At 36.0% G+C, this 140,186-nt stretch overlaps 18 protein-coding genes and 1 pseudogene across 20 annotated transcripts in view; 13 read left to right on the plus strand and 6 right to left on the minus strand.

Annotated features, from left to right (window-relative positions):
• Positions 1–3,437: 3,437 nt before the first annotated feature.
• Positions 3,438–5,256, minus strand: LOC133867446 (protein BIG GRAIN 1-like B). Its single transcript, XM_062304211.1, has one exon. The coding sequence runs from the start codon at positions 4,864–4,866 to the stop codon at positions 3,487–3,489; it is 1,380 nt and encodes a 459-aa protein (XP_062160195.1). The 5' UTR covers positions 4,867–5,256; the 3' UTR covers positions 3,438–3,486.
• Positions 5,257–18,840: 13,584 nt separating this feature from the next.
• On the minus strand, positions 18,841–26,626 carry LOC133865978 (omega-amidase, chloroplastic). Its single transcript, XM_062302521.1, has 10 exons — positions 26,242–26,626; positions 26,028–26,144; positions 25,646–25,870; positions 24,776–24,869; positions 24,185–24,259; positions 23,221–23,299; positions 22,683–22,698; positions 21,954–22,034; positions 19,231–19,313; positions 18,841–19,126 (listed from the first exon to the last, which is right to left on the minus strand). The coding sequence occupies exons 1-10, from the start codon at positions 26,500–26,502 to the stop codon at positions 19,048–19,050; spliced, it is 1,110 nt and encodes a 369-aa protein (XP_062158505.1). The 5' UTR covers positions 26,503–26,626; the 3' UTR covers positions 18,841–19,047.
• Positions 26,627–34,766: 8,140 nt separating this feature from the next.
• LOC133867183 (uncharacterized) lies at positions 34,767–39,604 on the plus strand. The gene is made up of 4 exons (XM_062303889.1): positions 34,767–35,205; positions 37,637–37,896; positions 37,996–38,175; positions 39,015–39,604. The coding sequence occupies exons 1-4, from the start codon at positions 34,803–34,805 to the stop codon at positions 39,342–39,344; spliced, it is 1,173 nt and encodes a 390-aa protein (XP_062159873.1). The 5' UTR covers positions 34,767–34,802; the 3' UTR covers positions 39,345–39,604.
• Positions 39,605–40,921: 1,317 nt separating this feature from the next.
• LOC133866121 (pentatricopeptide repeat-containing protein At1g05670, mitochondrial-like) lies at positions 40,922–42,674 on the plus strand (annotated as a pseudogene).
• A 3,307-nt stretch (positions 42,675–45,981) lies between these two features.
• On the plus strand, positions 45,982–53,178 carry LOC133866779 (PHD finger protein ALFIN-LIKE 4). The gene is made up of 5 exons (XM_062303412.1): positions 45,982–46,460; positions 46,565–46,597; positions 50,580–50,808; positions 52,141–52,273; positions 52,666–53,178. Exons 1-5 carry the CDS (start codon positions 46,364–46,366, stop codon positions 52,933–52,935), a joined length of 762 nt encoding a protein of 253 aa, XP_062159396.1. The 5' UTR covers positions 45,982–46,363; the 3' UTR covers positions 52,936–53,178.
• A 5,503-nt stretch (positions 53,179–58,681) lies between these two features.
• On the minus strand, positions 58,682–60,704 carry LOC133865272 (uncharacterized). Its single transcript, XM_062301650.1, has one exon. It carries the CDS (start codon positions 60,018–60,020, stop codon positions 58,977–58,979), a length of 1,044 nt encoding a protein of 347 aa, XP_062157634.1. The 5' UTR covers positions 60,021–60,704; the 3' UTR covers positions 58,682–58,976.
• A 7,106-nt stretch (positions 60,705–67,810) lies between these two features.
• LOC133867298 (17.1 kDa class II heat shock protein-like) lies at positions 67,811–68,423 on the plus strand. Its single transcript, XM_062304022.1, has one exon. The coding sequence runs from the start codon at positions 67,811–67,813 to the stop codon at positions 68,285–68,287; it is 477 nt and encodes a 158-aa protein (XP_062160006.1). The 3' UTR covers positions 68,288–68,423.
• A 1,512-nt stretch (positions 68,424–69,935) lies between these two features.
• On the plus strand, positions 69,936–70,763 carry LOC133866843 (17.3 kDa class II heat shock protein-like). The gene has a single exon (XM_062303494.1). The coding sequence runs from the start codon at positions 70,105–70,107 to the stop codon at positions 70,576–70,578; it is 474 nt and encodes a 157-aa protein (XP_062159478.1). The 5' UTR covers positions 69,936–70,104; the 3' UTR covers positions 70,579–70,763.
• A 3,017-nt stretch (positions 70,764–73,780) lies between these two features.
• LOC133866740 (17.9 kDa class II heat shock protein-like) lies at positions 73,781–74,751 on the plus strand. The gene has a single exon (XM_062303363.1). The coding sequence runs from the start codon at positions 73,954–73,956 to the stop codon at positions 74,425–74,427; it is 474 nt and encodes a 157-aa protein (XP_062159347.1). The 5' UTR covers positions 73,781–73,953; the 3' UTR covers positions 74,428–74,751.
• A 3,663-nt stretch (positions 74,752–78,414) lies between these two features.
• LOC133866824 (17.9 kDa class II heat shock protein-like) lies at positions 78,415–79,308 on the plus strand. The gene has a single exon (XM_062303476.1). It carries the CDS (start codon positions 78,511–78,513, stop codon positions 78,982–78,984), a length of 474 nt encoding a protein of 157 aa, XP_062159460.1. The 5' UTR covers positions 78,415–78,510; the 3' UTR covers positions 78,985–79,308.
• A 2,144-nt stretch (positions 79,309–81,452) lies between these two features.
• On the plus strand, positions 81,453–82,452 carry LOC133866617 (17.9 kDa class II heat shock protein-like). The gene has a single exon (XM_062303202.1). The coding sequence runs from the start codon at positions 81,694–81,696 to the stop codon at positions 82,165–82,167; it is 474 nt and encodes a 157-aa protein (XP_062159186.1). The 5' UTR covers positions 81,453–81,693; the 3' UTR covers positions 82,168–82,452.
• Positions 82,453–82,483: 31 nt separating this feature from the next.
• On the minus strand, positions 82,484–83,915 carry LOC133866123 (uncharacterized). Its single transcript, XM_062302678.1, has 2 exons — positions 83,628–83,915; positions 82,484–82,681 (listed from the first exon to the last, which is right to left on the minus strand). The coding sequence occupies exons 1-2, from the start codon at positions 83,913–83,915 to the stop codon at positions 82,484–82,486; spliced, it is 486 nt and encodes a 161-aa protein (XP_062158662.1).
• Positions 83,916–85,153: 1,238 nt separating this feature from the next.
• Positions 85,154–86,205, plus strand: LOC133866612 (17.9 kDa class II heat shock protein-like). Its single transcript, XM_062303192.1, has one exon. The coding sequence runs from the start codon at positions 85,393–85,395 to the stop codon at positions 85,864–85,866; it is 474 nt and encodes a 157-aa protein (XP_062159176.1). The 5' UTR covers positions 85,154–85,392; the 3' UTR covers positions 85,867–86,205.
• A 1,096-nt stretch (positions 86,206–87,301) lies between these two features.
• On the minus strand, positions 87,302–96,690 carry LOC133866405 (25S rRNA (cytosine-C(5))-methyltransferase NSUN5). The gene is made up of 13 exons (XM_062302918.1): positions 96,312–96,690; positions 96,166–96,224; positions 96,022–96,072; positions 95,725–95,860; positions 94,902–94,987; positions 93,501–93,599; positions 93,345–93,398; positions 90,185–90,329; positions 89,865–89,926; positions 89,290–89,377; positions 88,638–88,721; positions 87,790–87,951; positions 87,302–87,660 (listed from the first exon to the last, which is right to left on the minus strand). Exons 1-13 carry the CDS (start codon positions 96,559–96,561, stop codon positions 87,344–87,346), a joined length of 1,593 nt encoding a protein of 530 aa, XP_062158902.1. The 5' UTR covers positions 96,562–96,690; the 3' UTR covers positions 87,302–87,343.
• Positions 96,691–103,884: 7,194 nt separating this feature from the next.
• On the plus strand, positions 103,885–105,413 carry LOC133867299 (probable WRKY transcription factor 50). Of its 2 annotated transcripts, XM_062304025.1 has the most exons (4): positions 103,885–104,024; positions 104,134–104,379; positions 104,840–104,990; positions 105,099–105,413. In XM_062304025.1, exons 1-4 carry the CDS (start codon positions 103,997–103,999, stop codon positions 105,220–105,222), a joined length of 549 nt encoding a protein of 182 aa, XP_062160009.1. In that variant the 5' UTR covers positions 103,885–103,996; the 3' UTR covers positions 105,223–105,413. The 2 variants fall into 2 exon arrangements, with proteins under 2 accessions (XP_062160009.1, XP_062160008.1); XM_062304024.1 differs by lacking the exon at positions 103,885–104,024 and having other exon boundaries at positions 104,080–104,379.
• Positions 105,414–106,481: 1,068 nt separating this feature from the next.
• Positions 106,482–109,594, plus strand: LOC133867178 ((S)-coclaurine N-methyltransferase). The gene is made up of 8 exons (XM_062303880.1): positions 106,482–106,897; positions 106,994–107,102; positions 107,322–107,546; positions 107,971–108,070; positions 108,155–108,265; positions 108,398–108,481; positions 108,686–108,744; positions 109,139–109,594. Exons 1-8 carry the CDS (start codon positions 106,711–106,713, stop codon positions 109,329–109,331), a joined length of 1,068 nt encoding a protein of 355 aa, XP_062159864.1. The 5' UTR covers positions 106,482–106,710; the 3' UTR covers positions 109,332–109,594.
• On the minus strand, positions 109,524–111,138 carry LOC133867179 (uncharacterized protein At4g33100). Its single transcript, XM_062303881.1, has 4 exons — positions 110,946–111,138; positions 110,713–110,797; positions 110,350–110,520; positions 109,524–109,822 (listed from the first exon to the last, which is right to left on the minus strand). The coding sequence occupies exons 1-3, from the start codon at positions 111,035–111,037 to the stop codon at positions 110,398–110,400; spliced, it is 300 nt and encodes a 99-aa protein (XP_062159865.1). The 5' UTR covers positions 111,038–111,138; the 3' UTR covers positions 109,524–109,822; positions 110,350–110,397.
• A 5,006-nt stretch (positions 111,139–116,144) lies between these two features.
• LOC133866690 (aminopeptidase M1-like) lies at positions 116,145–124,541 on the plus strand. Its single transcript, XM_062303303.1, has 19 exons — positions 116,145–116,410; positions 116,564–116,709; positions 117,903–118,005; positions 118,257–118,443; positions 118,531–118,624; positions 118,807–118,960; positions 119,082–119,186; positions 119,278–119,394; positions 119,500–119,613; positions 120,840–121,022; positions 121,165–121,447; positions 121,531–121,652; positions 121,734–121,831; positions 122,809–122,986; positions 123,071–123,185; positions 123,271–123,338; positions 123,452–123,526; positions 123,902–123,979; positions 124,079–124,541. The coding sequence occupies exons 1-19, from the start codon at positions 116,195–116,197 to the stop codon at positions 124,259–124,261; spliced, it is 2,619 nt and encodes an 872-aa protein (XP_062159287.1). The 5' UTR covers positions 116,145–116,194; the 3' UTR covers positions 124,262–124,541.
• Positions 124,542–132,690: 8,149 nt separating this feature from the next.
• Positions 132,691–140,186, plus strand: part of LOC133866689 (aminopeptidase M1-like) — a 9,540-nt gene continuing 2,044 nt past the window's right edge. Inside the window, exons 1-15 of one of the 2 annotated variants that reach the window (XM_062303300.1) lie at positions 132,691–132,930; positions 133,162–133,307; positions 134,473–134,575; positions 134,795–134,981; positions 135,068–135,161; positions 135,344–135,497; positions 135,621–135,725; positions 135,814–135,930; positions 136,033–136,146; positions 137,135–137,317; positions 137,470–137,752; positions 137,834–137,955; positions 138,034–138,131; positions 139,886–140,063; positions 140,144–140,186. The exon at positions 140,144–140,186 is cut by the window's right edge and continues 72 nt beyond it. In XM_062303300.1, the coding sequence (XP_062159284.1) occupies positions 132,715–132,930; positions 133,162–133,307; positions 134,473–134,575; positions 134,795–134,981; positions 135,068–135,161; positions 135,344–135,497; positions 135,621–135,725; positions 135,814–135,930; positions 136,033–136,146; positions 137,135–137,317; positions 137,470–137,752; positions 137,834–137,955; positions 138,034–138,131; positions 139,886–140,063; positions 140,144–140,186 (2,143 nt within the window). In that variant the 5' untranslated portion in view covers positions 132,691–132,714. Of the gene's footprint in view, positions 132,931–133,161; positions 133,308–134,472; positions 134,576–134,794; positions 134,982–135,067; positions 135,162–135,343; positions 135,498–135,620; positions 135,726–135,813; positions 135,931–136,032; positions 136,147–137,134; positions 137,318–137,469; positions 137,753–137,833; positions 137,956–138,033; positions 138,132–139,885; positions 140,064–140,143 lie in introns of those variants that run through there. The other variant, XM_062303301.1, reaches the window with a different exon arrangement.

A 140,186-nucleotide genomic window follows, 5' to 3' on the forward strand; every position in this document is an offset into this window, starting at 1 on the left:
CAGGTTTCATTTGTTTTTTCAGTTTTTAATGGCATGATCATGTTGGTTTTTGACTAGAGAAAAAAGATTCTTTCAAGTGGGTCTTCTCTTTAACATTTAACAACCGTCTGCATGCTTGTCACGTAGTTATCTTATATTGTTAGCTCAATTTTTTTAATCAACGTGTTAATAATATATTGATAGGGCATTATGAGGTCTACTAACAATGAACCGCCATAGGGATTTCTTTTCTGATTTCTATGCTTAATTAAAGCATGCCGATTTTTTCACCAAGTTTCTAGTACTCTTTCTCGGTTTGGTGCATTAATCTTAAGATAATATAATGACCGTCAAGAATCTACGGCGAGACCTCAAGCAAACAGGAATAATTCGAGAATTATTCACGCGTGACGAGTTAATCGAGCTGATCATAGGGATAACATTAGGGTTAGATAGGTTTAATATATTCCATCTCATTAAGATTAGATTATATTTGAATTTGAACATTAGAACTTTAGGTGTTATCATTTTAGTTAGGCTTTATCTACTTGTATTTCTTTTTAAAGATAATTTTGTTATTAATGAGAATCAGAGAATGATTTAGTGAAATTGTGATCTTCTTCTATCTTCAGTGGAGTATTGTGGTGTTCTTCTACCCTAAATTGAGAAATTGTGGTCTCTCCTACAAAAGAAGCTATCAAATCCCATCTCACGTTACTACCCAACTTTGAGTACGAGTAATTCTGTCATATCCATTCCCTCTATAAATAATGTAGCTTTTAAAATTACCATGTGATCAAAATTTAATTTTGATTAATCACAAGCACAACAGTAATTTTAAAAGTCACCACATTCTTAGAGGGACACAAGAAAGATATAGGTATAACATCTAGTATTACTCCCTTGAGTACCCATCACAAGATGTACACAATCAAGATCAAGTGGCTTGATGCATATATATACTTAGCATATTGTGCCGGATGTGATATCTCTTATGTGGGTCATTCATATCAAATAAATGGCAGGGCCGCTCGATAGATTTTGAAACCTAAAGCGACAATTTTAAATTGTTTTTTATATTTAAATATTAATTATATTATATTTATTTTAAAGTTTATATTATACTTTCTTTTATTTAAAAATCATTATTCTCACTTTTTGAGATGCAAAATTAGTAATTAAGTTTTTATATTTAAGTTTTTCTAACATCTTATTTTCAAGTGATAATATGGCTAATCCTTAATTTTTCTTGTGACATTGTCATCTTAGGTAAGTTTTTATCAATTTTAATTTTGAAAAAATTCTTTTTGTAACATGTATTGTCAATAAAATTTTATAAGTTGTACAAGTATTTAGAAAGGAATCAAGTCATTTTATATAATTTAATGTCAATCAGAGCACTTTCTTTTGTTTGTAGATTTTCTTTTAGAACTTTTTTTTTTTAATCACTTATTAGATATAGAATGACTTATCTCTTGATTCAAGGACCTGAAATAATAAGACTTAAAGAAAATATGAAGAGAAACATGAAAAGTTATAAAGGGTGACTTGCAATGGAATATGATGCAAACAAAAATTGCTAGACTTTGAAGACTCCGCGATGGTGTAATTGTATATGTTATGCAAATGAAAACAATGGAATTTATGCATTTTGATGACTTAATTCCTATATTCTTCTAAGCATTTAATTTAAATGGATGTTGGAGAAAAATTATGCACGTTAGAGACTAGACTTTCCATCTTCTTCTAAGCATTTAATTGAAATTGATGTTGGATTAAAAGTTATGCACGTTGGATTTTCATGAAAGTAAAAATGGGACTTTCAAAAAAAAAAGTAAACTAGTAGGACTTTCCAAGAATTTATAAACGTTAATAAATTTATGTATCTTGAGACTTTCCATGAATATGAATAATGAGACTTTCAATTAGTAATTATTTTCACCATAATTGGGGGGGCCTTAGTTAGAGACTATTTATTAACTTTTTACCAAATTAGAGCTTTAAAATATTTTTTAGAAATAACATTTATTGTACAATTATTAAATGAGGGCCTTAATTATAAACTATTTATTAACTTTTTACCATATTAGAAGCTTAATTTCTTTTATTTTAGTCAAAATCTTTATTATATAATTATTAGATGGGGTTCTTAGACAATTGCTTAAATCACCTAAGCCTCCCCTAATGAACAGTCAAGGGGTAACTGAACCACCTCCTTTGCCACAAGGGGCGAATTGAACCGTTCATTTAAAATTGCATGCATTCTTTCTTTCTTTGTATATTTCTCATCCACGTCTAATATGTACGCATCTTATTTTCATCGTTAATGTCATATTATATATAGTATTATTTCCTATTATAAACTTTCGATCCGAGGTGGCCTATCCCTAACTACCAATTTCTCCTCAAGTTTTCGTTTTAATTTAGGGACCCTAGCTTCTTGCTTAAATGGGGCCATATTCTTTGGATTAGAAACCTCTACAATTATTTGTCTGAATTTAAGAGAATTCTAACAAGTAATTATAAGAGATCATTTATGGACCCATCTAATCGAATAAGTGGTTAAACAGTTTAATTTTTATTTGGTCAAATGAGTCCCATAAATAATCTGTCACAATCACATGCCCGAATTCAAAAGAAAGCCTTTATCCATGTTCTCTTTTGACGGTTCACTCTATAATATGAATACCATTAACTTCTCAACCACCAAAAAGGATTAAAAAAAAAAAAAAAAACAAATTTATAAAGACAGAGAGAATCTGAACTGCCCAAAATTGTACATACATTGTGAGAAGATAATATTTTAGTAGTTTTTTATAACATTACGGCTAATTCTAACGAAATTATCTGGTTTTACATCTCATAAAATAAATTAACGAGGACGAGTTTGCTTTTGGAGGATTTTTTTCTTGGTTCTTGGTACGGGAATGCCAACGCAATGTTCAAGTAAGGGGGGGGCCAAGGAAATTCCAATTCCAGAGAAAGAAGAAAAAGCAAAAGCTTTAATCTTGCTTTCTCTATTCCCATGGGCGAAGATCTGCCTTTCCCTTTACCATCAAACCCTCTCTCTCATTCTCATTTTGCTTGTGATTTCGATCTCGAATCTTTCGTTTTCCTTCTCTTTTTCTTTGCTTTCTTTTCTTCCTTCCCTGTCAAACTGAACTGTCAGTATCTACCTGAGAGTTCGATCATGATCAAGAATTGACGCATCCCCATATCACTCTTTTCAGAACAAATCAAACTCCCAATTCGCTTTTTCTTTGATTCTCCCCAAAAGAATGCAGCATTCCCCCACATCGTAAACACATGTAGGAGAAAAAAAGCAGAAACAATTTGTACATTTTAATCAAGCACAAAATGATCTCAACACCACCAATCATCATCCTAATCGCAATCAATTCAAATCAGTCATATCGAAAGTAACCCAATCCATTGATTTAAGTGATGCTAAAAACCAATTAAGAGAAAGAAATTATATAGCTTTTGCTCTGTGTGATATAACCAGAATTACATTCTCAGGCCATTAGCAATGGCCCGATTGGTTTCAACATGAGTAGTTTCATACACCGGAAGCTCTTCACGGTACCTATTGTTTCCCATTACTGCCAGGTGATCAAGCTCGAAAAGATCCGAGCTTGAACAACTCGCCGCATCATCGTCTTCATCATACTCGCCGCCATGATCCTTGCCGCGAAAATCTCTCATTATTAACTCGTTCTTTTTGTGATTCTGATGATAATCTCTCAAAAACTCTCTTGCCGCCTCTTCCACTCGCCGGCTTTTCTCGAGGACCTGGAGCCTGAGCTCTTCTTCATTCTTTCTTGTCGTTGATCGTCCGATTTTCCACGCGGTTGCTACCGACACAGGTACTAGAGTACTCGGGTCTTCTTCTTCGTACAGGCATTTATGCCCGCATGGCCGACAATCTTCGTCAACAATTACGCTTACAGGGCAGAATCGTACCGTCCTTTTAACCCCATTGCGTAGCTTTTCCCTAGAAGAAGGTGAAGTTTTGCTTAGACATGATCTTGAAAATGAAGATGCGGATGAACAGGTTGACGCTTGCACCGACTTAGATTTCCTCTCCACTGCTGCATCATCGTAGCCTCCAATGGACGGCGAGTTCTTCGTTTTCTTTGCATTCCCTGTTGTAAACAGAGAATTGAGAAAATTGGAGAGGCGACCGCCCGGTGAAATTGGTTGTTTCACCTTCTTTAGATTGGCATAAATCTTTAGCGCCCTCGATTTTGACTTAATCACGACTTCGTCATCCTTTGGAGCCTCCCCTGTAGCAGAACTATAATGGTAATCATCAAACATGTGCACCTCCCTCTGCTCATGAAACAGAGCCCTCTGTTTTCTCTCTGTTTTCTCTGATCTCTCCGGTCGAGCCGAGACGCTGGTCCTTACAGGCTTCGGCCTTGAAGGTAGAAAACACGAGGAACTGGATTTCAAGCCGTACATGGAATCGGTATCAGAGGATGAGAATCCTCCGGAACTAGAGTCTGAGGAGCATGAAGCAGAGCTGAAGAACAGAACATCATGGTCATGATCATGATAGTTCCGTGGTTTTCTCTCCAGTTCCGTCAAATTCTGTCTCCGTTGAGAGCCGACCTTTGCGCTGACCTTCTTCTCCATCCATTTATCGATCAAACAGGATCCGCGAACGCTCGTCGCCCCTTCCTCTTCCAGAGTTCTGTTGCTTTTGCCACTAGCTCTGCTCTGTTTCTTTCCCATTGTTTCCCTGTAAAATTTCAATTCTTCAGTGCTTTTGTCTCCTTCGTCGATGGAACGGTAAATTTTGTCGAGAAGAGTCGAAGAGAAAGATGGGTTTTTCCTCTCAGGGTTGTATCTATCTTCTCTCAGTGTTTTCTCCCACCCATACATGTTTTTATGTATGGAAAATGTGATGGAGATTTAACAAAAGGGAGGCAGAGCGAAAGAAAATGATGGAACAGAGAGTGTGACAAGTCGGAAGTTTTAGATTTAGAGCTTGTCGATCCCTCAGTTTTTGTCTGCTAAGGTAGACTCAAAAGCTGGCATAGAAGGCTATGGAAATGATGTGAAGGAAACAGCTAGCTATAGAAAGTAGCCATTATTGGAGCATACAGTGATACATTTGCTTTTCTCTCTCTGAAAATGTCTTGGTAATGGAAATGAGAGAAGGAAACATGAACTAGCAGAGCTATTGATGTTTGTCGTCGGAGGGAGTTTTTGCTCAGAGAGAGAGAGAGAGAGAGAGTAATGAGAGCAAAATGGCACGCCTTGGAGATGAAGGGGAACAGGGAGTGAGAGAGAGACTTTATAAAGGTCTTCACGCGCGTGCATGTCCATCCGAATGGGAGCCAATGCCAGTTTGGCATTCCGTGACGTGGCAACAATCTTGCCTTTTCCGATCCCCCAAATTATCCCTCTCAATCAGGAAACGACGCTGTATTCCTTCTACGTTCACTTTCCAAATTCGAATTTCAAGCCGTTGATCAAGTTCAAGAGATGGGTAATAATAGCGTGCGCTCCGATGCAGAGAAATGCAGGTGTGCAGAGCGATAACCTTCAGACCGGGGGGTCCACGTGTTGGCGTGGGATAATAGATTACTGTGGGTGGCAGACACTGACTGAGATTCACGTTATTTTATTTTATTATTTTTTTTTTTTGAAGTGAGAGATTCATGTAATTAACTCTTAGTAATTTTGATAAATAGTCGGATAATCTAAAATTTATTTTTGCAAATGAATTTTATATAAATTTTTGTCTTACATCGTTTCGGGTCTTTTATATTATTTGTTCGAATTATTAATAATTCGAACAAATAATTACTGTAAATCCTCATTAGTATAACAAACGCTAATTAGCATTCCTTTTAGAAACAAAAGCTGGGGCCTTGAAGGCAGAGAAAATTTGGAGTGGAGCAGAGAATTTGCAGAATTTCCAGTTGAATAATTTAATTGTAGAGGTTGGGTAGAACTGGAATATTATTATGAGCCTATGTGTTAGGTAGTAGCATGTGATCGTATATTAAATGGAGAAAAATTGTTTTATTGTTTAAATACAGTATTATACAGTTTTAAATAATGTGATAATATATTATTAAATCTGTAAAATTTAATTTGAACCGGGTTCGGTCTAAGGTGATGATAAATCTTACACCATTAACAACCCCCCAATCGGTATTAAAAGGTTTTGATTTCTTGGTAGGAATTATTGAAAGGTTTTTAAGGAAATAAGTTGGCAGGAAACAGGAAGGTTCAGCGTTTTAGGTATGAAAATCCCATTGATCAGCTGGCAGAAGGGTCGTTTGATTATTCAAAGCGAGTATAATATTTATAAGGACAAGAAAAATATATATATTCTAAACTATTCTAAACTCTTAGTGTTGATTGGGCTCAAGCACCTTTAATTAGTTCTATTTAAACAGTAAATGATGCTAATTTGGAATCTCATCCTTATATTTAGCGTTATTTAGTAAAAAATATTATTCAAAAAGCACTAAATGAATAGTGTCATTTATTTTGGAAGGTTTATAAAATTTATGATTTTGATATAAATAATTCCGTACCATCCATATAAGCCAAACCTTCAATAATTCTGGTCCAAGCATATAATTTTATTTTATTTTGGCCCCATATATTCTTCAGGGGAATATTAGCTAGTATGCCATTTTGATTGAATTAAGTAATTCTAATTTTCACATCTATTTATTATAATCATTTTTTACCCGTTGACTTGACTTGTTTTAAATAATTAATATAAGAAGCCACTTAAAATACGCCACATCAATCCGTATAAAATAAGGGCAAAAAATGGTTATTGTATATGCCGGAGCGCCCGGTAGCACAAAGGTAAACTTTATAATGATAGCATGAGATTTTGTTGAGGATCCAAGACATACAAAATTTACCGATGGATTCACCACCAATGAGAATTACAGGCAGAGGAGATAAGAGATTCTACAAAACCCCGTCATAGATCGAGTTCATGGGCCCAGTTTGCTTTGTGAAGGCCATCATGATTGTTTGAATTTTGAAAGTGGTAGAAAGCTCCATTACCAAAATATGGAAATGACAGTTAAAAAGAGGGAAAATAAATAAATAAAAGAAGAAGAAAGAAGAAGAAAGTGGATGAAAGATCTCCTTCAATGATGCAAAATTGGCGTTTCACCTTTGGTAAATTATGGAAGAAGAAGCCTGGAATATTAACCTTCAATCATGGCAAATACCCCAGGAGCCTCCTCCAGCTCCCCCTGCTTCTCTCTTCTCTCTCACCAAAATTGGAACCTTTCTATTTCAAAGCTTAGATTAGTATAAACTGGTCAATAAAAATTCTCAATTCATTAGTAATTGCAAGCCGACAAATTTAATATATTAATTATTATATGACTTTCATTTGGTATATTTTATTTATCATTAAATAAAGAAAATTAACCATGTAAGGGTGATTTGAGTAACCCAAGTCAGCATAGGATTTTCTCCAAAATTGTTACAATTATTAAGGGTGCATTTGGGATTGTGATTTCGTAAACAAAATGTGCGATTTTAAACCAAATCGTTTGAGAATTGCGTTTTAAAAAAATGGATGGCAAATGTTTTTTGAGAGTTAGGGTCCGTTTGGATTTACGATTTCAAAAAATGCGATTTAAAAATAGCAATTTTAAAATGTGCTAGTTGAAAAAATGATTTTTAAAAACGTAGTTAAGCGTTTGATAAAATCGCAGGTTTATAATTTAAAATTTTGCATTTTCAAATCACAGCGAATTTTTCAAATTGATTGAAAAGCACCTCTCAAAACTTGCTTCACTAGCCAATTGGTAAGAAATCAAAGATTCAAAGCTTTCTCTTTGTTCTAAAATTCCAAATTATAGCTATAGAAATATAAAAAGGGCCTGTTTTAAGTTCTCATTTTAAAATAATAAAAAAAAATCACTTACAATATGTCACGTCAATCAATACATAAAATAGGTGTGAAAAGTAGCATTACTCATTACAGATTTCACAATCAAAATACAAGGTCTTCACAATCTAGTAGCATCAAGAGAACAGAAGGATTTCATAATATAGTAGGTAGACTAAATATATAAGTGCCTATTTTTTGAATAAACTTATTCACATGCATCCAATGAATGTGAACATGTACCAACTGCGAAGTAAGAATGCCATTTATGGATAGGAGGACTATATAGTTAACATAACAAAAACAAATCTGCCATTACTCGTCTTGTTAGGGTTGGTGTCTTAACAATCAATTTGAACTTAATTTTATTTTAAATAAATTGTTTTATTTTGAGTTTCATGATGTTTGGTTTTTTTTTTTTTTTAATGATTCATGTTATGAATTAAGTCCTCAATTAAGTTATATGCATGGTATGTGATTTGGGTGCATTAAGTGTGATTAATATAATGCACAAAACATCTAAATCATAAGTAACTTGTAAATTTGTTCCTAGTCATTGATAATCTTTGGTTTATACCTTTTTAGTTTTCCGTCCATATTAATTCCTTTAAAAAAAAAGAAGAAGAAAAAAGGAGTAGTAAGTGAATTTTAAGAATTAACGAGGTCTTTTGCAACCCACGGGCGCCAGCGCCGTGCAGATCGAGTGGAATGTCCTCCGGCAACCTACTCACCGGAGAGGAGGGGTCGTGGGAATGGGATCCCCCAGAACCCACCAACGGGGCGGGGTGTCCCCCATGAACCCCATTTGTATAACCTAGCTAGCTAGTTGATAAGTCAAATTGTTTCTCTAGCATTTGAAAGACCAACATCATTAATTAGAATGAAAAGGATGCTTTGGACGTACATTAAGATCCATGAAGCCCCACCAATGGCTTATACTTCATGGGCGCCCAGAATCTGCCCCCATAATCCTTGCCAGCATCACGTGTTTCCATATTTGGTTTGCTCATCTTCATCCACCTCGAGACACAAGGGACGATGCATTCAACGTCTGTAACTCTTCATGCGCCCTGCGTTGATAAATATATATGTACTTTCAACGTCCGATGGTAATGGATCTTGGCTCTTGGCTGGAGAGATTAAATATGGTACGGCCTCCTGTAGGGATATATTGTGGTCGAGAATGGCCAGAGATATGCACCTAGACAAAGCCACTTTCCTCTAACTTAAATGGTACGACGGAGACCTTCGTGATCAGTGCCTTTCAGGTGAGACCCACGGTTTCAATTCTTGGTTCTCATGAATCTCATCCCTTTTTTCCAGGAATCAAATATCCCAGCTGATTCCAAGATTATATAAATCTAAATTTCATATATAGTTAAAAAAAAAAAGTATACATTAATTATTGAAGTCCATGTCAGATTAATCTTTTTTCCTCCCTTCTACTCTTGAATTAATTTTTCGATTTATAATAACGTATTTGACCGATCACCAATATGTGTAAAATTGTTAACAAATTAGCAATGGACGAGCTCAAGTGTTTTAAGAAAGGGGAGAAAACGCTGCGTTTTGAATAGGAAGGGGACCGCGGGGGGGGGGGGGTATTGTTGTCAATATCTGTCTAAAAAACGCACATGCCGTGAACGTGGAGTTATTTTCATCTCTTCAAACAGTAACAATGGACAGAAGGGAGTACATTGAAAATCTTTTCAACTTTATGGGCTGAAATTGACGTAATTAAAACATTGGTACTAAAATTGCGAATTGGTGTCAACTTCATAGGCGTAAAGTGTAATTTTTCCTTTAATTATTTTTTGGTTTTTTGGTTTTTTGGTTTTTTTTTAGGTTATTTGGGTTCTTGGACTGAATATCTTTGTTCCTTGACAATAGGCCTTGTTCTATTTTTTACGGTGTTTTTTCCTCCTTAACCTCCTTTCGAATGTTGTTGTAATTTCAACATAGCAGTTGTTTTGGTTGGGTGAAAGGCTCTCTCGAGTGTCATACACCTTCCCCTCTTTTGGCGTCTATACCGTTATATGCTCCCCATTTCTTGACTTTTATTCAAAGGATAGAGGATTGAGATTTTTTTTAACCTCTTTGAGGTCATGAAAACTCTCATTTCATTTCATGTTTTTCTCTGTTTAATTTCTCTATACTGCTTATTTGGTTTAGATTTGTTGTTGGAGAACTCACTTCTATTAAATTTTGTAACCCTTTGTTCTACTAATGTATGAGTTGTTTTTACTCAAAAATAAATAAATAAATAAATAAATCCAAATAAAAAAAAAAACCTGTATATATATCATATAAAAATGCTTTACGTACTTTCAAATACATATTTTTAATTGTACTCTCTACAGTTAAAACCACCACTATATTTTAGATAAATTATTATTAAATTTTAAATCTAACAATAATTTTTGCTTTCACCTCACAATAATAATATTTCACCACTATCATGCTACGAAAAAAGTTAAAAAAAAACACAGTAGCGGTAAAAATCTACTGTGTTGCACGGCCGCCAATAATTGACGGTCTGATTTTGCATCACGCGTAGCGCGTTGCTGCGCGTGGGAGCTGAGGAATAGTACTGGCCCTGAAATGCCTGTCCCATGACATACGGAACTAACAAAGCGCCTGACGCGGTTGTACTGTAGTCTTGACACGTATACACGCAGTCCCCCCCTTGGGAACATCTTGGCCAATCATCTCTCATCACGTTTTCCTTTTTTTTTTTTTTTTTTAAAAAAAAAAAAAATTATCTACAGTTAATTGTGATATCAAAATAAACGTAAAGATCTTTAAAGTACGCTTAAAAAAAAAATAGTTTTTCTTTATAATCATATTTTATTCTATGATTTAACATATTTTAATAGTGTAATATTTTATAGCTAATAAAATTATGAAACACGTGATATTTAATTCAGAGTTACATTAATGGAATCTGATAAATCAATTGACGAAATATGACTGTAGAGAGTAAATTATTTTTTTAGTATACCTCAGAAATTTCTAAGTTTATTTTGATATCACGGGTAGCTAATTATAAATTAGGTAAACCACATGAATTATTGATTTTGCATTTGGGTTAAATATAAAAAAGGCTCCTGAGCTAACAGCCGTTTTTAGAATAATCAATTGAATTTTCAAATGTGCTAAAGTTATCCCTCAAATTACCATCGTGTCCCAAAAATGCCACCTTTTTTTTTTTTTTTTTTTATAATATCCTTATCCTCAAAAATAAAAAAGCCATCAATAAAATGATGACAAATCACTCTTAGTAAAAAAAAAAGAAAAAAAGAAAAAAGATATGTGGTATCAAAATTAACTCAAAGTCTCCTATTGTATACCAAAAATACAAATCACTCCCTCCATTAAATACCGTTAAAAAATTTGACAAATTCCGTAAAGTGCCATGTCAATGCTAATAAAATAGCAACATGTGTCACTCTTAATAAAATAAATACAAATATATTAAAAAAAATTATTATTTTTTACAATATAAAAAATGAAGGCTCACAGCCTCCCCATGGGTTTGGGGTGGTCTGCCCAACTGGCAGCCACTCTTTTTCTTTTTTGTATTTTTTTAATTAAAAATTTTTAATTCTTAGAGTTTTTAATTTCTTTTACGTTTTAGATTTTTTTTTTAAGTTTTTCTTATTAATTTTTTGTTTTTGTTTTTTAAAGGATAAGGGTATTATCGAAAAAAAAAAAAAAAAGTTACATTTTTGAAATATGGTAGTAGCTTGACAAGTTTCTTTAAAATATTTAAAAATTCGTGAGACTATTCTAAAATTGACCGTTTGATTTATGGGACTTTTTTATATTTAACCTTTTGCATTTTTTTCCAAAAAGATATAACAGTTTAAGCAAATTATAGGCACTTTGCTCCAGTAATAAAAGAGTTCTTGCTTTGGCAAGAAGGCTCGTCAGGAGGCAGGAGCCCCTTCCATGCAAGAGTGGACCTCCCTTAGTGATTGGGTTATTGGCAACCTGAAAAAAATTTTGAATCCTTATAAATATATTATTTTCTATATCATACTTTGGGTGGAACCAGAATTTTTTTGAGTAAAGTCCGAATCTTACGTAAATAAATAAATATATAAAAATATATAGTCTCTTTATGTGTATGCGCGCACACGATTATGTGAAATTAAAACAGACAAGTTTTAAACTTAATTTCAAATTAAATAGAAAATTATAATTGTATACACGATCATTTTAAAAAATAACCTTCCTTTTGAATACAAAAATTTTCTAGTTTGCTATAAATACGTAAAAAAGTAAAAATAAAAAAAAAAATTCAAAATTTGAATTATGTTCGACGATGATCTTTCAGAGAATAAAATTCACTCATTATCATTTATATAGCGAAATCTTTAGCAGTTTTTTTCTCAATATAATCTATCAAATGATTTACTAAGAACTCGTCTTCTCTTCTAATACATAATCTAGTTTTTACAAGTTTCATGACAAAAAAAAAAAAAAAACACTCGTCTAGCGACATAGTAGTAGAGTAGAAGGTTGAAAAAGATTCATCATTACCCCAGCTATAGTATAAAAAATAAACTTTTTTACAAGGATTTTCAAATTTTTTGGGTTGCAAAAAAAAAATAGAGAACTTCACTTATAATCCTTGATCTTTCACCACTCTTTCAAAAACGTATCCGAATTTTAAAAAGTGTTAATTTAAGATATCTATCTTTCAACTTTTTTTTTCAATTTCAACCCTCCATTAGAATTTTTCGTAAAATCCTATCAAAATTTTCAAAATATCCCTCTTATTTTTAGGAAAAAAAATTGATAAAATTTAGATGTCGGTCAGAATTCGAAAAATACTCATGACTGAATCTTTGAAAGAGTGTATAATTTTTTTAAAAAAAAAATAAACACATGGGTATTTTAAAAATTTTAATAGGATTTAACGAAAAATTTTAAACGATTATTAAAAAAAAAAAAAAAAAAAAAAAAAAAAAAAAAAAAAAACCTGGTTCGTCCCAAACTGACTGATTGAATTGATTAGAAAAATTGTCGGGAAATCTTATAAGTGTAGGAAATAGGAATGCCGGTCCTTGGCGACATAGAGGTGATTAGTCGTATTTGCCGGGTGATTATTGTCGTAAGGCATCCAGTGAAGTCTAATCTTGGGGCAACAAAGCCTCCCTTGGGCCCACAGCCTTGCCTCCTCAGCGGAGTACCACGTGAGAAGGCATGGCCACACGCTATATAAATTATAAACGCCTCGATCATCTGCGTAGGCTCGTATGAATTATTGTAATCTTGGACCCGCCCCCACTGGATCTTTTTTCACGTTGGTGAGAAATGAGAATGCACTTTGCTTCTTTTTACCACCATACTCCACGGTGGTCCATCATTAATCACCGCACATGACGCTGACGCCCTATCTGAGAATTATCCGACGGTGTGGATTTAACTTTTAAGGGACAAAGCCCTTTGTGTGCCTGTCTGAAGCCTGTTATTTCTTCTTTTTTCTGAGCTTGTGTTTGCCTGTCTGGCTAGGCAAGTCGAGTGGAGTAGTGGACTATGAATTTTGTGAAAGAGATGTGGTGGTGGTGGGTATCTCAAGGAGGAGATGAGGGGTTGTGATTAATCTGAATCACAAATTGCGACTTTTTTCCTAGAAAAATGGTTCTCATTCCATTCCATAATCTCACCGGGATACCTCTTGTTCCCTATGTTCTTTTCCAACTGACTCTCTATTACTTCTGTTCTTTTTTTGTCCCATAGCTTGAGTGGTGTGGCATCACTCTTTTTGGCCTATGAGCATTCTTGCTTTAAATGTTACTACAATGACAGATTGGTTGTTAATTATTCTTGATCCAGAGAAAATTGAGATTCCTCAAACAGATTCACATTTATTTCATATTTTTGCGGCAGTTGCATGTGATCAAATTTGGTTTGCCAGGATTAAAGCTCTTCATGAGGATCTGGTTCCCAATGCTTTAGTTATCTCTTGTACAATCAACGGGATTGTCAAGAAACATCACTCGGCTTGAACTTCAAAATTGATTCTTCAACCAGCAGTTTGGAGGAAGCCATATTTGCCTTACTACAAGATCAACTATGATATAGCTATTCGGAATTTTTTTTTCGACTCAATCTATGGTTTGCAAGGATTCAACAAGCAAAATTATACAAGGCTCTATAATTATCAGTCCTTCATGTATGGCAGTTTACGATGAAGCCACTGCAGCCTTATTGGTGGTTCGATTAGCCCTCTCATTAAAGCTATCTTCTTTTACCTTGGAATGAGATTCTCTTATTGTTACTCTGGCTCTTCAAAATCCTGCTATTACACAAGACTAGAGAATTTTGTCCACCATCTCCCACATCCATTCCATCATCTCACCAACAACTAGCTAGTCAGCTAGTCATATCAACCGAAGTGCAAATTTCTATACCCATCATACGTCAATCTGGGCCGCAACTAGATTCTCCTCTAACTACATTCTCAATCAATCTATTTTCTCTAATTTTTTTCCTACCTGGTTTGGAAAATAATTTTCTTTTTTAGTTCCTTAACTTGCTTTTGGTTGTTTGATTATGTACTTACAAAAAAAAATGTTATTCTTTAGGGATGTTTAGGGGTGCGATTTTTTCGTATTCTTTTTAATTTTTTTTCAAAATTATGCATACCGAAGAAGAAAAAAGGTAGATAAATTATGTTTGAATGGTTCATAGAATAAAATCAAAATTGAAAAATAATGTTTGTGTAATAGTTGTTTTAAAGAAAAAAAATAAAAAATAAAGAAGAAATATTCATTTATCACACTTATTTTATACTAACTGACATAACATGTTTTAAGTGATCAACTTCTCATGTCAGTCACTTAAAAAACAAAATTTATTATTTAAAATATGACATGTCTAACTAGTATAAAATAGGTAGGAGAGCAGATGAACAAAGCAACGGAATTAATTAGCATCTTCTTAGGTGAGGTGTTTCTTGTTTCCGTCTCTTTCTCATAGGTTTGTATACGTGTGAGATGCTTTGTGCATGGTGCACTCACGTGCAGTGGCATGACATGGGGTGCTTTCTTGGGGGTCGCAATCACCACGTGCACCGCATGGCTCCTTTATTGGCTTTGTCTCTTCGAAAACATATGGGATTTTGAATTTCAGCTCAACCATTTAATTTGATTTGTCCTCATCTTCAATCTGAAGTTTCGTCAAAGCAGAAGCTGAGTCAGCAACTCAGCATGTGACAGCGCGTCAAGTCCTTTTGGAATTTCTTGTTTTGCGGATGATATACATCTTAATATCTTATCCTCTTCTCAATCGATTGTAAAGATAAACATGGTATTCTGAAGAAGTTTGCTGATGCTTCTGGACTATCCCCCAACTTATTGGGATACCATTGTTAGATAAGGTTTGAAATAGTGGGAATGGAAGACAATATATAGGCTACTCTTTTTTGTAGGTAGGCTGGCTTGGGTGTGTGGATGTAGAATATTTGAAAGCTTCGAAATGATTTTATTAGGAGAAAATAATGAAAAATATTTGTTGGGAAATTCGGTCTCGCGGAAGGAAGTCTAATTCTTGTGCTAAGAATGAGGCTCTATGTTTGCTTATCAATAGAGAAATTCCAAAAGGACATCCATGTGAAGGAGAGCAAAAGGAAGAAGCATCGTTGCTCTTTTAAAGCATGTGCTGGAGAAGCATCGTTGATCATTAGTCAAAGTTTATTGTAACAAACATTTTACTTTGAAGCATCTGCCCATATTAGCAAAATCTAGTTAATATGAGCCCTTTAAAGCATCTGTTAGAGATGCTTTGAGAAATTCTACATAAACTCTTAAGGTTACTAGGAATCGACCTCTACCATTGGACGAGAAAAGAAACCCCATTTTCCCTTCCACCAAAGTTTATCAGACGTTGTCGGTCATTTTTTGCCGTCACCAACCATTGCCCGCCATCACTATTTTTTGTATGAATCAAATACCGAAAAATGTTTTCAGATAAAATCGTTTTCTTGAAAAGTATTTCTCAACGAAAACATTTTACGTTGAAACAAACGAAGTCTGCCTCAATATAGGACAATAAGATGCATTAAACAATTTTTATTAGCTTCTTTTCTTCAAAAAGTCTTCTCCCCAAAGATAATACAACCTATGCTTAAGGCCAACCAATATCATAGGCTGTATTAAAAAGCGATTTGAAACTGATCCCTCACTTTTTAATTTTGGAAATTGGGTACTTAAATTTTTCGTGTTTTTGAATTGGGTCCTTCCGCCCCTTTTCCATCCAATTTCGCAAATTCCGTAGTGCCACATGTCCATTTTCGCCAAATTCAGTATCATAGGGTTTGCCGCCACCCCCATGAGCCGGGCTGCCAAAAAATGTGAAGATGGAGGAGGAAGCGGCGGTCCAACCGCTCAATCGCAGATCAAGTGGCCGGGATGGGCTCGGGCCTCTCCGCTCTCCCACTTTCCCTTCGCCGCCAACCAATCTGTTGCCAAGCCTATGGAGCCAAGAGATGGTCGGTGCTCAGCCAAACCTTTCAGAAAATTATGTGTCTCCTCCTGCTTGTTTCCATACCCATTGCAACTCTTGTGGCTGAACATTGATCCCATCGGAAAGCCTTGTTACTACAGCTTCAGCCTTGGGCCTTGAAAACGACTAAACGAGTTCTTCCGTTGAATTGCGGTTTCCCTTTTTATGTGGCAAAACCAAATTCGACGTAGCAGATAATTGTGGAGGTTTTGGCCATCTATTTCAATTCCCACCCATAATCCATATTTTGACGGGGTTTTCTCAACTGCTTCTCTCCAGTTCCGTGCCTTCATTTACTTCCTTTCCGACGTGCACCTGACCCATTTCGTGCCATCTTTTTGGTTGTCACTTGTTTCTTGTATGGATTAGTAAGTAACTAATTCGCATCTGCCACGCTTCATGGCATGCAGGTGTTATGATAACACCTAGCTACATGTGTCCTTATCTTCGGCAACTTCATCTTGAGCAACATAAATTTGTGGTCTTCTGCATGAACCTCCCTTCTGATGTTGTAACATTCATCCCCTGTCGAAGTTGACCTTGTTCCTGATTTCGCTTTCAAAAGTTTCGCTTAGAAATTTAATCAAACAGTTGGTGCGCTTGCTTTCATTCTCAAAAAACCCATGAAGCAAACAAATCATAAACAGCCATAATCTACTAACCAATAAATAGCACATAGAACCGAGATACACATAGAATACACAACCTAGAGCTGGATATCGTAGCGATGGAGAAGATGTACCATTTGATTTGTCAAGAAAAACTCAAAAAATAACTGCTGGGTCGGTGTTATTTGTGGGATTTGTGGTCTGTCAATGGGCGCTTTGGATGAGGGACACTTGGATGTGGAACTTGAGAATGGAGTGAAACTGGGTTGCATTGAGCTGGGATTTGAGGAAGAGCAGAGGCTATAGCCATTAAGGATGCTGTGAAAGTTTTATTGCACTTTCACAGCATTGTTAAGAGCCAGAGACAAATATGAACATTGTTAAGGATCTTCACTAACCAGTTTAATAATCATGCATGTGCTGCCAAGGACAAACCAAAAAACACAAACATACAATCACGGGCATACACACACACGGAAAGTTTAACAACAGGAAATATACGTGAATGCATCAGGGTGTTTGTTACTCAGATACATCTCATCGAGCAATGAAAGGGCAGCCCCCAAGTCATCCTTCTTACAAAATCCATGAATTAAAGTGGTAAAGTTTACCACATTAGCACGTTAATATCAACTGGGGTTGGAAGAAAGCCCTTTCTAATCATCTCCCTCACCATTAAGAACAGCAGTGTAAGTCACAACATCAGGAATGCAACCCTTTCTGAACATTTCATTTACTAATTCTTTGTCATGTCAATCTGCCCCGCCTTACAAAATGAGTGAACTATTGCACTATACTCGACCTTATCCACACAAAAATTCCTCTCCTCTGCTTTGACGACCAGTTTCATCACCCCCGATGCACGTCCAAGCCGTCGCGCTGCAGTGGTTCAGCTCCAAGCCACCGTCTACCTCATCCCCACAGCACGTCCAAACATGGAAAATTTCTAAAAAAAATTTGTCATAAACTTCTCAATCTTCACATTTTCCAGCAGCCCGGCTCATGGGGGTGGCCTGCAAGCCACCCCAGAGGTGGCGCCGGCCACCCCCCTCCGGCAGCCACCCCCAAACCCCCGAGAGGGCGGCAGCAAACCCTTAATTCTTTTTTCTTTTTTCTTTTTAATTTCTTCTTTTTAAACAAAATTATTAAAAAAATATATTTTAAGATGATGTGGCGAAAATGGACACTTGCCACTTATGGAATTTGCAAAATTGGAAGGAAAAGGGACTGAAAGACCCAATTCAAAGACATGAAAAAGTTAAAGTACTCAATTTCCAAAATTAAAAAGTGAGGAACCAGTTTCAAATCGCGCTCCGACTCAAGGATTTATTATACACTTACCCTAAATTATATGGCCGTTCGACAATGTCACAGAAATTTTTTTGAATTATGGCTACTCGAAATGGCTCCATATATGGTCAAATTTCCCAAATTTCTCTTTAACTTATCTTAATGTGGTAAATAAATTTCCCAAATTTCTCTTTGACTTATCTATCGAAAACATATTTAACTATTTGCTCAGTTTGCAACGATTCTGAAGAGGAAATTTTGCAAGCATGCACATTCCTAAACCAACCTATCTAAACTTACTCAAGGTCTCCCCATTTGATCCGATCCTTACCCCTTTTATTTCTAAGTTGATTAGATAATTATATAATGTCTTCCCAAGATTTTGACCAAAACAGCTCAACCCAGCCTGAGTAGTAATTTCATTCTTAAACCATAATAAGACAAAGATAAAACTTAGACGAGTAGTTATCATTGTTGAAGCTTTTAAGCAAATTTATGAGCTGGATGATATAAAAGTATATGGGTCTTACTCACTCTCAAAAGACACCTTAAGTAGGACACTTTAACAGATGATATACCCAACACAATATTATTATATAACCAGAAATTCAAGTTCCAACTCATCACATACAATTACACAAATACCTGAAATGGCCTGTTTCTGCAATAGTCTCTGAATATAATGGTCTCCCATTTACATTGCAGTAGCCTTTATGGCTGAAAATCCTTCCATGCATCAGAACAGTCCTCTAGAATTCCTCACTCCAGTCACTGAGAGTTTAGCCTCTGAATATCTACCAATTGGTAGAGATCACCTCGTCGTTGCTTTGACAATGGGAGGTTTGTCCTGAATGTTTTAATCACAGAATTAGGATAAAAGAATACTATAAAGCACTGTAAAAACATTTCCGCAAGTAACGGAGAAAACAGTCTGTTACATAGAAACATTACCTCCTGAGCTCAATTAGTGAATAATCAATCTCTGCTATGATTATAGCCTCCTCGTGTTCGGTGGTTGCCAGGACTTCTCCAAACTGCCACAGTTTTGTAAGTACTTGTGCGATAAGATTACTTACGAGCCTAAAGAGCTTCACCGAATTCATAAATAGGTGTGTTGAGTGCTCAGCCCAGAGATAAGATTAGGATTAACATTAATAATTCAATTTGGGGTACGTGATTGGATTCGGAGAAATAATTCAAGGGTAGTTATCTTTTAAGTATGGTGATAATTTCATCTGGATAGGGTTTGTTAGTAGGATTAATTTTGATCTCATTTTATTTGGAAGTCTATTTATAAACTCGTTTGAGATCAATAAAGTATGGAGAAATTTTATTAACACGTTCCTTGTTGTGAGGCTCACGTTCTCTCTGAAGAACCTACCCCAATAAACCCATTACGGGCTTTCATCTTAATGTCAAGAAGATTCCCCAAATGAGATAATGTTTTCTGAAGAAGAAGCTCAATCTCTTACTGCTTGTTCTCTTCACAGTCGTTATCAGTTAGTTCCCACAGTTTCCTTTTGACGTTGTACACTTTCTGTACAATAAAACCAAGGTGTTATGTGCGACTTGGTAGTTGCTTGTATATGGGAACAAAATGCACAAGAGCACAACACACTTGTGCATTACAAACTCGGCACATCATCCAATGAAAACTATAAAATAGCTCTCTTGTATTACGTGACTGCAAGTTTCCACCATCTTGTCGCTTTGCCTCTTCAGGCATTTAAAACCACTAGCAAGTTACTATCTTGCTCTCCGATTTGGTCTAGGCAATATCTTTAATTATTGCCACGTAACGTTTTTCTTTGACATTTTCAGGAGCTAGCATAACAATATCCCCATCCCCAGCCCCCGCCCCCAGCCCATAATAGTGGTCGTTGAGCTCAAATGCATCATCGTGGCACCTCCAACCTCTCTCTCTCCCGAATAACCTTGCCAGCTTGCCAATTGGCTTGGCGTTCTCTCGCAGTGGCTCTTCTACATCAATTTCATTTTTGTCCTTCACTGCTTCATTCCCCCAAGTCTCTGCCACTGCATCTTCATTGACTCCTCTTCCTCGGCTATGGGTTTCAGGCACTTCAGACATTTTTGTCACAGCTGACTCTCCGTCGGCTTCTCTTTCGTCTTCACAAGCTGCATATGTTTTGGCCGCAGTTGGATCTCCAACGACGCCTCTGTTTCCTCCACGAGCTCTGTGCTCGTTTGGCGCAACCCACATCGCACAAGGATCTGTGTAGATGGCCGGTGCGGAGCAGGTCGCAGTGCACAGGTCCTCTTTGAAAGCAACTTGGGTTGCTTCCATTGTTTAGCAGATGGCAGGTGCAGTGCAAATCGCAGCTCATGGGTCCTCTTCAACACACGGTACATCGACTCACGCAGCCCACTCATCTCCAGTGATCTACGAACTAGTCTACTTCTCACTCGGTGTTGCACCGTGGTGAAAAGGCGAACGACTCTGTGCAGATGGAGCCCCTAGGTTGACAACACACGACAACATACAGTGACGGGCAGACAACGTCGTACAATTCCGCTCCGTTGCGAACGGTGACGCACCGCAATGGTCCCTTCGCATCTGGGTCTCCCTTTTGATCTCTTTGTTTCCCGCGTGTTCGCCTTCCTTGAAGAACAAATTGCTACAAAGGTGGCCCTTTTCAATCTGCGCATCGCAATTAGAGCAAAATCCATGGTTGTGTTTGTCCTGCAGTTTAGTGGAGCTATGGCGACAGATGGTTATTCTGGGGTGACACCGATGGTGGCTGTTGAGAAGGCAGCATCGGACGGGATGTTTAAGGGTGATGATGCAGGGGATGCAGCGGCTCAATAAAGAGTTGAAGTGATTCGTACACACATGCGAGACCCATCGCTGAAGTCAGCGTGCTTGGCTTGGTGGCTTGCACATCTGTTCTTAGAGGGTCCTTCAAGCCATTCACAAAACAATTTATCTGATGCTTGGTTGACAGTCGACCCACGTGGCTGCGCAACTTCTCAAACTGATTGTGGTAGTTACGCACAAAGGCTATTTGTTTGAGCCTTGTCAAAATGCTAAATTGGTCTTCAAATTGTTGGACAAGCGATCCTTCATCAGCTTCCATCCCGTTGCCCTTTCAACAAACGTACTATCTATGCAGGCATTGATAGCAAGGATCATTTCTTCTTTTTCTTCAAATTTTTTGCTTATCCGGCTCCATGATAGTTTTAATATAATCCACCTCCAGCTCTAAGTGATCTAAACATGGATCCGACATAACTAGCTCTGATATCATTTTGTTACATGCTCATATGAAAGCGCGTAACGGGATTGCTTGGGGTAGGTTCTTCAGCGGGAACTTGGGCCTCACAACAAGGAAGTTGATAAAAAATTTCCAGCATACTTTATTGATCTCAAACAAGTCTATAAATAGACTTGAAAATAAAATGAGATAAATTTAATCCTACTACCAAACCCTATAAAGCTACAATAATAACCCTACTCAAGAGATAACTGCTCGAATTATCTCTCCTCATCTAATCACCTATCCATAATTGAATTATCAATCCTAATCCTAATCTTATCACAAAAAAGTGTGAAATAAACTTTGAAGAAATCACTTGGTATTCCGCATGTAGTACACATCAATCTGCCAAGGAATTCCTATTGTACAAAGAAAAGCAATATGTCAATATCCACTTACTGGTCCAACAAGAGTGGAGTGGCCCCAAGCCACATAACCAGCTCCAGCATCTCGGGCAGGTGAACAGGTTGCCACATATAACTGTGATTTAAATTTTTCGACAAAATAAACACGCATGAGACACTCCTCATCAGTTTGTAAAAAATAAAAAAGACATGCTCGCAATCAATTTTGATGTCTCCCAAGAGATTACTGGTCATTTGATTACATGTGAAGCAGAAAGGCTGTCTAGACTCGAAAGAAATGCTAAATCATGTTTATTGGCCAAACATCAGCTGTGAAGTTTATGAATAAGCTAGCTAATAGTCACCAAATTTCCTCTGTAAACCTGCCAACTATGACCAAATTGAGAAGAGAAATGCATAAAAGACATAATTACAGAATCTGTTCCAAAGAATACTCCAAGAACTCGAGTCCTAGCTATATGGTGTGAGCACCCTAATCTGCTAGTATTGTCCAGCATATCGATAGGTATGCTTTCCATTAAAAAAAAATTGTACTATCTTTGTTAATACCATCATTAAAAACATTCTTGATTCTCTTATATGTTGAGATCAATCTTTTCAAAATAAGAATACAGAGACCGAAAAGTATCAATAAAGTGGGCATGGAATCATTCTAAAAGATGCAAACTTCAGAGACGGGGACTGAGAAAACAACAAACCTTCTCTGTCCAAATGCCACAAGACTTGCCATATACAACAAGAAAAGTGGATTTCGTTAGCATACCTGATTGTCAACAGCCCTACACATGGAAAAGCAACGCACATGAGTAAAAGAATGATTACAATTATCATGTAAAGCTAAAGATAGCATAAATTACACTTCTATACATAAACTTACAGGAAATCACTGAATAACCAATGGGGGGAACGGATAAAGGGGGATACTAAAAGAAGACCAATGTCCACGCATTATTTCCCCCCCCCCCCCCCCCCCAAAAAAAAAAAAAAAGTCTCGTTGTAGTTGTTGAAGGAAGATTCAAGTGGTTTGCATGTAATTTAGTAATTTAAAGCACTGGCATAAGTATAAGATCAAATAACAGGTACATATGGTCTGGTTTTCCATGCTGTTTAGATTTTACAGCACCAGTGTAAATATAAGATCAAACAACAGCCAGATATGGCTCTCTCTCTCTCACACACACACTCACACACACAGGTGACATTGAGAAAGAGACTCAAGATATCAAACTATCACATTGATTTACAATAGTAGAACTTTTCGACAGATATAAGTTTGTGCAATAAGTGAAATTTATCACTACCTTGCCCTCTGCAATAACTCCCAATGCAATGGTCCAGTTGTCATGTTAAATGCCCCAGGATAGCATAGCAAGTGAGCACCTGATGTCAAAAACGTGTTTCTATCAATGCACCTTACTACCAATTTTAGAATGGTTAAGAGATGTCATGAAATTTCGTACTAGAGACTATTGATCAGTGCAAAACAGTATTTGCTACAACAAATCACAACCTAAAGGGATATGCTAATGAACAGAAGAGAAATAAGAAAAACAGAACTCAAACAGAGAAACATAAAAAAGTAAGCACTATCTCACAACCGTATAGAAGAATTCCATCTTTATGCGGTGTCTTTCATACAATCATAAGAATGACTAGAATAGAGGCACAGAATGGGATTGCATAACTGAGTAACATATTCTTTTTCTTTTTTTGTGGGGGGGTGTTGGTTCAGCTTACACCTTTTCTATTAACAGTTTCATGCGTTTAATTTGCATTAATTTTCTGAATAAAGAAATGATATTTGAAAAATGCAATTATAGAACTTAAAATAGTGATACCACCATATCCAAAAAAACAAATATAAAAGTACAAATGAATGGATCATGATCAAGCTGTGGAAAAGAAGAAAGAAGAATACTTTTTTTTTGATAAGTAATAACCTGGTTTTATTAAAAGCGTCAGGCGCCCCTTAGTACACCGGCAGTATACAAGAGAAAACGCAATGCTGGAAAACGAAAATAAAAAAAAATTAAAAAAAAAAAAAGTCTAGAAATATCATCTTCTTTATTACAGATATAAATAAGTCGACAAATCAAACTAATTACCAAAGTTTTGCTTTACAGATATAAATAGTTCATAAATCAAAATAATTACCAAAATTTTGCTATCTGGCTACTAGTCATTGACAATCAGTTGGTAAAATAAACTCCACCAGTAGTGCAAAATTTTTAACTTTTCATAGGTCAATGGAAGGAAGAAACAAACCTCTTGCTGCATATATCATTGCCAGCTCCTGAAACCGAAGGTCATAACAGATGCCTATACCAATACGCCCAACGTCTGCATGAGAGAATAATGATTACGATGATCCATGAAGAAGTGAGAACTTCCTGAATGATGGATAAGAGGCTATGGAAAAGAATGAATAGCATACTAGTATCATCATAAAAAGATGGTCAGACAAGAATCATTAATGCAAAAAAAGAAAAGATGAATTTGTCAGCCATTTGAATATAGATGCATTTGTATTTTTTCCCTTCTATAACTAAAGAACTTTTCTACCATATTTGTAGATTACATAAGTTGCCAACAGATTGTGCAGACAGAACTCATTCTTTAAAGGTCATACACCACAACCCACCATTAAGTCACAGCAGGGTTGTCCAGCCAAAAACTCCACATAGAGTAATATGATTAAATTATGCATGAAGCATATATCCTGGGGGCTAATTCAGACGTATTAGCACAAGACATCTCTTTCAAACTCAATAAATTACCAAGAAACTTAAAGCAAGTATGTGCCATTAAAAAGAGCATTGTCTAGGTCATCATATAAATTTCAATTGTAAATATTACCTGTGTCCACAATGGTAGGAGTCTCCCCTGCTGTGAGAGTCTTTGACTCCATGAAGGTAATCTTCCCAGGAATGTCAATATCAAAAAGGTGTACCTGTATGTCAAAAATGTAAATAAGAAATTATGTCGCGACCAGCAACCAAAAGGTCCGAGAAATGACACTACCCAGGATATCAAATCTTCTCTACAAGGTTAGTTCATGGTACTCAAGACATTTGCATACAACAAAACATGAAGCATTGGTTTGTAGACACCATATCTCAACATGAGGCCGAGGAACAAGAAGAAGTTTTGCTATATAAACACAACTTAGGTTCCTTTCTTCTTCTAAGGAAAAAGAACTATGCATAAATTATGAGATCATCCAACTCTAGATATAGTCCAACCATATCAGACATCTACGAGAAAACTCCAAACCACATCTTATTTTAACACAAAATAACAAGAAAAAGTAAGTTAGCTTAGTTCAATTTATGAAACAATCTTTATACTTGGGGTGCCAAGTATAATCCAATATCAACAACATAGTCTATGTGTGAAATTAAATTTTTTGAATGGGAATCGTTAGAATATTAATTAAATGATTAAATTCAACATTTCCTATCGGCTTAAGTTTTTAGAATAATCGGTAATTCACCAGGGTTTCAGTTCTTGAGTTCGAATACAATTTACCCCATTTTAATTGGACTTTGTTTATTGAGTGAGAGTTTAGGCCCACCAGTGACGAAAAGTATTAGTATAGTAATTAAATTATTAAATTTTCTCTGCCCTATCATCACTCCAAGTATCAGAGTTGTTGAACCCGTACTTTCCACAACAACATTGGCATATGGGTAACATACAGCACGTAAGTTACGTCTCGGACAGTACCTTCCTGTGCTTAGCTTTCAGCTTTCCATCAGTACCAAAGACGCAACAAGTATTATACACTCGATCCCCAGAACGTTCAGGTATGGAGCCACCAACTATTGTGATTTTCAGAAGACGAGAAGCTTCAGACAGCATGGCTGTCGAAGGAGATGAATCACCGCCTGCATCAATGTCCTCAGCGTAGACTGGGAAGCAATCATTCGAATACGGGCTATTCCATATTTCCTGATATTCAAAAATCCAGTCACAATTTCAAATTTCTAATCTCAGGGAAAATCATGCTTTTTGCTAAATGCTATGTATGTTCAAATAAGATTTTGTCAGCTTCTTTCATGTCAATAAAAAAAAAATAAAAGTTTCAAAAATCTGGGCTTGTACTCACGGGCAAGAGAACAAGCTGGGCGCCCTTTGAAGCGGCCTCCTCGATCGCCTTGCGAGCGTGCGCGATATTCCGCTCCTTATCGGGCGTCACCAAAATTTGGCAGAGCCCGATCTTGAACTACAACCACAGGGCACCAGAAAACACACTTGAAGTTTTGTCGTTTCGTAAAAAAAGAAACAGAAAAATTAAGGATAAATGAGAGAAAGAGCCTTGCCTTGGTGACGGCGGGAGCAGGCAAGGAAAGGGCAGGTGGGGCCCTGGCCTGTTCCGGCCTGTAAGAGGCGGCCATTGTCGGAGCGAAGCCGGTGTGGATTCGGGTGAAATTGATGGAATTAGCGCGGTGTTTGCGGCAGAGGGAAATAGGAGGGCTAGAGAGGAATTTAGAGTGGAAAATAGAGCGAGAGAGAGAGGAGGAGGGGGAGCGGTGGAGACTCACAGATTTGGAGCTGAGCAAGGATGATAATGCTGCTTTCATTTCACTTTCTCCGACTTAGATTCGCACACGCTTGTAGTTGGTCCACCCAATTCTCGAGTCAACTGTAGTCTTCACGCCCGTAAAAGCCTTTAATCCAATAAATTAATTGGGAGCAGGACAGGAAGGCGTTATATTTACGGGATCGTTGTGGACATAACCACTCATATTCAGCGGGATTCGTGCATTTATAAGTCTCAATAATGAGAATGGTTGCGTAAATATTATGCATAATAATATTGTACAAAGATTATTTTTGTATATTTATATATTTTCAAGTTATTATATAGGGTTAAATATATTTTTATTACTTGAGTTTTAAAAATTTTATTTTTTGATAGGGTTAAATTCCTATCCCTCTCTCTCTCTCTCTCTCTGGCGGCAGCAAAGGATCCTATTCTTCCAAATGGGCCTCTCCATAAATGGGCTAATATTGGACAAGTTTGGGCCATCCTCACTTAGGAGGGAAACCCAACCCAACGTCAACATGTTAAATTCTATCAACTAGTTTGCAGAGATAATGATTTTAGTATGGAAGTTGATTCAGTCGTTCATGAAAACTGTGAGCATGCAAATGATGAATACATGTATGCATTTCCTCCGGCCGTGCTGAAGCAATTACTCCTTGCTAATATACACTGTCAAAATTTCATATTTTGGATGCAGGAAAGGATGAATAGTATCCTGATGGTCCGCCAAGATAAGTAGGAGTCAGCTAAGCTCCAAAAGAAACCTGGTGCCCTGAATGATTTGGAGTCCTGTGTTGATAAGTCAACCCAGGACAGTATCAAGATGCTGCCACATCTTTCACAAAATTAACAATTAACTCAGTTCCTGATTACATTATTACAAAACCGATTGCAAGAGTAAACCTTTGATGGCATACTTGGCTCAGCCTCTTTCTCGCTTTTCTGCTCTTCAAACTTGTCTATGGCCATCTGCAGTTCATCTGTACCTCCAACAGCTCTCATGGTGTAGAAGTACACACCAAAGACAAATGCTATCAATCCTTCGGCAACTACAAGATTCTTTGTCTTAGGTGCAAGGCCCCTATATCCTGTACAGCAAAGAATGCTAAAATTCATAAACTAGGCTCTTATGAGTAGCCAAGAACTTCAAAGGTAGCAACTGCTAAATAACAGAAGATGGCCCATGCTTTGTGGAACCACTTAGAATCCAGTGCAAGCTAGCATGAAACCAGTGCGTTTGTAGCCAGTGTGTTCATGCACGCTGCAAGCACCATATACATTTTCAATGAACCCGGTCAAGAACAAAACCAGATCAAATGTGTTATGGGTTCAGCTAAAAACTTAATACCTAAATCCTTAGTTTCATCTCTCTCTCCCTCCTCACTCGTCTCACTCTGTTTCTCTTTCCCACACTCTCACGCATCTCTCCCTCTCCCTCTTGCGATTGTCTCTCTTTCTATGTGTGTGTGTGGGTTTGTGAATGAATTAAAGAGTTGGGTTTTTCTAATTGAGCTGTTTTGCATGCAAAAGTTAGTTAATTTCTGAGCTTTGGGTGTTTCTCATCCTTACTTTTGTTTGAATACGTAGGCTATACTGGGTTTCTATTCATTCATCGCATTCTGTTACGTTTCTTCACCATCTTTAATTAACCTTCTACCTGTTTATTTATTACGGGGATTTGAAAATTGGGTCTTTATTTTTTTTATTTCTGGATGAATAAATTGGGTCTTGCTTGTGTAAATGACTGAAGGGTTCCTCAGTTCAAGAAGAATGCCGTAATGGGATTTTGTACGGTGTTGCGGTACTGAAACATGGGCTTGGTTTATAATGTGGATTGGCTGTAAACTGTGACAGCATTTCCCATGATTATGTTGGGAACTTCGTGTTTCTTTGCTGATTTCCTCTCCATTTTATTCTGGTCTGTATGTTAACTAAGCTGTTTGTTTTTTTTTTTTAAGCTCTTTACTCTGAATTCCAACAAATGGGTTGCATTTTCTTTTCATAATTTTGTTTTCTGGGTTATTGACATCTGGTGCTGAGTATAGTGATACTAGTTGCTTGAGATGGTTGAATGTTAAAAAATAAAACTTTACATACAGTTCAATTAAAGTTCGCCAATTTGGATTTCTTTTTTCTTTTTTCTTTTTAATTGAAGGAAATATTGATGTTTCATGCTTGAGTTGTTAAATTTATTTTGTGAATACCCTTTTTTTGGATAAAGTTTATTTTACTCATTTGGAACAACTTTTCATAGTAATTAAAGTTGTTAAAGTGGTTACTCTCAAAATTAATAAAAAATAATATCTGTTTAAAATAGATAAATATTTAGAGAGTTTAATGTAAGAAGCTTTTTAAAAGTGATAGATAAAATAACAAAAAGTAGATTATTTAACTAAAATTTAGAGAAAATTTGAAGAGTTCACTAAGAATGCTCTAATATAGCACAAACAGTAGTTTGGCTATAGAGATAAATATCCGACTATGGAGAGAGATCCGGAGAGAGAGACTGACCGTAGAGAGATTCGAGAACGATGGCCTGCTCGTGGTGGTCGGCGTGGTCATGGGCGACAGTGGTCCGCGCTGTTTGTGGCCGGCATTGGGAGGTGGAGAGGGAAGATGGAGATGGTAGGAAGGAATTTTGGGTGAAAACCAGATCTGAGGTCACTGGTTGGCTCAGCGTAGTCACAGGTGCTTGGAGGTTGCTGCGACGGGTGTTGACGGTGGGCAGCTTTGGGAAGAGGGTTGGGCGGTGGGTGGCAAGTCATTCCTTGATATCAGGTGGTCTAGGCTCCTTACCCTGTAGCTCTAACCACCAAATCCCCGCTCACATATTTTCTTTCAAAACCCCAACCGACTCGTTCCATTCCAACGGTCATAAACTGCCCCTCGGGCATCCCAACTCTCTATCCGTTCAAGGGCATAACGGCTGCTAATCCGGCATAACATAAAAAGGATGGTTGGATCGAGTGGACCAACACTGCGTGGATCAGTTTATTCCTCCGCTGGAGAGGTAGGGTGAGGAACGAACACGGTAGTTCTACTGCTGGGATTTCAGTCACTGCCGATTCAAACATAAACCCTTTCATTAAATTTTCCATCCTCGATATCACTCTTTCTCAAGCGCCACCAAAGGCGATTGGTGACCCGTCTCTCCGTGAAGCGGCGCTTTCCCTCACGCGCTGCAACCAAACTCACACAAAGAAGAAAGAAAAGACAATATTTCCACACTGACAACCCTCAAACATGGCAGATCCTAGCGCTATAGTGCCTTACCATGACCCATACGACGGCCCACTCGCCGAAAACATTCTAACTTTCATGGATGACGCCAATCCTACTCTTGCCGATGTATCGTACTCTTATCCAACATTGCCTCCATCTGAATTCGATCCCTTACAGGATCCGGTTACGTGGGATATCTGTAATGAGTCTAATAATGAAGCGGGAACTTCTCAGGCTGGTCCGTCGGAGGTTCGCGCCGGAACTAGAAATACAGAGGGGCCGTATTTTGAATCACAGAGCGCACGTGATTGGAATATGAGGCCGCTTTCTGTCTGGCCGGTTGCTCCGATCCCATATAATTGTAGTTGTTGCCAAGTGCTCAGGGAAATAATTTATACCAATGGTACTAATTCCATGGCATATTAACTTGTTTTGAGTTGGGGTTTTGGACATTTTTGATCCAGTAATCACTGAATTCTTTTCATATCCTGGTGGTAGGGACCATTACCAAGAAACTTGAGATTCATGGAAGACTCGGTATGATCTGTCATGCTATTCTTCAGAATCTGCAAAATGTCAACGTGAATTCTTCAAGCAATCAATATCAAATGTTTGAGTAAGATTTTCGTTCCCCCCCCCCCCCCCACTTAAAAAATCAACGAAGATTGCGTAAATATGGCCGGTTATGGGCGGGAAGAAAGTTATTATTCTAGTTTGTTTAAGTCATGGCCTTTTGTTGACTTTTGATTAAAAAATAATAATAATAATTACAATTAATGGGAGTCAAACCAAATTGCATGCATGCATATAAGCATTGATTTTATTTATTTTTATTTTTTGGTTTCTGATCGTTAAATTTTATTCAGTTTTTGCAAGAAAAGCATAGAAGATGTGAAGCAGTTTTTAGTGAACTATTGTGTGGAGCAAAAACTAGCGGGGTATGTTATGGTGCAAGATCCGCTAGCAATTTTTTATGAAGCCCTCTGTGTTGGACTGGACTGGGATGAAGACCCGCTTCCTGATGACTTTTTCCAACTATCCCCAACGAATTCAGGTAATTGGTTTGTTCCACTGCCATTTTTTTTTAGTCTAAACGGGGAAAAGGGTTACATGGAAACCAAAAACCGAGCATGATAGACTCCCTGACAACATACCCAAATGAGACGATGCCGGAAATAAGAAATGGGTCCATAAAGGATCACAAATAAACCATATACGACCCGGTATATATAGTTATTTCGTCATTGATATGTTTGTCACTTAAGCAATCCGATTGCTTTATGATTGATTCAGTAATTGTTTTTTCGCATGTTGCAAATGCCCCCTTTTTTTTTTTTTTTTTTATGAGCTTTCATTGTTTAAATTTCAGAAGGAGCACGTCAAATGGTAATGGATGATCCAGATGCCGAGAATGAGAGAGAGAGGACACCTAGGGTTTCCCTTGCTGCACAGGTTGTTGCTACTCCCTCTCTTTAATACATATATAGATATATAAATTGAGTAATATTATATACCACACCACTATATATTCCCGTATGCTGACGTGGTATTGTATATATCATTATTCATATAAATTTTAGTTAGTGAGGACATATGATATAAGAATTGTTGAAATAAATATATGAAATAGAAAATATATGTGAAAGAGAGAGCGGAAGAGAAAGAGTGGAAATATATTAAGGACTACATTGTATTGAGTAGTGTTATTTCTAACATATTACAAGAGACCTCTATATATAGAGAGGCTAAGAGTAGTGACCAAGAAACCCTAAAGTATTTAAGGTAGAAAATAAATCATAATAGGAAAGACAATAATATATTCTAACATCCCCCCTCAAACTCAAGGTGGAAGATTCTGAAATCTTGAGTTTGAAATTAAAAGCCGAAGTACTCGATGGTTGGATCAAAACGGTGCCGGCGAGAAAGGTTGAAAGTGACGGCCAGGGAACGGAGACTAGCCGTTAATCCCATGAGGGGCCAAGCCGCAACTGACAATGATGGTCGAAGAACGAAAACTAGCTGTCAATCCTGTGAAGGGCCTAACCACATTGTGCCAAAAGGTTGAAGGAGACGGTCGGAGAACGGAGAATATCCGTTAATCCCATGAGGGGCCTAATCACAACTTACAATGATGGTTGGAAACAGAAATTAGCAATTAATCATGTAAAGGGTCTAACCATATTGTGCCATGTTTCGCAAATTATTGAGCCATCGATCACAACATAATAGGCCAACAAAAAAAAACCAAAAGAGGGATTTTTTTTTTTTTTTTTTTTAGAGCGGAGAGTGGCGGCACGTGGAGGCTCCGATGGTGGAGATCGAGGCAGATCTGGAATCTGCGGCGCCGGATCTGCCTATTGGCAGGGCCACGGATGTCGTGCTCGGAGCACAGCGGCGCGTGGGCGCGTGGGCCAGAAGGCTCGATGCTGTGCTCTGCGCGTGGCGGCGCGTGGATCGTCCGATCGGAGGTTTCTGGATGTCTCCAGAATTCTGAGTGGCCGATCTATGCAAAGGCGTTGCAAAAGGGATGATCGGACCACTGGATCGATGGGAAGCAGCGCAGCGGAGCGGGAGTGCGTGAAGAAGCAATCCAGAACTTCAGACAGCGCGTGAAAGCGCGTGAGTTGTCTGATGGAGACGTTCTGGACGACTCTGGAGAGCCCTACGGCGGATCTACAGATTGCTGCTATCACGGAGGGAATTGGCCTAGTGTGATAGCAGCAATCTGGAGATTGCTGCTATCTCCGATCACTTTTCCGGCGACTTTCCTGGATATTAAAAAAAAAAAAAAGGGGGGGGAATTGGCCTAGTGTGGAGGCGCGTGGCAGCACATGTAGAAAGGTGGGATGGCACATGGAGGCCCGTGCGGCTGTCGGCGGCGGCAGATCTTCTCCAGATCATAAGATCTGTACCTTGTAGACCTGATTCTGGGATTGGTTTTCCAGATGTGGCTACGATGAAGGCGTGGAAGAAACTGACAGCAATTTTAAAAGCGTGAGGCGATGTGCGGACGACTGAAATTATGAGACAGCCGTAGAGCACGTAAAGGACGCCTGGAAACATCACGGACGTTTATTGAAGGCCATAGGAAAGTGGCTCTGATACCATGTTGAAATAAATATATGAAATATAAAAAATATGTGAAAGAGAGAGCGGAAGAGAAAGAGCGGAAATATATTAAGGACTACATTGTATTGAGTAGTGTTATTTCTAACATATTACAAGAGACCTCTATATATAGAGAGGCTAAGAGTAGTGACCAAGAAACCCTAGAGTATTTAAGGTAGAAAATAAATCATAATAGGAAAGATAATAATATATTCTAACAAGAATAAATGTTATTCTTCATACAGATTTATGACACTCATATCACACCGTATTTATACTTTTGTTTTTTTAAATGGCTGATATGAAAAACTACTTAAAACACTAAAATTGTCAAGTAATGTGATATAATTATAATAAATAAGTGTGAAGAACAGCCTCCAGTATATACATATATTGCAAATTCAATTTTTCGATTTTTTTTTTTTTTTTTTTCTAACATAGTTACTTCTATTGTGGTGTGGAGTAGTGCAGAGGGAAAGAGCAGGAAAGTTGACGTTGAACGAAGTCGGCCGTTACTTCCATCTTCCTATTGAAGAGGCTGCTAGGAGGATGAAATTATGCCCCACTGTTCTCAAGAAGATATGCCGAAGATATGGAATGAATCGATGGCCCCACAGAAAGGTTTGTGTCACTCAATTTCTTCTCACTGCTCATTTTTTTTTAAAAAAAAAATAAAATAAATAGTTTAATTCGTACTCATATTTGTTGGTGGACGCAGGTTAAAAGCATTCAAAGGCAAATATCGAGTTTGACGGCAAGTCTAGATTCAAATAACGCAGAGGCAAGGGCAAATGCTCAAGCTGAAATTGATAGGCTTCAACAAGAGCTGACCAACGTTTGTGCCGGGGTGGTCTCAAGAGGATCACCTGAAGAACATAATTATGCGCTTAGATCAGCTAGGCCAGACTAATTAATTAAGTCCCTTCCATTTTTGCGTTTCTGAGCGGATAATTAATTTTTCTTTTTGGTAATTATCTTGAGGCTGGTAGCAGTAGTACTGTTTGATATACCTAGTACTAGAGTACTTTATGAGTGGTGTACCTATAATGTATTCATTCGATCACATTGTTGGATTTTTATTTATTTATTTATTTTATTAAGAAATGCAACTTTTACGATCGTTTTGACGAAAAATATTTTCGAAAAAAAAGTTTTCTTATTTTGAGTGTTTGGCGTGGTGCAAAATATTAATTTACCTGGTAATGTTTTGATCAATTGACCAAAAAAATTAATTTTCACGAAACATAAAATAGTTTACGCTTTTTATCAGTTGCGTAAATTATTTTTCACTGCTCTTTCACATCTCTAGACATGCAATTGAGAGAGAGCCTTTTATGGTGCTGACATGTCCAAGCAGGGTCTCAAACTACCTGGACACCTGCCCAGATAAAGTATTGAGCCCTATAAGGATTAACTCTCTTACAATTGTCTGCCCGAACTGCACGCAACATATGCAAACAATTTCTCTCTAGATCTCAGTCTCATTCTCAAATGTCTTCTATTACTGCATTCTTTCTCCCTCCGCAACTTTCCTTCCGGCCATGTCTCTTTCTTTCCTCACAGTTAATCATTTTCAAGGTTTTAAAACAAAAAGTAACTACTTTTTTTTGGAAATTTTTGGGACAAAATATTTTATGGAGAAACAAAAGGGGCGTAAAATACTATTTGAGAATGTAAGAAAGAAAAAAACACGTAGATGCCATTTTGGCAGTTTGCTAAATTCCATTTTTTTTGTCACCCCTCATCTATAGCTACGTACTTATGGACCTTCATTGGCCCTTCAGTCAACTTCTATGTTAATTCCTTGGATAAGGTGGCGAAGTATGACAATTAAGAACCTAGGAACTGCCGGCTAGCTGCCTCTTGGTGTTATCATATTATAATAATTGCTGAAGCAATGAACTATCGAGAAATGGTCGTGTATATATATATATATGATGGACATAATATAGCTAGCTAGAGACCTAATTAAATATTTACATCCTCGAAGTTTTCGTACGTTCCATGGAAAAGTGTGGTCTGATTTTCCAGAAGAACATGAGAAGCCCTCAGACGACACGGGTGGGTGTGAAACAGGTGAAGCAGGAGTCATCGGAAGAGTGGGATGAAAGCATGCCTCTGCCCGGGGACGTCATTGAAGGAATTGCTAAGGATGATTCTGAGGAGTTGTTTGTGCCGGCCACGGCCAAGTCAGAGCTCAGGTCACAGCTTGGTAAGATTAAACAGCAGGGGGACGTGATATGGGTGAAGGTTAGAAGGGGTGACAGGGCAGTAAAGCTCCGGGCACGTATCGTGCAAGAGAAGTTCTCAGTGCTCCATAAGAAGTTCACCATTAGAGCGGCTGAAGATGACAGGCATGTTGCGGTTTTAGGGGACTTGACCTTGGAACAATGCACGGAATTGCAAGGTACGTACGTAGGTTCTTCTCATTATAATTATTCAACCATTTTAGTTTGTTGGCATGCATTTTCTGCACTGAACCTTTTCCCGTGAGAATGCTGATCACTTACCACTGTTGCCAAATGACGAAATTGGAATAGATCGAACTTCCCCTCTATGTTTGGCTGGACTTTTTTGCAAAACAAGAAAATTGTCGGATGGTCCCCAGCTAGAGCCGAAGGCTCACTGTTGGTACAGTTTTCGGTATGGTAACGTGTCGCCTTATTTGCTCTTCATTCTCTACAAACTTTAGGACTTTTAGGGAAACTTTCAATCTCATAACTTAGAGAGAGTGTCCGTTCATACCTGTTATGATCACCTTATTTATAGACTTACAAGAGTCCTTGAAGTATATTTGGAATTGGAGTCTTGAGCCACAGATCGTGCAGATTTTTACCTTATCTTTAATAAGTTTGAATTGAGTAGGACTCTTCCTTTTTCAAATGAACTCCACGTTGCTAGGGATCTGTTATCCTTTAAACTTGGGATACGGATCTGTTCCTCAAATCTTGGGATTTGATACTTCAATAGAACCTCCACAAATCTTGGACATAGAATCTTAACAGTTAACAAATGTTTATTTGCTGAAGATATATAAGAGGATAATCTTACAGCGCTCGCACTGACCACAACTTCGAGGTAGGAACATCCGAGACATTTTGACTCCATACAAACTAAGAGATCTCGGCGTATTCCGCACTCTGTGGGGTCTTGAGTTCCGAGGTATCCAGTTCATTACGTCATGCCATAATCAGAAGTGCTTCAAGCACCGAACTGATTTATCCATAATAAGGATTGACAAACATCCGAGGTATCCAAACAGGTGTTATGACCGAGGTGATACAACCGAGGTAACCTAGTATGGTTTGGATTGAGCTGAACTAATCAGGACGGGTCGGCCCGGGTCAAATACATGTTTTGAAACCCGAGTTGAATAGGGGGCCATGTATTTTCGGGGCTAATTATTTCCCAACACTCTCCGATGCTTAAATTAACACTTTTGGGTGAATTTTCTAAGTATCGTAGCTAGCTGAAATATGAAAAGGAGATGTATCCAACACTGCGCAAGTCTTGGAATTAGGGGGAGATGACGTAGCTTTAGATGTGACTGGATGCCATGTGTCAACAAAGAGATGGTCTCTGTACCCTTTGCAAGTAAGGCTTTGGAAGGGCAGGAGGCCTGATGTGACATGCTTTCTCCGATGTTTTGCGGCTCAAGGGAAGGTGATTTATGGTGTGATTGTTTTGAATATTATTTTGAATAATATTCTACTTTTTTTTTAAAAATAAATAATATTTAATTTAATTTTTTTAAATTTTTTCTTTCAAAGTCAAACTTCGTAATTCGCACAATAAACTTGAATAATATTCGGATTCAACACTCAAACGGACCATTAAATTTGCAGAACCTATTTACTAACATCTAATTATCAAGGTTGAATGATGTCGATTGCAACTAGCAATCATGGTATTTGGCCCTCTTATTGGGATATGAATGGTAATTATGAATAAGTATCAGAAGGGTGATCATGGACTGTGCGCCCTAATTAGGGCCCCATTTAATAACCCCCATTCCCTTCCCTTTTTCTTATTTTCGTCTCTCTAAAAAAACATTAACTTTAAAACATTCTTAATATTTTTTACTTTTTATATCACATCAGAAATTTTTTATTATTATTATTTAAATAAAAAACCCACTACAATATAAATTTTTTTTCACTTTTCTGTACAAATTCTTTCTACTTTATATCATATCAATCACTTTTTGTTTTCACTCAACAAAAAATTTCTCCAAATAAAAAAAAAAAGGAAAAGTGGGGGAGAGGAAATTATTAAACAGGGCCTAGGTAATAAGTTAGTGCTGAGTTTCGATTGTTTGAAAAGGCTTTACCCTCGGACCCCAAGTGCTGATGGGACATCGGTCTCATATAATCACCGTAGCTAGCCAAGGGTGCAACGCCCACACCTTGAAATTTCTGGGCATGAGATCTAGCCTGAATAGCTTCAATCTGTTAATGTAGATTTAATTAAGATTGCATGTGGACCCTCGTGGAATGTGTTGTTATTGAGGTCTTCGGCCTTTAATCTTAATCGAGGGTTTCGATTAGTTCTCGACTGACGGTTGGTTCAAGAAGGACTGATCGAGGGGCTTAGCTCTGATCGCAAAATGGGCCCTGATGAGCCTACTTCTCAAATAACAATCCGGTCTTGCTAGGCGGCCGACTCCCCAACATAGTTCGTGTTTATTGTGAAAAATGGTATACTATAGTATCAAAAATTGCAATGAGAGAATAAAGTGGCCGGGCTGTTAGATTCCATGATAAAACAGTCCCTACAGTCGACTTTTTTTCTTTTCTTTTATGATTGTTTTGTCTCTGAAAAAAGTAGTGATGTTGCAGAAATGAGCAGAAGGGTCGTAAATGTGGACTGTTGGGGATTTAACAAAAGGGGAGTTAAGTACAATTGGAAGATGAAAGTGGGAACATACCTGCCAGACCAAAATGCTTCAATTGTTAGCTCCATACTATTCATGCCCCTGCAATTCGAGCACTGCATCGAGGCCACTACAGTCAGATGCATGGCCTGGTTTTCTGCAGCAGTTTCCTCTGGGGCTCCTCTGGTCTTTGTTAATATCCAAACAGAACAGACACTCAGCTCGGTATATATATATAATTCTTTAGTAAATTGTCAATGAAGTGGCAGATTAATTTCTCACTTTTCAATTTGTTTGTCTAAATGTTTTTCCTTTGAATTGAAGGAGAAAATTAATTCCACAGGGAGAGAAATAAGTCGGTGTAGGCAACAAAACAATACAAACGTCCAAAGAGTTCAAGGTATAAGACTATGGTTTCTACCTGGAGTTGCTGAAGTTTCACTTGAATTGGTTCCTCAACAAGGGGAAATGCGGTTCGGAATGGAAATTAAACCAACAGAAGAGGTAATATCAAACTGCACCTTCAAATTTCAAGATTACTTCCAAAATAAAATAAAAAAGGGGAAAAATTCACCTAAATTTTTACTTGATTTGAACTAACTTCCTTAAAGTTAAAAAAAACTTTCAATTTAAACCATCGAACTTTCAATTTTTTACTATGTCTTCTTCTGTTAGAGTTTAGCGTTAAATCCTAACATATGTCTTGAAAATGACTAAAATACCCTCTCTCTTTTTTTTGTTCATTTAATTCTTTTAAAAAAATTGGGTCTATGACCCGTGGGTCGCCTCCTTTTTTTTTCGTTTCAATTTTTTTTTTTTACTTTTTAAAAATTTTAATTTGAAATTAAGAGTAAATTTAAAAGTTTAAAAAAATTTCAGGGGCATAAAGGTCATTTTACCCTTTTTGTCTTCTGATTTAAAGTCAAATCTTAACGAATGAGGGACATTGCAAAAAATTAGAAGTTCCATTGTTTAAATTGAGAGTTTTTGAACTTTAAGAGTTAATTTAAATTGAGTGGAAGTTTCTTCCCGAGTTTTGGGGACAAAATGGTTATTGTAAACTTCCAGCATGGAGAATGTTATGAAGAATTTTTTTAAGTGTATGGCTAGTTTGTTTCCCAGCGTGTTTCTGGAAAATTATATCTTCAGAGTCTAAGACTCTATTTTTTGTAGAGCGTGTTTGCTCTATTAGTTTTATGAATGAAATCAAATCTATTATTTCCAAAAAAAATAAATAAATAAAATTGAGTGAAAGTTTAGAGGAGTTTTGCAAAGTTTTTCAATAAAAAAAAAAAAAAAAAGTGATTAATTGTCTTATTTTTAATTTTGAAACATATCTACAGGGCTTTATCTATGTTTACTCGGTAACAAACGGTTTAGCTGCTGACCGCGCTGGGCTTGGGCACCTACGTGAAGAAGCAATAGCAACAGGATACCTTGTCGTGATCTCTCGATTAGAAGGCAAAAGTATTATGCCTTCAAACGCATGCTCTGATGGGCTTATACATTGTTGTGATCACAATGAAATTAGGGACACCCTCACTTCAGCAATCGCCCAAATGGATATAATTCAACTTCACATTATGGCTTGGCCTCATCAAACATGTCCCACTAGTGCTGCACAATCCATGGCTGCTGCAAAACTCCGTCCTCCAAAAGAGTGTCAAATTTGAGAACTGTTCGCACCAATAAATTCCTTGGCCTCCCAAAATCAATATCCCCATAAATGTCTTGTTATTCTCCGACTTTTTTGATCACATCAGATTAAGCATCTCTAATCCATTTCAAGTCCAATATAGGAGAGCAATGCTTAACCTTCACACAAAAAACACCATATGTGTGTTTGATAAACCTTTTTAGCATGTATTTCTTTTTGTGTTTTAGTTGAAAAAGTGTTTTGAAGTGATGTAAAAGTGAAATGAGTTTTGAGTTTTTTGTGATGAAAGTTGTTTAGTAATGTTTTAACTTTTTTGGTAGAAAGATAAAAGAAAAGGGGAATGTGTAATGCCACGAGAAGTGTGAAGTTAATTACCAATTAATTAATTTCTTGAAAATTACAAAATATGTTGTCAAACACCAGCTAAGCCTAAACCCACTCGATTTTTTTTCCTTTTTCCTTTCTAAAAAAAAAAAAAAAAGTCGAACTCCTTTCTTCACAAAACAGAAATTAGCTACAAACTGCTTTGTAGCTAATTCCTACAATTCAGTCTTAATAAAATGACAAACATAAATTTTCTACAAACTGGTTTGTAGGAAATTTTATACAAACCATATCTAAGATTGACATGTAATAAGCAAATAAAAATTTCCAACAAACCGGCTTGAAAGAAATTTTCTACAACCCACATATAAGAGTGACATGTATTCTGTAAGCATGTGAGAATCACATGTTTTTTTTTTTTATTAATCCTATTAAAAAAAACACGTGAGAAGCACATGCCGTTAAAAGAGCATGTGCTTCTCACATGTCAATTTTAAATATAGTTTGTATGGAATTTTATAGGTTTATAGGAAATTTTTGTCCTAAAATGACATTAACAAATAGCTTTCTTTACTTTTCATTAAAAATAAATAAAAAATCAAAACTTCTTTTATTTTTACATCGCATAACTTTTTTTTTTTTTAATCTTTTATCCTCTCAAATACACCATTAATAAACTATCTACTCAATATTAAATTTAACTCTTGTAAGTTGTAAGTAATATTCTCTAAATGTAAAAGTCCAAAAAGTGAAAGTTAAAGATTTTTGAATGTTATTTCTCTTTCATATTTTTTTCTTATTTCCTCTCTATCAAAGTAAATTTTTAATGCAAAGAGTTCAAAATGTTGGTTTCATCAATAAAATAGATTATTTAGTTAAAGTAGAGCAAATTTTAGAAAGTTTGATATTTAGTAGTTTTGAAAAATGGCGAGCTAAATCAAATAAAGTATATTTTTGAAGTTAAATTTAAAGAAATTTTGAAGAATTCAAGATGAATACTTTGAGCCAACTATTGGCATGTTTGGGTAGCATATTATTTTTTAAAAACATGTTTGGGTAGGCTTTTAAAATTCAAATTATACTCAAATTTTATCAATTTTTTTTTTTTAAATTTTGTCTCAAATTTTTTAACCTACTCAAACATAATTTAAAAATAAAATAAAATTGGTATTTACAATTTTAAATATTAAAAAAAATCACATATCAAATGAGCCGACATCCATGATCCAACTCTAAAAGTGTCTCTTCGAGTCGCAACTCAAAACAAACATGGTCATGCCGAGGTTCCTGAAAACCAGTTCAAGGGCAATGCCATTTAGGAACGCCAGAACCAACCCTTCTCAAACTAATCTCAATAATGTCACCCTTGTAAACTCCATAACGTCACTTCTAACAACCCTAAACCCCCCAAACCCTAACCCCTCAAATCTCAGTTCAATCCCTCTAAACCGGTTCTCACCTGACCTTAACCCAAAGTTAGTCATCCAAGTCATCAAGAACCAGACCAACCCTTACCATGCCCTATTCTTTTTCGACTGGGCCTCCAACCCTACCCCTAACCCTAAAAACTATTTCCACACCCACACTTGTTACCTGGCCATCACTGATGTCCTCCTCTCTCACTCTCTCTTCTCCACTGCTTTCGCACTCCTTCAAAAGTCCCACAAAATCTCTGACTTTGTGGTCGGTAGGTTTATCAAGGCCTATGGGGATCGCGGCGATATTAGGGGTGCAATTCATTGGTTTCATACAGCGAAATCGATCAAGAATGGGCGGTGTTTGTTTTCGTATAACGCGATACTGGGTGTGTTGGTGAGAGCAAATAGGATTAGTTTAGCGAAGGCTTGCTACGATCAAATTGTGAAGGAAGGCGTGGTGAAACCCGATGTTTCTACTTATACGACGATGATTAGGGGGTTTTGTAAAATGGGTATGATTGAAAATGCGAAGATGATGTTTGATGAAATGGATTGTCAACCAAATTTGGTTACTTACAATACTATGATTAGTGGGCTTTGTAAGAAGGGTGATATGGAGAGTGCACAGGAAGTGTTTGATAGAATGATGGAGAATAAGGATTGCTTGCCTGATACGGTGACTTGTACCACTTTGATTGATGGGTATTGTAAGAAAGGTGAATTGAATGAGGCAATAAAGTGCTTCAGTAACATGGTGAATTGGGGTTGTGATCCGAATTTGCTGACATACAATTCATTAATTTATGGCTTGTGTTTGAGGGGGAATGTTGATGAAGCAAAGAGGATGATGACCAAAATGAGGTTAAATGGGTTGAAGGATGATGTTGCAACGCACACGAGTATATTAAAGGGGCTTTGCATTGTTGGGAAGTTTGATGAAGCTATTAACATCTTAAGCAGATGGTCACTCTTGGGATAAAACCAGATGTGAAAGCTTTTGGAGTTGTTGTTAATGAGTTTTGCAAAATGAGGAAACCAGAGGAAGCTATTTCCCTTTTGAAAGAAATGATAGCAAGAGGCTTAAAGCCAAGTGTCTCAAGTTTTAATGCAGTGTTTAGGGTTCTTGTAGAAAATGGGGATCTTGAAAAGGCTGTTCTTCTTTTAAAGTTGATGCCACAAATGGGTCGCCCTCCAAACTTTTTATTGTATACCACAGTGATATGTAGTCTCTGTACGATGAGAGGTAGGATGCAAGAAGTTGGAGAGCTTGTTAGCGACTTGCTTCAGAACGGTCATGTCATGGATGCCACAATGTATAATTGCTTGATTAGGGGATATTGTATGGACAAAAATGAGCAAATGACACTGCGGGTTTTCTACGAGGCAATTGAAAAGAATTATGTGATTAGTATGGAGAGCTTTTCAATCTTTGTTAAGGAATTGTGTGCAAAGGGGCAGGTCATTGAGGCCAAGAGGATTTTTGAGGATTTGTGTAGAAGATGCTCTGTTCTTGATGTAAATAGTTACAGAAGGGTCTTAGAGAAGCACTTGTCATTATATGCAGAGAATTGATGGAGGATACACGATATCACTGACATGATCGATCACCAGCATTCTAGCAGAGTGCTACACCAGAATGAGTACAGCTGAGAGGGAAATTCTTGAGGATGCTGAAAACTGGACTCTTGTCCTGCTCTAAAATTGTCTGCTCATTTCTTATTCTTTAACCTAACGGTTAGAATCTGAGCGCAATTCCAATTGGAGCCAAGAAAGATCTGGTTGACAGACGAATTGTATCTAGAAATACTGGCTCATGTCATTTCTTGTAGCTTTCTATGGCTTCTCTCGTAGTCGATGCCCAAGGTGTTTTGGAATTTGTTGTCGCAAACATTGTGATTGATTTACATACCAATTTATACACGGTGAAATAAACGTTGGGTAGATATTACAATCAATTGAAATATGGCAAGGTTTGCTGTCTATGAGATGCTCTTTCCTTGTGGAGAGTTGTGTGACCGTTGGTGATGATTTAAATTTCCATGTTGAAACTGATTCTAAGAGTGGTTGATTTATTTCCTTTCTGAGGATGATGCTGCAATATAGAGATGAGCTAGCAGCAATGTATATTTTCTGATGCAATTGGCATGGAGCCACATTTATCACTGTCGTTGCTGATTTGCAGGGCCAGTCTTCTTTGACTATGGGGCTAGAATGCTTGACAGGCCAAAAGCCTTTGTAAAAATTTATGAATTCGGCTTTTCCAAAGGAAGCAGCAACAGCCTTACAAGTTGGAGGTCAACAAACCAAGAAGCATGAAGCCTAACACGAATCCATGAGAAAAGGCTTTGATTCTGTAAGGGCTTCAAAGAGTTTAAGGTCACTTGAAGTTAAAAATTAGGAGTGCTTCAATGAGTACTATAGGCTTATAGTCGTGTTCCTACAAAGACAAGAAAAATGATAACAACAACAATAACTTGTTGATACTAATCAAATAGTTAGCCCTTCCCCTTCCTTTTTTTTTTTAGAAAAAAAATTATTTTAAGTAAATCTTTTAGACTTTCATTAAAAATAAAAAAGAAACATCTTGCTTAACAAAATAAAGACCGAACACTCCTCCATCCAAACTTGCTCAAAGGATTGGTGAAGCACTAAGCAGTGAGTTGCTTCATTGGTTTCCTTATTAACATATCCCACATACTTGGACTGAAAATTGTTGAACATAGTTTTTACGTCATCAATGAGTTGGCCACATAGACTCCAACAACAACCTTCATGCCGCAATGCATGCACAATTTTCAATGCATCACCTTTTACTATGACATGTTGGATCCCGATATCTCTTCCAAATTCTACCGCCTTCTATGCTGTCACAGCCTCAGTTATTGTTGAATCAATTATAAAATACTTTGCGGTTCACATAATTGCCAATACATTTCCTTCATAGTTTTATCATATAGATTTCATTAGAAGCTTTGGATTTTTCGGTCAAATCATATTTCTCCTCATTTAACCTCACGGGTATGTTTGGTAAAGATTGTTGTGGTGTTTTTTTGGGGGGTAATAGTAAGAAGTAGAGGTGTACATGTGGATATCAGAGCGGTTATTTGTGGCATACGCACCCAAATCCACAAAATGCAGATACTACTTTTAGATATTTGCATTCACATAATTTTTTAATATCCGCATCTGCGCGGTTATTGCAGTTATTATCCACTGTTCACAAATAGGTAATGAACATATTTTAAATTCTTTTAAAAATAACTTTAACCCTTTTTTAATCTTCTGGGCTTGCCTTTTGAAAATATAATGCAACATTAAAAATATGTAGAACCAAAAAAAATGGAATGATGGATACGACCTCAAATTCATCAGAGGCTAGTCAAGGGGGCAATGATACTGACCCTAGTTAATTTGGAGTGGCAAATATTTATTGTAATCAATGCTCACAAGAAACACCTTTATGTTTTTTTTTTTATTCATGATTCAATGAGTATAACAATCAAGCCAGCAAACATAAATTACAAATCCAACATAATATATATATATATATATATATATATATATATATATTACAAATTCATAACATAAAAAAATAAATTGTCTAAATATTACACATTTATAAGTGGAATATATATGAAAATATAAAACATATATATTATATATAAAGGGTATGCGGATGCTGTTATTATTCGCATATTCTAAAACCGCTATTCACATCCACACTTGCGAATAGTAGTTTTTGATATCCATATCTGCTATTGTGGATAGCGGATGCAGTTAATATCCACCTGCTTGTACACCTTTAGTAAGAAGTGATTGATGTGATATAAAATATAAATAATTTATATGAAAAATTGAAAAAGTTTTGTTTGTATTGGATTTTTTATTTGAATATTAATAAAAAAAAATAATTGATGTAATATAAAAAGTTAAAAATATTTTAAAATTGATATATATATATATATATTTTGGAGAAGGGAAAATAAAGGGTTGGATTTTGTGTTGGTTATCAAATACAGGCTACAAAGCCTTAGTTTCATTGTTGATAATTAAATTCCAAGCCACTACTCATCTCCAAACTCAATGAAAGTTGTCTTAAATATATAAATATTATACATTCATAAATGAAATATATATAAAAATATAAAAATATAAATATTAGATTGAAAGAATATGCGGATGTGAATAAATGAATTATTCGAATCTGCATACTCTAAAATTGCTATTTGCATCCACGCTTGCAGATAGTAGTTTTTGATATCCACATCCGCTATTGGGGATAGCGGATGCGGGCAGTTAGTATCCTCTCGCATGTACACCTTTAGTAAAAAGTAATTAATGTGATACAAAGTATAATTAATTTATATAGAAAAGTGAAAAAGTTTTGTTTGTATTGAATTTTTTATTTGAATAGTAATAAAAAAAATGATTGATGTAATATAAAAAGTTAAAAATGTTTTAAAATTGATTTTTTTTTCTTTTATTTTTAGAGAAATAAAAATAAAGTATTGGATTTTTGTGTTGGCTATCAAACATAGGCTGCACAACCTTAATGTTGTGTAGTTTTATATATATATTTATTTTTTGACATGTCCGCACGAGAAGGAAAAAAGTGATATCATCAAAAGGTGATATTCAATATACATATGCGGTGCCTATTATCCAACTACGGTATAGAAATCTTTACACATAGTTGCCAAGAAGAATAAAAGGAAATGATAAAGGTACACTCTTATGGTGTTATTTTTATTGAAAAGTAAAAAGTTGGGGAAAAAACCCTAAAATCGGCTTGTAAACCCTAATTCTTGAATTAAACTAAATTCTTGAAGTCAGAAGCGTTGGATCCAACACTTAAATTATTTGGCTGAATTTTGGATCCAACGCTTCTGACTTCAAGAATTTAGTTTAATTCATGAATTAGGGTTTACAAGCCGATTTTAGGGCTTTCTTTTTTTCCCCAACTTTCTATATGGGCCAAAACAAATGTCATCGGGTTCTTCACGGACTCTTCCCGTTCTATGAAATCCGGTTAATCAAACTCTTTCAATCCGATTCAAATCCGCAAAGCCCCTCTTGTCTTTCCCTCCTTTTACACTACACATTCTTGAATTCTTCTTCTTCTCTCTCTCTCTCTCTCTCACTCACTCACACAGAGACAGAGGCACACTTCCTCTCTCGCTCTCTGGTTTTCGATCTTTCCTCTCTCCCTCTAAAAGCCTCTCCTGCTTGTCAGTGTGTCTTACTCCATAACTTTCTTTCTATTTTCTAATTAGCGAAAAGTTTCATAGAAGACATGGATGGTGGGGCAGCGTACAATCCTCGTACGGTCGAGGAGGTCTTTAGGGATTTCAAGGGCCGGAGAGCTGGCATGATCAAAGCCCTCACCACCGGTACTATTTTTTCTGTAAATTTTTTACTTCTTTAATTATGTGCTTTGTTTTCTCTCTGTATTTCGAAGATTGAGATTGTTTTTGTTTTTGTTATGTGGCTGCAGATGTCGAAGAGTTTTATCAGCAGTGTGATCCTGGTTAGGGTTTTTCTCTTTCCATGTTTTATTTATTTTGAGTTATCTGATTGTGGTTTATGCTCTGCTTGTTTGCGAAGAAATTGTAGGGAAAGAAAATGAAGTAGGGCTTTGCGCATGAGAATCTTAAAAAATTACTAGACTAAATCTCTAAATTCAACTTACTTTAATATGATTATTTGGTGTGGTAGTATTTTTTTTTATTTTTTATTTTTTATTTTTTTGTCTCAACTGATAATTGAATAAACATGCAAGCATTTTATATTCTTTTACCTCACTTTTATCTTTTGGTATTTATTGTGTTCACGCCATTCAATATTATGGTCGTAATGTGGGTTTTTGTCACAATTTATTAAAAAGCGCAAAAGGCGCAATTTAAGTTAACAAGAAATATATAAAGAAACACCTAATTAGAAGAAGCAAAAAGATCAAGAAAAACATGAAAGTGAAAATTATTTCAGACAAAGGTTGTCTAGTGATAGTCATGAAGAAAAATGCCTTTAATTCCTCAGTTGTCTGTTTGCGGTCTTCAAAACTTCAATTATTTCTGTCTCCAAAAACATCACATAAGGCAATATGAAGGCATCTTCCACATTGCAATATTCTGAAGCCTACCAAATTGCCCTTTTGAGCAGGCAAAAATGTCTACTTTTCTACTAGATATATCCCAAGCCAAACCCTACAAGGCTAAAGAGGGTATTCCAAAGATCAGTAGCCATCTCACAATGGAGTAAAAGATGATCTACTAACTCTTCACTCTTCTTACATATACAACACCAATCAACCACTATGACATGCCACTTTCTTAGATTATTCGTAGTGAGTATCTTTCCTAAGGCAGCCGACCAAGCAAAGAACATAACTTTCATAGGAGCCTCATTCCTCCCAGGGAAAAATGAGTGCTATCATGGGGAGCAAGGGTGTTGTAGGAAGATCTAATATCGAACTTTCTTAGCAGGTAGCCAACAAAGTTTATCTTCAACACCTAGTCTCAATTTAGAGGAGTACAACAAATTGAAGAACGAGGTAAATACGCCCACCTCCCAAGTTATCCTACTTAAATTTTTGTTGGATGAGAATCCAATAACATCTGTATAAATGGTTGGCAAAGATATAAAGGGTTTGATCAACTCGAAGTTCTGCCTTTTAAGCAAGTAGCACATAATTCCATGGTCAAAACTGATACACAATATTATTCACTTAGAAGAATTATACAAAGGCTTACGCATATTGCAATAAAAAAAAGATAAAAGAAAAGTAGTCTAGATTCATTAATTAAAAAAGAAAAACAATGATACTTACACAATGATTTGGCATTAACAAGCAAACACATTTCCTTCCCTTTCTACAATACTCAAGCTGAAGACTTTGACCCTGCACCACACAGTTATTACCCCCTCCCCCACCCCTCTCAACTCCTCAGGGGCGACAGGTAAGGGAGAAGGAGGGAAGTCTGGTAAAGGAATCCATTTCCCCCTTCCCAAATGCCGTAATACGCAAGACCTCTCTACAGACTTGAAAACATTGCCTCTAACACCCATATCAGGAAGTCCGGCTCTGTAGGAAGCCAACATAGTCACATCGCTGGTGAAATCCAAGGGTGGGGAGGGGCGATAAAGATTGCAATGGGCTATTTGAGGTCTCCACCGATGAGAGGATTTGAACCAACCCCCGATAAGCTCTGATTCCCTTCATGCAAAACTCCTACTCAAACACCCATTTCATCTTGGCATGTTGGAGAAGCCAGCAGAGGTCCACTGGGTTAGGCAGAGCTTGAGCCCACTTGACCTGAGTCCGCACCCAAACCCTTGCCCGAATAAAAAACGGCACTGGCCAGTATCTTTGCTACCCACTTATGAGTGGGTATGACCCACGTCTTCGCCACCCACTTAAAAGGTGGGGTTAAACTTTGACCGAAACGCCTGTTTCACTTGGGGGATGGCGGGCTTTTTTTCTTATTTAACGCACGTTCATCTTGATCCATTGATATTGGGCATCGATCTTCAACAGTCTTCTTAGAGTGTTGGGCCCTCACTAGCTGACTAGGTTCCACCATTTTACTTACAACCTGCTTTGAATTATTAACTTTCACTGGCCCAAATGACTCCAAGCCCACATCCAAAATCTAAATCACCCTATCCACTTCCTCCTTCAGGCGCTCTATCTGCTTTCTCAAATCAGAGGGCCCCATCAACACCCCTTGTTCCACTCCCATGCATTGTCATGATCCCTTCTTTAGAGTGAAACTAGGGATCCTGTGCATCTGTAGGCCCACCTCGACTACTGCCTGTCGGTACCTGCATTACTACAGCTTCGGGCCTGACATGGCCCTCCATGGGAAGCGTTGTGCCCACCGTACAATGCCCCAAACCAACCAGCACCTCGACAAATGTCCTTTTCCCATCATCCTCTCTGGCACTCGCTCCACCGTCCCTATTGATGCCTATGGGGAAGCGTCGAGCGAGACGGTGAAGCTTTTTGGCCATCATCGGATGATGCCTGAGACAATTCTGTGGTCTTCCTTAACTCGTGAACAAAGCCTGACCACCCCTTCCCTCCTCTTTCTGGGACAACCATGAAGCCCCTCTGGCCACAACTACAATATTCTGCGACAAACAAATAGTGACCAAATCTATTTGCACACCTTTGGACAGTATATGCTTTGGAGCCTACTCTGGTGAACTTCAAAAACACTATTGAGGTCTCTGCTTTAAGCAGCTCCTCTAAGATAGCCAACAACCATAGCACAGTAACTTTACCCATGGATGTAGAACACATAATGCCCCTACTCCTTTCGAAACCACGTGAAACTGAGACACCCTCTTCCATTGCAAACTCGAACGATTTTGTTTCTACAAAGAACCATCTAGAAAGACCCATCGCTGCACACCAAAATGAAAAACAGAGAACTGAACCTGCCATTTAAACAAATATCTGCCACTGTACAGCACATCTCGAACATGCCTTTCCATTATGGTTCAAAGGCACCTACCACACTATTGGAGAGATTTGATTCAAAGTTAATTGAAATGAAAGCATCAACAATATCTAGTTTGTTTCTGATTCCCATCTGCTTGGTTTGCTTGAATATGTTAAGTGAACTTACGGAAAGCGATAGTTAGGGCTTTGTTTTTCATGCGGTTTTGGCTGCTTAAACATATATGCTTTTATTTGTTCACACTTTTGGTGAAGTGCATGTTTATCAGCTGTAAGAGTTATTGCTTCTGCTTGTTAATGCCAAATCATTGTGTAATCATCATTTTTTTTTGTTAATGGATCTAGACTTTTTTTCTTCTATCTTTCTTTCTTTTTTTTTTTTCTTTTTTTTTTTTTAATTGCACCAAGCGTAAGCCTTTCTATAATTCTTATAAGTGAATAATATTATTTATTAGTTTTGACCATGGAATTATGTGCTACTTGCTTAAAAGGCAGAACTTTGAGTTGATCAAATTCTTTATTTTTTTTCCAACCATTTTTATACAAATGTTATTGGATTTTCATCTAACAAAAATTTGAGTAGGATAATTTTAAGGAAGTCGGATAGCATAAAATTTTCCGTTAAACAATGTTTTGAATCCCCTGGGTACTAGTTGAAACTTCAGAACTCATAAAGGAAAACATATGAAAGGGGTATGGATAGTAATGTTGCCTTTTCATGAACTAAGTTTTTTTTTCTTTAGGTGAATACTGGATGGCCTTTTAACTGCCTCTGCCTTTCTCAGAAGTCTGTTTAGTTTCTTCCTCCTGCCGCCCCCCTCCCCCCTCTCTCACCCTCTCCCCTTTCCCTCTTTTCTTGTTTTGTTTGCCTTGCCTTCAATTTTATATTCTCTGTTCGTGTTTGTTTATTTGCTTTTTTTTTTTTGGTCTCTAAGCAATACATACAAGCTTTCATTACCAATTTATCATTGTGCCACACACCCATGCTGTGCCCTTATTATCTGTATATTTATATTGCATGATATGCTAGTTTTCTTTTTTATTACAGAGAAAGAAAATCTTAGCCTTTATGGATTTCCCAGTGAGCAGTGGGAAGTCAATTTACCTGCTGAAGAGGTACCTCCAGAGCTCCCGGAACCTGCACTAGGTATTAACTTTGCCAGAGATGGGATGCAAGAAAAGGACTGGTTATCCTTGGTAGCTGTCCACAGTGATGCTTGGTTACTTTCTGTGGCCTTTTATTTTGGTGCTAGGTTTGGATTTGATAAAGCTGATAGGTATGTGTTTCTCTTCATTCCCTTTTGGATGTATAGTTTGACATTATAAAACAACTTTTATGTGTTAATAGGTTAGGATGTTTTATTCGGAAATGAAATCTGATGTTGGTTTTGGCCCAGGCCTGCAGTCAGTCTCCCAAGGAGCTTGAAACCTTGTTCTCTCACCTTCTTTCCCACTTCACAAATCAGATACTAAAAATAAAAATGTCTAAATCTCTAATTCATTTTCATGTTTTGCTTTATACTATTGAGTTGCATTATTATTATTATTATTTTATAAATTTTGAATATTATTAATCATGCTGTAATAGCTAAATTTTATGATGAATTTCCAGTTTTAGGAACATAAATTGGCTAATTAGGGATTATGTTGATGTAGAGTGAGTGATAGGGTGGAAAAGCATTATAATCTGACAAATATTTGTACTTGCAAATGTCAAATGGTATAATTGGAGAAGAAAAAAATATATTTTAGTTTTCAAACACTTCATTAGCTGCTTTTAGGTTAAATACCCTGAGAAATTAGTCACAGCTGATTGTAACTGATTGATTTTATTCTTCCCAGCAAAAGTAAAGGTGGTTAAAACCTCATTACATTTAGTGTCTTTCTTTCCCAGATTTTATTAAACATGTTCCATTTTTTTTTTTATCTGACTTTTATTTTTCTTGAAAATACTGCAATGTAAGTGCCAAGATCTAACAATACTTCTTGCTAAAATTCATTTGGGGAAGGTAGACAGTGATTGAAAATTGCAAATTACACAGTATGGCCCTATGTCATTTAATTTCTTTTTCAGCTCATTGGGGCTTACCCTTGTGATTATCATCCTATATGTTTGAGTAGGAAGAATTTTTTTTTTTTTAAAACTTTCTTCATGTCCTTTACTTTCTACAATTGCCTGCCTGAATTTCCTTCGTGCATTTGAATATCTCAAAATTATTTAACCTCCATATATCTCATGGGAAAAAAAAAAAAATTTGCTGAAAAGTTTATGCTAGTTTTTTATTTTCTTTCTTTAACATATATTATAAAGAGAATCAATGTGTAGATTCCATTTAATGAATCTCTAGTCCTGCTTGCAGCAGTTTTATTATATTGACAGGAATACTGTATTCATCAAAGTTGAAGGCCAGAAAAGGGGTACTGGTCTTATAAATAACTCTAGTCTCCAGGATGGGGAGCTTAGTCTTGCTAACATTGGTTTGCGCTGAAGTTGGCTAACTATTGCCCATATTCATTTTCTTGTGCCCTTTTATGGTTTCGGTATATCAGTAGTTGCTACCTTTAAGGTTTCATTACTTCTTAATAATACCTTGTTTTTTGTGGTGCAGGAAACGCCTTTTTAATATGATAAGTGATCTTCCAACAATATTCGAGGTTGTGACAGGGACAGCCAAGAAACAAGTAAAGGAGAAGTCATCAGTTTCAAATCACAGCAGCAACAAATCTAAATCAAATTCTAAGGTATGTAATGACTTCTACTTGCTTTGTTTTTCAATGTTGTTATGTATACTAAATAAGTGTATGGGTGACTACTGTTTGGTGTGTACATGTTTCTCTGGAGACTGCAGACATGTTATGGCCTAGTGTAATCTCACCACTGGAAAATTACGCTTCTCCATTGAATGTCAGACTATGAAAACTTTTAGCCTGTTGGCTATTGGCAAGAGATAATTTTGACTTTGTTTTGTTGAATCACACCATCCAGCAGTTGAATCACAATCCAGCACTTCATTTATAACGTGCCAAGTGGCAAAGAGGGAATAAATTATTTCCATTTTCTTGTAGGTTTTGTACTTGAGAACAATTACCTTGCAATCGGTTTTATTATTCTTTTGTTGGCTTGCCATATGCAGCGAGGTTCTGAATCTCAGGTCAAGTATTTGAAGGGAATACAGTCAAAGGATGAGGATGAGGAAGGTGTGGAAGAGGAAGATGATGAGGAGCATGGAGACACATGTTGTGGGGCTTGTGGAGAGAATTATGCAGCTGATGAGTTTTGGATTTGCTGTGACATCTGTGAGAAGTGGTTCCATGGGAAGTGTGTTAAGATCACCCCAGCAAGGGCTGAGCATATTAAGCAGTATAAATGCCCATCTTGCACCAACAAGAGAGCCCGCCCTTGATGGTAGCTGTGTTCATCTGTAGTTGACTGCTAATGCTCTGGTAGATCAGGTTAATTCTTGTCTTGTATTCCTAGTTTTAGGAAATCTATCTCGAATATAATGTGCAGGTCGCAAATATGCTGTTTAATCGATTATAAATTAAGGTTTTTACGCTTGGGTAGGGAATCCTTTTCTGGATGCCGGTACGGAAAGACTTGTTATGTGTTTGCTTGAATTTATATATGTTTATTGGATTACTGTGTCCTTTTTGTCTTTAAGCTTATGTTGTACCTTATACCATGAGTAGTTAATCTCTGATGTTCAAGCTTGAGCTTGATTTGAAGTACAAAGGCATGCTTACGCACTCTGGGAAGTTTAAAAGGGCATTTAGTATGCCCTATGTTCTTCAAAAGAAACAAATAATATGATTACTAAATGTCTTATTACTTGCATACATACATGTCCTCTTTAGATTATCAAAATTGTTTTAGCCTATGTGGGATGTTTTTGACTTCTCTCAAAATCCTTTTTCCTGAGCCTCATTGAGTCACGCTTGTAACTCTTGGTTTGTTTATTAAAAGTGGTTATTAATTAGAGTTGAGCTTGGTTTTTTTTTTTTTTTTTTTTTTTTCTAAGTAAACTACTATAAACAAGCTTTTCGAGTTCATGAATTGGATGGGTGCCTCGACAATGCTATTTGCAGGGGAAAGGAATGGGAGGAATATATATATATATATATATATATTCGGTACGTGACTTTATTTTGAATTGGGCCAAGTGTTGCATGCATTTGGCAAGTTGAAATATCTCAACACAATATTCTTCTATCTGTCTACCATACTTCGTAGAAGGCAGCACCCCTCCAACAATTGGCCCACTTTTAGAATTGAAGTTGACAACTGTTTTGTATCACTCCGACCTTTTCCATCCTCAACGGATCCCTTTTGGCAAATGGAGAACCCTTATCCTCCTTCCTTTTCATCATTTAGAATAAAGAAGCCCTTTCCAGACTCTTTCTCTCCGAGGAAGCCAAAGGTAAATCTGCGAGGCATCGAAGTCTCCAGACCTGCCCCCCAAAATCTATCATCTCCTCTTTGCTGATGACTTGATAGTCTTCGGCCAAGACACCCTTTCAGAAGCTGCCACTATCAAGAACTGCCTTGACCTTTTGCGGCAGATGGTGTGCCCAAACAGTCAACATGAGCAAGTCTTCCATTTTGTTCTTTGCAAACTAGCCTGGCTCGCCAATTTTTAAGAATATAACGTTAATTAAAAACAATATTTCGAATCCAACATACTAAGTTATTACTAACGGGATAATGTCAACCCAAAAGGAGTGGTTGAGAAGTTGCTGAACCATTTTCAAGGGCTGTATTTTTGGGTATTCAAATCTGTCTCTTTTGGGTAGCTGAATCACCTACTTTGTTTTGTACCTTGTTTTCAAGATTTGTGCCATTCATTTTAAATGAATAGATATCAGTCATTGTTTTTTAGAACAGCGGCACAAAGATCATATGACAAAATTATGGGCATGATTGAAATCCCTTATAATTTGAGATCCTTATAATTCTCTTTACCCCTAAAATTGGGGAGAGGCTTTTTGCTCGAGCAGGAGGCCTAATTCCTAATAATTTACTCAAACAGAGAACCCTCTCTTATAGAAGCCCTACAATTTTTCCTGCCCAATGCACTTTGGGTAGGGGATCGTTAGGAATCCCAATTCTCACGCTTGTCAATGTAATGTGGACGACTAGCATCTGTGCACATGGCTTAGCTTATATGGCGTAGTAGTTCACACACGCTCTAGCATGTAAAATTAAATATGTTGAGAGGCGGAACCAAGGTTTTTGTTATAAGAGTTGAAAAAAAAAAATTGATTAAAAATACTAAAAATATAACTGACGAAATAAATATACAATTCAACATTATCATATTTTATAATTTTAAATATCTTTTCTTTATAATTTTTCTTACTATATTATCATATTTTATGTCCGTTGTCATTTATGTTTTGCACATTGAATAATGAATGGCCAATTTAAAATTCAGTTATGATTTTAAAAGACACGTCAGAAAGTGTGGGAGTGAGAGTGTATATAATATGAGAAATGATTAAAGAGAAATGATCCCTACACTCATTTCTCACAACAGCCCCACAACAAGCTGACGTGACTGGTAATATTTTATTATTTTTTTACAAAAAGAAAACAAAACAAAACAAAAAAAATAATAAAATATTACCCGTCACTTCAGCTTGTTGTAGGGCTGTTGTAAGAAAGGAGTGTATGGATCATTTCTCATGATTAAAACACTCACACTACACAACAATGACACAACACCAAGGCACAACGGAGTGGGGTCCATATAATATTACTCGTAGATACATCACACTTTATTCTTCCAAACTACTATCCATTCTCAAACATGCCACTAAACTTTAAATTTAACTAGCCCTTTAATTAAAAAATTTTCAATTTCAACATGTCTCCTTTATCTAAATCAACCATTAATATGAACGAAAAACGCTCGGAAACGGATCTTAGAGTATCCCAATCTTTGTAAAATTAAGGACAAAATTGTCCATTCACATTTATCTGAACAATTTTACCATTATTTTAGCAAGGACAAAATACTCTCCCAATCATTTGAAACCAAGAGAATCCAAATACCCAATAGACGTACTTGTTGGAATTAGAAATAATGAAGGTTTATGAGTTACGATATATTGCTAAAAATTCTGATAATGGCCCCCGAATGCTTAAAATATAATATTTCTGAAAAAATTTACCTCGTGTTTGAAGGGTAAATTTACTTGTCACATTACTTGGTCAAATGGTTAATAATTGAAACAAATAATTAGGATACATCCTTATCCTAAAATTAAATTGTTATCCCTTGCTTTATAGTCATCGCAATCATGGATGAAGGAGAGAGAAATGTCAGATTCCTTGTGCGCCGTAGCCCGTAGTTTTGTACTGGGATCGTCCTCCTATATATTCCGCAGCATTAAGTGATTCCGGCGGCCGGCATTACCGGAATGCCCCCACCTATTCATTCAGGATTCAGGGATGTATTAATTGTAGGCAAATGGTTTGTGTGGTAAGAAAATTGAGAAAGGCTCCAGGATTCAAAAAAACCATTTGTGAGCATGTTCTTTTGGGGAGGCCTCCCTCCCTTATCCCGGTCTGTTTTGTTTTATCTCCTTTTTAGCCTTTGGGCTAGGGGGCTTTTTTTTGTCTCCCTGATTAAATCCAATGGAGATTTGTTTTTCTCTGGCTTAGTTTCAGTGGTGGCTGACCTTTTCCGAGCCATTGTTTGGGCTCTGAAGATTTTGTGTTTTTGTTGTTGTTTCCATCGTTCCTTTTTTCTCCTTGGCAGGAAGGTTTTTTAAGGTGTTGGTGGCGTGAATGTTGTTCGGCTTTTTTAGTTGTGTTTTTCCTTATTTGACCGTACCTTTGATGCCAGATCTGGGAGTTTATGCCGGCTTATTCAAGACGCGCACCCCTCAGCAGTGTCCACCATCTCCCTCTAGTCCGGTTGCCTCTTTCCTTGGCCGTGTCAGGCGTTGGTGCATGGCGCGTGGCCAGCACACGCCAGTGAGGTTTCTCTCCCTGGGCCGCGCGTGTAGGCCACGCTCCACTTTCCAGGTTGAGAGGGGTGTCTATCGGGTGGTTGACTGGCTTTCAAGGGGCTTCCGATGCACGCATCGCCTTCGGCAATGGTGGCATTCCCGGCAGTGACGACTTTGATTTAATATTCCTGTTTTTTCAGTTTTGTTTGTATTTTTTTTTTTTTCTTTTTAGTTTTGTTTGTGTTTTTGTTTGTGTTTGTGTTTGTGTTTTTTTTTTCTTTTTTCTTTTTCTTTTTCTTCACAGTTTGCCTTTGTAATGACTCAGATGTTACTAGGGCTGTTTAGATGGCTTTGGAGTTAGATCGACCCTCTTTTATTTGTTGTTTTCAATTTATTGTAAAGAGAGGCTTAAACACCGATCTTGTACTGTTTGATTTAGTGTGTAAAGATTCTTGTATCTCTATTCACTGTATGCCTTTGTGCTTTTATTAGAGCAATGAAAGGGCCTTCTTTTGTTAAAAAAAATAAATAAAAAATTGTAGGCAAATGGGTTTGCAAATTGGTTCCACAACAAAATAAATGATTATCCCTCGCCAAACGCCATGCTGTCAATTGTCATATGCCTTCTCAGGTTCAGGTAATGTGGCCACTCCTATCCATGTCCCAACACCACCACCACCACTACGACTTTCTTGGGCCCCTGATTTTTCCTACCCAGGACTCCAGGAGGAGTTAACCTCAATCTGCCCCTTTATTGCCGGATAGCGAAGGTTCAAGGATTTTTTTTTTTTTTTTTTTTTTGTAATTATTTGTTTGAATTTGAGAAAATTTAGGCAGGTGATTGTAAAAGACCACTTATGAGACCCATCTGACCAAATAAAAATTGAGTTGTCCAACTACTTATTTAGTTAGATGGATCCCATAAGTCACAATGAGCTGTCCAAATTCTCTCAAATTTGAACAAATAATTATAGAAGATCCTAATCCGTTATTGAATACTACTCTTACTTAAAGCCCTCATGAACTCTAAGATTTTACATATTAAATATTTATTTTTTAATAGCATGTGTTTCTCATGTACTCAAGAGTAACATTTTTAAAAACTGAATTTGAAAAATTTCCTCCGAACTAGAGGAAATTTATATCCGGTGCATGAAAGGAAAATCTACGTAATGAGGTGTATACGCGGTGGAATAATGATTCAATGCCACCAAAATATACAACTTTTCACCACCTTACCTATGTGGCAAGGTGGTCCCCCACTACTTTTTGAATTTTTTTATTTTTTAAAAATAAATTAAGGTGATGGACCACCTTACCACATAGATAAGGTGGTGAAAAGTTGTATATTTAAGTGGTAGTGAATCATTACTCATACGCGGTGCTGTGAGATATTCTAGTTTTTTTTTTTTTTTTAAAAAAAAAAAAGTGAAATTCCAAGCTTTCATTTAAGAAAATCATATCACGCAACTCTCTGCAATTACAATATCATTGCAGACAGAATAAAATCCATTAATTGTAGAAATGAAATTAAAAAAGGGAAAGATTTCTTTTTTTTTTCTGAAAAAAAAGGAAAAAAATATAGAAAAAAAAAAAAAAAAAAGAAGCCCATTATTCTGTTTATAAGAAAGAATAAACCTTTTCAAGCCTATTGCTTTATCGTAATTTTTTTTTTAAAAAAAAATATTGTAAAGGTTCTTAGAGTTTAACCTTTTATTAAATCACTATTTAAGGTTTAAAATTTATTAAATCAAGCATTAAGGTATGTTTAGTTATCAAACCATTCTCTTCAAATATTTGCCGTTACCTTTTTTTTTCTTTTATTTTTTTTTTACCTCCGCTTCATGAGGCGTAGCTCCCAACCAATTGAGCTACTCCTTAGAGACTATTTGCCATTACTCTTATTAGGGTTTTTGACGGACGTAAAATCATAGCAACCCAATAAAATAGAATTTTACAAAAGTAACACCTCATATTAACATGAAAAAAAAAAAAAAAAAAAATTGAGAGTAACTGTTATTATTATTATTATTATTATCTATAGGCTGCTTTGAGAAAGTCCATAATCTCGTTTGTCCATGATTGAGACTGCAACTTGACAATTGGAATCACTATAAAGAAGGATGCAATAATGATTTAGACCAATAGCTTATTTATCTAGAACCTTCCATCATGACCCCTTCAAAGACAAATAAATTTCTCAACCAAAATCATTCTTGCACTGGATACATAAAATAAAAAAGATTAAAAATATTCATAGGAGAAAAGAGGGTAATTGCACCAGGACTAGAGCAAAATCTCGAATATCCACTTTATGAAACCCCTAAAAAAAAAAAAAAAGAGAGAGAGAGAGAGAGAGAAAGTAGAATGTACATTATATGATCTTCAGCATATCGGCAAGCAAGCAAGCCAAATATAGCGAAACTTGAGAAAAACTGCGAGAACTTGAAAGAAACTGAAAGAAGAAGAAGAAGAAGAAGAAGACATCTATTTATGAAGTGAAGCTCTCTTGCCTCTTGGTAGACATCCGTTTCAAAAACTCATAGGTGGTGATCATGGTAGTTGCAGACATCGACATTGAAACCCACCTTGGCCCCAAACCCCTATAACAAGCACTCAACCCAGCTTCCTTCACCAAGTTCCGAACCGCCGGCACAACCTTCAGTGGCCTTCTCCGCCCATTTTCCTCTCCATCCAAAACCTGCAATCTTGTCTTAATCGTATCGAGCGGCATTGTGATTAGAGCAGAAACGCCACTAGCCATGGCAGCACACAATCCCTGCACTGCCACCGTCGCCATGGAATCCGGCCTAAAATTGCTCCCATTATTCGTTAAACCATGCTCATCCTTATCCTTTTTACCCATGTAGCAACCGAAACCACCCCAGATAAGCCTATGAGCGACAGAGTAAGAAGCCCACCAAACCGCATTCGATGGCGCATACGTTAATATGGAAATCCCAAATCCCCTGTACAGCCCTCTTGGACCATCGGCATAGAGAATCTTCCTAAACGCATCAATCCCATTGCTATATTTGCCACAATTCACATGGGGAAGGATGTTACCCTGCATCATTAGTCTCTGGCTCACAACATCAATTGGGGTCCAAACCAATTGCGCAGCCATGGCAGAGCTCAACCCAGCGGCGGCGTTAGCTATGGCGGTGGCCGTAGTATCGGAAAAGCCTAACCTGACGGTGGCAGTCCCGACATTACTCTTGGTGACCTCAAGCGCCGTCATGTAAAGCGCTCGAGCAGGGATCGTACCCATCAAAGAGGTACCGAATCCCCTGTAGAACCCTCTCACACCCTCGTGGCGCATCATGGCAAAGGACATTTTGAAACAAGAAATCTGAGTGGGCGAAACCTGTTGCCGGGTCTTTAAAACGACGATTGGATAAAGAACAGCCGATACGCCGGAAAACAAGGCGGCACCAAGAAAGAAGAATCTGGATTTGTCAAGCATATGCCAATCTATATCAGCTGGAACATGAATTTCTGAAGCCGAATCATCCTCGGCTGCGCCCAAGCTCATCTTCGCCACTTTTTAAGTACCAGAATTTAAATCACTATCCTATTTGGTCAACTGGGCTCTAAGCTAGAGGTGAATCCATATACTATACTACTGTTTTGCTAAGTAAAAAAAAAAAATCAGGGTGAAGAAAATGAAGCACCAACTGTGGTTACAGTACAACTGAGGTGTATTTATGGTGTCGTGAAGCTAATTAAGGATATCGGTATCTTTTGCTTTTCAGGCAACGAGATTTGAGAGGGACCGTGGATTAATTACCATAAGTGGGTCAAACATCAGTGTATAGAAGAAGCCGATTCAGAAACGGTAGTTGTTCTTACCAGAGATTCACGAACTTTGATCATCTTCTATCCACTTCACCTCTGAGAAAATCAACTTGCTGGAAATCCTGGATGCGAGGAGAACTCTACTCAATAGAGTATAGAGAGAAAGAGGGAGAGACCCAGAAAATGGTATCGAAGAACAGAAGCGGCGGCGTAGCTGTGAGGGAGAGAAAGAGTGCTTTAACTAATATAGCGGACAGGATTATGGATTTTAGTGAGGGTTTTGCGGATCGAGGAAGATGGACACGTGTCTATTAGCATCTCGATGACATTTCTAGATATTAGCCGTGTCTATGGCTGCCGAGATTGTTCTTCCCTCTGATTTCCTTCGTTTCTGTGGGTGATGTGTACAAAAATAGAGATGCTTCACTGTCTCCGTCTCTCACACACTCCCAAAATATACGTCACTAAAATGTCAGTGTAACGATTTACTTTAATCATACAATATTATTTATTTTTAAATTTAATTTTGTAAGAGATTATTAATCTTGATACTATTCTTACAAAAATACACTTAATTATAAAATTCTCATAGATTCATAACTATCACGACTTTAAAATAATTGTGCCAAAAAATGTGCCGATATACATAAAGCACATAATCATTCATATACCCAACTGATGTAGGACGTTACAGTTAACATTTGGTTCAAAATTTACCATTGATTCATCTGAAATTTACCGATGATTTTTAATATTACATTAGAGAGTATAAGAGTGAGAGTGTTGAGTTTGGAGAATAGGAATATAAGATTATAAGAAATGTTACACACACTTTCATTCCTACACTTTTACTTTCACTTTTTCATTTTCTGAAAATAGCTTTTAAAATCACAATTAAATTAAAATTTAATAATAATTCATATCAAATTCAATAGTAATTTTAAAGTCACGTGAGGGAATTTTGAGAGTAAAAGTATGTAACATTACTCAAAATACTTATTTGCTCTGCTTTTCCATAAAGACACATGTCGTTCAGTGTTACGTTAATGGTTTCACAAACTTTGTTAGGTTTTAAGGGAACCTAGACCCTTTAAATTTTGAGAGAACCTAAAACCTTTTTCAAACACAAGGTTTATAATTAATTCTGATTATTTTTTATTAATCACTCATGCCTATAAATAGAAGAATTACAAAGACATAAAATATGAAATGAACACGTACCTCTACTCAAAGAAAAACCCATAATACATATAAACTATTCAGATATAACTTGTACTCTAACTTGAAGATAAATTCCTATGTACAACAATAGTGCTACAAATAATATTTTCTCTCTCCTCTATTTTCTTTTTTATTGGGGATTGTGCTAGGATTTTGTTAAAAAATAAGAAGGTACACATGAAATTTGCATTTCGTAAACAAATAATATTTTAATGTTATAGGAAAATATAAAAAATGAAAAAAAAAACTATTATGAATTATATTTGGATAAAAAAAAAAATAGTTTCGTTTTCTAAATAAACTGATGATAGAACTCTAATTGTTTGCTCTACTTTTCCATAAGAGGTATGATATGTTGCCATCCCATAACACAATTATTATTATTTTTTTAAACAAAAAATCACAAAATCATGTAATAGGTTGGGGTCTGGTTTTGCATTTTTTTTTTTATTGTTTTAAAAAAATAAAATAAAAACAATTTAAAAAATAAAAAGAAATTAAAAAAAGTTAATAATTATGTCTTTGGGTAACAAAACACCGTTCCTCTTTCTATAAAGACGCATGTGATTCGGCCCAAGAGTTACCTGAATCCAAGGATTTGCTGGCCGGCCTGTTTCACTTTCGATTATCCAACGAATGGAAAGCAGGATGGAATCCCCTCATCCCGGCCCAACTAACAATGCCCAACACCATCTTTAACCATTCGAACAAGGAATAAAACAAAGAGAACCAACGCCATTATTGCCTGCATGTATCCGTTTATATGGACTATCAAACCCTCCAAAGAAAAGAAAGAAAAAAACAAAGGGAAACTAGTCAGTCTGACAAAATTCAGTGGATATTTTTTTTTAATCTAAAAATAAATAAATAATCAAGGGTCGGTTGACGCACTACAAGTTAGTATTATTGTAAAATAGTAAGCGAGATAAAAATATAATTTCTAACCTAAATCGTTCTTTAATTATCTATATATATATACCATCTCATTCTACAGGGAGTTTAAGTGACTTGATCGATTAGATGATGTTTTGTCAATTTTAAAAGATTATCCAATCCTTGGAAGTGTATTGTGCGCTAAGCTATATCCTTAATTATAGCTTAGGATGACTTTTTCTTTCATCACCTCTTCACTTATTTTATTTTTTTTGATTCAAAGATCTCGTCCAATATATAGGAAAAGACCAAACAGTCAAATGTACAAGGTTACAGAGATTCTCTAATAAATTAAGTCAGGTGCACTACGGTTAGAGTTTTCTTCACCCATGTAAAGTTAGACTCAGACCATAACGACCACAACTGCTAAAAGATAACCTAGACAATAGAAAGATGCATCTACGGTACATGAACCGTTACATGATCTAGGAGAAGACATACATTTTGAGCTATAAAATAATTTTTACAGACCATGTTCAGATCTTAAAAAACAGAGCAGCTGGACGAAACACCAACAACAAAACGCAAACAAAGAAGTAGAAAAAACTACAAATGCACTGGCCGGAGGGGACAAAACCATTTCCCCCGCATCCCCTTTATGCTCGACGGTTTGGATGCACGTTCTGAGATATGTCAAGATTAAGCACACCGCTTTGTACCAAACCAACACAAGACAGACACGTGCAAGCTCCAGAAGACTCCGGAACCGTTCCTTCAAGATCGCCCCCACTGCCGCACCCGAAAATGTCACCCTGAAGCACCATTGCAATTCCGGGTTCCTCAATCTACACCGTTCTTCACCCCTTCTGCGAGAGAAAATGGTTGCCCAAAGTAACTGCTCGTCACCCGAAACCCCCGTTCCCTCTGCCGCCTCCACTGCAATCATCCAAGGAAAGCTCCTGTGCAATTATCGTCTCCGGCGTGGCCATCCAAACCAGCATCGGCATACACAAAGTCTCATATTCAAAGTTTGCACCGGGCTCCACGAATCAGACCAGAATATCCATGAAATAAGCCCAAATCTTGGAAATGTGAGAGATCTTCCGCCGTTACACCCCACTAACCAAACTAAAACCACAATTAAAACATAACATTGACATCTTCATCCCGGATCGGGACAAGATAACAACCCCTTCACCTCTAAGGTGCCGATGACGCCCGAAGAGAGAAGAAACACTTTTTTATATACAAAAACCTAAAAACAACAAATTGGGGGGGAGGAAAGCAAAGTTCTTCCCTCCTCCTCAACACGAATTGCTCAAACCTTGGTCTGTGCTTCCTACTCTCTATCACCTCTTCACTTAGCACAGGCAAAACGGTATGTTGGAATTGTTAAAAAATAAGGGTTAAATACCCTTTTGTCCCTGTTAGTTTCAAATCTTTATTTTTTAGCCCAATGTGCTTTCATTTTTATCACAAATGATACTTGTACTATAGAAAAAGATGGAGATGGTATCTCCGTCAATTTTTCCGTCCAAAACTGACGGATTTATACGTCAACAACACGTGGCACTATTAAATTTGCGAGACGTGGCTACCATACACACACACACATATATAAATATTGAGGCTTTAAAAAAAATAATAAAAAATCGTGGTTTTTAATTTTTAATCTTTAATGTTTACTTTTAATTTTACGACTTTTTTTTTTCTAAAAAAAAAAAATAGTAATAATAATAAAAAATGTTGGGGTAGTTGAGCCACATGGGGGTGGCCAGCCACCCCGATTTTGGCCAAGGAGGTGGCCGAAACATTCCAAAGGCTAAAGTGAAAAAGAAAGAAAGAAATATGTGTTGACCCTTGAGGGTGGCTAAACCACCCCCATGTGACCCAAACCACCTTTACATTTTTTTTAAAGCATTAAAATAAAATAATTTTTTTTTTTTAAAAAAAAAAAATGTGCAGTTACGTGTTGCAATTTTAATGGTGTCATGTGTCGTTAACATGAAAATCTGTCAGTTTTGGACGAAAAAAATAGACGGATGTATCATCTCCATATTTTTCCATAACACAGGTACCACATGTGATAAAAATGAAAACACATGAAACAAAAAATAAAGATTTGAAACCAGAGAGGGTTGTAACGTATTTAACCCAAAAAATTATTACAAGTAAACCTTGATATGTGCTTTGCTTGTTGTTGGGAAATATTCCCACAGCCACTAAATAATGGGCTTATAGAATCCATGTAAAACCTATCAAGACACAAACCCGTAAAAACCAAGTAGCCTAAGCCTATCGAGATGCAATCTTGATAGGCGCCAAAAGTATAAAATCTTGAGATACCGAGAGCTAGGCACTTGAAACTTGAATCCCGGATATGTTGAGAAAATAATCTTAGAATCAGGGAATCAACTCACACTCAATTTGAAATGACAATTGAAGTCTCGTCTATAAATAGGTGAAAACCACTAGGTATGAAAGATATAAATTTTGACATTATATACTTGATATAAATTGCTCTCTAGACATTGACTTAAGCATCATAATGGGTTCTAGCCGACACCCCTGGTAAGCTCCTTTGTTGATATTTATTGTTTTGCAGCGGTCGAGGAAGAGTTTATCAAAGCTTGTGTCACTATACCGAAAACTGTACCAACATTTGTGATCAAGACGGGTGAAACCCTGCTCCACCTTGCATCCAAACATTAGGAATATAATAACACAACGGAATATAAATTTCGATATTTTTCATGTGCCGGAAACAAAATATGATGAAGTTGTTTTACATGTCTTAATTCGTCAAGTGAAATGCTAGGCATACTCTCACACTCTCTTACATGAATTTTAAAATTATCAATAATAATTTTAAAAGCCACGTCAAAGAATGTGAAAGGCCTACACGCTTGTGTGGCTCTATTCTTTTTATTTTCTAGAATGTAAACGTAGATACAGGCTAGGTTGAATCAGCCCAATCCATATGGTGATCCAGAGATTGGGCTTGGGACAAAATAAAATTGCTTTCTGAATGCCCAAAAGATAGGCCACGAAACAAAATCGTGACTTGGTCTAGCATATAAGTTAGAACAGGACATCGGCCCGTGTTCAACAACCTCGAAGCCTGTGGGTCCGGCATAGTCGAGTAGTGAAATTTCAAATTTTTTTGGAGTATGTATCGTGGAGATTTGAAATTCTTTTTATTCTTGCTCGCATTGGAAAAAAAAAAAAAATGGAAAAATACACTTTACTCTCATAATATTTCACCTCTTTTTCAATCTTGCCTCTAAAGTGAAAAAATTTGCAATGTACCATAACCAAGTTTTAAAAATTTTCAATCTTACTCATCTGTTACTTTTTTGATAGAAACAGATGCAAGTGAGTTTCTAAGAGAAAATCTCTCCAAAATATACCTAAAAAAATCGTTTTTTTTTTTTAAAAAAAAAAAAAAAAAAAAAAGAGTTGGGGGATGGCTTAAGTATCAAAGAGTTCCCCTATCATTCGACCAAGAGTTCCCCTACTTCATGCTGTGATTTCAGGTAAAGAATTTGGCTAAGGCTATAATCCGCCAATAAGCGTAGAATCCATCACGACACTTGATTAAGGCATTTCTCTATCAATGTGCCCTTTACACAAGGAGAGGTGATATCACAATTTTAGGCACAATCACACAATCATTCTCATACCCTATATTCTTCCCTAAATAACTCCATTAACTCTCTATTTTTTAGCAATACCCTATTTTCTTTGCTAACATTATAAGCATGAGAAATCCCCATGAACAATTCCAGCATGTCTCTTAGGTTATGATTAGAATGCGGAATGTTTATTCCATTGGAAAAATTGAATAGCTTTTATAATGAATGGAAGACTTGGTTTTAGAGTATTTAATTAGCATTTAACACCTGGAATAGTATTCCGCTCATGCCCAATGAGAATGACTACATTTTTCTATTTTCAATTAAAATTATTTATTTTTTTAATAACATATTTGTACCAAATGTAACTTTAGGAAAAAAAACATGTCAAAAAAAAAAAAAAAACCTTAGAATAAAAGAAAAGAAATCCCCTGAGCAAAGTCATGGCCCACAAAAATGTTTTTGTTTTGTTTAACAAGAATTGATATAATATTAATTATTCAAATATTTTTCTTTCGTGTAATGTTTGAATTTTATTTCTAATAAAATTATTTCATTAGTCCGGCCCCGAGAGAAAAATTACTTAACACCACCGTTATCACCACTTTCCTCCCTTCCCTCGTTGTCTCAGTCGGATTAATTCCCTGCATGATCATCACCTGATTCACCTCTCTCTTCTTCCACCATTGCCTCCATCACAAAAGTCATTACCTACAAACTTGTTACAGGTTTTAATCCATTTAAATTTCGAAATTTTTTATCCAATCAAATACTAAAATTATTTTAGGGTTTCAATCAAATAACAAAAAAAGTACAACTTTTGTTATGTTTTCTTTGCTTTGATGTACAGTCTTTTTATTAGAAGTCGCGTGTTATGTTTAAATCACGTCGAGACATATAAGTCAACCTTGATTCGGTCAATTTAAATAAACATGTCAGACATGGACGAAACTAGAGAGGGCTGGTGGGGCCATGGCCCCATCCAACCTCCCTCTAGCAAAATAAATTGTCAAAAATGCATTTTTTAAACTTTTAAAGTTGTTAAAAAACACATTAATTTTACGTCTTATTTTTTAACTTCGTTTCCTCAAGAAAATTTTATTACAGTCTGACCCGCTAAAGTCAACTTTCTAGCTAGTTTCGTTGAGTTAGAGTAATACTCAATTTTAACCCTTTAATTTCGTGTTGGGTTCTTATTAAGTTCGCGAGTCATGTAAAAAATTATCGATCAGCTCTCAAAATAATGTGTGTTGGGTTCAAGTCGTGTCGAGATATGAATATAAATCTATATAGATAAACTCGAGTTTAACCCGACCCATTTAATTAAACAGGTCAGATCTTTCGATCTTAACCAACTAATTTCATATTGAGTTCGTATCAAATTTCAGATCGTATCAAAATTTGTCAGCCATATTTTTTACCCTCAAAATTTTTGTTTCAAAATAATAAATTGACAGTAAATGGCAATTTAACAGGCATAATTGAAAATAAATTCCGACCGTTCCGAAAGCAAGAAGAAAAGGATATCATGCATGCGATACTCCTAGGATTGCCACGTCCGTGGTGGTAGTTTGACAAAAACACAAGAGACCAAAGCCAGGTGGAACCAGAACGACCTCCTTGTGGACAGCCACGTAGCAGGCCTAAAGACAAACGTCACCGAATACTTTGAGTGCATGCAACATATTTTCAATCATCTCCTCACCGCTATATAAACCAAGCCACTCCTCACAGGAGCAAACAAATTAACCAAAAATATTTTGTCATCAAACATTCTTTCTCACAGCAAGCAAAGAAAATGGACCTAAGGGTCATGGGTTTCGACCCCGCCGTCGTGGACACTCTCCATGAGCTCCTGGACTTCACCGACGAGACAGACAAGTCGTCCCACCACGCGCCATCCCGCACCTACGTCCGTGACGCCAAGGCCATGACCGCCACTCCGGCGGACGTGAAGGAATACCCGGACTCCTATGTTTTCGTCGTTGATATGCCAGGGCTGAAGTCGGACCAAATCAAGGTCCACGTGGAGGACGACAACATGCTGGTTGTGAGTGGTGAGAGGAGGAGAGAGAAAGAGAAGGACCAAGGCGTCAGGTACATAAAAATGGAGAGGAGGCTCGGGAAGTACTTGAAGAAGTTTGTGTTGCCGGAGAATACCGATCACGAGAAGATATCGGCGGTGTATCAGGACGGGGTGTTGACGGTGACGGCCGGGAAGAAGCCGCCACCGGAGCCGAAGAAGCCGAAGACCATTGAGGTCCAAGTTTCCTAAAAGGAGCATGCATGTGCGTTGTTGGTGTACGTACGTTGTCCCTTGTTTGTAAGTGTGTGGGGTATATATCCCTATGTTTGTGTTTGCGTAAGGGGGAGTTTCCCTCCCTTTGCTCGGCTCTTTTGGCATTTTGTTTGTGTGTGTACTGGGGAGTATCTATGTATCTCTCCACTTATATATATTAAGTGTTTTGTTGTAATAATTTTTTTTTTTTTTTTATACATTTCCACAAAAGAGATGGAATGAGAGAGATTCGAACAAGTGGTCTCCACTTCATGAGGCGTGATCTCCAATTGATTGAGTTACTTATGGAGACTTTGTTGTATTCTTCTATTCTTATTCTATCTTTTTATTTTGAAAATCAATTATTAGATAGGTACACATTTTTTTTTTTTTAATATCCACACAAAAGGAGGGGGATTCGAACAAGTAACCTCTACTTCATGAGGCATTGTTTCCAGTTGGTTGAGCTACTTATCGGAGACTTTGTTGTATTATTCTATTCTTATATCCTATCTTTTTATTTTGAAAATCAATTATAGACAGCTAAAGGTTTTTTTTTTTTTTTTTTTTGAGATTCTATATAAATCTAATTGACATGAATTCAATTTTTTTTAAAAAAATTATCTTAAAATGTGACCTACTAAATTTAATTTTTTTTTTAAAAAAAAAAATTAAATTCACGTCATCCACTAGGACATGAGAAAGACGCTAAATGCTAAAATGAGCTATAACATTTTTCATAGATTTAATAATTAACTAAATAGCTTGTCTGCTTTCCTAATTACAATATTTAGCTTGAGATTGCATGTGTCTATGTGAGCTTTTTGTTGGGGAAAAAAAAAATTGTAGTGCTAGAAGGTGGTTCGTGCTTATTAATGAATTTTTTCATAGTTATGGAGTAGTATGAACCAAAGGGTGCTATTTTTAGAGATGCGACTTTTGTCACTTATCCATGTGGGACATAAATATCGGGTTCGTTTTTTAAATTGCTTTTTCATACATTAACAAACTCACAAGTCGCAACAAATAACACATGAAACATTAATTCAAAACTATTTAAATTTTTGTCACCTCATAATAAAAAATAAAAATAAAAATCTAAAAAACATTGAGAAATGCTCTAAGAACCTCCATTTTTAGACTTTAATGACATGCATCTACCTTCTGTTTACTCTCTTTCTCCAACTCTCCCGCTAGAGTAAGCAAACTAAGAATTTTTGTAAAATGTAAAAGTAAATATTGCCCTTTTTTTTAAAAAAAAAAAAAATATTAACAAAAGAACTCATTTTTTTAATCCAAAACAATCCAGCCGAGCGTAATGAATTGGTAATTATGATGGGCTTTACTCAAGCCCAAATGACAATGCTCACCTATGAAAGTGGGTCCTTAGATTAGTCAACCTGACTCAACAACCACATCTGGAATTAAAAAAGCTTAAATAGAAAATTGTTTTTTTTTTTTTTTTTTGGGCTGGAAGTTGTTTCCTGTTCCAGCAATCAAGCGGTTAATCAAATAAAGATATTACCCCTAAGTCCTCCTTATTTCTAGAATATCGTAGAGCCTTGGTAAGAACTATGTTGTGACGGTTGTCGAACCTCCTGAAACCTCCTTTTCTTTCCAACGTCCCTCTAGAACATTCTTTTTCTATCCACAGTCTCTCTCTTCCCTTCCACACCTATAATTGCCGCCCCCCTTCTCCTCCATAGCAACACAATCGAGCACTCTCGTAAGCATCAAATAGCTATCTACATTTCGTCTCTTGGTGAAAAACCCAATTTCCCTTTACAAAGATTAGTCCAAGCAAGAAGAGGAAAATGGATTTCAGAGTCGTTGGTCTGGATTCCCCACTGTTCTCCACCTTGCAGCACATGATGGAACTTGCCGACGAGGGTGACAAGTCCTCCCACGCCCCGACCCGCTCATACGTGCGCGACGCAAAGGCGATGGCGGCCACTCCGGCTGACGTGAAGGAGTACCCAAACGCCTACGTCTTCATCATCGACATGCCGGGGCTCAAGTCCGGGGATATCAAGGTTCAGGTGGAGGACGACAATATTCTCGTGATAAGCGGCGAGAGGAAGAGGGAGGAGGAGGAGAAAGAGGGGGCCAAGTACGTGAGGATGGAGAGGAGGGTCGGTAAGTTTATGAGGAAATTTGGGCTGCCTGAGAATGCCAACACCAATGCCATCTCTGCTGTTTGCCAGGACGGCGTGCTGACTGTGACTGTCCAGAAGTTGCCTCCTCCGGAGCCCAAGAAGCCCAAGACCATCGAAGTCAAGATTGCTTGAAGAATGGATCGTGCGACTGTGATTTGGATTTTGGTGGGTTATGGGAATAAATGAACTAGCATTTCCATTGTTGCGTGTGTTCTGTTTTCGGTTCTTGGTGTGTTTATGTTATGGTTTCTGTAGCTTTACGATGCATGTGCGTATGGTTTGTTATTATCAATGAAGCATATGATATTATAATATCAGAGGGTAGGATCTATTCAGAGCTCTTTCCTCCCTTTTTTTTGTTTGTTTTGTAATTCAGAGCTCTTTCCCCCCTTTTTTTTTTCGTTTGTTTTGTAATGTGGACTAGAATGAAACGGATTGGGTCCTCTGTTTTCTTCTTGGAAAGAGTAGTGCCAAAATTTGATGGGTTAGAGATTTAGACTACTAGTTGCGATGCATTGCTGATCTGCAGCAGAGATGTTGAGCACTGCACAATTCCTGGTAGTTTTGTTGTCTTTCTGGTTTGGTTCATAGGAAGACTTTCCTGGTTCTGTTGAGAACTTTGTAGAGCAGAGTTGTTGGCTGGCAACGGTGTGCCTTGTGCAGAGCTGCTGGTATTGTTGAGAAACTTCAAACGCGTCGTATTTTTTTCGTCCAAAGAAACAGAATTTTCATTTTAAAATTTTGCAATTAATTTTTCGAATTTTGAGTTTTTTCATTTCAAACTACCAGACCACCGTTGGATTACCAGTCCACAATCAAGTCACCTTTACACTATCATTGGGCTATTCTTGTACAACTCCCGTCAACCAACTCACTTTTAAATTAAAGTCCAACTACTACTGGGTCACCATCGGATTGTCATTGGATCACTGACGAGTGACGAGCTTTTATCAGAAAACTGTAAAAACTTAAATTATTAGATTATTTATTTATTTATTTATTTTTTGTTTGTGCATCTTATGCGTAGAAAATAAATGAAAAACAATTTTTTTTTTTTTTTTGGATAATTGTACCGTTGGTTCCTGTGGTATGCCATAATTATTTTTCACTCCTTAGGGTTTAAAAAGTTCATAAGAGGTCCCTGTACTATGTAATAATTACGTTTTACGCCCTGAGTCGATTTTTCGTCCACCATTTTGATGGAATCCGTTAGCTCTACACATCAGCGCCACGTGTCGCCAATAAGATGGCGACACGTTTCCATCTTAATAAAATAAATATAAATCTATTAAAAAATAAATAAAAATACTTATTTTTTTAAAAAAAAAAACAAAAAAAAAACGAGAAGCAAGGGGTGGCCTCGAGTCACCCCCAGTGGCCGGGGGTGGCGCGCAGCCACCCCCAGTTGCTTGGGGGTGGCCCGATCTTAAAGAAGGCCACCCCCAAGCAACTGGGGGTGGCTGCGCGCCACCTCTTGCTGTTTTTTTTTTTTTTGTTTTGTTTTTTGAATTTTAATTTTTTTTAAAAAAAAAATAAGTATATTTATTTATTTTTTAATAAATTTATATTTTTTATTAAGATGGACACGTGTCGCCGACATGAAATTTTACAGAATCTGTTAAAAAATTTAACAGAATTTAACACTAGGAATCGATTTATAATTATTGCATAGCACATAGACCTCCCATGAACTTTTTAAACTATATGGAGTGAAAAATAATTATGACATACCATAGGGATCAACGATGTAATTATCCTTTTTTTTTTTTTTTTACATGTCTACACAAAAGAAAAAAGAAAAAAAATTTGAAATAATGACTTCATGAGGCATGCTCTTTAATTGATTGAGTTACCTCTCGAAAACAATGAAGAGCAGTTACCATGTTTTATGACAACTTTTTTTCATTTTTTTTCAGTAATATTCAGTCGTATGCAATAAGAGAAATCACTTTCCAAAAAAAAATTAAAATAAAAAAATCACCACTGAAGAAGATATTTTTTTTTTTTTTTTTAAAAAAAAAAAAAAAGAAACTTTGAAAGTCTAGCAATATAAGTTGATTAACTAATATGGATTTTTGCTTATTAATGAATTTTTTATATATAGCTTACGCCATCCCCTCACACAAAGAAAAGATAAAAAGGACAAAGATTCATAGTTATGGAGTAGTATGAAGAAGATCCAAATGCATGAGCCAAAGGGACAAAGGGTGGTATTTTTAGAGAGCCGTGAAAAAAAATTCTAAAAAAAAATTAAGAAATGCTCTAAGAACTTCCATTTTTAGACTTAAGTTGCATGTCAACTTTCTATTCCAATAATTTTTAATTACATCTACAGCGTTTACCTTTTTTACTTTTTTTTTTTTTTTTTTTCTTTTTTCTTTTTTCTTTTGACATATCCATACAAGAAGGGGAGGAAAGATTCTAATTAGTGACCTCTGCTTCATAAAATATAATTTCTAACCGATTGAGCTACCCTACCCCTTAAGAACTTACCTCGTTTACTTTCTCCAACTCTCCCGTAAGAGTAAGCACAAGCACTTTGAAGTGTAAAACTAAGATTTTTTATAAAATGTAATAGTGTTAGATTGCGTTGCATTTTTTTTTTTAATCCCAAAAGCATTAACAAACTAACCCATTGGCTGGACGTCCAAAGGGTAGTTGCCGATTTTTTTTTTCTTTGTTTTTTTTTTAAAAAAAAAAAATTATAATTTTTTAAGTTTTATTTATTTAAATTTTTAATAGATTTATATTTTTTTTAGTAAGATTGATACGTGTTGCCACCTTATTAGTGCTGACGTAACGCCCTAATGGCATTTGTCAAAAATTTTAACAAAATTTGACACTAGAGAGTGATTTGTAAATTAAGACAACTACAAAGATTTATGAATTAATTTTTATGTGATAAGAAGTGATTTGTAAATTAAGTTAATCACGTGGGCATACATTTTTTATTTTTTTTTCCTTGGAAGTTGTTTTTTCCTTCATTTTTTTTTTTTTTAAATGGAAGTTGTTTTTCTCCTGCTTAAGCAATTAAGCGGTTAATCAAATAAAGATATTACTCCCAAGTCCCAAGTCCCAAGTCCCAAGTTCCAAGTCCTCCCTATCTTAATTTTATAAAAAAAAAAAAAAAAAAAAAAAAAAAAAAAAAAAAAAAAAAAATAGAAAGGGAAAGTTGAAAAGGACAAATTATTTCTAGAATATCATACAGCCTCGGTAAAACCTTCGACAACATTCTGGACTCGTGTAATTAATTAAGAACTATGTTGTGACGGTTGTCGAACCTCCTGGAACCTCCTTTTTCTCCCCAACGTCCCTCTAGAACATTCTTTTTCTATCCACGGTCTGTCCCCCTTCCCTCCCACACCTATAAATGCCCACAACAGCCGCCCTTCTCCTCCACAGCAATACAATCGAGCACTCGCAAGCATCAAATAGCTATCTACATTTCATCTCTTCGTGAAAAACCCAATTTCCCTTTACAAAGATTCGTCCAAAGCAAGGAGGAAAATGGATTTCAGAGTCGTTGGCCTGGATTCCCCACTGTTCTCCGCCTTGCAGCACATGAGGGACCTGGCCGAAGACGGCGACAAGTCCTCCCACGCCCCGACCATCTCGTACGTGCGCGACGCGAAGGCGATGGCGGCCACTCCGGCCGACGTGAAGGAGTACCCCGACGCATACGTCTTCATCATCGACATGCCGGGGCTCAAGTCCGGGGATATCAAGGTCCAGGTGGAGGACGACAATATGCTCGTGATAAGCGGCGAGAGGAAGAGGGAGGAGGAGGGCAAAGAGGGGGTCAAGTACGTGAGGATGGAGAGGAGGGTCGGTAAGTTGATGAGGAAGTTTGTGCTGCCTGAGAATGCCAACACCGATGCAATCTCTGCTGTTTGCCAGGATGGCGTGCTGACTGTGACTGTCCAGAAGTTGCCTCCCCCGGAGCCCAAGAAGCCCAAGACCATCGAAGTCAAGATTGCTTGAAGAATGGATCGTGCGACTGTGATTTGGATTTTGGTGGGTAATGGGAATATATGAACTAGCATTTTCATTATTGCTTGTGTTCTGTTTTCGGTTCTTGATGTGTTTATGTTATGGTTTCTGTAGCCTTACAATGCATTTGCGTATGGTTTGTTGTTATCAATGAAGCATATCATATTATAATATCGGAGGGTAGGATCTATTCAGAGCTCTTTCTCCCTTTTTTTGTTTGTTTTGTAATTCAGAGCTCTTTCCCCCTTCTTTTTGTTTGTTTTGTAATGTGGACAAGAATGAAACGGATTCGGTCCTCTGTTTTCTTCTTGGAAAGAGCAGTGCCAAAATAAGATGGGTTAGAGATTTAGACTACTAGTTGCGATGCATTGCTGATCTGCAGCAGAGATGTTGAGCTCTGCACAATTCCCGGTAGTTTTGGTGTTTTTGTGGTTTGGTTTATGCTCCTTTGCTGATCTGCAGCAGAGGAAGACTTTCCTGGTTCTGTGGAGAACTTTGTAGAGCAGAGTTGTTGCCCGGCAACAGTGTGCCTTGTGCAAGAGCTGCCGGTATTGTTAAGAAACTTCAAACGCCTAAAATATTTTTTTGAAAATGTTTTTCGTTTTTTTTTTCTCGACCGAAAATAATTATCAATTTTAAAATATTTTTGATATATATAAAAAACACTTCATTAATTTCGAAAAATAATTTTTAAACTTGGTAAATTATTTTTCTAAGTTTGAAAAATTTTCCTTTTCAATCATACTACTATTGAATCACCGCTAAACGACTATCAAGTCAATGTTGAACTCTCACCAAGCTACCTTTAAACTATTACCGAGTTACTTTTATATTATCACCGAGTTATTTTCGAACCAAAGTTGAACCAGTAGCAGGTCACTGTTGGACCATTAACGGACTATTGACAAGCATCTTCTAAACAACTGCCAAAATTTAAATTATTAAGTTAATTTTTTTTATTTGTGCATCTTTATGTATAAAAATAAAATAAAATATAGTTACTATGTTTTATGACAAGTTTGACAACCTTTTTTCCTTTCTTATTTCTCTTCCCTTGCAAACTATTCAGTCGCACCTCACAAAATGGCATGATCAGTACTCACACTGTTGCAGGCCAATCCATACCACAAGAGAAGATCACTTCCAAAAAAATAGATATTTTTTTATCAAGTCGTGTCAACCTAATCGACCTGATTATGTAAACGGCCACAACACAAACTCAACCTGATTATTAATCGGGTTAAAACCTGTGATCCAAACACGACTTGATAAACACGATTACTGAATTGTGAAAGGCTGACTGGTTGAACGAAACCGTTGAAGCCATCGGACTGCAAACAATCAAAACACTCGCAATGAGAATCAAAGGAAGAAAAGTAGAGATGGGAGTGGACTACTACAACATTCTTAAGATGAACCAAAATGCGAGTGAGGACGACTTAAAGAAGGTGTACAAGAGGCTGGCGATGAAGTGGCATCCAGACAAGAATTCTGCGTGCAAGAGGGAGGCGGAGGCCAAGTTTAAGCAGATCTCCGAGGCCTTAGACTTCCTCAGTGACCCTCAGATGCGTCAGATCTACGACGTCTACGGCGAGTAGGAGCCAAGTTTAACTGAAGACTAAAGAGTGAAGGCAAAGCCAAAGCTACAGAAATTAGAGAGACAAAGACTGAAAGTGATGAAGGGCGTACGGGTCAGCAAGTCTACAGCTAGGGTTCGTCTTTTTTCTTTTGCTTCTCACTTCTCCGTTCACGAATCACTAAATCACTTTCTATTTTTTTTTTTTTTTTAAAAAGTACCCGTGTCATAATCGTGTTCGTAGGTCAACCTGCTCATTGACCCGCAAAACACGATTATAACCGGGTCATAATCGGGGTTACCCGAACCTGATAATGTTAAACCCAAACTTAAATTTTTCGTGTCGTATTCGTGTCGGGTTCACAGGTAATGTCAAAAATTATCAAGCCTAATTACTATCGGACCATCATTGAACCATTGATGTGCACAATTGTTGAAACTTTAATTATTTGATTTTTTATTTTTTATTTTTTTTTTGTGCATCTTATGCATAGAAAATAAAATGAAAAACAGTTACTTTGTTTTATGACAACCTGTTTTTTCGTTTCTTATTTTCGTTCCCTTTCAAACTATTCAGTCGCACCTCACAGAAATGACATGATCAGTACTCATACTGTTGCAGGCCAACCCATGCCACAAGAGAAAATCACTTTCCAAAAAAAAATCACCACTGAATAAGATTTTATAAAAAAATAAAAATAAAAACTAAAAATAAAAAAAAAAACAAAAAAAACTTTGAAAGTCTAAAAATAAAAAAAAAACAAAAAAAAACTTTGAAAGTCTAGCAATATAAGTTGATTAACTAATTAATATGGATTTTTGCTTATTAATGAATTTTTTATATATATAGCCTATACCATCCCCTCACACAAAGAAAAGAAAACCAAGATAAAGATTCGTAGTTATAGAGTAGCATGAACTAAGGAAAAAGACTCTCTTCGGTTCAAATGAATAGGAGGGGATCGAGTTATTGCATTTTTAGGGGTCAATTTGTTCATAGTTTACCCCTAAAAATGCATTAACTGAATTCTCTCCAGATAATTTGAACCGAAAAGGATCCAAATGCATGAACCAAAGAGAGGTATTTTTAGAGATGTTACTTTTGTCATTTATATGGGTGGGATTAGAAATATCAAGTTCATTTTTCAAATTGTTTTTTCATACATTAACAAAATCGCAATAAAAAAACATTCACAAGACATTCAAAACTATTTAGATTTTTTTTATCGCATCTTAATTAAAAAAAAAAAAATACAATCTAAAAAAAATTAAGAAATGCTCTAAGAAGTTCCATTTTTAGACTCAAGTTGCATGTCAACTTTCTATTCCAATAATTTTAATTACATCTACCTCGTTTACTTTCTCCACCTCTCTCCCGTAAGAGTAAGCACAAGCACTTTGAAGTGTGTAAAACTAAGAATTTTTGTAAAATGTAAAAGTGTTCGATCGTGTTGACCCTATCTCTTCTTCTTCTTCTTCTTCCTTCTTTTTTTATTTTTTTATTTTTTTATTTTTATTTTTATTTTTTAAATGAGTAATGATTGAATACCACCTAAAAATACAACTTTTTACCGCCTTGCCTATGTGGTAAGGTGATCCCTTACCTTAATTTATTTTAAAAAAATAAAAGAATTCAAAAAGTAGTGAGAGACCATCTTGCCACATAGGCAAGGTGGTGAAAAATTGTACTTTAGGTGGTATTCAATCATTACTCTTTTTAAAAAGAGTAATGATTCACGGAAAATGTTAGATTTACAACATCAATACAACAATTGTACAACAATCCCTCACATGAGGGTGGGTCCCACATACTGGGGCCCACCCTCATATGAGGGGTTGTTGTGCAGTTGTTGTATTGGTGTTGTACAAGAATCAAATCCCATGATTCACTACCACCTAAATATACAACTTTTCACCAACTTATCTATGTTGCAAGGTGGTCCCCCACCTTAATTTATTTTTAAAAAATAAAAAAAACTCTAAAAATAGTGGGGGATCACCTTGCCACATAGGCAAGGTGGTAAAAAGTTGTATATTTGGGTGGCATTGAATCATTATTCTTTTAAAAATGCATTGTCAAACGAATTCATAAGTCGGTGGCTACCGGTTTTTTTTCTTTTCATTTTTTTTAAAAAAAACAATAATTTTTTAAGTTTTACTTATTTAAATTTTTAAAAGATTACATTTATATTTTTTTTTATTCAAATTGATACGTGTCCATCCTACCTTAATTGTGTAAAAAAAAAAATAGAGAGGAAAAGTTGATAAGGACAAATTATTTCTAGAACCTCCTTTCCTTTCCAACGTCCCTCTAGAATATTCTTTTTCTATCCACAGTCTCTCTCTTCCCTTCCACACCTATAAATGCCACCCTCCTTCTCCTCCATAGCAACACAATCGAGCACTCTCTCAAGCATCAAATAGCTATCTACATTTCATCTCTTGGTGAAAAAACCCAATTTCCCTTTACAAAGATTCGTCCAAGCAAGAAGAGGAAAATGGATTTCAGAGTTGCTGGTCTGGATTCCCCACTGTTCTCCACCTTGCAGCACATGATGGAACTTGCCAACGAGGGCGACAAGTCCTCCCACGCCCCGACCCGCTCATACGTGCGCGACGCAAAGGCGATGGCGGCCACTCCGGCTGACGTGAAGGAGTACCCAAACGCCTACGTCTTCATCATCGACATGCCGGGGCTCAAGTCCGGGGATATCAAGGTTCAGGTGGAGGACGACAATATGCTCGTGATAACCGGCGAGAGGAAGAGGGACGAGGAGGAGAAAGAGGGGGCCAAGTACGTGAGGATGGAGAGGAGGGTCGGTAAGTTGATGAGGAAGTTTGTGCTGCCTGAGAATGCCAACACCGATGCAATCTCTGCTGTTTGCCAGGACGGCGTGCTGACTGTGACTATCCAGAAGTTGCCTCCCCCGGAGCCCAAGAAGCCCAAGACCATCGAAGTCAAGATTGCTTGAAGAATGGATCGTGCGACTGTGATTTGGATTTTGGTGGGTAATGGGAATATATGAACTATCATTTTCATTGTTGCTTGTGTTCTGTTTTCGGTTCTTGGTGTGTTTATGTTATGGTTTCTGTAGCCTTACAATCCATTTGCGTATGGTTTGTTGTTATCAATGAAGCATATCATATTATAATATCGGAGGGTAGGATCTATTCAGAGCTCTTTCTCCCTTTTTTTGTTTGTTTTGTAATTCAGAGCTCTTTCCCCCTTCTTTTTGTTTGTTTTGTAATGTGGGCAAGAATGAAACGGATTCGGTCCTCTGTTTTCTTCTTGGAAAGAGCAGAGCCAAAATTAGATGGGTTAGAGATTTAGATTACCAGTTGCGATGCATTGCTGATCTGCAGCAGAGATGTTGAGCTCTGCACAATTCCCGGTAGTTTTGGTGTTTTTGTGGTTTGGTTTATGCTCCTTTGCTGATCTGCAGCAGAGGAAGACTTTCCTGGTTCTGTGGAGAACTTTGTAGAGAAGAGTTGTTGCCCGGCAACAGTGTGCCTTGTGCAAGAGCTGCCGGTATTGTTAAGAAACTTCAAACACCTAAAATATTTTTTTGAAAATGTTTTTCGTTTTTTTTTTCTCGACCGAAAATAATTATCAATTTGAAAATATTTTTGATATATATAAAAAAAAAAACTTCATTAATTTCGAAAAATAATTTTTAAACTTGGTAAATTATTTTTCTAAGTTTGAAAATTTTTCCTTTTCAATCACCAGACTATTATTGAATCACTGCTAAACCACTATCAAGTCATTGTTAAACCCCTACCAAGCCACCTTTAAACTATTACCGAGCTACTTTCATATTATCATTGAGTTATTCTCGAACCAAAGTTGAACCACTAGTAGGTTATTGTTGGACCATTAACGGACTATCGACAAGCCTCTTCTAGACAACTGCCAAAATTTAAATTATTAAGTTAATTTTTTTTATTTGTGCATCTTTATGTATAAAAAATAAAATAAAATAGAGTTACTATGTTTTATGACAAGTTTGACAACCTTTTTTCCTTTCTTATTTCCCTTCCCTTGAAAACTATTCAGTCGCACCTCACAAAATGGCATGATCAGTACTCACACTGTTGCAGGCCAATCCATACCACAAGAGAAGATCACTTCCAAAAAAAATAGAAAAAAATACCACTGAATAAGATATTCTATTTTTTTTTTTTTTTTTTTAAAAAAAAAAAAAAAATCCTTTGGAAGTCTAGCAATATAAGTTGATAAACTAAGATGGATTTGTGCTTATTTATGAATTTTTAATATATAGCTTACGCCGTCCCCTCACACAAAGAAAAGAAAACAAGGACAAAGATTCATAGTTATGGGGTAGTATGAACTAAATGGTGGTATTTTTAGAGGGGCAACCTTTGTCATTTACCCATGTGGGATCATAAATATGGGTTCGTTTTTTAAATTGCTTTTTCAAATTTTAACAAACTCTAAATAAATATCGAGCACAAAACATTCAAAACTATCATCATAACTAAAAAAAATGCATTCTAAAAAAAATATTTAGAAATGCTTTAGGAACTTTCTATTTCAATAATTTTTAATTACATCTAACTCGTTTGCTCTCTTTCTCCAACGGGATTTGATTTTTGCATTACACCATCACAACAAGTGCACAACAACCCTTTACATGAAGGTGGACCTCAGTGTGTGAGGTCCACCATCATGTAAGGGGTTGTTGTGTAATTGTTGTGTTGGTGTTGTAAATCTAATATTTTCCTTCTCCAACTGTCCCGTAAGAGTAAGCACATGCACTTTGAAGTGTGTGTAAAACTAAGAATTTTTTATTTTTTGTAAAATGTAAAACTAAGTGTTCAACCGTGTTGCATTTTTTTTTTTTTTTAAATCTCAAAAACCTTAACAAATGAGCTCATTCGCTGGGGAGACCTAGTCGAAGGGGTGGCTGCTGAACCGGCATTCACTCTTCTGTTTTTTTTCAATTTTTTTTAAATATATATATAATTTTTTATGTTTTATTTATTTATATTTTCTTTATTAAAATCGACACGTGTTACTATTTTATTTGCGTTGATGTAGTGCCTAACATAATCTGTCAAAATTTTTAACAGAATTTGACTTAAAAAAATGATTTGTAAATTCAGCTAACCATATAGATATTTGAATTAATTTTTATGTTAAAAAAATTATTTGTAATTCAAACTAATTACGATGATCAATAGTACAACTTTTTATTTATTTTTTTTGGGTGAAAGTTACTTTTTTCCTGCTTCAGCAATTAAGCGGTTATTCAAATAAGGATATTACTCCCAAGTCCTCCCTATCTTAATTGTGTAAAAAAAAAGAAATAAAAAAAAAATAAGGAAAAGTTGAAAAGGACAAATTATTTCTAGAATATTATAAAGCCTTAGTAAAACCTTCGACAACATTCTGGACTCTTGTGTGGTTCTTCTGTTGCGACGGTTGTCGAACCTCCTGGAACCTCCTTTTCTCTCCAACGTCCCTCTAGAACTTTCTTTTTCTATCCATGGTCTGTCCCTCTTCCCTCCCACACCTATAAATGCCCACAACCGCCGCCCTTCTCCTCCAAAGCAATACAATCGATCACTCGCAAGCATCAAATAGCTATCTACATTTCATCTCTGGGTGAAAAACCCAATTTCCCTTTACAAAGATTTGTTCAAGCAAGAAGAGGAAAATGGATTTCAGAGTCGTTGGCCTGGATTCCCCACTGTTCTCCACCTTGCAGCACATGATGGACCTGGCCGAAGACGGCGACAAGTCCTCCCACGCCCCGACCGTCTCATACGTGCGAGACGCGAAGGCAATGGCTGCCACTCCGGCCGACGTGAAGGAGTACCCTGACGCATACGTCTTCATCATCGACATGCCGGGGGTCAAGTCCGGGGATATAAAGGTCCAGGTGGAGGACGACAATATGCTCGTGATAAGCGGCGAGAGGAAGAGAGAGGAGGAGGGGAAAGAGGGGGCCAAGTACGTGAGGATGGAGAGGAGGGTCGGTAAGTTGATGAGGAAGTTTGGGCTGCCTGAGAATGCCAACACCGATGCAATCTCTGCGGTTTCCCAGGATGGAGTGCTGACTGTGACTGTCCAGAAGTTGCCTCCTCCGGAACCCAAGAAGCCCAAGACCATCGAAGTCAAGATTGCTTGAAGAATGGATTGTGCGACTGTGATTTGGATTTTGGTGGGTTATGGGAATAAATGAACTAGCATTTCCATTGTGCGTGTGTTCTGTTTTCGGTTCTTGGTGTGTTTATGTTATGGTTTCTGTAGCTTTACAATGCATGTGCGTATGGTTTGTTGTTATCAATGAAGCCTATGATAATATAATATCAGAGGGTAGGATCTATTTAGAGCTCTTTCCCCCTTTTTTTTGTTTGTTTTGTAACGTAGACAAGAATGAAACGGATTGGGTCCTCTGTTTTCTTCTTGGAAAGAGTAGTGCCAAAATTTGATGGGTTAGAGATTTAGACTACTGGTTGCGATGCACTGCTGATCTGCAGCAGAGATGTTGAGCTCTGCACAATTCCTGGTAGTTTTGGTGTCTTTCTGGTTTGGCTTATGTTCCTTTGCTGATCTGCAGCTGAGGAAGACTTTCCTGGTTCTGTTGAGAACTTTGTAGAGCAGAGTTGTTGGCTGGCAACGGTGTGCCTTGTGCAGAGCTGCTGGTATTGTTGAGAAACTTCAGTATTTTTTTCGTCCAAAGAAACAGAATTTTCATTTTTAAATTTTGCAATTAATTTTTCGAATTTTGAGATTTTTCATTTCAAACTACCAGACCACCGTTGGATTACCAGTCCACAATCAAGTCACCTTTAGACTATCATTGGGCTATTCTTGTACAACTCCCGTCTACCGACTCACTTTTAAATTAAAGTCCAACTACTATTGGGTCACCATGTTTTATGACAACTTTTTTTCCTTTCTTTTCAGATTATTCAGTCGTATGCAATCAGAGAAATCACTTTCCAAAAAAAAAAATTAAAATAAAAAAATCACCACTGAAGAAGATTTTTTAAAAAAAAAAAAAAAAAAAAAAAAAAGAAACTTTGAAAGTCTAGCAATATAAGTTGATTAACTAATATGGATTTTTGCTTATTAATGAATTTTTTATATATAGCTTACGCCATCCCCTCACACAAAGAAAAGATAAAAAGGACAAAGATTCATAGTTATGGAGTAGTATGAAGAAGATCCAAATGCATGAGCCAAAGGGTGGTCTTTTTAGAGAGGCGTGAAAAAAAAATTCTAAAAAAAATTAAGAAATGCTCTAAGAACTTCCATTTTTAGACTTAAGTTGCATGTCAACTTTTTATTCCAATAATTTTTAATTACATTTACCTCTAGGCTTAGCAATTTTTGATACAAGTCGCGACCCTGACACGAAAAAACTGGGTTTAGATTTGTTATTATCGGATTTGGGTCATAATCGAGTCAACTTGATTATGACTCGATTATAATCGTGTTTGGCAGGTCAACCCGCAGGTTGACCCGCCAACACAATTATAACCCGGTTATTAAAAAAAAAAAAAAGGAAAATTCGAGAAAGAAGAAATGCTGGGTTGAAAGCCTGAACCCTGGGATTCCAAATTTCCAATAAAAAAACTCCACCTGAACGCCTAGCATGAACCTCGAGGGTCCCCCGGCGGAGTTAGGGCTCGTGAACTTCGCCGCCAAAAGCCCCTCCTCGCCGTAGACTTCGTAGATCTGACGCTTCTGAGAGTCGCTGAGCACGTCGTAGGCCGAGATCTGCTTAAACTTAGCCTCCGCTGCTAGAAACCCCTCCTCGCCGTAGACGTCGTAGATCTGACGCTTCTGAGGGTTGCTGAGCACGTCGTAGGCCGAAATCTGCTTAAACTTGGCCTCTGCCTCCCTCTTGTAGGATGTGATGGGCTTCATGCTCGTGCTCGGGGTGGAGGGTTTTGGAAACTAGGGTTTGTTCACATAGAGATAGTAAGCGAGGATTGTGATTTGTGTGCGGTTTAACTACGATTTGGAAACAATAGAAACGAGATTGTGTTGCTTAGAGAGAGATAGAAAAAACTCTTCCACAGCCTTTGGATTGCTTCTCTCGCTGGATTGTGTTGTTTGCTTCTCTCGACTAGAGGATCCTTCTTCTTCTTCTTCGAGCGATTGTCACACTAGGTTACCTGGGTCGTATTCGGGTAACACAGTTGGCAAGTGGGTCATGTTCGGGTTCCAGAACTCAACCCGATTAATAATTAGGTCGGGTTCGTGTGTAGACCCGAATATGTAATCAGGTCGACACGAACCCAACCCGCTGACCCGAATTGCCAAGCCTATTTACCTCGTTTACCTTTTTTTTTTTTTTTTTTTTTTTTGATATGTCTGCACATGAAAGGGATAAAGAATTTTAATTAGTGACATCCACTTCATGAAATGTGATTTCCAACCGATTAAGCTATCCTACCCTGTAGGACCTACCTCGTTTACTTTCTCGATTTCTCCAACTCTCCGTAAGAGTAAGCACAAGCACTTTGAAGTGTGTAAAACTAAGAATTTTTATAAAATGTAAAAGTGTTAGATTGCGTTGCATTTTTTTTTTTTATTATTAATCTCAAAAGCATTAACAAATTGATCCATTGGCTGGCCACCTCCAAAGGGTAGTTGCCGATTTTTTTTTTTTTAAAAAAAAAATTATAATTTTTTAAGTTTTATTTATTTAAATTTTTTTTATTAAGATTGATTCATGTTGTCATCTTATTGGCGATGACGTAACGCTCTAATGGTATCTGTCAAAAATTTTAACGGAATTTGACTCTAGAGAATGATTTGTAAATTAAGCTAACCACAAATATTTTTGAATTAATTTTTATGTGATAAGAAGTGATTTGTAATTTAAGCTAATCACGTGGACGTACATTTTTTTTTTTTTTTTCTTCGAAGTTGTTTTTTCCACTTTTTTTTTTAAAATTTTTTTAAAAGGAAGTTGTTTTTTCCTGCTTAAGCAATTAAGCGGTTAATCAAATAAAGATATTACTCCCAAGTCCTCCCTATTTTAATTGTGTAAAAAAAAAAAAAAAAAAATTAAAAAGGAAAAGTTGAAAAGGACAAATTATTTCTAGAATATAATAAAGGCTTGGTAAAGATAGGGAGGACTGAGAACTATATTGTGACGGTTGTCGAACCTCCTGGAACCTCCTTTTTCTCTCCAGCGTCCCTCTAGAACATTCTTTTTCTATCCACGGTCTGTCCCTCTTCCCTCCCACACCTATAAATGCCCACAACCGCAGCCCTTCTCCTCCAAAGCAATACAATCGATCACTCGCAAGCATCAAATAGCTATCTACATTTCATCTCTTCGTGAAAAACCCAATTTCTCTTTACAAAGATTCGTCCAAGCAAGAAGAGGAAAATGGATTTCAGAGTCGCTGGCCTGGATTCCCCACTGTTCTCCACCTTGCAGCACATGATGGACCTGGCCGAAGACGGCGACAAGTCCTCCCACGCCCCGACCCTCTCATACGTGCGAGACGCGAAGGCGATGGCGGCCACTCCGGCCGACGTGAAGGAGTACCCCGACGCATACGTCTTCATCATCGACATGCCGGGGCTCAAGTCCGGGGATATAAAGGTCCAGGTGGAGGACGACAATATGCTCGTGATAAGCGGCGAGAGGAAGAGGGAGGATGAGGGGAAAGAGGGGGCCAAGTACGTGAGGATGGAGAGGAGGGTCGGTAAGTTGATGAGGAAGTTTGGGCTGCCTGAGAATGCCAACACCGATGCTATCTCTGCGGTTTGCCAGGATGGCGTGCTGACTGTGACTGTCCAGAAGTTGCCTCCTCCGGAACCCAAGAAGCCCAAGACCATCGAAGTCAAGATTGCTTGAAGAATGGATTGTACGACTGTGATTTGGATTTTGGTGGGTTATGGGAATAAATGAACTAGCATTTCCATTGTGCGTGTGTTCTGTTTTCGGTTCCTGGTGTGTTTATGTTATGGTTTCTGTAGCTTTACAATGCATGTGCGTATGGTTTGTTGTTATCAATGAAGCGTATCATATTATAATATCAGAGGGTAGGATCTATTCAGAGCTCTTTCCCCCCCCCCCCCCCCCCCCCCTTTTTTTTTTGTTTGTTTTGTAATTCAGAGCTCTTTCCCCCTTTTGTTTGTTTTGTAATGTGGACAAGAATGAAACGGATTTGGTCCTCTGTTTTGTTCATGGAAAGAGTAGTGCCAAATTTTGATGGGTTTAGAGGTTTAGATTACTAGTTACGATGCATTGTTGATCTACAGGCTACAGCATAGAGGTTGAGCTCTGCACAATTCCAGGTAATTTTGGTGTCTTTCTGGTTTGGTTTAAGTTCCTTTGCTGATCTGCATCAGAGGAAGGCTTTCCTGGTTGTGTTGAGAACTTTGTAGAGCAGAGTTGTAGACTGGCAACAGTGTGCCTTGCTAGAAAAAATAAAGACGTGGTAAATACGTAAATTAATGAAATCAAAATAAAAATTGTATGGGAATGACTAAACTCTTGAACAGTAAAGTAAAAATAAATCTATCTTTTAGATAAATATTGTTTTAAGGTGTGCAGAATTGAAAATTTTAAATATTATTCTAAACAAAAAATTATGTGAGAGAAGAAAAAATTGAGGTTATTGTCAAATTTGTTGACAGTTATTATTGTTAAAATTGTGGCTTTTTGACCGTTGAAAAAACAGTTAAATATTTTTTAAACAACTATATGACTGTTAAAAACAACAATTGTTTATGAAAATATTCGAATAAAAAATGTCTGTTAGTAGAGGCATGGCAGAGTCGTTTTTATGGTAGCAAGCTGGTTTTCAACTTTTGCAGCAGTTGAAGGTCCGGTGTATAGAGCATTTTCGATGGGCTTTTTAAAATTTTATTAAATTTTAATGAAAGAATTCACTTTTTTGTGTTTAACTATCACCTTTAAAAAAATTCTTACATCAAACTCTCTAAATAATTTTTTTATTTTAACTAAATATATATATTTTTTTTAATTTTTGGAGCAACTACTTTAATTATTTAAACATAAAAAATTGAAGGGGATCGATTCTTCTTGCAAGGATTTGGCAGAAAATTGAAAGAAAATAATTTTTAAAAAAAATGAATAGAAAAAGGATTAGGGGAAGATAAATATAAAGAGGATTTTTGTCGTTCACCATTTTAGAGAAACTTTAAAGAATTTGATGTATGGGGTGTTTTGACAATTTTTACCAAATTTTTTAAAGCTAAGAGTCAATTAAGAATGCTCTTAGCTGTTAAAAGTAGATTACTAGTTGCGACAATACATCAGCATGTAGGGTTAAGAGAAAATCCTTCATTTCGGGAAAAAGAAATTTTCAAATCCTAAAGCATTCGGTGTTCCGTGCTTCATTCAAATCATTCATATCCAAAAAACATTTTGGCCGCCTACGCCTACTCTGTTTTGCACGCAACCACGTCTGGAACAATTTAGTACGGGAACACGATATTACAAATTTTTTCTTCACGTTTTGTAATCGGTTAGTCCGGCGGTCTCCGGCAAGAGCTCTGGAAGTGTTTTTGCAGGATTCTTGCTTTTCTGAGCAATCGACGGTGTTAGTGTTCCTCTTCGTAAACAAAGCAATGAAGAAGCCTTCTCCATCCTCAACAGGATCGGTCCGCAGTAAATGTTGTGCTGCACAAAAAAGAAACAAGCATGAATGCTAAGATATATCGGCCGTTCCATGATTTACCAAAAATGCTATCAGATTTTGTTTTCTGGAAATTCCACAAGTTGCTTCTAGGGATGCTGAGTGGCACTTACAGCCTTCGAAAACTGGGAGACCACGGCGCTGCCACCGGGGGAAGGGAGTCGAAAGTTGAAAACCATAGGAGGCAGCAAGAGGGAGAACAGAATTGATAACATCTTCATTTTCAATTTGGTGGATGGAGCATGTGCTGTACACCACTCTCTCCACCGCAGCAACTGCCCAACAGAGTAGGAACTCGTCTTCATATAATTACCCTTAAAGAAACATTTCAAAGTGCTATAGAACGCGGGTCAAACTGCGTATTTTATGGCCTATCACCCTCAAAGAGAAAAGAAGAAAGAACGAATGTTTGAAGCTTTGCAGATTCACAAGATTTCAGTGTCTAAACTCAACCTGAACATTTTGCTAATGTCTACTGGTAAGTGAACCAGAAAAGTCGCCTGTTCAACTGGTTTAATTAGAAAGCATTTAATATATTTGAATAAAACAAACAAAAATGAATTAGTACAATATAGTTCATATACTTTCAAAAATAGTTTATGCATTAAATGATCTAAACGTTATATGATGACTCAAAGAATACAAGATTTACTGAATATTTGAAGATAAAATTAAAAAATTTATAAATTTTTTCATAAAAACTTGTTGGATTGTTCTGTTCATTTGAGAGTTCAATCCAAGGAACCAGCCGGTTTAAGTTGGCTCAAAGGTCATAATGGTGGTTTAAACACTGCATTTTACAATGGAAGCTTGTGGCAAACGGAAACCATCATTATGCAGAAGTTCCTCCGATCGCGACAAGTCTTATACTGATCTAATTACTGAACTTTCGGGGCGGAAAAAAAAAAAACATGAGCAAAGGTAAACACTTTGAGCTTCCTGGCACACAGTAAAAACTTACAAGACAAGGCGTGTGTGAGAGCTTTTCTCTGGAAAGCCGCAAGTTTGTTCAATCTTTCAGTGTCCATAACATCAGCAGCACGATCTATGGGAATTAAAACAACAAAAGGACATATGATTCAAAAGACACAGTAGCAGTGCGCTCATGATTTTTAAATTCAAGCAATAAATATGATTTTGTTTTCTCTACTGCACTATTAAAATAGAAAGAATTATCTTTTCATCCTTATCGGATGGTCAGCTTGCAGAAAGGCCCAAAGTGCGCAATATGACCTTGTCCGCATCTCTCTCTCGTTGTTCCCGCGTCATAAGGAGAGGGATTAGGTAAGAAAAATGAAACAAATTTGGTGGGGATCATGCCAATTGAGCTCCAAAAGATACTAGGCCTTTTATCTTGGCTCTCACAGGGATCGGGCTAGGCCTTTTATCTTGGCTCACACAAAAGCACCATTATGTCCTGATTACTTGGATAAGGGTTCCAAGAAGTTTTACCGTTCAAGTTTCAACTATTAGAATGACTTTTTTTACAGCCATTAGCAACTTATATGAAATATATCAAGTTTTACTTGATAAAGGAATCTCCTGACCTACAACAGTCTGTTAAAGGTTTACACGTCACAATACAAAAATCCAGAGTGAAGCTAAAAAGTTACCCGTAGCATAAGATGGGAGGAGATGGTCCAATCTCGAAGAGGCTGTCCCAGAACCGGAGCATGAAGGATCCAAAAGAATAGCATGGACCTGCAGTGTTGAATTTGCTTGTAAGTGTAAAACATACACAGAATATAGTGCCATCTGGTAGATCAGCCAAGTGGGTTTGGGAATTTCTGAAAGAAAGGAGACCAGATTTTTTTTTTCTTTTAATCAAAACCCAACTGACCATTAGAAGTGACACCCAACCATAAAGCAGCAAGATATGGTACCGACTTTGTCAGACTCCAAACTGCTGTTTAGGGATAAAGCATAAGCCAAATAACTATGCTTGACCAAATTTTTGGGTTTCCAAACCAGCTAGTGTTTGTTGATGACACAAACTTCTGTTCAATGACTGGTCCGGTCTCCAAGTTTGGGTTATAACCAAGACTATTATATCTAAAGGTTGATATAAGAAGACAATTCAAATTACTAAAGGTGAATACTGAGGGCAAAACTGATACTCACATGTCCACAATAGGTCATGTAGAACACAAAGACCATAACTGTGAAAAGACAGCACATTCTGCTTTACCTTAGAGAATGACGGATCTTTTGGGTTGAATTTTAAGAAATCTCCATGCAGAACTTTAATATCTGGAAACCAGGTTAAGCTTAAAATGTTGTTTCATGACAAACTATAAGTAGACAAGTGGGAATGGATCAGAAACTACCCAGAAAAAAGTACAAAGAAAATAGAAAAAAGTATACATGAATATCAAGGATCACAAATAGACATAGCAATATAGGTAGATTGCTGATCATTAAACAATCACGAAATGGAAAAGATATGTCAAAATAAATAAAATAAAAAGGATGGCATTTAAAAGATCAGAAAAATTATCGAGAGGATACTAGTGGCACCAGAGAGGCTAATAGTCTCTTTTAGACGTTTAACCCTTTCCTTATTCAGCTCACAGGCTATAATCTTCCCCTTTCCTCTCATAAGAGCACCTAGGTGGACAGTTTTGTTTCCCGGGGCAGCGCATGCATCAAGAACCTTCAAAGAATGTATAAACTGAGCATCGACTAACAAAATTAAAAATCAAAAGAAATCTCATGATCTCAATCCCAAAGCTAAAAGCAAAGGCAGACCATGCATGCATGCATCCAATGAAAGATACATTGGTTTAGTTTCCTGTTTTTAACAAGCTCAGATAATCATGATTCAGAATCCCAACTAAGATGGTCTCCGCTCATCAACTGTCTTGAAGAAAGACACATTTATACAAGTAAATAGTAGGGGTGTAAAATAACTGGGTTGTTCGTAAATAGCTTGAACTCGACTCTTGTAAACTAGATTCGAGCAATAAACAAACCGAGTTTGAACAAAAATTTAGGCTAATTTATTAAACAAGCAAAACTCGTATAAACCCGACTCCATTCGTATAAGCTCATTGGCAGCACCAGTCAATCACAATAACGCTTCCTTAGATTACCCATAGTAAGAATCTTCTCTAATGCAACCGACTAGTAAAAAATGTCACTCTCAAAAGAACTTTATGCCGCCAAATATTCTTCTAAGAGAAATGAATATTGTCATGAGGAACAAGGACACTATAGTAAGATTTGATGTTGAACCACCCTCTGTTGGAAGGAACATAACAAAGCTTGTCTTCACTACCTCGTCTCAATCTTAAGGAATGCAACAAATTGAAGAACAAGGTAAAGTGGTCTACCTCCCAATAGAGAGCCGCTCTCAGAAAGTCAACATTCCACTGATGAGAGGCACTAGAAAGCTCCAAATGGTTTGCCACGACAACTCCCTTAAAACATGCAATACTGAACAAATCCTAAAAAAACAATCTTGAGGGCTTGATCCCCACACCACATGTCATGCTAGAATATAATTTTGAAGCCGTCACCCACTTCAAATTTAGTATCACTAAAGAGCTACCCCAATTCCTAATATTTTTTCACAGCCCCACACCATACGTCCCATGGAGCTCATTTGAACACCACTCACCCCACGCACTACCATATTTAGAATTCACAAACACCCTCCATAGAGCCTATCTCTCATGTGCATAGCGTCAAAGTCACTTTCCCAAAAGAGCTCGGTTGAAGACAATACACACTTTAGGCCAACTAACCAAGTGGAATTTGAATTCTTCACCAATACCACCCCTACAAAAAATCCCACAGCTAAGCCGCTCGGCAAACAATCTATCATAGAACCGCACAATGTGTTGTTTGATGTCAGAGAGATCTAAAAGAACTATACCATTAACCACTAGCTACTCAGTGGAATTATGCCTTCTATTCAAATTGGCCACTCGATGATGAAAGAACCGTGTACCTGTCACCCTCTCTTAACCACTATGCCCTTGATTCTTGCCTCACTTCCACCAAAAGAGTTTGTCCTCTCCAAATCATTAATCACCATAGCCTTCCTTGTTTTCTCCTCCTCACTTAAACCTCTCTTTTTCCAAAGCCTCGGTAACCCATAAATCATTCAAAAGAAGCTTTTTCTCTCTCTACATTGCCAAACACCTCATTCCAAACTTTTAAATCAACTTCAAAGCCTTAGGTTTGCGAGCTAGAATTTAACTCGGAGAATGCTGAAAATGATAAGAGGTACACCATTGATTCACTTTATCTACAAACCCTTTGCTCTTAACCACATGTTCTCAAACTTGAAATACCTTCTAGCTCAAGAAAAGCCTCTGCAATCGAGAAGAATAGGGAAATGATCCGACCACAATCTAGGTGACCTTTTATGGATCAAATTAGGAAACTACTGAACTTACCAATTTGGAGAAACAAGGAATTTGTCAATTCTAGACCACGAGGGAGGTTTCCAGTTGCTAGACCACGAAAACAAACCACCCACAAGAGAAATGTCCATGAACCCCTGCTAGAAAATGAAATCTGAAAACTCCACCATAGCTAGACAAAAACGAGTTTCACCCAATCACTCACTACCAAAGCAAGTGACATTGAAATCCCCCCAATACACCAAGGTAAGGCCCACCGACTTAGCAAACCAGCCAGTTCATCCCATAAAAGCCTTCTATCACAATTGGCATTAGGGCCATAAACGCCCGCAAAAGCCCAATAAAATTGATCTTCGACATTTTTGAAAGAAACGGCAATTGAGAACTCATCCATACACTCTTCGATTTTCTCCACCACTCTCCTATCCCACATCAAAAATATTTAAAAAGATAAAAGGGAATTCCCTTTCTAATGTGATAAATATGGCTTGAATTCTTGTAATTGTAAATCTTGATAGATATGAATGTATCTAATATAAGATAACATAACATAACATAACATGTGTATGTGTATGTGTATGTGTATGTGTATGTGTATGTGTATGTGTATGTCTATGTATATATTAAAACATTCATATAAACTCGAGATTTGATTGTTTAAGAATGTAATAAGTTTATAAGATATAATATGAAAAGTCTATTTCATGATTAAAAAAAATTGTGATTTATTACAAGTATAAGGTTGGTCAAGTTAATTTTTATATGTTTATAAATAAAAATTAATTCGAATAATAAAATCTTAACAATAATTAAGTAACTAATCATTAGCATGTATTTATGAACAAATATAAACAATGACAATGCTTACCTTATATAATGAATGAATAAATTAATTGAACAGCTTGTGAACAAAATTGAGTTCGTTCGAAAGATAAATGAACCGAGTTTGAATAGGTTATCTACCTCGTTGATAAATTCGAGCTCGGCTCGTGTTCGAAACAAAATTAGATGAACCAATCCACTCTAAATGATAAACTTGTCTCTCTTTTTCAAGATAAGCAAAATTTTCAAATCATGTGCTTAAATAGGAATAGATATTTCCTGGCTTCTCAATTGAAAAAGAAAAAGGAAAAAAACGTAATGTACAACTGAAATTGTAGGTCCTAATGAGAATGTGAAATGTCAACGATGGATGAGATAACGATATTAAAACTAGGAGCATGAGAAAGATGAGATAACTTCTTTCCTCAAGCAAAAAAAACTCAATCACCAATAGAAACGAGACAAGAATTACTCACCTCCCATCCGGGTTTAGGATCAAGAGCTGCTGCCACCATAGAACTTGCCTTCCCCTATGCGAAAGAAGATCATAATATCAGTCAAACAGAATACATTATAAATGTTAAACCTACCAAATCATGGTAATTTTTCAGGGGAAAACAAGCTACTCTTACTTGCATAAAAACACTTCCATTCATGACTAGAGGATGGTTATGTAAGTCAGCACCTGGTGGGAGTATCAACAAGTCAGGAACCAAGTCATCCTTTTGAACCTATTTAACACAAAATAGACATGGAAGAAAAACAAACCAGTCAACTATGGAAAAGGAACCATGTCAGCAATATTAACAAACTATATGCTTTGGCTCAATTTCAACAAGAGAATATGACGAAGTTTTTGTGCCTTTCCTCCTTATACTAACTTCCTCCCCAAATGACATTACTTCTGAGAGAACTTTTGTAGGCCTGAGTAAAAAAATTCCACATCTACTCTCTACTCTTTCATTTCTTTCTCCTCATATATGAATCAAACAGCGAAAAGATTAAAAGTTCAAAAAAAAAAAAAAATCAGTTTTGGGTTTTGAGAAAATGAAAATTGAGAACTGTTATCAGTGGAGGTCACATTTGAAAATTGTAGGGTCCAAAAAAGAAAATTTGTTTGATAAACTAAAAAAAAGTTCTTCTGAAAAGCAAAAAAACTAAGTTTATTTCAAAAGATAAAAGAAACAAAACCAAAAGAAAAACTGCCAGAGGCTGACCTCACAGGTGGTAGTTGCCACCCTTTCACTGGAGAGGGAGGTGGGTCTTCCCCTCTCCTCCTTTGCGAGAGGCTCGTAGGGAGTGGACGACCCATCCCCGCACCTTCACCAGAGGCATTGAGGGGGCGGATCTCCAACCCCTCCCTTTTGCGGGGTAGAAGACCCTCCCCTACGCCTTCAAGAGAGGTGCATGGGGGTGGCTCTCCAACCCCCCCAAACAGGGGTGTACATCGGAATTGGAAGCGGAGACCCACCTCCAGTGAAGGGGTTGCCTCCACTTTTCTAAAATTTTAAATTTTTTTACAAGTAACAAACTCTATACCTGAAAAAATGAACATATATTATCAAAACATTATTAAATAAATGTATAAGAAGTTTTCTAAAAGTGTTTTGTGTTTTGTTTTTTTAAGTGTCTTATGCTTTGTTTTGACAAGTGTGTTAGTGGTGGGAGCCACATTTGAAAATCCATTTGATAACAAAAAGTGTTTTTCAATGTTTGAAATGTGAAAAGAGTTTTCAAATATTTTGCAAAACATGCACTTACATTTTTCTCTCTCTCTAGTGGTGTACCAAACTCTGGGAGATAAAGATAAAATTTTAGAAAGGCCAAGACAAAAGGAATGCTACGAGACTTTCTCCAAGTATTATTGCATTGAAGAAGCAGCAATAAATAAGTTCATAATTGTTAGTTTCAAATATTTCTGCAGCTGATGGTATCCCCTGATATTTTCTTCACTTCACTGTAAGATTAGTTCATAAATGCAAAACATATTCTAAATCATATTCCACAAAGTTCACAAAGATTGCTGAAAGTACCACGTATCCTTGCCCTAATTCGAGTAAGGCAGAATCAACATCCATTTTCAGAGTATTTACACGAACATAACGAGGTTTTGGAACTTCTGCATCATAAATTAGAAAACCAAGTTTAGACATTGCGTTTTACAAGTAGGGAAATAACTAATATGGCATCTCCATGCCTAAAATCAAGACAGAGAGATAATTGATTAAGACTGTTTTGATGTAGAACGTTTTCTGGAAAGCATTTTTCACGTTTCTGGTGTTTAGCTCAACCTGGAAATGAAAGTTAATGGAAAATGTTTTCGTGGTCAAAGGGAAACTAAGGCTAAAGGGCAGCAAACGGGTTCTGCTTTCGAAAGGCAGAAAACGTTTTCAGCCTCTCTCTCTCTCTCTCTCTCTCTCTCTCTCTCTCTCTCTCTCTCTCTATATATATATATATATATATACACACACACATTAAAGAACCCCTCTCCTTTCACATCAGAAACCTCCATTGCTGCCACACCACACCTGCAGCCACCCATGGCTGAAATCTCCAACTGCCCCCCACGACCACTCTCTCACCGCCGATCATCCCTCCCACCAGACACATTCTATCTCTCAAAAACCTAAGCAGGCATTTTATGACATATGTGGAGAGTTTTCAATGGTCAAGGTATAAAGCTAAGCTTCTCTCTCCATTTTGCTAAGGGGAAAAGAACACAAATAGTGAGTGAAGCTAAATAATCTCCATCTCTATTAATTGAAGCTTTACAAGTAAGCAAAACTAGACTTTCGAACATGAAATCAACAGTTATGAATAAGCGCATGGCGTGTGCACCCACACACACACACCCACCAGGTATTTGATAAAGATGGACCAAATCCTGAGCCGTCTTCACTTTTTTCTTAACTAACAGCTGCGACAAAGCTGACTGTAGAGCATCTTTCCGGTGCATGAGAAACACCTCGGCATCCCCAACTAACGAAACAGCCTGGAGATAAGAATCCATGTCAAGGATTATCCCACATATTCAAATGACAGAGCAAAGGCAGAAACATTAGATTGACACTTTGCACTCTTTTGTAATATGATAAGAAGTTTATTTGATCCAAGAACAAAAACAGAAAGAGGGTACGTAATAGCCGAACTTACCTGGCCAAAAAGAATGTCATATGTGATTATGTGAATTAATTCCTCTTGCCTCTACAGCAACAGCATCAGCAGATTATTAGCGCTACTGAACTATTGTCAGCTTACAAGTAAAACCACATAGAGAAGAACGTGATCTTATTATACCTTCCACTTGCCTTTCAGCAAGCCAGCAGCCTCCAAGACGTCCTTGATAATGGGAAGATCTGAAAGCAACACCAAATCCAACACATCAAGTTGAACTAATTTACCAGTGGAGTAACATCTAAGGAGTTTGGTCGGTGCAAACTTACGCTTGAGTGTTTGACAGACCAGAGCGAACGTGCCCTTCTTGTTCCTGATAGAAGGTCGATAAATGAGCGATTTGATGGAGCCGACGGCTCGGCGCCGGGCGTCGCCTTCGAGTACGGTTCGTAATACCTTCGCCGCCTCTCTCCTAGAGAAGTAAGCCGACCGCTCGGCGTTGCTCAGCCGCTTGGTTTTCGGTTTCTCCGCGGCTCTCGGTGCTGCCGTTATAGGCTTCGCATTCTTGCCACGCGCCATAGCTCAAACTCGAAGAGAGACAGAGATGGGGGTTTAGGGGTTTTTCATTGCATTTTAAACGACGACGTTGCCTTTAGAACCCAGCAAAAACACAAAACGGCACCGAACGACGCTCTACGTACAGATATGAGATAACTACAGAATTAACACACAAAAAGTTATCGCATGATTCGCATCGCATCCAATTGTATACGAACTATGAAGGCACAGAAGGCTCTCTCAAAACATGTGGGGCTGCTAAATGGGCTGCTGCCCACAATAGGTATGGCCCCATTCCTTATCAACCATCTCAAATGATTTATTGGTTCGAGTTATTTCTCCTCTCTTTTTTTCTTTTTTTTTTTCTTTTCAGTTGTTTCATGCTAAAAGAGTTTCAGCAGCAAACCAAACAAAAGAGAATTACAAATAACCAAAATAAAGGCAAAAAAATAATACAGACCATTGTAGAAATCCATTTCGGAAATAAACCTCGAGATGGAATGAGTAAGAGAGAAAAAGCTGTCAGCGATACTGGTGGTAGCAATTTTCTTAAATATATATATATATATATATATATATATATATATATATATATATATATATATATATATATATATATATATGCTACATTGCGATTTTCTTAAAAACTTAACTGTTTTTAAAAATTGCGTTTTCAAATTATATCTTTTGAAATTTTTATTTTTTAAATTGCATGTTTTGGAACTACAAAAAATAAAAAAAAAATAAAAAAACAAAAACCATAAAAATAAAAATAAAATAAAAATAAAGGAAAACAAACACGTTTTGCAAAAGCTCAAATTTGGAGTTTTTGCAAAAAAGTGGTATTTGAAAAAGTAGGTGGAAGATATTGAATCAAATGTAGAATCACAACAATAAATAAGTAAAATGTGTGGTGGCGTCTATGACTAGTCATGGAAGAACTTTCGGTTCCAACCATGTGATAATGATGATAAGGATTTGCTAACTTACTAAAAATATAGGAGATGAGGAAGCACAAGAAAAGTCATGCATACAACAATTACAGACATTCAATGAAAATGTCATTACATTCTGACCCTCATCGTATTGCTACTCTATTTAATATTTATGACCTGCTCATGAGACTGTTCTTGTTCTACATCGTGCTTATAAAAAATTTATTGGGCATTTTTTTTTTTTTTTTTTTTTTTTTTTGTTTATTATATATGAGCCATATACAAGATAGGAATAATCCAACCCACAAAAAATATAAAATTAATCTTAGCTAAAAAAGAAATTAAGGCAATAATGGAACATGCATGGGTAATTAATTAAGAATTTTGCAAGAGATCTGGCCAGTCAATTGCATCTCATGAAAACTGTCACTTTCAATTTAATTTATTGAAAATCATGACACCAATCGAAGATTCTCTTCAAATTGCAAAACACACGGATGAAACAGATACATATATAACATCAAAACATCAAAGTCGAAGCTTTGGATCTTTTAGAAATATATTAATATTTTTATTAACATTATAAAAAGGGATAAGCACACATGACTTTCTCAAATTACCACTTCATTATCATTGTCTTTCCCAAACTAACAATTGTATTAATGTTTCCCACTAAATTACCAACAAATGTTAATGTCTCCCCTAATAACAAAAATACCCTTCATAATATTATTTAAAAACTAAGAAAATTATTGAAAAAAAAAAAACTAAAATAATAAAAGGTTATACAAAAAAATAAACAATGAAAAACTGGTTTTTCTTTAAAAAAAAAATAAAATCTTCAGTTTTTTTTCGGTTTTTTTTTTAAAAAAAAAAAATACAAAATTGTTCTTTTTCGTTTTTTTTTAATTTGTTTTTCGTTTTTCTTTAATTTTTCGTTTTTTTTTAAATTTGTTTTTTTTTTAAAAAAATGTTTTTTTAGTTTTTTTTAAGAATTTATAAGGATATTTTTGTCTTATTGAAAAGAAATTTATGATATTTTTATTTTTTTGTTGATCTTAGTAAATAATAATTTAAAAAACATATGTGTACTTTACTCTTATAACAAATAGGGCGGTATGCCACCATCATTTTCATAAAAGTTAATGAAGGCCGATTTTTATTAATAATCAGCTGAAAGAAGAATCTACACGATACCGATATCTTAGAAACCTTGACCGGGTGAAATTGATAATTCCTTATCTATATATATATATATATATATATATATAAAAGAAAGTGATAATTCCTTAGCTCAAATTGTGGGGCCTGGAGCTGCCTTCAATTAAGCTAATCTAGAAAATCTATTAGAGCATTCTGTGGGAAGAAGCTTCTAAGGAAGGACACAAATTTCCCCTAAAATTGGGTGAAGAATTTTCTTCCACCGGTTTAAAAAACTATCAAGGGTTTTTTTTTTGGCACATGTTAAAAAGCATCTTCAACAGTAATAGTTAAAGTAATTATTGAAAAAGTGTAACTCTTTATTATTTTAGTTACTACTTTTTTTATATTCTGTCCAACAAATTTTTTATTATACTTTTTATTTGCATTTAAATATTATTTTATGTGGAAAAAAGTGTTAAAGAAATAAGGAAAGGGAGAAAGAGAAAGAAGGAAAGAGAGAGAGAAAATAATAAAAAATTCTTTGTAGTGTAAATAGTGAAAAGGCAGAAGAGCTTATTTACTATTTACACTAGCAGGAAAATATATATTATTTTGCCTATTCTGTTTAAGACGAAAAATGACTCAATTTGACTATTATAAACCATTTGTCTATTCTGTTGGAAATGGCTCTTAACAATACAATTACACAACTATTCATTTTTAGGTGTTAACACAATCAAACCGTCGTTACTAATTATGATGAGGGATATTTCCAGAAAGCCAAAAACCCAAAACGTGGCTAGAAAAAGGTGGCGAACGTTTTTATAAATTATTATATATTATATTTTTATTTTACAAATATTTCACAATATTGACTGTTAAATTTTTATTTTTATTTTTTTTTAACAATGATCGATTTAAAAGTGGGGAGTTAATATTGTCTTATAAAAATGTACTATATGACATTACTGTTTTAATAATTTTATGAAAAATTATGTATTTTCAAACTAAATTAGAGAAAACTAATCCTATCTTAGTTGGAGAGAAACTTCTGTCTTGGAAGAAAAAGGGTTGGAGGAATGGGACTTTGATTTGACGGGTGCCTAATAAAAGAATGACGCCAAGCAGCTGGGGAATAAAACTACGTCAGAGATTGTCAATTTAACCCTATAGTTGTAGTCCATTCAATTGTTTTGGTTCCCAAATTTAAAAAAGAACATAATTAGAAGTAGAAGCCCTAAAATGGCTTAATTTTCAAAGATGAATTCATTGTCAGCGCGGGCCCATTGAGCAACAGAAGAAGTTGCCTCAAAACTTCGGGGTTAATACTTAAGACATGGGCAATCCCTTTTTGTCTATTTGACATTGACCTACTGAGTTTGATCGGTGTCCCCAAATTTATTTATTTTAGGAAAAAACATTAAAAAAAAAAAAACTCCATAAATTGACTGTCAATTTTAAAATAGTCTTATAAATTTTTAATTATGTTAAAATGACCTATCAAACTATCAATATGTGTCAAAAATGTCATTTTTTTCAATAATTATTATTCTCTTAAAAAATAAAATAAAAACCAAGGGTTTTTTTTTTTCCGAATAAATGCAAAATCAATCCTTATAATTGACCTAAATCACAAATCGCTCCCTGTGATATAAAAATAATTTAGAGGTCCTCAAGGTATACTGAAATAATAATTTAGTCATTGCAGTCAAAATACTTGACAGATTTCGTTAATGTCTATGTCATCACCAATAAAATGATGACATGTATCACTTTTACTAAAAAAAAAAAAAGAAAAAAATTGCAAAATTAGTTCATGTGGTTTACATGATTTACAATTAACTTTTCGTGTTATCAAAACTAATGCAGAAGTTCTTGTAGTATGCCAAAGATACAAATCACTCTCTCCGGTCAAATTCCATCAAAACACTTGACGGATTCCGTTAATTTGCAACGTCAGCACCAATAAAATGACGACACAAGTCACTGTTAATAAAAGAAAATATAAATATATAAAACAAAAAAGTTAAAGAAAGAGAAAAATGCATATCAGTCTGTGTGGTTGACCTAATTTACAAATCAATCGTTGGAGTCAAATTCCGTTAAAAAAATGACAGTTTCAATTAGGTGTCACTTAAACACGCCAATAAGATAGAGACATGTGTCACTTTTAATATAAAAATATAAAAATATATTAAACTAGGAAAGTTATTATTTTTTTAAAAAAATATATAGAAAAATAGAAAAAAGGAAATTGTTGGATGCCAATTCGGCAGCCACCCCCTTTTTTTTTCCTTTTAATTTAAAAAATATAATTTTTAAAGTTTTTAATTTTTTTAACTTTTAGATTTATGTTTTTTTTTTAAAAAAAAATAGTTTTTTATTAATTTTTTTTATTTTAGCTTTTAAGAGAAGAAGGGTATTATTAGAAAAATTAGCATTTTTTGCACACTTTGAGAGTTTGATAGATAACTTTAGCATACTTAAAAATTTATTGGGCTATTTTAAAATCCGCCGTTAGTTGATGGTGTTTTTTTTTATATTTATCCCTTTATTTTATTTTATTTTAGACTCCTAAAGAATAGTTTGAGTTCCACTTAGCTGAAACGTGTTGAATCAAATATGGTAGAATATCCATGTAGAAAGAAGAGTAGTAAAATATTCAAGCTAGGAAAAGAAAAATAATAGACAATATATATACTCAAAGGACTGGAAACCAAAAGCTTGTAAGCTAGGATTCATCAATATATTGGTCCAAAATCAAGTCTTTCTTGACTTCAACTTTGAGCATAGGGATACTGTATATATTATAACCTTTGAACGCTAAAATCGTTCTAGTAATGCCATAACATTAAATTTATAGAGTGGCTCACCTCCCAGTTGAGTTAGCTCCAATTTTTTCCAAATCGTGGTTTAAATCTGACCACATCAGCTAAATGAAATTTAAGAGTCTAACATAGCGGATCGGAAAACAATTTAGTCTAATCACATTAAATCTCCACAAACAACCACCCACACCCTTTTTTCTCTTGCTACCTCCACGCCCAACCTTAACCGTCATAATCGCCACCGCCACTAGCACCATCGCGACCGTTGAATAGAGGATGCACTGATGTCACCAAAGACCGCATAGGCCTCGTTGCCGTGTAGGTGGAGTCGCCCGCTCGGCGGCGAGAACACCCGAACATCTGTCCATTGCCATCGTTTCCTTATTGGAGTTCATGATTGTGAGTCATTGACGGCATCAATGACGCTGCATCTAGGCAGAAGCATTTGCTGGACGGTCCATTTGTTGAGCTTGTTCGTGGCTAGAGCTAGGTTAAAGTTCTTCTAGTAGGTGGGTATGAGCTTGTTCGGATGGTGATCACATACTAGGAGAAAGTGAAGGTGAACGAGAGCTATAGTCTATGGTGGTTAACGGTGGTGATAGTGCTAAACTGCTAGTGAGTAGTGATGGCAACGATTTTGGTGATCGGAGTTGGACGTGAATTAAGTAAGATCGAGAAAAAAAAAGTGTGGATGATTGGTTTAGGGACTTTAGTGTGGTTGCACTAAACTATTCTCCTGTACTATTTTAGATCCTTAGATTTCAGTTATCTAATCAATGTGACATGACCTAAACCACAAATTTAGTGAATTGAAGCTAACCCAACTTAACGGGAGATGAGCTACCTTAAATGAGTAATGAGACTTGTTATTCTTATGTTCTTCGCGAGTTTATTAAAATTGATGTAGCTCTTAAAATTACGATTAGATCAAAATTTAATAGTAATCTATTATAAATTTAATGGTAATTTTAAGAATTACATCAATTTTAAGAAGACACAAGAAAAACATTAGGTGACATGTAGCATTACTCGCCTTATACCTTTTTAATATTCTTTAATCTCAATGTAAAGGGGATTTATTTTTCTATTAGTCATAATCAAAAGTAAGAGTGATTTTTCAACCGTTCACACTCTCTTCTCTTGTTTAAGTCAACGTTGTCCAAAAAAAACAGATGCATGTGTAAAGGGTTCCCTTTTGTAAACGCAATGGACCGCCCGACCTCGATCCCTCAAAGAAAAACAAGAATTTATAAATAAAAGTCCGAGTTAGCGTTGCTTCGTACGGTGGCCGACCCAGCCTTGGGAATATGGGACCAAATTGAAAATAAAAAAAATAAAAAAAATTAGGAGGCAAAAACTTTTTTTTTAAAAAAAAATTATAGATAAAATTTATTTTTTATTTTTTTTTAAAAAAAGGGAAAAAATATTAATAATTTAAATAATTATTGTGAGAAAATTTATGTAAAACTTAACTACTCAAATAAATTTTAGACTATTTATGCTCGTCTATCCAGACAAGTGGATCGCATCTTGTAATAAATTGTACCTTTGATCTATTATCATTTTTTAAAAGAGAAATGTTACACGTATTTAAATTTTTACAAAATGAAGCCTTACTAAAATGATGTGAAGTTTATTTATTAGAACTCGTAACATTTTTTTTTATTAATTGTTTTGATCAACTTCAATGAATAAGCTCAACATCAGTTAGTAAGGTTCCCTTTGTAAAAGTTTAAGTACATGTAACATTTTCCTTTTAAAAAGAAAGGTACCTAAACTTTAAAAAGTGTCAATTTAGGGTATTCATCAATATTTTAATTTTTTTCAATTTTAACCATCTGTTAGAATTTTTCATTAAATCATATCAAAATTCTCAAAATACCTATGTATTTATTTTTTTTAAAAAAAATTATAAGAATTTTCAAAGATTTAGGCATGAGTATTTTTATAAATTCTGTTAAATTCTGACCAACACTTAAATCCTAATATTTTTTTTCTTTTATTTTTTTCTAAAAAAATGAGAGGTATTTTGAAAATTTTGACAGAATTTAATAAAAAATTCTAATACTTTTTAAAACTTAGAATTTTTTTTTTTAAAAAAAAGTGATGAAATATGAGGGCTTAAAACTTATATGAGTAAATTGTCACTTAATTGTTTTGAAAAAAAAAAAAAAAAAAAAAATCGTGATGACCATACGGGTGTACGTAAGGGCGCCAAGTTTGTCAGCCGGATTGGCTGCGCTTGTATACAAGAGATTGTTGTGCAAGGAAGCAACCGAAGACTCGAGTCACTATCGCGAGCATGTATGTGACTTGTAATTCTTCTCCGTTGTGAAGGGGTTGGTCCAAGCACGAGATCCCTCCTCGTCCCTGCACCTAATTACACACAATCACACCTTCGAGTCCAAAAGTCTACCCCAAGTCATCCTTGGCATGCCCCACTCTCTCCTTCTGTTCACCTCCATGGGTTTCATTAATTTTGGCTGTGCGGCACTAGCTTCTACTTAGCATTAGCTTTGAAGCTTCCTGCTCTTTCACAGGAAGCTCACGATGAAGCCGCCTTGCGCGAGCCATGGAGGTTGGTTTTTATATGGACACCATAAACACTCCGTTTGATAAAAAGAAAAAATCAAATCAAATGCTTTCAAGCTTTACTTATTTTCACGCTCGATCAAAAATGTCTGCAGGTAACAATTACAGACCGTTGGATTTGCCTCAGAGAGAGTCCTTATATCATGCCGACCAGTCCAGTTTTGAGCTTCCGGATGATCATGAGTATAACTACATGTTCGATGAGTACTTGCTGCAGGAGGATCCACTGTCTAATATTAATGCTTCTGGGTCTGTTCAGAATCCTCTTTATCAAGCAAATGAAGTGGCCGAGTCTGGTGGCAGTGGCGGGTGCAGCTACCCTGAAGGCTCTAGTACTACAAGTAAGCAAAATCATGCATTCATAACCATATAAACACAGTATTCCTCTCTAGATCACATTGAAAAATTTAAACCTCTTTTTTTCTTTCTCGATTTTACTAACAAAAACAATCAGTACAAAAACCCTCCAGTTTTTGAGAAACTGGAACAATTCTATCTGCAGAAAACACTATATATACACTCATCTCTACTAATCTACCTCAACCAAGAATCTTCTCATGTACTATAGTACCCCAGCTACCACAAAGTCGTTCATTCTCCCTTGATCTCTTAAACTTCCGAATAGCAATAACCTCCCATTTGATTCGCGAAACAATTTTCTCTTCTAAAAGAACTTGATTTCCGTGCCTAATATTAATTGTTTCCTTGCTTCCAAACAATTTAAACATCTCTCTCTCTCTCTCTCTCTCTCTCTCTCTCTCTGTGTGAATGTTCAAATCTTTAATTTGTTTTGTGTGTCAGCGAGAGAGCTAGAGAGTACTGGCAACGAGAGAAGGGAGGCCGTCAGAGAAAGAGTTGCGTTTAGAACAATATCAGAGGTTGAAGTTCTGGACGATGGGTTCAAGTGGAGGAAGTATGGGAAGAAGATGGTCAAGAACAGCCCAAATCCCAGGTAATAATTACTACAACAATTAAGGCCTGGCATGTAAAATCTTTCCCCATTCATGGTCGATCACAAGTTATTAATCTATGTATATATATATATATTGTGTGATTACAGGAATTACTACAGGTGCTCAGTTGACGGATGCCCTGTGAAGAAAAGAGTTGAGAGAGACAACGAGGATCCAAGGTGTGTGATAACAACATATGAAGGCGTCCATAACCATCAAAGCTCTTTTTAGTTCTCGTAACTGGAGTAGTGCTGCGGCACATTGTAGATTCGGACATGGTACATGCTGTCCGTACTAAAATGTCAGGGCGCGCGAGTGATGTGGACATAGTTTTTGTACCATCATCTTCTGATTATGTACGATTGAAGATAATAATAAATTATATTATATATATATATATATATATGCAGAGTTTCTAGTAATTAATTTTACAGTTTCTCATCTCAATTTCCTGTTTTTTCTTTTTTAATATCTGAGAGTTTCTAAAACTAAAAATACAGATATACATCTATTTAATTTTTCATATTATCTTAAAAATTTGAACCCGGCCCACAATTACTTCAAATCTGTTAGAGCGAGTAGACTCGATCAATTAATTAATTGGTGCTGCTCTATTACAAGGGCATTTTTTCTTTTGTTTTGTTAAGCATGAGGAAAATTGAATCAAACCATCTTCATATTAATATTCCTCTTGGGTGTTTTAGAATTTCTAAAAGAATCTATTATTTAATTTTGTTCAAATCCTAATTATTGTTTTCAAATTAAACGTTTGAGATTTTGTCATATTAGTATTTATTACACCCACTAATTCTAGAACATGGGAAAAAAAACCTTGTCATGTTTATCCAAAAATAAGTCCATCAAAGATTTTAATTTTCAACAGATCGAGGTCGTTTGGTAAAATTTTCTAAATATTATTTTTTTACTTTTTAATTAAAACATGATATAAAAATAAAAGTAATTTTAACTGTTTTGTGTATAAAGTTTTTATGTTGTTTTTGTGTGTGAGGCTTAAATTCAAAATAGTAAAACAAGAAGGCCGAATTATTATTATTATTATTATTTTAAAAAAAAAAAAAAAAGAAGAAGCAAAGATTCAGTATATTAAGGTTAGAAGCACACTGTTTTTTACTATGAGAATTTAGAAAGACATAGATTTAATTTTTTTATTAATTTTATATCCTTTCAACTGTACACTAAAAAAACACTAGACAGAATTCTAACAATCCTCTTCTACTATTTATACTTTTGTACTTTTGGGAGCTATTCCCACTATCTGTCTATCTATATGGATAATGAAGTGAAAGAATGAAGTGAAAGAACCCCAACGAGCAACGAATCAGGGACAGAGGCCTATTAGACAAAATGCTTTGTTAATTAATTTGTTTATATATATATATATATATATATATATATATATATATTTAATTTTATGTTACATCAAAATGTTTTTTTAAAATAAAAATTAAAAAAATACCTTGCGGAGATATTTTTGTGTGGGCAGAAATTTCCGCTATGTTTTTTCGTTCTAAATTATTCGAGATTATATAATTAAAATTAGCTTCGACGATAACGATGTTCAAACCCGGATCACCTGAATCCTGACGGTTGCGATACCCTATCGGGGAAGTCCAGCCGGCCACAAAGATAAGACTACAAGGCGTTGAAATCACAGAGCTAGGGAGAGAGAGAGAGAGAGAGAGAGAGAGAGAGAGAGAGATGGTTGGGCTGATGCAGGTACCCTACGACGCCACAGTGAGGCTGATGCTATCTACACTGGAGCGCAATTTGCTACCCGACGCTGTGATACGGAGGCTCACACGGCTGCTATTGGCCGGCCGGCTTCGCTCCGGTTACAAGCCATCTTCCGAACTCCAGCTGTCCGACCTCCTCGAATTCGTACTTTGTAATCCTCTCTCTTTCTCCCTCTAAAATCAACCTTTTTATTTACATTTTTGGGCTGTTGAATTTCAAGTTAAAACCATCCTAATTCTACTTGCAGCTCTAAGAGAGATGCCCATAGCCATCAAGACTAACGAGCCAAAGGCTCAACATTACGAGCTGCCGACCTCTTTCTTCAAGCTGGTCCTTGGAAATAATCTTAAATACAGGTAACTTCCTTCGCCTCAATCTGGAATTCGTCATTTGGATGACAATTACCTGGATCTTGAGTTTTACTATGTGGGTTTTGTAATAGAAGATTGTTAATTTGATGGGCATTCAGTATAAAAACATATTTATTGAAGGCAAATTTTTTTATTCTAATGTGGATGTCAAAAGCTCTTGATTCTGCTTTAACAGTGTATAAAGCTGATGGTGTCTTTGTGCAGTTGTTGTTACTTCTCTGATAAGTCAAAGACCCTAGAGGACGCAGAAGAAGCAATGTTGGAGCTTTACTGTGAGAGGTCACAGTTAAAAGATGGTCACGCTGTTCTTGATGTTGGATGTGGCTGGGGGTCACTATCTTTATACATTGCACAGAAGTATAGTAACTGCAAGGTTACAGGGATTTGCAATTCAACAACCCAGAAAGCATTTATTGATCAGCAGTGTAGGTATGTTACTCTAACCACCCATTTGCCTTATGATTATGTAAAAGAGAGAGAGTGAAAGAAAGACGAAGAGAATATAAAAAAAAGACTTTTCTATTTGTGGATCAATTAAAACTGTACAGTGATAAGGACCATTTATAGTTGAATAGAGGCTGACTATACATTGTGTAGTACAGATAGAATTGGAAAATAGCATCAGGAAAATTATAACGTGATTAATAGTAGATCATCAGGATATTAACATGTGACAGTAAACCAATAAGACAAGATATCCTGAGAATTCTAACAAATTCAGATGCATGCTTAAGTTGTTGTGTGTTTAGACCAGGTTGATTTATATGGTTTTTTTATTATTATGATTAGTTGGCAAACTTCGTGCTATAGACTATAATAATATCTAAACCACTCCTTTGACTATTTTCTGTAGGGATCTTCAGCTGCAGAATGTAGAGATCATTGTTGCAGATATTAGCACATTTGAAATGGAAGCATCCTATGACCGAATATATTCCATCGAAATGTTCGAGGTCAGTTCGTTTTAAAGCCATGCCTTAGACATGATGTTTATTGTTGAGAAATGGTTCAAGATTTAGTTTTGCCCTTTGACACAGCATATGAAGAATTATAAGGATCTTCTGAAGAAGATATCCAATTGGATGAAACAGGATAGCCTTCTCTTTGTTCACCATTTCTGCCACAAAGCATTTGCATACCACTTTGAGGTATATTGATTTTATTTGTAGGACTCTTTAGACAGCTACTAGACTACATTGCCACTTTTTTATAAGTTAGTTTGGATATCAGACTCTTATATGTAACGGTAATGATGCTCTCTAGCCACTTTTTTTGGGTAGGACATAAATGATGATGACTGGATTACTAGATTCTTCTTTACTGGAGGTACCATGCCCTCAGCAAATCTGCTTCTATATTTTCAGGTGAGCTCTGTATACATCGTCCCTCAAACTTTGTGATATTTTTCCGTCTTCAGAAAGGCCGATAAATTGTACCATAGTTGATGACTCAATGAATCTAGGGTATCAAATGAGGTCAATAGTGCGGTTACATGATTATTAAAACCAAGAGATAAGTTAGAATTAGTTTCACTTGTTAATGGCTTCTTGGCAATGGTTTATATGCAGGATGACGTTTCAGTTGTTAATCACTGGCTTGTGAATGGGAAGCATTACGCACAGACAAGGTAAGAGTGAACATTCAGTTATACTAACTCTGCTATTGATGTGTGATGACAGCGAAGGTGCTTGATTAAGAAGCATTACGCACTTGATGTGTTTGATAATGGTTTTAAAAAGTATTTTTTGGTTTTAGTTTAAAACAAAATGTTTTGATATGATATATATGTGAGAAGTGTTTTTTTAGAAAGATTCACATTTGTAAAGTGTTTTGTGTTGTTTGTTAATGGTTTTGAGAAAATGTATGTCTATGGTTTTAAAAATAGAGAAGTGTTTTTCAAACCGTTACCAAACGAGGTCTAAACAGAAATTTTGAACTTTAATATCCCTTGTTGATTTGTATAGTTGTTTATCCCATACCATATAAGATAAAAATAAATTTGAGAACACTTTATTTTGCAGTGAAGAGTGGCTGAAAAGAATGGACCAGAAGTCTGCTTCCATCAAGCCAATTATGGAATCAACCTACGGCAAGGATTCTGCTGTCAAGTGGACTGTCTACTGGAGAACATTCTTCATTGCTGTCGCAGAACTCTTTAATTACAATGATGGAGAAGAATGGATGGTTGCACTTTTCTTATTCAAAAAGAAATAAAAAGCCAAAGCCAAAAGCTTCTTCCCAATTGATTTTCTTAGTCCCTTTGAAGATGACCTCAAGAGAAAACCATGTCCATGTTGATGTTGGCAGCTGTTTCATGCGTGAATACATTTTCAGCTAGTGCCCAAATTTGGCATCCGAAGGAATAAAAAATGTTGTCACTCCATTATTCTAATTAACAATCAGCTGTTTAGACTGGAAATCAATTTACTAAGTTCTGCATAACAATAAGATGTTTCAGAAACCTTTTGTGATTGTAATTTTGTTCCATCTTCTTATTGTAAGCCTGGGAAAGCCATGCTAGTAGTGGAAAATGGAAACAGAGGTTCTCCACATAACAAACCAGAACCTTTGCTGAGCCACAACATTAAACAACATAATGTCGAATGAAAAGCCTTATTAAAGGTCCTTATATTGATCTAATGACAATCCACCCTTGAAAGACCCTAGATTTCAACTCTATAATAACCATGAGCTTGTTGATTTGCCTGGATAAAAATTAAAAAAACTATTAGCAGTTGAGTATCATTGCAGTTAGAATATATGCAAACTTCAACACTCTTATCCATGCTTCTGCCCCTTTCAAATTCTTTTAGCATCATCCACCTCATCCTTCTTAGTAATGCTATAAGGAGGGCTTGTGTCTCCTTGATTTCTCTTAATAATTAACGTGGCTTTAAAATTATTATTAGATCAAAATTTAATAACTATCTCTCAAACATCTAATGATGATTTTAAAAGTCACGGCAAATTATGAGATAGACTCATAAAAAACATAAGTCATCCGGATTACTCCATTCTCTCTTTCATACCAGGTAGAACAAAGTTAATGCCACTGAAACACAAATTTTATAGTTGTAAAAAGCTGTGAAGTCCATTTAATCAAATATACTTCAAAGGAACCAAATCTCCAAGAGTGCCAAAGTGCTAGACAGTACACAGAACTGAAGCAACAATGTAATCCATATCTTTTTTTTTATTTATTTGGATGATAAATCAATCTCCCACTAATTATCTTTTCTTTTTTGTTTTTCCCCGAGTTTAATGAAAGTAAGAACTTATACTACTGAGGAACGCCAGAAGCTGCACCCTCAACTGGGTTTCTTCCGGATTCATCTTGAATAGTTGGATCGACAACGGCCTCAGCTTCCAAGAATCGACTCAGATGCTTATCATCCAAATGTTCCTGACAGCAAAATCGTTGAAGAGAGAGGGAGAGAGAATTGCATATTCAGATGAATATAGAACGAGAAAAAATTGTGTACTTCATTAATCTTAGGAGCTAGCAACACCAAACTATATGGTTTTTTACATTGAATGGGAAATTTCGTAGAAAAGGAAAAATGGTGTTTAGAAAACGAAGAATCAAGGAACGTACAGAAAGGCAAGCTCTGTATTTTTGCCACTCAGAAACACATTCCTCTTTCTCCCACTGACCCTTCACGAACTTCTCTGAATACCATCTGTACATGGAATTTTGATGGCGAAAAAGCTTGCTTAGAAAGAGAGGCTTAAGAAGGGTCTACGCGGAATCAGAAGAAGAAGAACAAAAAACCCTTTTCCCGGTGGAGACCCAAAAACCCAGAAAACAAAAATGGAAAGTTTCGGTACCTGTTGAAGCAGTTGTGGTATGCAGCTCTGAGATGGGCACAAGGGGATGTTGACGAATGAGAGGCCTTCTTCTTCTCTCCCTTGAGCCCCATTCTGTGTGAATTACAGTTGCATTTTCTGGGATTTGAACTATTTCTGTGTTTCGGATCACACGAAGGCGGAAGAAACGGGGGATTGCTGCCAAAACGGGCCGAAACTTGTCGCGTTGGGCTTCAGTTTTTCAGATGTAGGGTTTTCCTACCCAAACGTTTCGTTTCGGGCCGAAACACGTGAGGAAAGAGTTTTTGCATATCAACACAACACGGGCCGGGTATTGTAATAGTAATTTTATCGTCTCATTTCCCATTTTTAAAATTTTGAAAAATCTAAAATAATCCCATGTGCGATTTTTATATGCACAAAAATGTCAGACGGGAGATATCAACGAATATAGCCAATATCGTGTATTTTTTTAATTCTCATATATAATTAGATTATTATTTTTTTTTATTTCTCATTGAGATATCCTATATTTCTCTATCTTCATCGTTATCAATAAAAAAGATTCCTTAGGCTTACTATCTAAGAATTTACAATAAAAAGAAGGGTTAATTACACTTAACTCCCATACCACTCATTTACACTTTGTCCCTACGAACTACTACCTATCACACTTAACCCTCTTCAACCACCAATTGTTGGCCAAAAAAAAAAAAAAAAAATGTAGTGCTATAAAAAGCATGTTTTATATACGATTTTAAAGATTTAGTCATAAATTAGAAATATATTTTTATATTTTTAAATTTATATCTAACGCCCTTAAAAAAATAAAAAATAAAAAAAAATAAAAAAATCCTAAGGCCCTGCTTAATTTCTATGATATCACGCAGATATAAAATCACCCTTTTTCTTTTCTTTTTCTTTTCTTTTTTTTGTGAGCGTAGAAAATAGGTTACAGGGAAATGTGGATACAAAATCAGCCTTGAACATGACATCTTATCCTTCTTCAATTAGAAGAATCGAATGTGTTAAGGAGTGGCATAGACGTCTATGTTCTAAATTGGAAGAATCAAACCATATGAAATACAGATGCTTTCTATAAAGTTCACAAAAGTACACTCACTGAGAAGAATGCGAAGCAGCTGATTCCTCAAACCATGAATGCCTCCAAATTTCCTTGATGTGACTTTTGCCTAATATCTTTAGAGCATTTACAATGAGCTCTATAAAATGCCTCTAAATTTAATTTTAAAAATCTTCTGAAATTATTAAAAATAATAAACTTTTTAAATGTTTCTCTACTTTAAATAAATAATATTTTTTTTATTAATAAAGTTAACTACTAAAAATATTCAATGCATTAAATTCAAGAGAGATTTTGACATATGTTAAATCAGCCTTGAACATGACATCTTATCCTTCTTCAATTAGAAGAATCGAATGTGTTAAGGAGTGGCATAGACGTCTATGTTCTAAATTGGAAGAATCAAACCATATGAAATACAGATGCTTTCTATAAAGTTCACAAAAGTACACTCACTGAGAAGAATGCGAATCGAAGCAGCTGATTCCTCAAACCATGAATGCCTCCAAATTTCCTTGATGTGACTTTTGCCTAATATCTTTAGAGCATTTACAATGAGCTCTATAAAATGCCTCTAAATTTAATTTTAAAAATCTTATGAAATTATTAAAAATAATAAACTTTTTAAATGTTTCTCTACTTTAAATAAATAATATTTTTTTTATTAATAAAGTTAACTACTAAAAATATTCAATGCATTAAATTCAAGAGAGATTTTGACATATGTTAAATTTAACTTTTTGATACAGAGTTTGTTAAATAGTTGTTTTCGTGTGTTTTGTTAATTATTAATTTTTTTTTTTTTAAAAAAATAAATTTAAAGAGTTTATTATAAGTGTTCTTAATTAGTTGCGAAGAAAAGAATTAATCCTAAAGGAAGAAAGACATATTATTGCTTCTTCCTTTGTCGCTTTTCGTAGGTTTTGAGTGGTATCAGGATGTTTAAAACATCAGTTTTGCTGCTTTTTCTCAAAGTAAACTGATTCCATAAAAATGTCGAAGGATTTATCCCCTGCAAAATTTGATTCTTACAATGAGATTAGCTAAGAAGAAGAAGAAGAAGAATTGAAAATATTAAATTAAAGCACCTAAGTAGCTAGTCGATCTGATAATTTAGCAAGTCTTATTTAATTTTATGTGTTAATATGTTGGTGTGGCCGGCCGGTGTGGGGGACTAACAATTAATAGTTAATAACACACAAACAACTAAAGTAGTTAACTATATATATCTATAATTTAATTAGTCAAAATAACACAATACAATGGGATTATATAGCTAAAATTGAAGAGGTGGAGGAAAAGGAGGAAGAAGAAGAATAAGATTAGAATTAGAAGAAGATTAATATTTATTGAATGCCAAGTCTTCTCTAGGCTTTTGCCATCTATAATATTTATCTTTAAGGCTTTTAAGGAAGGAAAAAAAAAGTGTAGGCACAAAGAGAGAAAACTTGAAATAAAAAAGAAATAGCTGAACTGTTAAAGAGTGAAGAAAGCTTAGAAAAACAATAATAAATAATTGCATGTTTTTATTAGGAGCCACGCCGGCCTGGCCATTGTATGAATTTTTTTTTGGGTTTAAAAAGTCTATAAACCTCTTTTATTTCAAGACTTATATTGTGAGAAACGTTTTCTATATAATTTTTATGAGGGACTAAATCATCATATAAATTATTATTATTATTTTTTTTGGTTGAAATTTTTGGGAGGATCAGCCCATATATGTGTAAAAATACTTTCTTATAGACTTACATGCAGAGTCTTGTCCTTGAGGATGAACTTTGCGTGCGAATAAAAAGAGAGAGAAAGGAATTAAGCAAAAGAAAAGATGACAGTAATTCATGTTTATTAATAACCAGTTAGACAGGTCGACAAACCAGTCAATGTACGTACGTGACGGCCTGGCCTCCTCATTAGTTTAATTCTCTTTCATTCACTCACTTCAATTTTCCGACCAAAATACTTGCTCTGTCTCACTGTCACAGTCACAGTATCTCTGATATTTGCAGAAGATGTCTTCCTACGTGGCTTTGCTTGTCGGCACCGGCGCCCTCATTATGGTGTCGATCGTCGCTTTCGTCGCTTATAAAACTATCCAATCCATGCGTTGTCGCAGTTTGGTATGAAAGTTATTTCTTCTTATCAGTTCAACAATTTTAAGCAAACATTTTTCGGTAGACTTTAAACCGTTAAGACTACTTTCTCCCGCAAAGAGAACCGATTTCCGTACGTCACTTTTACAACAAGTTTACAACAGCCCTCTCACATGGGGTGGGCTCCACAGTGTGTGGGACCCACCCCATGTGAGAGGACTGTTGTAAACTTGTTGTAAAAGTGATGTATTTCTATCATTTTTCTATTATTTTTTATTTATGATTGACCATTGGATTTGTTTTCATACATGTGGATGTGGGCCCTAAATATTCAATGGTTGATCTTAAAAAAAAGTTGTTAGAGTTGTGTAAGAATTGTGCAAGAAACATTACTCATTTGAAAATTGTCTAAAATAATATTTTGCTTCGATCTCCTTCATATATGTTTTTTTTTTTCTTTCTTTTTTAATTATTATTTTATCCAAGTATAAAATAACTCCTACATCAATGTATAAACTCAGTCATGTATATACTCTATTAGTTCAAATTTATTTATTGATTAATTAAATACATAATGTGATATTGTGAAAATTTAAAAGTTAAGCCCCGACCACAAGATCATGTGGGTGGATTGAGAAGGTGTTACATAGATGCTAAGTCACATGCTGGTTTCTTATTAACTAAGACCGGGAGCGAGAATCTAATTGTAATTTTGACTAATATTTTGTTAGTAATAACCCAAATATGGTTAGTACTTTATCTAAATTGTGAAAGATAATTGTCTTATTTGGTGACTTCAATTAAAACGTGTCACTTATATCGGTTATTGTTAGAATATTAATTAAACGATTAAATTTATTATTTTTTATCAACTTAAGTTTTTGAGATAAGTGGTGATTTAACAATTAACATGGTATTAGAGTAAATGTCTGAGTTTGAACCTTGTTTCTTACACTTCTCATTTCAATTAAATATTTTAAGATAAGTAGTGATTTAACGCGTATTTGATTTATTTAAGTATTTGGAAGGAAAGAATACGTAGTTGAATTGATATATTAATATTATAAGTATATATATAAAATAGAATATCGTTCAACAACTAACATTATAAATATATATATATATATATATATAATGGAATATCATTGAACAAGTAATTTTAATGTAGTTTATTTTCTTTAAAACCAATTTTCTTTCTAATGATTTTAATTAAATAAGAGCGTGCACACACATGTATATATCATAGAGGGAAATGTTACACATATTCCTACTATTATACTTTAAAGTATATATTTCTTGCTATAACATTGAAAATTACTATTGAATCCAAAACTCAATAATATTGATTAATTCAAAATTTAATGGTAATTTCCAGTGTTACATCAAAAAATTTACATTTGAAAGTGTGTGTATCATGATGAAATTATCTCGTATTATTTTATTTTAGAAAATAGTATTATTGTAATTTTATGTAAATTCTGTAAAACAAAAATTAACATATATATCATATGAAATTATCTATTTGATAATAAAAACAAACCGAAGGAAATAAAAATTATGTATTTATGTATTTACGTAGATTTTTCGTATCCCATACCAAAAATAAAAAAAATTATGGTTCTATTCTTAATGTCATCATTGTCGAATAAAATTATTGTTGTAGCATTACTCAATAAATAATAGATGAACCACCTATCATTGTACATTTTTCTGTTTCTTGTTCTTTTTCAGTTGAATAATATTCCTATATCCTACACTACCAGCTCATTCATATGATATGTCTGTCACTTCTTATTATGATCATGATTCATGTCCTCTGTATAAAAGCCAACCCATAAGCTATATGAAACCAATTAGAAAATGCCATGTCACTGACCATATTCACACTTTTCACCATGCTATCGCATATGATTAATAATTTTTCAGTTTTCATCTAAAAAAAATAAAAAATAATAATAATTTTTCAGTTTTCAAGATAATCGTCGTCGTCGTCATCATCGGAATATAATTAAAGCTGATACTGTAGCGACACCTATATAATCCATCCATTACTCTCTCACTCATCTCATCTCTGCTTCTAACACCAGAGAAAAACTATGGAGCAGTTCGAAGGCCAACCTCGCCTCCCCAAGTTCGCCGTCCCGAAACGCTACGACATACGCCTCAAACCGGACCTCTCCGCCTGCAAGTTCGCCGGCTTTGTCTCCATCGACCTCGACATCGTCGCCGGCACCAAGTTCGTCGTCCTCAATGCCGCCGAACTCTCCGTCACTAACGGCTCCGTATCGTTCACCAACCGAGGCTTTTCTAAGGTATATATCCCGGCCCTATCTGTCTTGATTTAGTGGCTGAAATTTATCCAAAACACAAAAATTCATAGCCATATTTTATGCGAGGCTGAATTTTCGTTTATTTTCCTGGCTGCCGTTGATGCTTAATGAAATAATGAATGAAATTTTGAGCAGGTGTTGGAGCCTTCAAACATTGATTTGGTTGAAGCCGACGAGATTTTGGTTTTGGAGTTCGCTGAGACACTTCCGATTGGGATCGGAGTTCTTACAATCGGGTTTGAAGGAACTTTGAGCGACAATATGAAGGGGTTCTACAGAAGGTAGGATTTAATTTAATTCATTAAAAAAAAATTAAGGAAAAAACGAAAAAAAAAAAAACCTTAAAATTATAAAAAAGATGTTTTTAGTTTTTTTTTTTTTTTTTTGTATTACTTTTTGTTATTTTATATTTTTTTAATAGTTTTTTTAGTTTTTTTTAATAATTTTATGAAGGGTATTTTTGTAAGTAGGAGAGACATTGATATTTTTCAATAGTTTAGAGAGAAGATTTACACAATTGATAGTTTGGGAGACAATGACAATGATGTGGTAGTTTAAAGAAGTTATGTGGACTTTTACCTTTAAAAATTAATAATTTTGATCTTATGTTTTAGTCTTTTTTTTAATTTTATTTTTTATTTTTAAAAAATGCCTTGGACTCACCCTTGGATTGGACGTGGGTCCACTAGAATTTTCACTTCCTTTTCTTTTTTTTTTTTTTGAAAAAAATGGGCATTTTGGATATTTTAACAAAAAAAAAAAAGAAGGTTGAAATTAAAAGAAACTTAAACATGAATACAAACGTTGCAAGTTAAACTTTGAGATTATGATGACCAAAACACTTATACTTCGGGAGTGGAAGTGAAATTTTATTTATTTATTTATTTATTTTTGGGGGAGGGGGCGGGGGTGTTGTTGGAGAAAGTTACAGGAGAACCCTGGGCAGAAAGACAAAGTAGAAGAGGGGCCAAAACTAGTCAGTTATGTTTCTTCTGTGTGTGGGTATGAGCATACAAAAGGAGCACAACTCAAGTCATGTACCAAAAACATGTCATAACTAAATATGATACTCAAGTTGTCTCACTTCCTGAATATGCCCGCTCAGTAAAATAATCTATACCTAATAGAATATTGTGTGTTTGGATGGTGTGAGCTCAAATTGAATTGTAATAACGCAAGTACTGCTTGGTTTGAACAATCTTTTGTATTTTGCAAAAGTTCAGACACAATTTACCCTTTCTGAGATGTGAGCAGGAATAACAATAATTTTTAAGTGCTATCCAATACTCTTAAAATGATTGAATTCTCATTTCCAATGCTGAATGATATTATCAATTAGAATTTTCAGTTCATATTGTGTGATGCAACTTTGATTTATTTTTGAAGTCGGTATTAAATGGAGCTAAACTGTTCTCTGACAAGTGACAGTTTTATTAGTTACTTATATATCTACAAGTTGTTATTTTGATTCCAGTACATATGAGCATGGTGGTGAGAAGAAGAATATGGCCGTTACGCAGTTTGAACCGGCTGATGCTAGGCGATGCTTTCCGTGTTGGGATGAACCTGCTTGCAAGGTGTTCTAATCTCTCTCTCTCTCTCTCTCGTTTAGCTGATTTACGATCTTGTACATCTTTGCATCTTTTGCTGAAATCATATCGATCTTAATTCCTAACGCACTTCATAATGCATCTTTGAGAAAATCGAGAAAAAAAAAGAAAAAGAACTATCTGCCTCTCATGAAGATATGGTTGTTGTGACTAAATGTTTGAAATGAATGCAAGCAAAATCTCATTTGGGCGTTCTTTTCTGGCATTGAGAGTTGCAGGCTACATTCAAAATTACATTGAATGTGCCATCTGAAGTAGTAGCTCTTTCCAACATGCCTATTATTGAAGAAAAAGTGGAAGGGCATCTGAAGACAGTTTCATATCAAGAATCGCCAATAATGTCCACATATTTGGTGGCAGTTGTTGTTGGTTTGTTTGATTATGTGGAAGATCATACATCTGATGGTAAAATCATACACTAAGTCCATTGTTCCTTGTGGTAGTACAGCCCTGGCTTTGTTCTTGATAGTGTAATCCTACATCTCCATACAGGGGTCAAAGTTCGAGTATACTGTCAGGTTGGTAAGGCAAATCAAGGGAAATTTGCACTGAGTGTTGCCATCAAGACACTTGAATTATACAAAAAGTAAGTTTTACAGTCAATCACTGCCAAATTATTGACCACTAGTCATAGCATTACGATTTTTAGCTTAACAGAACATTTGATCGGACACTGGATTGTGGTTACTAGTGATCCCTTAATTTGTTATATTTTAGTGCCTATGCTGCATTATCTTGAATTTGGATTAACCATGATAAGTTCTGCAGATACTTCGCTGTGGCTTACACTCTGCCCAAATTGGATATGGTTGCAATCCCTGATTTTGCTTTTGGGGCCATGGAGAATTATGGTTTAGTCACATACCGTGAAACGGCATTGCTCTATGATGATCAGCATTCCGCGGCTTCCAATAAACAGAGGGTAATGTGCACTTGTGAATATTGCTCTTTTCGGTATAATTTAGTTTGGGTAATGTTATAAGGAGCCATTGTTCTAATAATCCCCCACAAATTGTTTAATCATTATTTTTGTCACTGTAAAGGTTGTGATTGTCGTAACCCATGAACTGGCACACCAGTGGTTTGGCAATCTTGTAACGATGGAATGGTGGACTCATTTGTGGCTGAATGAGGGGTTTGCAACATGGGTATGTAGAATTGGTTCCCCGTCTATATATTATTATACCTAATTACGCCGCATTATTCTAAAATTATATACTAATTATGGCATATGCGCAGGTTGCCCATTTAGCAACTGATAACTTGTTCCCAGAATGGAAAATATGGACTCAGTTTCTTGATGAATCTACTGATGGTCTTAAGCTGGATGGGCTTGCAAAGTCCCATCCCATTGAGGTAATTTTTCATGGGCTAAGTTCTTTTCCTGGTTATAATCTTCTTTGAGGAATTTGTGTTATTATTTGTGTGAGTATATCCCAATTTAAGCTTACCTTTTTCTAGGTGGAGATAAATCATGTTGGCGAGATCAATGAAATTTTTGACGCAATAAGTTACAAAAAAGGTGCATGTCTCATTCGGATGCTGCAAAGCTATCTTGGTGCTGAATGCTTTCAGGTTGGTTGTTAGGTTTGTTACTTGTACAAGTTAAGACATTTCCTATGATTGAAGAAAACTATGTTTTTTTACTTTTTCTCTGCATCAAATTTGTAAGAAATCTAGCCTTTGTGAAAAGAATGGTTTGGTTGCTCTATACTAAACCATGATGAGTATTACTGTATATATAAAGAACTGTTTACAAAACAATCTCCACATATCATGGAGTTTTTGTTGCAAATTTTATATTTGAAAAGGTATAACGATAACAAGATTACAAAGGCTACACCTGAGACTAATGATCAACTCTTGAAGTATTTTGGTTCTTTGACTGAGATCCTTCATTTGAATAAGCTTGATCTTTGGCAGAGATTTGGAACTTGAAACTGTAGTTGCTGAAGTTGAACTGGGAGTAGTCGTGGAAGCTGTTACTGCTGTCTGAAGTTGATTAATAAAATTCACATGAAATTTATGTCATAGAAAACCTTCAAAAATTAATGCTTCCAAACATAAAAAAGATAGGTAATATTGTTGTGTTCTGAAGAGGATAGAGATGTTTGACTTATAAAATAGTTGGATGGTGATGTCGAATTATAGAAATTTAGTTCATGAAAGATGTTTAGGAGTTAAGAATTAATGCGATGGATGCTAGTAATTAATTATTTGAAGAAGTAATCAATTCTACTTATATAGAAAAAAATGGTGATACTCATCTAGACGAGAAATAAGTAGAAAGTATTTCTACTTGATATCTGGTGGCATAGCCTCATCTAGATTAGCTGCCAGTTTCATTGTTGGCTTGCTGTTGAGGTCTATTCCTTTCCAGTTCATCTTTGCCAGCCAAACATAATACTTATTTGAGTTGAATATGATAGTTTTGGATATGAATCAGTGAGATCACCACTATGAATATCATATGATAAGGTAAGGTGACATTAGTGTCTTGCTAACAAGGGATCAATTCTGTGGAGGACAGTGAGAGAGTATCTCCTTTTTGCTTTTGGATGGCTTGGTAAGGAAATATAAGGTCTGTGCGAAGCTGGACTTTGTGATCTGTTTAGTAATTGGGGTAAGTAGTTGATCTACGGATAATTATGTAAAGAAATTAAGAAGCACAATATGGCCTCTTCATTTGAGAAACATCTCTGATGTAACTGTTTGTCAGTTGATTATCTTTTTCCATGCATTTCTAAATTTTGGTTTTCTTTCCTGGTTTTTTTTTTTTTTTAATTTTTTTATGCCATCAGAGGTCACTTGCTTCATATATAAAAAAATATGCTTGCTCCAATGCAAAGACAGAAGATTTATGGGCTGTCCTTGAGGAAGGATCTGGTGAGCCTGTGAAAAAGCTAATGAATTCTTGGACAAAGCAACAAGGATACCCAGTTGTCTCTGTCAAAGTCAAAGATAAGAAATTAGAGTTCGAACAGGTTTCTTTTGTCTTATCTTTTTCAACTATTTTTATCTTGAACTAACATATCTTAACTCGGATGCATGGTCAGTTGTTTCATTTTGTAATGTTTCACTTAATAATATTTTGAGAACTTACTGAGATAAATATAATAATGGCAGTCACAATTTCTGTCAAGTGGTTCCCATGGGAATGGACAATGGATCATCCCAATAACATTGTGTTGTGGCGCATATGATGTGAAAAAGAATTTTCTACTGCGAACAAAGTCTGCAACTCTTGATATCAAGAAATTCCTGGGTGATAAAACTGAGGTCACATCTGTTTGGATAAAACTTAATGTGGATCAGACTGGTTTCTATAGAGTGAAATATGATGAGGACCTGGCAACCAGACTTAGATATGCAATAGAGAACAAATACTTATCTGCGACAGACAGATTTGGTAATTGGGACATTAGTACTCATACTTGCCTTTTTCCCATTGAGAGTAGAAAAAGAGCAGCTAACCACGTCTTCCTGTAACAGGCATTCTGGATGATTCATTTGCACTTTGTATGGCTCGCCAACAGTCTTTGAGCTCATTGCTTACCTTGATGGGTGCTTACAGGGAGGAACCTGAATATACTGTGCTGTCTAATCTGATTGGTGTAATTTTCACATCCTCATCTTGTATAAGTTTATTTCAGTTATGATCTTATTAGCCCTAATGCTGGTCCCTCTATTCACAGATGAGTCGTAAAGTTGCAACAATTGTAGCTGATGCGACCCCTGATTTACTGGACTGCCTAAAACAATTTTTTATTAGCCTTTTCCAGTATTCTGCAGAGTAAGTAATCTTATAAATAACTAGTTGAAACTCCTAGGTTGGTCCTTGTTTATAAACCATTGGTTTTACTCTATCTACTTTTCTTTTGCCACTAAGTAATCTCTTTGAGTCAATTAATGTTAACTATTTTGCAATTTGAGGTATTGGAAGGTATGAAAATAGTGAAAATACAACTCTGCAGATACAGAGCACGAGATTATCATCTCTTATATAATGAATAATTAGAATATTAGAAGGTGCATATGATTCTCCTATAAATTATATATATGATATATTCTGAATGAAGTCAATTTTTTTTTTCTTAAATAGAGCTGCTAATAGCTAATAAATAGCAGATAGTGGTACTATATCATTGCATCTGGGAGATGTCTATAAATGTCTCAGAATGTCCAAATATTAACTGGTATAGATAATGTGAACTTTATGTTTTATTTTGATAAATCTGGGAAAAGGACAGCTTTAAGGAAGAAGAAAAAGACCAAGAAAATAAAATTACATTCACTTAAGGATTTTTTTTTTTTTTTTTTTATTCCCCTTCAAGTTTTATAGGGATAAGCTTACAGACTTTTTACCCCAGATCTAGGAGTAGATATTTCTCGCACTATATAACAGGCAATTTGTATGTTTATTTTCATGTCTTTTATTTTAATATACTTGTTTATATAATTAATCAAGAAACAAATTGTCATACATACGATTTATTATAGTGAATTAACCTTAGAACCTTTGAAGTTGCGAATGTCATCTGTGTGCTAAGGAAGCTTCTAGGATGTCAGAAAAGACTAGGGCAGCAGGGGTCTGTGACATGATGGTTTGGACCATCGACTAGTTATATCAGACGTTACAAGCTAACAGAATCCCATTGTGTATTACTGACCCAAATAATGAGCACTCAAAACCTTCCTTTGAGCAATATTAGACTCTTCTGATTTCATTCTTCTATTTGTTTATTCTATTCTGTCTGAATTTGTTTGCAGAAAGCTCGGTTGGGAGCCCAAGGAAGGGGAGAACCATCTAGATGGAATGTTGAGAGGAGAGATTTTGACTGCGCTGGCTGTGTTTGGACATGACCTGACACTAAATGAAGCAAATAGGCGTTTTCTTGCATTCTTAGATGACAGAAATACACCACTCCTCCCTCCTGACTTAAGACAGGTTTGTAAAAGAAGCATTGCTTGATTGCTAGCACTTCTCCATTTTACAATCCCCACTGAAGTTTATTATGAACTGTGGTTGCAGGCAGCTTATGTGGCTGTAATGCAAAGAGTCACCACCACAAACAGACTGGGTTATGAATCTCTTCTAAGAGTTTACAGAGAGACTGATTTGAGCCAGGAGAAAACCCGCGTTTTAAGTAACAACATATCATTATCTAAATCGATGCAGAACATCTGAGTATCTCTAGTATCTTGGAATCATGTATCTTTGTGTCCTTGTAGGTTCATTAGCATCTTCTCCTGATCCCAAGATAGTTCTTGAAGCTCTTCACTTTTTGTTGTCATCTGAGGTATCTGAGTTTTATATAACTGTGGAGGTTAAAACATTTTTATACAAGTTGACAAATTATGGTCTGATTGGGCTCAGGACGCTGATGCTGACTTTATTTCCCGTTTGATCTAGGTTCGTAGCCAAGATGCTGTTCTTGGACTTGCTGTTAGTAGAGAAGGACGTGAAACAGCTTGGACTTGGCTGAAGGTAATACTCAATGTAGCAATGTGAAAAGCAGAAGGCAAACATTCATGCACATGCACGATATTCGCATGATCAAAACTGTCCTCAAACAATTAAGAGAATGGTCTGAGATCTTGCATGTAGATTTAAGGAAGACACCATTTATGCCTTGGTTTTTCCTCTTGTTGTTGCTGAATTCTTTTATATGTAACATGAAGGGAAAGGGAAACTTGTTTTGATTTTCTGTGGCACTGAGCCCTGTTAGTCTATTCTTGTGTTCATCACAGCTACAATCTCCCACATGGTTGTTTTGAAGAAAACACTGAGGGATGGGCAACATACCACTTTGATATCTAATGCCTTGGTTTTTCCAACCTCTTATATATGATTAAAATACAGGATAACTGGGACCATATTTTCCAGACCTGGGGTTCCGGATATCTAATAACTCGCTTTATCAGTGCAATTGTCTCGCCGGTTTGTCTCTCTCTCTCTCTCTCTCTCTCTCTCTCTCTCTCTTCTGTTGTTGGTCATTGTTGATGCTTATGGTTTTATCTTTTTCATCCCTCCACCCAGCTTACTTCATCTGAGAAGGCCAGGGAAGTAGAGGAGTTTTTTGCAAGCCGTACTAAGCCCTCCATGGCTAGAAACTTGAAGCAGAGCACTGAGCGGGTTTACATCAATGCAAATTGGGTTCTAAGTGTTCAGAAAGAGGAACATCTTGTCAACACCGTGAAGGAATTGACACAGAGGAAGTAGTACTAGAAAGACACTTGTTTGGCCATTGTTCTCAAGAAGAAGGCAAGCAGATGAATTTCACAACCTGAAATCTGCAGCAACAGGGGAGACAATGAGTCAGGGACATCACCAAAACATTAGTCTATTAAGAATATATCTTACGGAGTTGGATCTTTTCTAATTATGGCTTTTGCATTTATTTTTCTTGCTTTTATTTGTCTTGCATGGATTTATATCTTGCCATCTCACTCTCTCTCTATCTCCCTTTGTTGGTATCAAAATTTAATGGTCGTTTCTTCTTTGTTCTTCTTTTCTTCCTGCTTTGTTTGTCCATGTTTCCATCATCAAAGGTGCCCCGTTTTCTCTATGTATTTAACCCAAAAACTTAACGAGATGGATGAGATATTATAATTTTTTTTTAAGTTCAATATAATAAATTGAAAGTTTTTTAACTTTAAGATAGAAATGACAAAAAAGGGTGAAAGTTCAGTAAATTAAGCGAATTTTGCCCTTTAAAAAAAAAAAAAAAAAAAAAAAAAAGGTGAAAACTTGTGACGTAACATATGTTAAGAAATTTATCATATTTTCTAAAACCCATGAGATACGAAAAGTAAGAAAACAAAATTAAATCAATCACAACAGATATTAAGATTTAAGTGGTTCTTTCAATGTGAGGTACGTCTACTAGCAGAGGCAATCACAAAGAAATTCACTATGAAGATGGAGTACAAAACATAGTAGAGATAAAATCACTCAGAACCCAAAGCCTCAATACACCTAATTCTTACTTTTACCCAAAAGGAAGATAACAACAAAAACAAAAAAAAAAAACTCTATTTCTTTTGGTACTCTCACCTTTTTCTTTCTCTCTCATTATAACAATATGGCCTCGTACTCCACAAGTATCTCTGCCTCAAGTCGCATTGTCCCTCAAAGAGGGAGAAATGCTATACATGTGCCCTTCCTCCGTCTCTCATCCGTCTATTTACCTAAGCGGCATTTTTTTTTCCTTTTTTTTTTTAAAAAAAAAAAGCTATAAAGAGGACTACTCATTTTATATGTCTCAAAGTCGGCTGCTATAACAGAATACAAGATCAACTTGTGAAAGGATTAAATAGGCGGTTGCTCGTACTTTAAAAAAAAAGAAAAGAAAAAAAAGGCGATTGCTCTTTTCCTCTCTGATTTTGAGAAAGAGATAATTGCACCACTAGTCCCTGGAGTATGTCATAATTACAAATCACTCTCTATGATTTAAAAAGTTCATAAAAAGTCTTTGTGGTAAACTATAATTACAAATCGATTCCTAGAGTCAAATTCCGTTCAAAATTTTGACAAATTCTGTTAAATGTCACATCAACGCCACGTCAAACCAATAAGATGGCGACAAGTGTCCATCTTAATAAAAAAATATAAATTTATTAATAAATAAATAAATATACTTAAAAAATAAAAATAAAAATAAAAAAATAAAAAATAAAAAAAAGAAGAAGAAGAAGAAAGGCAAAGGGGTGGCCTGGCCACCCCTGGCCACTGGGGGTGGTTATGTGCCACCCTCGGCAGCCACGGGGGGTGGTGTGTGGCCACCCCCATTGGCTAGGAATTTTGATCCTTTTCATTTGAAATGGAAAGAATCCTCTCTATTTAGTGTAAAACTGAGGGTATAGTTGTCTTTGTACATTCTGTAAAAAAATGAAAAGACAACTATACCCTCCATATTTAACTAAATGGAGAGGATCCTCTCCATTTCATCCTTGTCCGTTGGCTAGGGGTGGCCCAACCACCCCTTTGCCCTTCCCTTTTTTCTTTCTTTTCTTTTTTTCTTTTCTTTTTAAAAATAATAATAATAAGTATATTTATTTATTTTTTTTAATAAATTTATATTTTTTATTTAAGATGGACACGTATCGCCATCTTATTGGTTTGACGTGGTGCTGACGTGGCATTTAACAAAATTTGTCAAAAAATTTAACGGAATTTGACTCTAGGAATCGATTTGTAATTATAATTTACCACAAGAACCTCCCATGAACTTTTTAAACCATAGGGAGTAATTTATAATTATGGCATACCCCAGGGACCAGTGATGCGATTATCCCTTTAAGAAATACAAGTAGTCGGTCAACACATAAAGACCAACAATTAAAGCTGGGCCCACACACTTTACAATTTGAGAAAAGTACACTTTACCCCCTGATGTATTCATCCATTGACAATTTGACGCTCAATGTTTAATTTTTGGTAAATAACCCCTTGACGTTTAGCATTTGTGTCAATCTGAACCTTTCGTCCACTTAGTCCGTTAAAAGTGACAGAAAAGAGGTCCCAGCTTTCCAAAATCACCCCTTATTCTATTCAAAACACATCGTTTCATTTAAATGCCAATACACACCGTTTCAACAACCTTCTCTGCTCAGAATCCTCTCCTCCTCCTCGTGTTCTCGTCGGAAGAAACAGTCAACCAAACCAAACCATAAGAAGCGAAGAAACTCAGGCCTACGTTTTCGAAAATCCAAAAAAGAAAACAAAAATCCAGCTATCATATCATTCTCGCCGCTAACTGTGCCACTAAGTTTGTCGCTCTCTTTGCGTCCAAAAATCCAGCAAGCATTTTCTGGGCTTTAGCTTGCATGCATGCATGATCTTTCCACCTCCTCTGTTTGACATTCAAAAAACAGAGCATGAATTCAAGAAAGGAGACGTCATCATGGTTCTTCTCCATAACTGTGCCAAGTTCGTCTTCTCGTTCCTCGGCGCTTCGATGTAGACCGGACATGTCGGTCGGTGCAGGGGCGGAGCCAGCTTTTAGGCTTTGGGGGGGCCAAATTGAAAAAAAATAATTTGGAGGGGTCAAAACTACAATTTTTTTAAAAAATAGGGGTAAAAATTATATTTTTTTCTCTTTTTTTTTTAGATTTTTTTTTTTTTTTTTTGGGGGGAGCCCTTTGGCTTGGGGGGGGCCCAAGCCCCCCCAAGCCATAGTGTGGCTCCGCCCCTGTGTCGGTGGACCAGTATCACCAGTACAAAGTAGGTTCTTTTTGTGTCGTCGTACTTTTTCATTTTTAACGACGAGGTTGTCCGGGTCAAATCCATTTCTCTCTCTCGCTCTCTCTTAGAACACCATCACGGTGCAAGGCGAGGCTGACCCAAACCAAGCCACGAACTCCAGGCATAAACCAGGACGACAGACGTACGTCCCAGATTGACTTGTTTGTGCACGACAGCAGTTGGTGTTGGTGGTCAGCAACAAGCCCTGAAGACCGTGCATGTGATTATGGGACCAAGTAAGAGCATATCACCTGATAACAAAGGTAGCCATCAACATCAGTTATGGAATCTCCGAAGCTTTCCTTAAGGAAACTGCAACTATTGCAGAATAAATGTCAGAGGAGGCATTAAATATTTGATTGGAGCATCCTTCTTGCATGGGAATTATGATGGAAAAGGTAATTTACCAGAATTCGATCTATATCTTGGAGCAAATACATGGGAGACAGTCAAAGTGGAGAATTCATTGGTTAGTGTCGACAAGGAGCTCATACATGTCCTGTCTCTAAATTATATACATGTCTGTCTCATAAACAAGGGCCTCGGGACACCATTTATATTAGCAATAGAGTTAAGGTCATTGATAAATGCCTCCTATGTCATAGAATCTAGATGATTGGCACTCTTTTGGCGCGTAGATGTTGGATCAAATGAAGGATACAGGTGAGTCATTTTATATGATATATATGATCAAGTCATCTGCATTACTAAAAACAATAAATCATTTTTAGTACTTGTTAATTGTGATGTACATTATTTAGGTACCCAGACGATGTTCATGATCACTATTGGGAGTCCTATACGTTCTTTTTGTGGACAAATTTAAGCACCAATCTTCCTGTTGACTCCCAAAGTCACAAGAAACACACATATAATTGCATGAACACAACGGAGCGGCCACCATGGACTTGTGGACTTGTAGTTGAGGAACAAAATTAATAAGTAGAAGGATAATCTTCACCGGTTGAGTTGTTGTTGTCGTCGTCGTGGGGTCATTGAAATGGACCCAACTGATCTCCAGCTAAAAAGCGTAACCAAAATTTTTTTATTCGTTTCGAACATCCAAATTACCCCATCGTTCCAGCTAGAATTCGGACACTGGTTAAAAAAAGGAAGAAAAAGAGATACTGCGTACTCCTCCTACACCTTTCCAATATTGAAGCTTCCTTTTAAAGAACCAGCTTTTAACACCAACCTCTATACAGACATGAGACGTGGACGTGGCTTCCTCTCCACCTCTCCGAGACGTAGTCCAACCTGCTACAACTAATTCCCCGAGCCCAATCCTCACTCTGGCCAGATGCCACTTGCTGCAGAGGATTCTATTGCCGTTGTAGCCGTTGGAGACAACGTTAGAGTTGCCAAACGGCTACAACGACCAGCTTTTGGCGGAGGATGCTAGCCACGGCCAGCTTTTGGCTCAAGGACATGAAGTATTCGAACAGCCTCTTCGAAGTGGACAGAAGGTGCATGACGTGGTTTGTGGAGAGAAATGGAACGTACATAGGCTACACGTTCTTCATGGGCCTAGTTTTCTACACGTGTACACGTTCTTTTTAGTGTTTTGTAAACTTTTAAGTTAAACAGTGCGTTTTGTGTTGTCTTCTACCTTCCTTCTTCAATTTTGCTGCAAATGGCTATGGCTATGCACAGACCACTACCGCGAGTTCCTGGAATCCTGGTCACGCTGGTCTGCGCCAGTAACAGACGCAAAGAGCTTCATGGTGAAGCAAACCATCGGACTGTAACAAGCGTTTGGCCAGTCAATGGAAATAACTTCAGCACTGCAGCCGATCCACCAAGGCTATAGCTCAAAACATTCCCCCTAAGCTTGTAGCGTTTGCTACCTCGTTGGAAATAGGGTAAATGGAAGGGTAAAATAGTCTTGATTTTTGTTTAAAAGGTAGTGCGAGTTGCATGTGACTTTTTTCCATCCAAAATGACGAGCTGGTGGACGGAAGGTCCACATTGACACAAGTGGTAAATGTCAGGGGGTTATCTACCAAAAATTAAACATTAGGCACCAAATTGCCAATAAGTAGATACATCAAGGGAGTAAAATGTATTTTCCCCTTACAATTCACGTCATACCACAACAACATAGTCCCTCCATACAATTCTTAGATCATAATCTTATCCTATTATGGCGCCTAACCAAGAGTAATGATTATTGCACAATTCTTACATAATTTTTGCACAACTCTAACTAATTTTTTTTATGATCAACCATTGGAATTGTTTTCTTACATGTGAGCCCTAAATATTCAATGGTTAATCTTAAAAAAAAAGTTGTTATAATTGTATAAGAATTGTGCAAGAATTTTACAATAATCTTTACTCCTTAACGAACATCTCTTATTACACAAGTTAAATATCGAACTATCCTTTCGTCGTATGTGAATCATTTCTAGCCACGTGTGAGGTCTTAAATTATATAATCATTTTAGTGATTATTTATGGGTCTTAACTTATATGACCTGAAACTATTTCTCTCTAATAGTTATAAGATTCCACTTCCAAGCAAAGTTTTCTACACCCATGCTCAATATATCAGCGTTAAATCCTTTTGTGTGTGTGTGTGTTTTTTTTTTTTTTTTTTTTTTTTTTTTTTTTTTTACACCTGGTCTAATTATTCCTTAAAACTTATAATTTTAGTCACTTTCTTATAGACAGAAATTTCTCACAAACCAGTTTGTAGAAAATTTTATACAACCCACATATAAGATTAATATGTGTCCCCCAGCATGTGAGAATCACATGTTTTTTTAATAGCATGTGCTTCTCACATGCTTTTTTAATAGCATTAAAAAAAAAAAAAAAAACGTGCTTCTCACATGTTTAAATGACGCATGTCACTCTTATATGTGGGTTGTATGAAATTTTTTACAAACCAGTCTATAGGAAATTTCTGTCACTTTCTTATTCTAGTTCGTTTTAATTTCAGCTAATTTCTAACTATTTTTCATCCATTTAACAATCATAAATCATGAAAATGATATCTTTATGGAGTAATACTATAAGGAGAACTGAAGGATTCTTGTCTTTCTTATGTTCTTTTAAATGTCATATGACTTTTAAAATTGTTATTAAATTAAAATTCAATAATAATTATCTAAAATTTAATAGTAATTTTAAAAGGTACTTGACATTTAAGGCACATTCTCTACAATTGGACAAATCTGTTTCAATTGAGACATGTTACATGCATATCATTTGTACATATTTTGTATATCATTTTTTTAAATCAATCATTGGGTCTGTAGAACTCACATGTGAATTATTGCGAGTCCTATAGATTTAATGGTTGATTTAAAAAAATGATGTACAAAAAATAGACAAGTGATGTTCAAAAATCATTTCTCGTTTTAATTTTATTACATTTTCTTTTTTCTTTTTGTAAGATTGTTTATGGATATTATAATAATTTCATCTACCTAGAAAAACACGTATAAGGCACCCTTCCAATTTTAACATTTTTGCATGAAATGGATATGAAGCTGAGGCTATAATTCTTTCCGCGTAAAATATTTTTTGGAATATATATATTTTGATATTAGGTGTAACTGAAAATAATAGTCAAATCAAAAATATTTTTGGTTTGACAAAAAAAATTTATTTGGTTTTGGAAAATAATTTTTATTTTTAAATTTCGTAAATTATTTTTTGAGTTTGAACTTCTCATTCTCAAATCCCCATGATACCGCCATAAGCCAATTGGGACTCGATTGGGACACTATCATGACTTGACCAGGACGTTGTCGGGACCCGGCCAAAAGATGTGCTTGTGTGTTTATGGCGAGTCTTAACGAGGCTTGGCAATGTCCAGACGCACCACCATTGGAATTTCTCTAAAACTCAAATTTTAAGTTATTTTTTTTATGTTTTGAATAAAAATTAATTTTTATAGGTTAATATGATTCAATGGAAATATATATAAAAAAAACATTTGTAAATTTTCGTACGCGTCAATCGCCGAAAAATGTTTACAGGGAATCATTTTTCAACAAGATATTTTTCACTGAAAACATTTTACGTCGAAACAAACGAAGCATGAAATTTAAAAATGGATTGTCACAATTTAAAATGCGACAAATGAGTAATGCTATATGTCACAGTGTCACATTGTTATCCCACAGCGTTAACGTGACACTCTTAATTTATTATTGAAATTTTATTTTTCTTTTAACAATGACTTATCTAAAGGTAAATTGACAGTATCATATTAGCATAGTAAAATAATGGTGTTGTATATAGAATTATTCATGATAAAAAAAAAAAAAAAAAAGCTCTAAATGAGGATGATAGTCGGGGTTGTAAAATGTAAAAGAAATGTTATTTATGTTCCGTTTGTTTCAGTGTAAAATGATTTCTATAAAATGGTTTCGGCATTTTACTGTGTTTGGTAGGGGCGAAAATAATAGTCAACGAAAATTATTTTCAGTTTGACTATAAAAGCCTTTTTAATTTTTAGAAAACAATTTACAGTTTTGAGCAATCGTTTTTCGAATTTAAACTCTTCGTCCTTGCATGCATGTTTGTGGGAACCTACCACCGTCGGGTATCAGAGTTTGTTAATAGCTCGAATTTACCATCGAAAGTTCCAAATTTGGATATCTGATTGCTGAAGTGGCACCTGCCGGATTCTTGCAATCGTTGGCTGTCGGTGACGGAATTTGGCGACGTTCGGCTGCCATTGCCAGATTCCAGTGGACTAACGATTGGATTTGGTCAAAATGGCCAGAATCCAGTCAAACTGACTTGCCAAAATTCAGCAATGGCGACCGAATGGTGTTGGATTGCGGTGTCAGTTGTTGGATTCCATTTTTCTTCATTCATAATTTTTTCGTAGAAGGAAAACGCCGGAAAATATTTTTGAGAAAATCATTTTTTACGAAAAATATTTTTTTTTAAATATTTTACAACGAAAATCATTTTACGTCGAAATAAACAGAGCATTAGTAGACCGTTATATTATTGACATACTACTTAAATGATATACAACTTTTTTTACATGCCCTTGTTGATCTAAGAGCAAACTTTTCCCTAAAATTTTAACAAAACTCACAATTATACCATTTGTTTGTCTTTCATACTTTTTTATTGGTTAATATGATCTTTCTCTTTCATACTTTTTATTCATTCTTTTCAACTAAAGTAAAGTTTTAATGCAAAGAGTTCAAAAGATTGGTTTCATCAATAAAATAGAATATTTAGTAAAATTAGATAAATATTTAGAGAGTTTAGTCACTTATGCTTAGTGATTATGAAAAGTGGTCGGCTAAATTTAACTAAAGTAAATTTTTAGATTTAAATTTAAAGAAATTTTGAAAAGTTTAATTTAAATGTTTTAATGACTGATTATAATTACCACGTAATTTCCATTATATAACAGTAGACAGTACTATGCCAGTATCCAACATAGCAGGACTATGGAGCAGTTCAAAGGTCAACCTCGCCTACCAAAATTCGCCGTCCCGAAACGCTACGGCATACACCTCAAGCCGGACCTCTCCGCCTGCAAGTTCGCCGGCTCTGTCGCCATCGACCTCGACATCGTCGCCGATACCAAATACATCGTCCTCAATGCCGCCGAGCTCTCCGTCGTTACCGGCTCCGTTTCATTCACCAACCGAGGCTTTTATAAGGTATCCCCTATTTGTCTAACCTTTCATTCCGAAACCTTAAATTCTTCTAAACTCTAGTGCTTGATTTAGTTGCTTAAATTTTTATCGAAAAGACAATGACAACATGGATACTATGGATTCACAGCCATTTTGGTTCCGACCTTTTTATGCGAGGCTGAGTTTTATTTATTTTCCTGAGGCATGCAAACGCACTTCCGTTGATGCTTAATGTATGAATGGAATTTTGGGCAGGTGTTGGAGCCTTCAAAAATTGATTTGGTTGAAGCAGACGAGATTTTGGCTTTGGAGTTCGCGGAGACACTTCCGATTGGGATCGGAGTTCTCCGTATCCGGTTTGAAGGAACTTTGAATGACAAAATGAAGGGGTTCTACAGAAGGTAGAATTTTCTGTGTTATATTTGTTGATGAGAAGATTTTAAGAAATAGAGTTTCTTAAGACAACAGTAAGCTTTTAATTGAACCAAGCTTGATACAATTATCAATTTCCTCTGTTTGGCTCTATACAAGTTAATCAGTTGTGTTTTGTTTTGTTCCTAAGAAAACGCAAGCAGAGTAAGAGATTGGAATTAGAGGTTCTATATTTGCGTTGGAGTTAGCTTCTGTTTGATAGAACTGAAAAGCTCAGAGCTGAAGTATTAGTGCCGAAGATATAAGCGGGATCGATATAAGAATGGAATTCAATTAGACTTTTTTGATAAATACAACCATTTATGATACCTTTTTTAGTGCATTTGGTGAGAATATAATGTGTACTAACAGGGAAGGATTTGGTGGCAACTAGGACCTGCAATTTTTGACACGACCCGCAAACTCGGCACGAAATTAAAGGGTTAGGGTTAAGCTTAAAAGGATACGGGTTATAAAAAGGTTGACCCATTAGACCAGTTTAATAAAATGATCATTACAGGGTCAACCCGTATACTTAAACCTTTTTTTTTAACATTAAAAATTAAATCTAAACAATCATGTTACCTCTCTCTTTCTCTCATTGTCTAAAGAGGAAAGACTAAACTTAAAAAATCTCACAAAAAACAAAACAAGTTTTTTTCTTTTATGAAGTTAGAACTTAAACAAAAAAGGCAAATACTAAAAAAAATTTAGCGGATTTTTTTTTTCTTTTCTTTTTTCTTTTTAGTTTTCGAACTTAGAAGTTGAACCAAAACAAGTAAACAATAAAACAACTCAATGTTTCATATTTCAACTGTGAAATAATATGATTATTCAAACAATATGATTTTTTTTTTTTTTAGTTAAATTTGTGTTTTTATTTTTATTTTTATAGACTTTATTAATAAACGAGTCAAACGGGTCTTGTCGTGTTAACCCGTTATTTAACAGGGTCATGTTAGGGTTTAAGGATTTGACATTTTTATCTAAATGGGTCGTGTCAGGGCTGACCCTTAACGGGTTGGCGGGTCAAACGGGTCTGGTCAACCCGTTTTGACAGCCCTAGTGGCAACAAGTAGTGTCGGGATATGGTTGTGATGATGCCAATTTTATTAATCATGTCTGTATATGTTTGAGTTATTATTTTCCTTTCAGTAAATATGAACATAATGGTGAGAAGAAGAATATGGCTGTTACGCAGTTTGAAGCAGCTGATGCTAGGCGATGCTTTCCATGTTGGGATGAGCCTGCTTGCAAGGTGTTGTAATCTCTCTCTCTCTTGGTTGATTTAAGCTCTTGTACTTCTTTGCATCTTTTGCTGAAATCAAATCTTAATTCCTAACCCACTTCATAATGCTTGCTTCAATTGTTGTGGCTAAATAATTTAGGGACTGAAAGTAGACACGCCTGATTATGTTACAAATGAATGCAAACAAAAGCTAATTTGGCTCTTCTTTTCTGGCATTGGGAGTTGCAGGCTACATTCAGAATCACATTGGATGTGCCATCTGAACTAGTAGCTCTTTCCAACATGCCAATTGCTGAAGAAAAAGTGAATGGGCATCTGAAGACAGTTTCATATCAAGAATCACCAATAATGTCTACATATTTGGTGGCAGTGGTTGTTGGTTTGTTTGATTATGTGGAAGATTGTACATCTGATGGTAAAATCAAACACGATGCCCATTGTTTCTTGTGGCAGTACAACCCTTGTTCTTGCTTGATAGTGTAATCTTACATCTGTATACAGGAGTCAAAGTTCGAGTATACTGCCAGGTCGGTAAGGCAAATCAAGGGAAATTTGCATTGACTGTTGCTGTCGGAACACTTGAATTGTACAAAGAGTAAGTTGTCCCGTCAATTACTGCCAATTTATTGAGCACTAGTCAGAGCATGACACTTCTTTAGCTAAAGATTACGTTTAATTGGACACTGGAATGTAATTACTTGTTATCGGTTAGTTGTTACATTTTTGTGCTTATGCTGCATTATGTGGAATTCAAATTGACCATGATAAAATGTTCAGATACTTTGATGTGCCTTACTCTCTACCTAAATTGGATATGGTTGCAATCCCTGATTTTGCTTCTGGGGCCATGGAGAATTATGGTTTAGTTACATACCGTGAAACAGCTCTGCTCTACGACGATCAGCATTCTGCGGCTGCCAATAAGCAGTGGGTAATGCGCATATTTTGAATGCTTCTTTCGTTGTTAGAATTTAGATTGGCTACTGTAATATGGAGCTATTGTTCCAATGACACCCCACAGAATGTTTAATCATTATTTTTGGCTACTGAAAAGGTTGCTACTACCGTAGCTCATGAACTGGCACACCAGTGGTTTGGCAACCTTGTAACTATGGAATGGTGGACTCATTTGTGGCTGAATGAGGGGTTTGCAACATGGGTATATTGTATTTGTCATATCTCTGTATATTATCATACCTAATGACCATGTGCTTGTAAATTATATATCCGTTTATATGTTTGTACAGGTTAGCTATTTAGCAACTGATAGCTTGTTCCCAGAATGGAAAATATGGACTCAGTTTCTTGATGAATCTACAGAGGGCCTTAGACTGGATAGCCTTGCGGAGTCCCATCCCATTGAGGTAATTTGCATGGCTATTTTCTTTTCCTGGGTATAATCGGCTTTAAAGAATCAGGATCATTACTTGTTTGAGTAAAGGTGAATTTAAGCATATTTCTTTTAGGTGGAGATAAATCATGCTGGTGAGATAGATGAAATTTTTGACTCAATAAGTTATGAAAAAGGTGCATCTGTTATTCGGATGCTGCAAAGCTATCTTGGCGCTGAATCCTTTCAGGTTGGTCATTAGGTTTGTTACTTGTATGTGTTTCTTGTACAAGTTAAAGTATTTCTTATGATTGAAGAGACTTTGTTTTTCGTTTTTTGTTTCTTTTTCTCCATCCCAAATTCATATGAAACTTATGTCATAGAAAACCTTCAAAATTGAAGTCTTCCAAACATATAAAAGAGGCAATCCGAATCTTCTTATTTTGAGTTCTGAAGAGATTAGAGACATTTTGTTCAGAAAATAGTTGGATGGTGATGTGGGATTGTAGAATTTATTTTATGAGAGAGGTCGAGTAACCATTAATGTAATGACTAGTTTGTAATTAATTATTTGAAAAGTAGTCAATTCTACTTATATAGAAGAAAAATAGAGGTGTTACATATATACATAAGAAATAATTCGAAATTATATCTAGTTGATATCTGGTGACTTGGCCTCAGCTAGATTAGCTGCAAGTGTCATTACTAGCTGCCAAGTATTATTCAAATAAATGCTGTTGAGGTTTATCCTTTTTCAGTTCCATTTGTGTCAACCAATCATATTCTTTGATTTATGGGATTGATTGTTCAAATGATAGTTTACGGATTTATTGGTTTAAGGCTAATGAATTTGAGTGTGATGGTTGTTAATTATAGATATCATTATTACGAATATCCATATCAGAAGGTAAGATGATGTCAATGCATTCAAATAAGGGATCAATTCTGTGTATGAAAGTAATGAAGTATAGTACTTTTTGCCTTCATATGGCTTGGTAAGGAAATATAAGGTCGGTGCAGAGATGGCTTTTTAGATCTGATATTTATTCTGCTAAGTACAAAATAGATGATAGAGAAACTTAGAAGCATAATAAGGCTTGCTCATTTGAGAAGTATTTCGATTGTAATTGTGTCAGTTACTCTTTTTTTTATGCATTTATAAGTTTTTTTTTTCCTGGTTTTAGTTTACTGTTTTTGCTCTTTTTACTTTTGTTTTTCTAATTTGTTTTTGTAATCAGAGGTCACTTGCTTCATATATAAAAAAATATGCTTGCTCAAATGCAAAGACAGAAGATTTATGGGCTGCCCTTGAGGAGGGATCTGGTGAGCCTGTGAACAAGCTAATGAATTCATGGACAAAGCAAAAAGGATACCCAGTTGTCTCTGTCAAAGTCAAAGACGAGAAATTGGCGTTCGAGCAGGTTTCTTTTGTCTTATGTCATTCACCTATTTTTATCAATACCATATATCATAACTCGGATGCATAGTCAGCTGTCTAATTTTGTAATATTTCAGTTAATAATAATATTTTTGAGAACTCAGTGAGTTCTAACAATAAATGCGATAATGGCAGTCTCAATTTCTGTCAAGTGGTTCCCATGGGGACGGGCATTGGATTGTGCCAATAACATTGTGCTGTGGCTCATATGATGTGCGCAAGAATTTTCTACTGCAAACAAAGTCTGAAACTCTTGATATCAAGGAATTCCTTAGTGATAGAAGCGGTGCAGCATCTGCTTGGATAAAAATTAATGTTGATCAGACTGGTTTCTATAGGGTGAAATATGATGAGGACCTTTCAGGTAGACTCAGATATGCAATGGAGAGCAAATACTTATCTGCAACAGACAGATTTGGTAATTTGGATGTTTGTACTCATACTTGCTTTGTCCCATTGATGGCAGAAAAGAGCACTTAACAATATCTTCCTTTAACAGGCATTCTGGATGACTCATTTGCCCTTTGTATGGCGCGCCAGCAGTCTTTGACCTCATTGCTAACCTTGATGGGTGCTTACAGGGAGGAACTTGAATATATTGTGTTGTCTAATTTGATTAGTGTAATGTTCACATCCTTTTCTTGTCTAAGATTATTTCAGTTTTGCTCTTTGTCCTAATTCTGGTTCCTCTTTTCACAGATCAGTTTTAAAGTTGCAAGAATCGTAGCTGATGTGAACCTTGAGTTACTGGATGACATTAAACGATTTTTTATTAGCCTTTTCCAGTATTCTGCAGAGTAAGTTATTTTATAAATCGGTAATTGAAACTCCAACAATGTTCTGTGTTTTATAAGCCATTGGGTTTGCTTAGGATACTGTTATTTTGACATTAAGAGGTCTCTATGAAGTCGATTATATTCCATTTGATTGGGAATAATGCTCTCTTTATGTTTTATGTATTAAATATTTCTATAACTACCTTTGTTTTTCCTTTGGTGATTAGATATCATGATTTTCTTATTCTTTTTGCTCCTAGTAGTTGGGTGGCTTCTCTTGTATACTCATTGTGTACTTGGGACACCTTATGATTTTAATGATATATCTGTTACTTATATAAAAAAAAATGGTTAAATACGTTTTTGGTTCCTAAGTTTTAGAAACTTTATTTTTTAGTGCTTGTGTTTCAATTCAGATCACAGATGGTACCTATGTTTGGGAAAAGACCAAATTATTACTTCAGTCAAGTTTTTCGTCTAAAAACTAACGATCCGCCAGGTGTCAACCCCTGAGGGTGGACACATGTTTTAGTATAAAAAAATAAAATAAAAAATCTTTAAAAATTAATTAAAAAATAAAAAAATATTAAAAACTTAAAAAAAAAAATTGAAAAAAGAAAAAGAAAAAGAAGAGGAGTGGCTTTGGCCACTCGGCCACCCCCATTTTGGCCAAGAGCCACCCTCTTGACCGGGTTGGGGTGGCCGAACCATCCCATGGGGGGTGGCCGGGTGGTTGGGCCACCCTCTGGCAAAAAAAAAATTGGTCAAGGGTTTTGGCCCTTGGGGGTGGTTCGGCCACCCCCATGGGCAAACCCCAAATTTTTTTATGGGCTTTGGCCCTTGGGGGTGTCCGAACCACCCCCATGGGCCACAGGCCCCAAGGGCCAAAACCCTTGACCAAATTTTTTATTTTATTTATTTATTTATTATTATTATTTTTTCTTTCTGCCATGAGCCACCCCTCTTTTCTTTTTTCTTTTTTCAATTTTTTTTTAGTTTTTAATATTTTCTTAATTAATTTTTAAAGATTTTTTATTTTTTATTTTTTTTATACTAAAACACGTGTCAACCTTCAGGGGTTGACACCTGGCGGGCTATTAGTTTTTGGACAGAAAACTTGATTGAGGTACTAATTTAGTATTTTCTCAAAATAGAGGTACAATCTGTGATGCGAATTGAAACTTAGGTACTAAAAAAGAAAGTTTTCAAAACTTAGAGACTAAAAACGTATTTAACCCTAAAAAAAAAATGTTATTTCTTAAACATGGATAAAGACATCTTTAATGGAGAGAAAAAAAGAACAAAAAAAAAATAATAAATTATGTTCACTTAAGGATTGTTTCAATTCCAGTTTTGAAGGGATAAGCTGACAGATTTTGAGCCTAGGATCTATTGTGTAGCTATTTCTCACATCAGGCAATTTGTATATGCATGCTCATCTCTCATATTTGAAGATACTTTATGGATACATGGTCAAGAGAGAAAGTTTGTCATACATATTGTTGATTATAGTCAATAAAAGTCTCCTTTTAAGTTGCTAATGCAATTTGTATAAAACTAGCTGAGGAAGATTCTAGAATGTCCGAAAAGTTAGGGCAGAAACAGTCTTTGAGATGATGGTTGCAGACATGAATTTATAATCATACCTTACAAGTGAATACGAACCCAGTGTCAGTGTGTATTGATGACCCATACAATAAGCACTCAAAAACTTCTGTTGAGCAAGATTAGCTTTCTTCTATTTATTTTTCTTTTATGTTTGAATTTATTTGCAGGAAGCTTGGTTGGGAGCCTAAGCAAGGGGAGAGTCATCTAGATTCCATGTTGAGAGGAGAGATTTTGACTGCCCTTGCTGTGTTTGGACATGATCTGACACTAAATGAAGCAAGTAGGCGTTTTCATGCTTTCTTAGATGACAGAAATACATCACTTCTCCATCCTGACATAAGAAAGGTTGGTGAAGGAAACATTGCTCAATTGCTAGTATTTCTCCATTTACAATTCCTATGGATGTTTATGGACTGGGCTTGCAGGCAGCGTACGTGGGTGTAATGCAGACAGTCAGCACATCAAACA

The sequence above is a fragment of the Alnus glutinosa genome, chromosome 4 (genome assembly GCF_958979055.1).
Source record: "Alnus glutinosa chromosome 4, dhAlnGlut1.1, whole genome shotgun sequence".
Taxonomy (NCBI): Eukaryota; Viridiplantae; Streptophyta; class Magnoliopsida; order Fagales; family Betulaceae; genus Alnus; species Alnus glutinosa.

Coding starts and splice junctions, on each gene's coding strand:
- LOC133867446 (XM_062304211.1), bottom strand. CDS start 4,866: ATGTATGGGTGGGAGAAAACACTGAGAGAAGATAGATACAACCCTGAG.
- LOC133865978 (XM_062302521.1), bottom strand. CDS start 26,502: ATGAAAGCAGCATTATCATCCTTGCTCAGCTCCAAATCTGTGAGTCTC. Junction 25,871..26,027: donor CCCAGCTTGTTCTCTTGCCC/GTGAGTACAAGC, acceptor TTTGAATATCAG/GAAATATGGAATAGCCCGTA. Junction 24,260..24,775: donor TCCTACCATTGTGGACACAG/GTAATATTTACA, acceptor TCTCTCATGCAG/ACGTTGGGCGTATTGGTATA.
- LOC133867183 (XM_062303889.1), top strand. CDS start 34,803: ATGGAAAAGTGTGGTCTGATTTTCCAGAAGAACATGAGAAGCCCTCAG. Junction 37,897..37,995: donor CAGAACAGACACTCAGCTCG/GTATATATATAT, acceptor TTTGAATTGAAG/GAGAAAATTAATTCCACAGG. Junction 38,176..39,014: donor AAATTAAACCAACAGAAGAG/GTAATATCAAAC, acceptor ACATATCTACAG/GGCTTTATCTATGTTTACTC.
- LOC133866779 (XM_062303412.1), top strand. CDS start 46,364: ATGGATGGTGGGGCAGCGTACAATCCTCGTACGGTCGAGGAGGTCTTT. Junction 46,461..46,564: donor GATCAAAGCCCTCACCACCG/GTACTATTTTTT, acceptor ATGTGGCTGCAG/ATGTCGAAGAGTTTTATCAG. Junction 52,274..52,665: donor AATCTAAATCAAATTCTAAG/GTATGTAATGAC, acceptor TGCCATATGCAG/CGAGGTTCTGAATCTCAGGT.
- LOC133865272 (XM_062301650.1), bottom strand. CDS start 60,020: ATGAGCTTGGGCGCAGCCGAGGATGATTCGGCTTCAGAAATTCATGTT.
- LOC133867298 (XM_062304022.1), top strand. CDS start 67,811: ATGGACCTAAGGGTCATGGGTTTCGACCCCGCCGTCGTGGACACTCTC.
- LOC133866843 (XM_062303494.1), top strand. CDS start 70,105: ATGGATTTCAGAGTCGTTGGTCTGGATTCCCCACTGTTCTCCACCTTG.
- LOC133866740 (XM_062303363.1), top strand. CDS start 73,954: ATGGATTTCAGAGTCGTTGGCCTGGATTCCCCACTGTTCTCCGCCTTG.
- LOC133866824 (XM_062303476.1), top strand. CDS start 78,511: ATGGATTTCAGAGTTGCTGGTCTGGATTCCCCACTGTTCTCCACCTTG.
- LOC133866617 (XM_062303202.1), top strand. CDS start 81,694: ATGGATTTCAGAGTCGTTGGCCTGGATTCCCCACTGTTCTCCACCTTG.
- LOC133866123 (XM_062302678.1), bottom strand. CDS start 83,915: ATGAAGCCCATCACATCCTACAAGAGGGAGGCAGAGGCCAAGTTTAAG. Junction 82,682..83,627: donor GGTTCATGCTAGGCGTTCAG/GTGGAGTTTTTT, acceptor CAACAATACCAG/CAGCTCTGCACAAGGCACAC.
- LOC133866612 (XM_062303192.1), top strand. CDS start 85,393: ATGGATTTCAGAGTCGCTGGCCTGGATTCCCCACTGTTCTCCACCTTG.
- LOC133866405 (XM_062302918.1), bottom strand. CDS start 96,561: ATGGCGCGTGGCAAGAATGCGAAGCCTATAACGGCAGCACCGAGAGCC. Junction 89,927..90,184: donor TAGCCTCTCTGGTGCCACTA/GTATCCTCTCGA, acceptor CCTGGTTTCCAG/ATATTAAAGTTCTGCATGGA. Junction 88,722..89,289: donor CCTCCCATCTTATGCTACGG/GTAACTTTTTAG, acceptor TAATTCCCATAG/ATCGTGCTGCTGATGTTATG.
- LOC133867299 (XM_062304024.1), top strand. CDS start 104,085: ATGCTTTCAAGCTTTACTTATTTTCACGCTCGATCAAAAATGTCTGCA. Junction 104,380..104,839: donor TGAAGGCTCTAGTACTACAA/GTAAGCAAAATC, acceptor TTTGTGTGTCAG/CGAGAGAGCTAGAGAGTACT. Junction 104,991..105,098: donor AAGAACAGCCCAAATCCCAG/GTAATAATTACT, acceptor GTGTGATTACAG/GAATTACTACAGGTGCTCAG.
- LOC133867178 (XM_062303880.1), top strand. CDS start 106,711: ATGGTTGGGCTGATGCAGGTACCCTACGACGCCACAGTGAGGCTGATG. Junction 108,266..108,397: donor CATTTGCATACCACTTTGAG/GTATATTGATTT, acceptor TTTTTTGGGTAG/GACATAAATGATGATGACTG. Junction 108,482..108,685: donor ATCTGCTTCTATATTTTCAG/GTGAGCTCTGTA, acceptor GTTTATATGCAG/GATGACGTTTCAGTTGTTAA.
- LOC133867179 (XM_062303881.1), bottom strand. CDS start 111,037: ATGGGGCTCAAGGGAGAGAAGAAGAAGGCCTCTCATTCGTCAACATCC. Junction 110,798..110,945: donor TACCACAACTGCTTCAACAG/GTACCGAAACTT, acceptor TTCCATGTACAG/ATGGTATTCAGAGAAGTTCG. Junction 110,521..110,712: donor AATACAGAGCTTGCCTTTCT/GTACGTTCCTTG, acceptor TTTTGCTGTCAG/GAACATTTGGATGATAAGCA.
- LOC133866690 (XM_062303303.1), top strand. CDS start 116,195: ATGGAGCAGTTCGAAGGCCAACCTCGCCTCCCCAAGTTCGCCGTCCCG. Junction 118,961..119,081: donor CGGCTTCCAATAAACAGAGG/GTAATGTGCACT, acceptor GTCACTGTAAAG/GTTGTGATTGTCGTAACCCA. Junction 119,614..120,839: donor TTGGTGCTGAATGCTTTCAG/GTTGGTTGTTAG, acceptor TTATGCCATCAG/AGGTCACTTGCTTCATATAT.